Source organism: Babylonia areolata, chromosome 14 (assembly GCF_041734735.1).
Source record: "Babylonia areolata isolate BAREFJ2019XMU chromosome 14, ASM4173473v1, whole genome shotgun sequence".
NCBI classification, from domain to species: domain Eukaryota; kingdom Metazoa; phylum Mollusca; class Gastropoda; order Neogastropoda; family Buccinidae; genus Babylonia; species Babylonia areolata.
Genome location: NC_134889.1, coordinates 27,192,011 through 27,336,189, shown reverse-complemented (window position 1 = coordinate 27,336,189; position 144,179 = coordinate 27,192,011). Strand labels below are relative to the sequence as shown.

Here is a 144,179-nt window from a genome sequence, read left to right as displayed (position 1 = left end):
CCCAACCCCACCCTCTCTCCCTCGTACCCCCTTCCTCAGCCATTGGTGATCTCCCTCTCTCTCCATTCCACCTAGCCCCCATCCCACCACCCACCCCCACCCCTCCTCCCTCCATGCAGCCAACCCACTCTCCACCCCACCCACATTTCTTTCCTTCTTCAGGCCCCTGTGTTTGATATATGTATACTGTCCCCAGCATGTTTGCAGTGTGCACCCACCACCTCCCACAGTCACTGTCAGGTGTGTGTGGAAGGGGGCAGGGGGGGGTGTATGTGTTAGCTTTGTTTCATGCAGTTGTGTTCCTTGTTTCAGTAGTTTGCCCTTGTCTTTTATTTTTGCCATTTGTGTATGTGTGAGAGAGAGAGAGAGAGAACTCAGAACTCAACTTTTTCTCTCGTTTTTTTTGTCATTTAAGGATCATGAATTTTAGGCATGGTCTATTCTTCCAATATGTCCTTGACTTGTTCACACACACACACACACAGATCACACATGTTTTCATTATTCACATCTATCATTTGTTTATATTTGTCCATTTCAACTTGCCTATTTGTGCTTTTTGAATCAAACACAGTGTGTGTTCCGTGCACGCATTTTGATTGACCAGAATATTTTCTTTTCCCTTTTTTTTTTTTTTTTTTTTTTTTTTTTTTTTTTTTTTTTTTTTTTAGATATTTTTTCCAACAGTTTTTACTCAGACAGACTCTGGTGTGATTTAGATATTGGGAAGTAAAATCTGAATACCACTGGGAACAGTGATCTTTTCAACATCAAAAGAATGCAGGCAGAACAATAGATACATGCATCAACACTTTGATGATATATTTAAGCTTAGACCTGTACATTGCATACCGTATGGTACCCACTTCTGTACAGATTTGTTATAATATCTTGCTGATGTGTTTTTGGGGTGTGTGGGAGGGGGGCTGGGGGTGGGGGTGGGGGGGGGGCCATACAGTGCTTTAAAAAAGCTGTACAAAAAAGATTGCTTCCAGTGTCAGAATCAAGTGAAGCCAAGCCCAGACAATTAAAGAATCCAACATGCAGCAAAGTCCGAAAGAGAAGCTTCATTCAGCTGGTAATCAGCAGTAACACGGGCCGATGATGGTCTTTGTAAACAAGCGATGTTGGTTTGGTTTGATATTTAAATTCACATGGACTCAAAACTGAAGAGTTTCGGCTAGATTGATAGTATTATGGAGACACTTGCAGACAGGTTTTTTTTTTTTGGGGGGGGGGGGGGGGGTTCTCTCTTTTTTTTGTTTGTTTGTTTGGGTTGTTTTTTTTTGTGGTGCTGCGCTGTGGTGACGCATTCTCTCCAGGGAGAGCATCCCATTTTTCACACAGGGATGTCAGTTGTGAGAAAAAGCAGTACAGTAATATAGAATACAGTACAATACATTATGACACAAAATGTACAGTGTAATGCAAATCACTTAGTTTGTAGGGGAAAAAGAAATGACCAGTGAGAGGCGGAATGTGAATACCGCTTTTGAGCTTTTCATCCTCACCGTTTGTGGCTGCCCGTTCACAGATTTACAAGCGTCATTTTGCTACATTTGTGTCATTTTACTGTTTCTCTTGTTGTTGAACGGACAGCGTTTATACAGTTTCAGATAGTGGTGTAAATAGAGTCTGTGGTAGTTTCGTATTGGCTGCATTGAAAGTTTTAGCTGTCAGTATTTTCATATTGTCTGTGTTCACAGTTTTAACTGTCAGTGTTTACATATTGTCTGTGTTCACAGTTTTAACTGTCAGTGTTTACATATTGGCTGTGTTCAGTTTTAGCTGTCAGTGTTTACATATTGTCTGTGTTCACAGTTTTAACTGTCAGTGTTTACATATTGGCTGTGTTCACAGTTTTAACTGTCAGTGTTTACATATTGTCTGTGTTCACAGTTTTAACTGTCAGTGTTTACATATTGGCTGTGTTCACAGTTTTAACTGTCAGTGTTTACAAATTGTCTGTGTTCACAGTTTTAACTGTCAGTGTTTACATATTGTCTGTGTTCTCAGCTTTAACTGTCAGTGTTTACATATTGGCTGTGTTCACAGTTTTAACTGTCAGTGTTTACATATTGTCTGTGTTCACAGTTTTAACTGTCAGTGTTTACATATTGGCTGTGTTCACAGTTTTAACTGTCAGTGTTTACATATTGGCTGTGTTCACAGTTTTAACTGTCAGTGTTTACAAATTGTCTGTTCACAGTTTTAACTGTTGATGTTTACATATTGTCTGTGTTCACAGTTTTAACTGTCCCCGTTCACTTACTGCTTGTGTTAACAGTTTTAGCTGTAGTCTTTTCACGTTGTCTGTCTTAACATTTTTAGCTGTCAGTGTTTTCATGTTGGCTCTGTTCACAGCTTTTGCTGTCAGTGATTTCACATTGGCTGTGTTCACAGTTTTAGCTGTAATGTTTTCACGTTGTCTGTCTTAACATTTTTAGCTGTCAATGATTTCACATTGCCTCTGTTCACAGTTTTAGCTGTCAATGTTTTCACATTGGCTGTGTTCACAGTTTTAGCTGTAAGTGTTCAAATGTCTGTGTTCTCATTTTTAGCTGTCAGTGTTTACATATTGTCTATATTCACTGGTTGCAACGAGTTGAAGCTGCTGGAAGTAGTTCCTTTAAAAGCACTGGTCACAGAAGGTTAAAAGTGCTGGGAATTTTTGCCTCACCTTTGGTCACAAAAAAGCCAAAACTGATAGAAGTTGTTGTTTTCAAAATACCAGCCACAGTAGAGTTAAAACTGCTGGGTGTTCTTCTTGAAACACTAGTTCAAGAGAGCTAGAATTGTTGGGAGTTATTCCTCTTGAAACACGGGCCGCTAAGAGTTGTTACAACTGCTGGGATGTTCCTATTGAAACAGAAGCGATGAGAATTGTGAAACCTGCCATGAATTGTTTTTCCTTTGAAACACTGATCATTGACACACTGTCCTCCCCAGATATATACGTGTGCATTATTAATTTCAAATGAGTCACAGATTCTGGGAGATGTTTTCCATGGAAGTGCTGCAAGTCCCAGGTATCTGGCCATCCTATGTGGGTGTGAGTGTCAGGTGTTGGGAATTCTTCGTTCTCCCAGGCCATATCTCTGTGAAGAGCTGTACAGAAGTACCTTTTCACCAGATTCTTCCCAAGTCTGTTAGTTGTATGTCAAAGCCTGGGTCGCTGCCCATGGTTTTCCCATCCATTCTGCAGTATTGTCAGTCAGTTGTGTGTGGGTTTGTTTGTTGTTGTTTTTTTCAGTCTTAAAAAAAAAAAAAAAAAAAAAAAAGTGTTGGTAGTTAATACTCTCAAAATGATTTCTACCACAAACAGGTAGACTTGTTCCATTAATTGTTCAAAGTGAGTCCCAAACAGCTGAGAAATAAATGTTCAGTGAATATCAAAACCTGCAACCAGTCGTAAGGAAAGGAGATGGAGTGGCCGCTGGGGGTAGTCATTGCTAGTAGTAAATAAAAAGCGAAACCCAAAAGATTGAAATCAAAGGAGGTGTTGGTAAGAAATGGAAGGAAGGAATTCAGTTTAATGCCTGGTCATATTTACTAATTAGAGTGTTAATTAGTGAGATGGATTTTCTTTATTTTTTCTTTTTTCCATTGTGGCTTTCAGACTTGATTATGTGGGGGTACAAACAAGAATGATTTTGAAAATCTGGGCGTGAGAAAAAAGTCAAGGCTCATAACATGAAAATGAGTTCTAGCACGTACTCTTCCCAACAAGAAGCTGTTTATTGATTTATTAGAGTATTGATTGATTTTTTTTTTTTTTTTTTTTTTTTTTTTTTGAAACAGTGGATTCAATTCAAAATCTACCAGTTCAAAAACTGCCAGGTACTGGTGACGGTTTGTAGTGAAAGGTGGAGTGGGTGGTGGTGGTGGTGACTGTGAGCATAATGGTGTGCTGCCTATTGTGAAACAGCAGCCTCACTTAACGTTGATGATGGGCGCAGCAGCTGAGCGGTAAATGCATTGGGCTTTCAGTCTGTGGGCCCTAGGTTTGAATCCTGGTCTTGGTGCCTGGAGGGTTCAGGATGAAGATTTTTCTGACCTCCCAGGTCAACATGGACAGACCTACTAATGCTTAACGCTTTGAGCCCTGAGTTCCTGAGCAATTTTAACCCTTCTGCCTGAGCTCCGAAATTTGCAAATAATTGGTATTTAATGTGTCACGGCAGATATAAAAAGAGTGCCCTGACCACCACTTTACCGGTGGTAGAGAAAAATGACATAATGCCTAGCCACCGGTTGAGCGGTGCCTAAACACTTGTGTCGTGTTTTGCTATTGGTTGACTTACATTGAAAAGCACATGCACAAAACACAGTGAAAAGGCGTGGCCATGTTGGTACTACGTTCGCTGACGTCAGAATATTACGGTTTTTCCGATTGGCTCTTCAATATAACTCAACCAATAGAAAAACATGACACAAGTGTTTACACACCGCTCAACCGGTGGCTAGGCATTACGTCATTTTTCTGTACCACCGGTAAAGCGGTGGTCAGGGCTCAAAGGGTTAAACCCCCTTTGTGTGCACATGCATGCAATAGATCAAATGCACACTTTTAAGATTCAATAACGCGTGTCAGCATTTGGTGGGTTATCATGGAAACAGGAACATAGTCAGACCAGCGTGCACACCCTCGAGTGCAGATGCCTGAAAGGCAGGGTATAAACAGTCATGCATTTAAAAGCCCACTTGTGTAGATAGAGTGAACATAGGAGTTGCAGTCCACAAACACAGAATTATAAAAAAAAATTAAAAAATGAAAGTTGGGATATCCGAACAAACATGTGAACTTTGCTTTTCAGTAATCCAAGCCTAAGCAATGTGGGGACTGGTCCATTTGTAAAATGGTATTTATCAGGACAACGGACTCATTTTGTTGTGGGACAAACAACTCATTGTGTCAAAACAAAGTACCATAATCTAACAGAAGTTTCACTTCAACGAAAACTTATCATTTTGCCAACGTGTGCTGGCAGCCAAATATTTGTGCAGTCGATAAACTGAAGAATCACAAAGGAATTTCATGTTAACAAGCACAAACATTTTGCTGATGTGTGTTGAAGGCCAATCATTGCATAGGTAATTGATTGAAGAAAACAGTGTTGGTTTATTTGACTGCCATCATCATGATATAAGAATGAATTAATATATACTTGGTGATAAACACTATGGAAGGAATGTAATAAATTTCACAAATACTTCAAAACAGATTTCTTCCCTGGCATGGGCAATAAGCCATGTGCGAAAAGAGTTAATAATGTCTTCGTTTAGAATTACATTTTCTCAACAAAATATCCAAGGCTGACAAGTGAGTGTGCTTGCTTACCCAGTAATATCTTTGAATTGAATGAAATAGATCATAAGATTAGATGTAGAAAAGGGGTGGGGGGGGGAGGTGGGATGGAGATGGTAGAAGTGTTATCAGCATAGAGGAGAGTTATCAGCATGACAGTGTAATACACTGACATGTATTGTTTACATCTTTGTTGACTGTTATGGCGTATGTCACTAATGTGTATTTTTGTCTCTGCAGCTTTGTTGGGTTTTTTGTTTGTTTGTTGTTTTTTTCTTGCTTTTAAAAAAAAATTTTTTAGTGATTACAGTAAGATCCATTTTCCCCATTCCACCATGCCTGTGTGCGACGCCTGTGTGTGTTCGCTGAACGCTGCTTCATTGCACAGTTTACTGGGCTTGTGACTGTGATGGCTGTACAGAGGTTTTATCGTTTGTTGCTCATCGCCCAACACACACACACACACACACACAAAAGAAATCAACTGGGAAAGAAAAGAAAATTAGACACTTGTTAGAGTCACTCACATTCGTGCACATACACTTAGGACATGGGAGTAGGAGGGGAGCACAGTATTGTGGTTCTGTCAGGTGGAGCGGTGGCCTAGTGGTAACGTACCCGTCCAGGAAGCTAGCATCCATAGGTTCGAATCCCGCTTCAACCAGGATTTTTATTCCCTCCTCTCCGCAAGACCTTGACTGGACGTCTGGGTAATGATCGTCAGCTCTGAAGAAAATCGAAGGTTGAAAGGAAGCTGTGGCTGCTTCAAATCGTGGTAAACGACTGTATCAGGTTTGGGAAAGGCATCTTTAAACATCCCATTGTTTCAAACTTAGAAAATCCAGAAAACTTTTCAAGAAGCCAGTTTCAATTTCAAGGAAGCATAGAAGAGGGAAAGGAGAAACGTGTCTGCTATTGACAGGACTCCCCAAGCATAAAACTGAGCAAGGAGACTGGATTTCATATTTCTTTTTTCTGAAAAAAGAAAAAGAAAAATATGTCTACACATAAACAGCAACAGCAACAACAAAGCACAAACAAGCAAAGCAAGCTAACAGTTTGCAACTATGATGCTAATGTTTCCATAAACAGCAGAATTACAACAAAAACAAGCTACTAACAGCTTGCTAGTGTTCCTATAAACAGCAGAGCAACAGCAAAAAACAAGCTAACAGCTTGCTAGTGTTCCTATAAACAGCGGAGCAACAGCAAAAAACAAGCTAACAGCTTGCTAGTGTTCCTACAAACAGCGGAGCAACAGCAAAAAACAAGCTAACAGCTTGCTAGTGTTCCTACAAACAGCAGAGCAACAGCAAAAAACAAGCTAACAGCGTGCTAGTGTTCCAATAAACAGCAGAGCAACAGCAAAAAACAAGCTAACAGCTTGCTAGTGTTCCTACAAACAGCGGAGCAACAGCAAAAAACAAGCTAACAGCTTGCTAGTGTTCCTACAAACAGCGGAGCAACAGCAAAAAACAAGCTAACAGCGTGCTAGTGTTCCAATAAACAGCGGAGCAACAATGAAAACAAGCTAACAGCGTGCTAGTGTTCCTATAAACAGCATAGCAACAATGAAAACAAGCTAACAGCGTGCTAGTGTTCCAATAAACAGCGGAGCAACAATGAAAACAAGCTAACAGCGTGCTAGTGTTCCAATAACCAGCGGAGCAACAATGAAAACAAGCTAACAGCTTGCTAGTGTTCCAGTAAACAGCGGAGCAACAATGAAAACAAGCTAACTATCAGCTTGCTAGTGCTGCTATCTGTACAAGGGTCACAGTCAGAAATCCAGACAATCGACATGGTCACCGTGATCATCCATAGGAAGCCTCCATCTATCGCTCATGCCTTTCCTTGCATGCTGCACTGACCTAGTTATGCTGATTGTCTTCTTCACCTGTGTCTGTTTTGCATGTTGTCATGTGAGAGAGAGAGAGAGAGAGGAGTGTTGTATGTTTTGTTTAGAGTACTATGTTTTGTTTAGAGTACTAATTTAAAACATTTTTTGTCCACTTTGTGATTCCTGTCTTCGTCGTCGTCATGAGAAACGGAAGCAGACAGACAGTGTATGGGGAAAGGTTGCATGTACTAATCTTTCCACCCATCCAACTCAGTTTATGACTTACCATCTTCAGCAGAGATAGAGGGACGTACACGGATAAAGGCGTTTGTCATGTTTGCTGGTGAAATAATGATGTCAAACACTAATGACTGGGATGCCCCTTTTTTGTCTGTTTTTTTGTGTGTCGTCAGGAGAAAGAGAAACGCTATATGTTGCCCTTAGAGGGGTTACGGGTCAGGAATGTGGACGATAAGTTTTTTTCCAAGTTTTGTTTTGCCCTGTTTAACCCCGACACCAGGTATGTTTTGTCGACAAAGACTTGTTGCTCTGTTAACGTTAGCAGCTCTGGCTTTGCGGTGTTGGGATTGCATACATTCTGCAGCTAACAACTTATGTCTTGTGTCATCTTAACCCTTTCACTGATGACGACAAGTAAATGCTCATCAGTGGAAGGGCTGTCATCTCACTGTGGTCAAAACTGAGCTTACTTGTTCTGGCTGTCAGTCGTCGTTTCTCATTCTGATTTCCTCCTCTTGCGACTGCAGGTCTTTTCTTCCTCGAAACCAGTTACAGCCAGATAACATCAAGTAGCCAAGTAGAAACTGCACTTTAGATTCCCACCACACTGATCTTATTTCTCCGAGGCTCGGCAGTTGAGGGGTTAAATAGGGTTGACTCTCTCTTTTCTCGAGCTTTGAATTGTGTAACATCATATCATGCAGTGACTGACAAACTGTATTGTTTTGATAGCTTTTATTTTTTCTAATTCATTCACTGATACAGCACATTTGAAATAATAATAATTATTAAAAAAAATTAAAAAGAGGGGGGGGGGGGGGGGGGGGTGGGGGGGGGGACAAGAAAGATCAAAAAGAAAAGAATACATGAAAGGAAACTGTTGTTATGAAATACTGTTGCATAGAACACAAATACCAGGTTGAGGGTATTCAATTCACATGTATATCTAGGCCACAACGTGCAAGAGAATACATGTATAGATAAAAAGTGATAACAAATAAAGAAAGAAAAAAGAAAGAAAGAAAAGATGTCATGCCTATGTAAGGCAGCTATTATTCTGTTTTTTGTGATGTTGATTGAATAATGATATTGAGAAATTGGCTCTTAACAGTTTTTTGTTGCTGTTTTGTTTGGTTTGTTTTTGGTTTTTTTTGTTTGTTTGGGTTTTTTTTGTTGTTTTTAAAAACACTACTCATCAAAACATTGTACTCGCCAAACACAAACTGACTGTGTGTAGTATTTTGATATTTCTAAGCTACAGCTTCCCATCTGTATTGACGCAGTTGCATTTTTACATTTTCTCTCTGTCTTTCTTTCTTTGTTTTATTAAATCTAGAATCTATAAAATTCCTGTACGTCATTATCCCTGAAAAAAAGAGAAATGTACAGTCAACATAACATACATATGATGGTAATGATAAGAAGAACTGTAAAGGTATTTTGATGGTGCCTAATACTTGTGCAGAGACGAATCAAAGTGCCTTCACATCAGTTATTAACACGAATGTGTAAAATTTTGATTCCCAGGGACAAGAGACCAATCTTGAAAATACCTGTGCATGTGAAGAGAAAGCGAGAGAAATTGTAGACAGGAAAGAGGAGGGGGGGGGGGGGGGGGGGCAGGGAGTGGGGAGGTGGGCAGCTATTTTGGAGAGAGTTAGGCTTAAAGGCCAGGCCAGACCGTTGTTCAGCACAAAATGTGAAGCGACACACATCCCTGACTTTACAGAATCTGTGAAATAATCGAGTCAGAATCCAGTATTTGGGATGGTAGCGTTTCATGTAGTAATGAATCTCAATATGCCAGCGTAATTGTAGCACTTTACTCAGGGGATCTTTTGGTGGGGTTGTGTGGGGGGGAGGGGTGTTTTGTTTTTGTTTTCTTAAGTGTGTTGTTTCTTTGATACCATCTCTCTTTTTTTTTTTCACTGTATACGTGCTCTCTCTCTCTCTCTCTCTCTCTCTCTCTCTCACACACACACACACACACACACACACACACACACACACACACATACATGTATATTTATTGATTTTTGTTTAACTCTGCCTTTAAGAAAAACACACTCATATTCTTCAGGATTTCTGTACCGCTACCAGATATTCCTATGTAACACTCTGGGCAGTGTTGGATATATAGACATTATTCTGAAGTTCTGATAGATAGACATTATTCTGGAGTTCTGGACCTTTGACATACATGCTGGTGGAGAGAGAGAGAGAGAGAGAGAGAGGCCTATCCAGATCATTGTTTTAAAGAATTAAGCCAATCACCAGCTCTTGTACCTAGCAGATTGTTTTAAATGGGTATACTGCTTCTTGGCTCTTTTTGGTCTTTTCCTGGGTTGTATTTCTTGACCTTGAAAAGCTCTGTCTTGTGTATTCTGTATTCTTGGTACTTTTTAAGTGATGAAAAAGACTGTTTGCTTCTGGGTTTGTTTGTTTTTTTTTAATGTTTGTGTATTCCAGAAGACTTTTTTGTAAGGAAATGTTTATGTGTGTCTTTCTGTTTGTGTATTCCAGAAGACTTTTAGAAGGAAGCATTTATATGTATGTAAAATCAATCCCTGTCTTTAGCATAAAGTGCGTAGGTGTATTCCGTTTTTTTTGTGTGTTTTTGTTTTTTGTTGTTGTTTTTTTACAATACCGGTGGGGTTTTTTGGGGTTTTTTCAACAGCAGCCATTGATTTGATATTATTATAAAAGAGGACTTCAGGCAGATCCCAGTTAACTAAAGCTTCAATTGTTAGACACAGTTATTAGAAACAATGTGAGAGGCAGTGAGTGGAAAGTGTACACACAAAACGGGTCTGGCAAATTTTTTTTAAAGAATGATATGTATAGATATATTATGTGTGTGTGTGTGTGTGTGCATGTTTTTTTTCTTGTTGTTTTTTTTTTATAAGAAAAACAAAAGCAGTGTCATTAGCAAATATCCTTATTTTCAGTGTCAACCAGTCTTCTTAAATTGATTGCTTGGAGACAGTTTGTATTGAGCTCGAACTACATATAAAGACTTCTTTTTTTTTTTCTTGTGTGTGTGTGTGTGTTTTTTTAAATGACCGTAAGAATGCGGTGAAAGGGGAGGAGGGTAGGTTAGGGGGAATGGGGGAGGGGAGGAGACAGAAAAAGGGGTGGGGGGGGGACTGTGTCAATGAATTAATTTTACCTTGTGGTCCAGAAAAGGTCTTTTCACTTTGAGTGATATTAGAAGTTGAAATATTAAATTATGACAAACAAGCATACAAAGAATAATGATATAGCAATAAAAACAACCCTGATAGAAAGAAGAAAATATCAAGATTAAAAAAAAAAAAAAAATCAACCATTAATACTTAGATTAACTTAAAGGATTGTAAATCTTTATCATCGAGTTGTTGTTGTGAAAGTATGTGATTAAAAGCGATTGTCTTCTTGACAAAAATGTGGTGCATGGCTGTCTCTGGTTTGGTTGAATTGTGCTTGGTGCATGCAAGTAGCTTTGGTTGAATTGTGCTTGGTGCATGCCATGTGTATTTTGTATTCTTTGCTGCCCCTGTTAGTATTGTAGAACCAATCTTTGCACTGTGTGTTTCTATGTGTGTGTGTGTGTGTGTGTTCTTCACATTCTAGTGAAATATACACTGTGGTTGTACTCATCTGTGCACAGTAATCCATACGATAGGAATATTTTGATGAAGGTGCTAGTTTGAAAGTTTTGTGAACATGTCACGTTACAGATACAGGAGACGGCATAACATTAATGTCAACTCTAGTGGAAGTATCAGTTGTGACTTCTTCTTTTTTTTTTTCTTCTTTTTTTTTCCAAATGTTTTATTCACATTTTGAAGTATGACAAACCTCCAAAGAATAATGATATAGTAATTCGAACGAACATGACAGAAAGAAGAAACGTTAAAGACTGAAAAAATAAAAAATGTGTGTAATACTTAGATTAACTTAAAGGATTGTAAATCTTTGTTATCGAGTTGTTTTGCTGTGAAATTATGTGAATGAAAAAGATTCTCTTCTTTACAAAAATGTGGTGGATATCTATCTATCTATGTACATGCATAATCGTACATACATACATATATGCATACATACATACATACATTCATACATACATACATACATACAGACACACACACACACCCACACACACACACACACACACACACACACACACACACACACATACAGACAAACACACAGACACGCGCATGCACACACACAAACACACACGCACACAGAACACACACACACACACACACACACACACACACACAAACATGCACACACACGCACGCAGACACAGTGATCAGACCTGTGTCGAACGGCAGATGATGTAGGCTTTTTTGCAGTATACATTTGACAAAATGACAGTTGCGAATGTACAATGAAAGTTCTGTGTGTACGCCTTGGTTTATTGCCCCATCCACCACATAAGGACTAGTGGATGGGAGAGTAAACGTCCTGGTCTGTAAGCGGGACTCAAACTCATGGACAGGCGCTTCCTAATTGGGCGCATTACCACAAGGCCACAACCCTTGCTTAATTGAACAGTTTTGGGTCAGGGAAACCATACAGTGTCCAAGAATGGAGTCACTTGGTCTTGCTTTAGTGACGGGCGCCATAGCCGAATGGTTAAAGCGTTGGACTTTCGATCTGAGGGTCCCGGGTTCGAATCACGGTGACGGCGCCTGGTGGGTAAAGGGTGGAGATTTTTACAATCTCCCAGGTCAACATATGTGCAGACCTGCCAGTGCCTGAACCCCCTTCGTGTGTATACGCAAGCATAAGATCAAATACGCACGTTAAAGATCCTGTAATCCATGTCAGCGTTCGGTGGGTTATGGAAACGAGAACATACCCAGCATGCACACCCCCGAAAGCGGAGTATGGCTGCCTACATGGCGGGGTAAAAACGGTCATACACGTAAAAGCCCACTCGCGTGTATACGAGTGAACGTGGAAGTTGAAGCCCACAAACGCAGAAGAAGAAGACGAAGGTCTTGCTTTAGTGAACAGGTTGAGTTTAAAGGAAAGAAAAAAAATTTAATGCACTTTCCAAGAGAACAGTTTTTCCTCTAGGTTTGAGTCAGAAAACATTACCTTTTTGGGCTCGTTGTTGTTGTTGTTGTTTCTGATGTGGGTACTGTTTGGACTTGTATTCTTTAGTGTTCTTTTTCTTTTTCTCCCCCCAACAGAAATGTCTACAAAGACTACAAGCAGCTGGAACTGTCGGCGGACTCTCAGGAAGACGTAGACAGCTGGAAGGCCTCCTTCCTGCGAGCTGGCGTCTATCCTGAAAGGAGTTCTGAGGAAAGCTCGTCGGTAAGACAGTGTGCAGGCGTTCGTTCGTCCGTTTGTTCATTCTTTTGTTTAACGTCTCTCCAGAACTGTGATTTTAGATGAAAATCCATCCCCTTCCCCACCCCACCCATGCCTTAAATCATCACTATTTTCCCTGTTCCTGTGTGCAGGCGTCTGTGTGTGTAGGGGTGGGGGGGGTGTGGGGGGGGGGGAAGGGCATGGAGGTGGGGTAGGGATAAAGGCCATGTTTAAGTCTGTGTAGTTCTTGGGAGTGTGGTGGGTTAGGAATTTGAAGCAGTTTGAAAAGTATTTATTTTTTGTGTTTAACTTTAAGGCTGGGAAGATTGTATGTTGGTGTGTCCACGTGCGTTATTTGACCAACAAACGTGTTTCAGATTTTAAGGTGCACCTTCCAAATTTAAAAAAAAATCCAATTTTAACAGTACTGATGACATTGCTTGATATGAACCACACATAAAAATGGAAGAAATATCAAAATCAAAGCAGCAAGGAAAATTTTTGTTTTTGGAGAAACCTGAGATGTCACTCACAGATGTATTGAAATGCAGTACAAAAGTATTATATCTATGTATCTGCATTAGAACCTGTTTTACAGATATGAAAGTATTACCTGGGTTTGTACATAGTCATGGAAGTCTGGAAAAGTCTTAGAAAAATGGGATAACGATTTTCAGGGCTTGGAAACAAAAAAAATGATGAAAATTGATAATAAGAAATCCACCTGTCTTTGTCAGGAGTGTAGCAGACTTTTTTTTCTTTTTCTTTTTTTTTAAATTCAGTTTAGCCTTGCTGAGCTGGAAAAACAATGCTGGAAAAGTCTTGGAAAAATTAGAGAATCATTTCCGAGGCTGGGAAATGTCTTGGAATTTTAAGAAAAGAAAAGAAAAAAAAGAAAAGTTATGAAAATTGATATTGGGATATCCATATTGCTGTCAAAAGAGGGCACTAGCCAGGGCGACAAAGGGGAGGTTACCTACTTCCGGAAGGTTATTGGCCGTAGTATTTTCGTTTTCTCCGCATAGGCGGATAGTAGTTTGCACAGGACAGGAATGTCAGACCCCTGCCGGAGTCTGCACTAGTTGGGTCACGGTAAGTATGTTATTTAAACGTAATTTTAGATAGAAAATTTCCTATTTTTGTCAGCAGTGCAGCAGATGATTTTTTTTTTTTATTCAGTTTATCTTTATGTTTGCTGTGGAAAATTGTCAGTTTGCTCTGGAAAAGGTATTGAATTTTGTTTAGTTACCTCTGTGGAAACCCTGTGTTATTTATATGTTTATATTTCTGTTTAAAAAATACAGTAGTAGAATGTAATATCTATACTCCTATTTTAGAAATATAATAGAAAAGTATTATAAAAATTAAAAAAAATCTATGTTCCTGTTTTTAAAATCTGACACAGAAGTGTCATTCACACCCTTACTTCTGCTTCCATTTCAGTCCAAGGATGACTACTCTTCCATGGACCCTCAGCTGGAGCGACAGGTGGAGACAATCCGAAACCTGGTGGACTCCTACATGAAGATCGTCAACAAGACACAGCGTGACCTCATCCCCAAAACCATCATGCACATCATCGTCAAAAACGTAAGGGCTCTGTGCGCTGTCTTAGGGCCATACTTCTGTACGGCCCTTTATGAGTTGACTGGGCAGTTAGCAGCATTGATAAGATTAGTTCATGCTTATTCTCACAAAGGAGATAGCCCCATGCAGTAGACTGGGTTTAAAAGCAACAGTGATAAATTCATGTCCAGAGGAAGGGTTGGGAGGAGTGATGGCCTAGAGGTAACGCGTCCGCCTAGGAACCGAGAGAATCTGAGCGCGCTGGTTCGAATCATGGCTCAGCCACCAATATTTTCTCCCCCTCCACTAGACCTTGAGTGGTGGTCTGGACGCTAGTCATTTGGATGAGACAATAAACCCGTGTGCAGCTTGCACTTAGCACACATAAAAGAGCCCACAGCAGCAAAAGGGTTGTTCCTGGCAAAATTCTATAGAAAAATCCACTTCGATAGGAAAAACAAATAAAACTGCATGCAGGAAAAAATTATAATTAAAAAAAAAAGGGTGGCGCTATAGTGTAGCGACGCGCTCTCCCTGTGGAGAGCAGCCTGATTTCACACAGAGAAATCTGTTGTGATAAAATGAAATACAAATTAAAAAAATACAAAATAATGTCTATAGAAACAAATCTCTAACTCAGAATCAGAAGTTGAAACTTTCTTGTATGTTTCAATGGTTTCACGCCATCTTCCTCAATGCAACTCATGAATGTTTCTTTTGTAGTTTTTAAAATTTATATTTTGGAGTTCTTAGACTCCTGTATATCTTTGGAGAGAGGACGCTAAATGAAATATGGCTTTGTGGGTTTCTGAAACTAGTATGTTCTTTGCAAAGATAGTCATTTGTTCGATGACATAATTGTCATGTAATGTATGGAAGAAAAAAACCCAACTTGGTGACAAAGGTTGCTGTTTGTCATAAACATTCTGAAAATGTAAGTTAAGTTTGAAAAATGCAGATTTTGTTGTTCATTTCTGACTGGTTTTCGTAATAACAGCACAGTGATGAGAAGATTTAGATATGCGGAATGAAAGATATCATTGATTAGTTCATTCAGATTTCATTGATTTGCTTTTGTCATTATTTTACTTTAACCTGTAAAATTTTAGCCCCATGCTTGCTGAAGAATTTTGTTTTGGATTATTGTTTGTTATTATTACAAAAGATAATACTAACACAGCACACAGAAGTGGATTTATTCCCACATCCTCATGCACACAATAGAGTATGTGATGTTTTCCATACATTATACTTCCAGCAAACACACAGGAATATAATCATAACAGAATATTTCAGCTGTGTCTTGCAGTCAGATTTTGGAGTACACAATAATGGATTATATCATACATCCTCAGGCAAGCTAGGGGCTAAAAATCCAATGAACTGTTTGGTTTCAATACATGTTGTTTTTTTTTCTTGTTTTCAGAGCGCTTGTTTGAAGAGTGCAGTTGTATATAGCATTCCCATTGTTGTTTTCATGTCTGTACATGCTATTTATTTTGAAGTGATGTTGGTTGTTTTTTTGTTGTTGTTTTTCAACTGGTTTTTTTTGTTTGTTTGTTTGTACATGGTGGGATGGAAGGTAGGAGTTGGTGAAGGAGATAATGGTTATCAGAGAAAGCAGAATGTGTGTGCTGTAGAACAAACAGTAAAGAATGATAACTCACTCCATACACAAGATACAAAACTTCAAGTCAATGCTGCTAATGCTACTGATGTAAAGTACAATGGAACAAACCCAGATACTTCCTCAAAAACAAAACTCGATCAGTATAAGGACAAGCCCAGAGCTTCCTTTTTGAGGAAGTATCTGTGTTTATTCCAATATACCTTTTATTTACCTGTGTGATTTACCTGTGTGCCAGCTGAATCTGTAGCATAAGCAGCATTGACCTGACGTTATGTACCTTGTGTATGGAGAGAGTTACCACTCTTTATTGTCTGTTAATCATTCACTCTCCTCACCCCATTGTTTTTTCATGTGTGCTGTACAGTTCTTTATGCCTTGTTTCTCTGTGTTGGGAAGATCACATTGCAGTCACTTTATGGGCGAACGTGGCCACCCCCCCAGAATGCCAGAAATCACAGGCTCAGTTCTTGGAAAGAGGAGAGCAGTTCTGCCAACTCTTCCCTGTTCAGCGATTTCAAGACTTCTTGAACTTGTGTCCCTTGGTTTAAACAGTATTTTATTTGTGTCCCTTGTTGGGGACATGGAGGAATTCAGAAAACAACATAGTCAAAAACACGGCAAGAATTCATTGCACTTGGTTGCTCTTGAATTAGCTCTTCTGCTTGCACAAAAAAAAAAAAACAAAAAAAAAAATATCACACCCTCTAAGAAAGGGCTATTTTCCTTGAAGCACCTATGCCAGCAGACAAATCCTTTCAGCCTTGTGAGGAAGAATCAGACTTGATTTTCATTCTTCTGTGGGTCAGGATACTACACACGCATTGATGATTCTCAGGTACCAAAGAGGGACCATTTTTCAACTGGCAGACAGTTTGTTGCTGAAATGAAAGAAAGCTTACCTCAGTTTCAGTAGCTCAAGGAGGCGTCACAATCCATATGTGCTACACCACATCTGCCAAGCAGATGCCTGACCAGCAGCGTAACCCAATGCGCTTAGTCAGGCCTTGAGAGAAAAAAAAAGGGGGGGGTGAATAAATAATAGATAATACATAAAAAAAAAAGAACGACTACTACTAATGATAATATGTATATGACCTCAGCTTTTCTGAAGAAGTGACTTGTGTGTCAAAATACAAAAGAAAGATAGTATGTCATTGTTTGCTGCTAAAATTCTGTATGAAAATATACAATAGAAGACACAAAGGAAGGAGAGAAAAAAAAGTGTCAACGTGCAAAAGAAACGTGCCATTTGTACCAGAAACATTCCTCTCAGCTTCCAAACATTTCTGTCATTTGCTCAAAAAAAAAAAAAAAAATGATATACCTCTTGAGTCTGTTCAGGGGTTGGCAGGTCTGTGGAAAGTGTCCTTTCCTCTTTTTCTCTTGCCTTTTCCCTTTTTCTTTTGAATTTATTTATGTGGGGGGGTGGAAGTTTTTGGGGGTGGAAGACCCTTTCATATTTGCTTCTTTTTTTTTTTTGCCAGGACATGGAAGAGAATATGCAAAGCAGAACTTCAAGAAAGCATGATGTGTGAGTGTGTATGTGAGTATGAGTATGAGTGTGTGTTTGTGTGAATAGAGGCACGCCTGCTGTGTTGATTATTATTATTATTATTATTATTATAATGATCAAGCGGCTTTCTTTGTTTCGACCCCCCTGACCTTTGCAGGCGAAGAGCTTCATCGGCAGCGACCTGTTGGCTCACCTGTACTCCAACGACCAGGTAACACGGGGGGGGAAGGAGGTTCGCTCCCCCTCCCCTCCCCTCCCCTCCCCTCCCCACGTACCGTAGCATGGTCCTTGTTTCTTCTTCACCCCCCACTCCCACCCCACCCCAACACACACACACACACACGTCCTGGTCTCTTGCGTCTTGCTGACTGTTGTGGTAGCTAGTAGTGACTCAATGTTGCTGTGTGTGTGTGTGTGTGGTTTTTGTTTGGTTTTTCTGCAGAGTAAAGAGTTCATTAAGGGTGAACTGTTGGCACATCTATATTCCACTGGGGAACAGGTTGGCATGCTTTTTTTTGGTTTGTTGTTTTGGGGTTGGTTTGTTTTTGCTTGAGTTTTTTTGTGTTTTTTTTTCCTTCATTTTTTTTTTATTTTTTTTTTTTAGGGATAGGAGGGGTTGGAGGGGGAGTCGGGAGGGTTGGGGGGGGGCATGGGCAGTAGGTTGTTTAGGGTTTTTTTTCCCCCACTGTTTTTGGTGCTGATTTTACTTAGTTTATTTGTACGTTTTATTTCATTCTTTTTATTTCATTCATTGATTTTGTTTGCTTGGTTTGTTTTGGTTTGTTTTTTTTTTTTGGGGGGGGGGGTTATTAATTCTATTTGTTTCTTTTATTCATCGATTCTTTTTGTTTCTTATGTATTTGTTTCTATTCCTTTTCTTTATTCACTTATTCTATTCTTTGATAATTTATATGTTCCTTTATGGGTTATTCAACTTATTTTATTCATTGAATTCATTGTTTATTCAGTCTTTGGGTTTTGGCGGGTGGCATGCTCAGACAGGGAAAGACTCCAGTCTGTATGTTTCTTTCTTTTCTTTTCTTTTTTTTTTCCCCCCCCCCCCCCCCCCATTCTCCGCCATCCATGCAAGGTAGACGGCAGGGCCTGGCATTCGTCAGTCACTCCCACGTTCACCTTCCACGTCAGCTTCTGTTTCAAGGGGGCCTCAGAGCGTGTGAGCTGTTCGATTCATGCCCCCACTGCTCTGACTCAGCAGAGTTCAAGGCCTTCTTTCAGCAAAGGGCTGCGTCCCAGGGTTGGAGGGTGGGGGGGGGGGGGGGGGTTCAGGGGGAGGCACTTTACTCAGGATTTTCCCTCACTCTACCCAGGTGTGAATGAGTTACCTGACATCAGTTTGGGAAGGTTTTTAAAGTGGTGGAAAGAGAGGTTGGGTATCATATACTGTACCATGTCAAACTGATGCAAACCAGGCCTGTCTGTTTGCTCTTCTCGGCCAAAAATTTATCGCGGCAGCCCAGTGATACAACATCTTGCCATTAGACTGCCGTCTGCTAGCCAATGAAATGACGTTTCCGGCAGTAGGTAAACAATCATTCTCAATTGCCTGGGAGTATCATACAAAACCATCCTGCAAGGGACTGTAGAGGGAGGGCACAGACAGGGGCGGCAGAGAAAGAGCTAGTCCGACAACGTCAAGGAATGGACTAAAATGACGATGCCAGATCTCCTCACGACAGCTGCCAACAGAATGGCGTGGCGAGCTATGACATCTTCCTCATGTCCCCCCAACGACCCCAGCGGTCGAGGGAATGACTGACTGACTGACTGATCATACAAACTCCCCATATTGGGCCCTGCCTTCCTGTACCAATCCCCAGTCAAAGTGAGAATGAATTCATTGACCCAGTGGTCATGAAAGGTGATAGGACCTTAAATCTTTCGCCTCAACATTGACAAGAGTTTGTCTCACCTTCATTAAAAAAAAATAAAAAATAAAAAAATTAAAAAAAGCCAGTGCTGTCCAATCTTTTCATACATGTCATGATCATATCAATACACTGAAGACTAGGAGAGGAATGACAAGCACTTAAAAAAAAAAAAAACCTTGGCTTTATCAATTTTGTACATTTTGTATCCTTTGTTTCACAGTGACAGCTTGAGATTATTCAGAATGTTATGTTTCAAGTATTTCGGTGCAAGATGTTATATTTCGAAATAATAGCAATGATACTGTATAATAAAATGATGATATTTATTTTTTTAATGATGATAGATAAAATCTGTTTGTGAGCTTGAAACAGATAAGAGATGTGGTGGATCTGTTGTTTGTTTGAAGAGATAAGCACCAGATCTGATTTTTGTAGGGAGAAACACTGGATTTGATCTTTTGTAGAAAGAAACAGCAGATCTTGTTTGAAGAGAGGAACACTGGTTCAGTTCTTTGTTTTGGGTGGAGCGAAACAATGGATTTGTTTGTTGAAAGATAGAAACATCGGACCTGTTCTTTGTTTGAAAAGAGAAACACGGAAAATTCCTCGTGTGACGCGAGAAACACTGAATCTGTTCTTTGTTTGAGCACTGCTGATATTATGCGTTTAAGTTCAGCTCCTTTTTTTTTTTTTTTTTTCTTTTTTTAAGTTCAGTGTTGTTCTGTATGTTGATGTTGTGCTCTCACACAGAGTATGATACAGACTCTTATGCTTTTTTATGCTGTGTTTGGCACTCTTGTCATAATGTACTGTCATGGGATAAACGGATGAGCAGTTCTTTTGATTTGATTTGATTTTGTTTTATTTTGTTTCAGTAACAATAATATATAGCACTTACACGGCAGGAACTCACTCCGCCTATAGTAGGCATGTGAGAGCCTCCCATGAAACATTACATATACAGTAGGACATAACAGTATTCAACAGCACACCAAGACATGAGAGAACACACACACACACACACACACACACACACACACACACACTAATACAGACTGCAGATATAAATTTTAAAAAATAAAAATAAAACTGAGCCATCCAAAAAAACAAAAACAAAAAAAAGCACAAACTATGCATTACACAAACATGTGCGCGAACACGCACTCACACACATGTATATGTGCTTAACCCCTTTTATGCCATCAGTGAGCATGGTCGTCATTGAGGGACTGTTTACATCGTAGTGATGAACTGCTGGAAACAAGCTGACTTTCCTGGCAGTATATCTTTGTCATGACTACTACTTCTAGATGGATTTGCATTACATGCATAGTTTTTTCCGTTAATCATGGGTCCCCAGTTTCCAAACTAAAAGTTAAGCGCTTCGTGTCTGCATACACTGATCTTGTCCGTCGCAGGGTCAGCCTTGACGTGCTGGTTCTGCCACACTTTTGTTTTTTTGCCATGTAGGGTAAATAGTGAAGGTTTTTTGTTTTGTTTTGTTCTGTTTTGCTTGCCATGGAAATTTAGGCTGCCAGATTCCGTTTTCAGAAGCAGTGCATGTAGGTGTTTTTGTGTTCCCGTAACCCACAACCTCTGACACAGAATGTGTTATCTTTAACATTCGTAACGTTATGGTCGTCTGCATGTGCACACATTCACACAACAGGGGCTCAGGTTTTAGCAGCTCTGCACAAATAATCGATATAACATGGGTGCAGAGAAGCAAAAAAATCTGTTCACCTTCAAGGGTCTCCGTAACAACAATATTGCCAGATATTTAAAGATTACAGGTAATTCTGTTTTTGTCAGTTAAAATGAGTAAAACGTTAAAATTCTACAGTGTGTGCACTTCAGGCTTTGCAGTCTAATTAGCATAATTTGTCAAGGGGGAACAACAAAGGTGTTACTGGTCACAATTTCTTGGTCTACCTTTTTCTTTTCTGTAAAACAATATTGATAATGAGTAATACTTGTACGGTGCAAAGTCTTCGGCAGTGCAACTCAATGCATTGTAGAAACTCCACTCATACAGTTCATGCACTAAAAACACACCCACCTATAAACAGCCATTCTCATTCTCTCACTCGCACATACACACTATCACGCACGCATGCATGCACGCACACACACGCTCTGCACGTGACTTGAAAGTTTGGCAAAATTATTATGTTTTGAGACTGATTTTAAACTCAACAAAAGTTTGAGTGTTACAACAGACTGGATCACAGCAAAATCGAAATGTTGGGGTCAGTGAAACTAAAACCATGTTCCCCACCTGACTTTATTGTACCCTTTGGAAGTTTCAAGAGTTTTTCATTGAATGGCTCCCGTGGCCATGGAAGTTGGAAGAGTTTTCCATTGAATGGCTTCCATGACCTGTAACTGTAACACTGACACAGTTCACATTGACTTTTTTTTTTTCTCTTCCCTTCAGCAGAAAGGCGCTGGTGAATGGGGTTTGGTAGCTATTTGTCAATTTCATTTGCCGTTTTTCTCCCGTTCCCATTGAATTCAGTTCCTCATTTTGTTTTTTTGGTTTTGTTTTTTTTTGCTTTTGTCTGATTTGGGGCGTTGCTCAGGAGCTGTTGGTAAACAACAGTGGAGAGGAGGACCCCCTTGCTCACGATTTACGTTCCCGCCTCACTCTTGCTAAGGGAAGCCACTCCGTTTCACTGCCTGATTTTTTTTTCTGGTTTTTTGTTTGTTTGTTTTTTTCTTAGGTTCTGACCGAGACTTGTTGTTTATTTCAAGTTGGTTTTTGACATGAAAATTTCATTGTTTCTTCAAGTTTCTGTAAGTTTTCAATTTTTTTTAAGTTGTTCTTCATTGAAGTTTGAGTTGGGTTTTTTGTTTTGTTTTGTTTTTTTGTTTTTTTTTGGGGGGGGGCATGTTGGGGGGTGCAGAGAAAGAGGGTTGGGGCTCTTTGGGTTTGGACTAAGGAAGGTGTGAAGTGAAATGGATATTCAATTTCACCAACAACAAAAATCATATGGGGACACATTACATACGCTCAGTTATTATCACAAGATTACTTCAAAATGAAAAGAGATTATGTTTCTGCTTGACTCTGTGTGTGATGCTGTGACAAGTTTCTTTGGATAAGGACCAAGGATGCTCAGACTCAGATGAGATAATGCTGCCCGTGTGCCCGTGTCATGGAAGTAAGGAAATTTACAACATAACATGCAGTTTGGTAAACAGTTCTTCGCATATCAGAAAATTTACAGACAAAAACCGAGCCATGCACACGCTCAGTAGTGCAGTTTAATAATTAGCATATATGAGGACTGTGGAGAGACAGACAGAGAACCCTGGGAAGCTAAGATCCACAGCAGTGGTGAACCTCTGCTGATTGATGGTTTGGGACGGTAACCTTTGTCACAAATGAGCCAGGAAGTTGTGAGGAAGGTGGCAGAATGGTAAAGACGCTCAGCTGCCAATGTAGAGTCCGTAAGGGTGTGGGTTCGAATCCCACTCACACCCTCTCTCCCAAGTTTGACTGGAAAATCAAACTGAGCATCTAGTCTTTCGGATGAGATGATAAACCGAGGTCCTGTGCGCAGCACGCACTTGGCGCACTGAAAAAGGGCCCATGGCAACGAGAGTTGTCCACAGGCAAAATTCTGTGGAAGAGATCCACTCTGATAGGTACACATATATATGAGCATGCATTTGAGGCCTGACTATGCACGTTGGGTTATGCTGCTGGTCAGGCATCTGCCCAGCAGATGTGGTGTAGAGAATAGTATACGGATTTGTCCGAACGCAGTGACGCCTCCTTAAGAAACGGAAACTGAAACAAATCGGAGCAGGCTGGCACGCTGTCTCAGCAAGTGAAGCACGCATGATCTCCTTCACACACTGCCTGTTTATCTGTGTATGAGTATCCACCTATTGTTCTGACGTGGAACATTTTTAAAAAAAAAAACCTCTCTTCCGCATTGAGTTAAAGCACAGCAGCACACTGAAGCACTGTCCTTGTGTATGACACTGCATGAACACGTTGGTCATTTTGGCCTGTTGTTGTTTTAAAAGTTTGTATGATCTGCAGCAGCAGTTTGTTTATGTATTTCCAGGGTATCCGGTTGGTGAGTCGGTTGTGTTTGAGTATGTCCTTCGTGGCGATGATTTTTGTCGATCTGTCTTGAGCTGAATGTTGACAGCTGTGAGACTCTCCTACTACCTTTGTTTTGGGGGAAGGGGGGCAGGGGGGGGGGGGGGGGGGGGGTTATTCTGAGTATTTGTCCCACTGTTGAAGCATGGCTTGGTTTGTGACATGCAGCCATCTGTTGCATGTGTGGCTGACTGTTGGAAGACGACCGTTGATGGTCTGCTATTCTGTGGAAACTGTCACAGTTTCAGTAACTTTGGATCGAGTATGTTTTGTAGGCCCTTGATTAACGTTCTTGACATTTTCATTATTATGATGTGTGTGTGTGTGTGCGTGTGTGTGTGATTGCTTGTGCGTGTGTGTATATAGCTGTGCTTGAGTTTCCGTGTGCGAATGTCTATGTGTGCATGTTGGTGTACATAATTGAATGAACAAACAACAATCTTCTTTCATGGATTAATTAGTCATGTTCAAACTGATCCTTGATGTCCTTGTCTTCCAGACTCTGTTGTCAGTGTGCATCAGGGCAATCTGGCCGTCAGTTCAGAATCTTAAAAGCATACATCCATTCCTGTCTCCCACCATCTGTGCTGTCACTTGGGGGGATGGGGGGGGGGGGGGGAGCATTCACTCTTATTTTCATTGGTGTACATTTTCCTTCATTCATGTCTTGTAAAAAATATATATATATATGTGAAATATTAGAGGTGATCAAAGCCTGCATGGAAAGGGAGTTTAGATAATCATAATGTCAGATTCATCCCACACTGACCTGATTGGTGGAAAATACTTGGAGCACATGTATACTATAGAGGAGGATTCCTGATTGGTGGAAAATCTATGGAGCGCACATATGTTTGGGAGGATTCCTGATTGGTGGAAAATTCATGGAGCACACATATGTTTGGGAGAATTCCTGATTGGTGGAAAATCCATGGAGCACACATGTTTGGGAGAATTCCTGATTGGTGGAAAATCCATGGAGCACACATATGTTTGGGAGAATTCCCAATTGGTGGAAAATTCATGGTGCACACGAATGCTTGGGAGGATTCCTGATTGGTGGAAAATCCATGGGGCACACACATGCTTGGGATAATTCCTGATTGGTGGAAAATTCATGGGGCACACACATGCTTGGGAGAATTCCTGATTGGTGGAAAATTCATGGAGCACACATATGTTTGGGAGAATTCCTGATTGGTGGAAAATCCATGGAGCACACATATGCCTAGAGGAGTGAGAGAATTGCATCAAAAAGGCCAAAGGCTCATTATGCTTGGTAACTATGGTAATGGTCAAAACATGCAAATGGAATGAGCATTTAGCTCAGCTCATTACAAACTAAAAGCCAAACAATCACTGGCACAGGCAAAGATTCTGTGTAAGATTGTTTAATTAGAACAAGAAAGAGATTTGAGTATTCCTCATTGTACTGAATGGCAAAAAACAGCAATAGTAAACAATCGGTCAGACAAGGGATGATAGAATAGCCAAAATGTCACATTTCACATTATGCGGAATAACATAAGATAATAGTGAATGGTAGTATGTCGCGATATGATAGATTAGCCTAAATGTTGTTTGTTTTTTTTAAATAAATAAATGAATGAAAATAATTGTGAAAGGGAGATCAGAGATCACGAACATTAAAGACCTTTGTGACAATACCTGGGGTTATTGTGTAAATAAATGACTATGTATATACTATTGTATGTATGATATTGCATGTAGATATTATTTGTTGTCGGGGGTTTTGTTGTTTTTCTTCAGGATATGTAGACATTTTTATTCAAACTGAAATATGGTAACCCAATATGGAATTCCAAATGTTGACGGCCATAGATTTTTTTTTTCCCCCTTATGGAAACTTACCAAATTACTATAAACAAACGAAGGCTGTCATCCCAGAATTTGCGTAGGTTGCATGGATGGGAATATTTCAGTAATGTGCAGATTTCAGTTCTTGCATTTTGGCCTCTTCTTTTTCCATTCATTTTGCTTTGTTTTGGTATGAAGACAAAGCGGCCTTTGGGCCTCAGTCAAAAAATGTTAAAGGATTGTAAAAATCTGTTAGTCCCACCATTGCAGGTGTGATATTCTTTGAATTACATGAATCAGAAAGTTAGATAATCGACCGTACCTTTTTACCAGTCACTTTCAGATCTGTGTCTGACCATATATTTCGACCCATAAATGTTTATTGAAAAGTGACATTTTTAAACAGTTCAACTAGCAAATATTTTCACATAGATTAACTAACACTTTTTATTTTCTAACACGTTTAGTGAGTCTTGTGACCTGTAGTTGCTTAGTCAGATTAAGTCATGCTTTTTAGCAAATCTTTTAACTGATAGATATTGATTGAAGTTGACTTTCATTTAACACTGCTGGCAAATCGTTTTTTAGTTGTTGGTTTTTTTCCTGAAATCATGAGATGGACCTCCCTTAGTCAACTAACCATTTTGTGGTCTTTCTATTGCCAGCCTCAGTTACTCATGTGTGCATTCAAAGTGAGTCAGTGTAATAACCCTTTTTCAGTTGTCTTTGTTTCCGTCTGTGTGCGTGTGTGTACATTGTGCATGTGAATGCGTGTGATGTGGTTTGTGTGGTTTGGTTCAGTGATAAACCTGTTGTTGTGGAGTGTCATACTGACACCTGTAGAATGCCAGATCTTCAGGAGAACCAACAAAAATTAGTGAGACAAAAAATATCTTTCACAGTCTGTTGCACGAAATCTCGCCTGCTATTCACTCTACTAAAGTATTTTTTTTAGCAAGGAGTGAAACTGAAAAGTAAAAGCATAAGAGTATGTCTTGGTATATGTATTTTTTCCTTCATATCCTTTTTTTTTTTTTTTTTTTTTTTTTTTTTAAAGAAGAAGAAGAAGACAAAGAAATCATTTGAATAGATTATATTCATCTTCAGAAGAGGAAAAAGAAATAGAGTGCTAAAAGTCGTCATTGAAACATAACTGAGTTGTCCCAGCCTTGTGACAGTAGTTATGTGCCCCTGTGTGCTAAAAGTCATGAGGATACACCTTCACACAACACATGTGCTGTAACTTAATGGTGTCGAACCTTGTGTGCAAATACATACTGATGTCGGTCATGTTAAACTCGGTACAGGCTTTTCACAACACACATGCTGTAAAAATTATGGAGTCCCCCAGCCATGCGTTTTGTGACTGTTAGGTGCCCTTGGTCATTGAAAGTCATCAGGACACGCCTTTACACAAACACACATACATGCTGAAACATGGTAGAGAGTCCTAACTTTGCCCTTTTTTTTTTACCGTTACATGCCCTGGTTTTCAAAAATTGTATGGATATCCCAGGTGTGGCTGTGTATGGGGAGCTCGGAATGAGTGGCATGGGAGTAATGCCACTTAAACGGTGCAGATGATTGGGGCAGCAAAACAAAAACAAACAATAACAAAAATTATGGATGTTCGTTTCGTAAAACTGTGGAAACACATTATGTACGTGCGTTGTAACGTTCTGTTCACAACCTTGCATTTTGAGACTGTTACATTGGCTTGTTTGCTAAAAGTTGCCGATGTCGGTCTTGTCCTGCCACACCTTCACACAGCGTGATGTCATCATTCATTTCATTTTGCCCATCACTCCTGGTGGAGCATAGGCCATCGACAACCCCTCGCCATCGCACTCTGTTCTGGGCTGTTCTGGCCATTCCAGTCCAGTTGGTCCCTTGCTGCTTCAGCTCTGCCTCGGTATCTCGCCTCCAGCTGTTTCGAGGCCGGCCTCTCTTCCTCTTTCCCTGCGGGTTCCAGGTCAGGGCTTGGCGTGTGATGCTGGACGCTGGCTTCCTGAGGGTGTGTCCGATCCAGCCCCACTTCCTCCGCAATATCTGCTTGGCCACTGGTTCCTGTCCCGCTCGCTCCCACAGATCTTCGTTTTGGATCTTCTCCTGCCATCGGATCTTGTAGATGCGCCTCAGACAGGTGTTGAAGAATGTCTGAATTTTCTGCTGCATCGTCTGTGTTGTACAGCGTGATGTAATGTAACATAACAGGAGTGTCCCAACCTTGCCCTGTCTGACCTGTTTACCTGCCCATGTGCACTGAAAATCACGAGGTAGAGTGATGGCCTAGCGGTAACGCGTCCGCTTAGGAAGCGAGAGAATTTGAGCGCTTTGGTTCAGATCTCAGTTGCCAGTATTTTCTCCCCCTCCACTGGACCTAGAGTGGTGGTCTGGACACTGGTCATTCAGGTGAGACGATACACCGAGGTCCCATGTGCAGCATGCACAGTGCACGTAAAAGAACCCACAGCAACAAAAGAGTTGTCCCTGGCGAAATTCTGTTGAGAAATCCACTTCGATAGGAAAGCAAACAGAAACTGCAGGCAGGAAAAAATACAAAAAAACCCAAAAAAACATGGGTGGTGCTCTTAGTGTAGCAACACGTTCTCCCTGGGGAGAGCAGCCCGAATTTCATACAGAGAAATCTGTTTGTGACAAAAAAAAGAGTAATACAATACGATAATGATACAATAGTACAATTCACACAACACACACACACACATGCGCCTTTCACCGTTACCATGGGAGTGTGTCAACCTAACCTCGTTCGTTGTGCGTGTCTGTCTGCCCCTGGCAGTCGGCCATGATGGAGGAGTCCCAGGAGGAGGCCCAGCGGCGTGAGGAGGTGCTGCGCATGTATCACGCCACCAAGGAGGCCCTCACCATCATCCAGGACATCTCCACCACCACCGTCTCCACCCCCACGCCCCCACCCGTCAAGGACGACTGGCTGGAGCCCAGCTCTGGTGGCGGGGGCTCGGCCCCTTACAACGGGTAGGTCATCCTGGTCACTTGTTATTTAATTTATTTATTTATTTGTATATTTTTATTTGTATATTTCAGGCTGTGGAACATTCAGTGGATCCGCTTTTTTCAAAGGAAGAGCAGTTGATTTCAGAGGGGGAGTGGGGAATTTTCAGAGGAAAAAAAAAAATTGATGTGTATATTTTATTTTCGTCCAGTCCACTTCCAGCGTGGTTCGGTTTTTCATTTTGAGCCTGGTGCAGTTTTTTTTAGTTATACTGTGACGTCACTTTTGCCTTAGCCGCCATCTTGCGATTCTCAGATGGCAAGCATGTCAAGAGCGGTGCACTGCAGCGACGTTTTCGACAAAGAAAGCATTGCAGATAAGTGGAGATGGGAATGATTTGTCAGGAACTATAAAAGTAGGAGAGGAAAAGGACTGCCTTGGAATTCACTTCAGAAACTATGGATTGTCGTTGTAGTTTTCAGGAGAGGCCCCCAAAAAAACTCTTAAAAATCACTGATATGGCCCCGTGTGATCAGCTGGACTTTAAGCATTTTGTTGTTGTTTTTTTACATGTTCTGAAAGATCAGTATTGGCTTTTTTTTTCTTTTCTTTTTTTTTCTTTTTTGGGCTCTGTATGGTGGGCTGGGTGAAGCGACTGACACAACAACAACAACAACAATGACAAAGAACCGATGAGTGATGTGTGGTGTGTCTGCTGCATGTGGTAACTTTTTTTTGTGTGTGTGTTTCTCCAGGCGCCCTCCGTCTCCGGCCCGACCCCGGGGGCCCCCCCCGCTGCCCAACCGGCCGGGCGAGCAGCCCATGATGACGCCGCTGCAGCCCACCCGCGCTGCCCCCAGCATCCCCAACAGGCCGGCGCCTGACGCGCCCAGCAGGCCAGCCCCTTCCATTCCCGCGTCAGTGACTCACTCCGCTTCGGGGGGTTTTTTTGGTTGTTTTTTTTGTTTTTGTTTTTGTTCTTACACGTCAGTTTTCCATCGGTACACTCTTTCTAAATTAATAGGGAGGGTATGTTATTAACTGAACTGTTCTTTATTATCATGTCATGTGTGTGTGTGTGTGTGTGTTCCTGAACTGTATGTAATTAACTGAACTGTTTTTCATTATTGTGTCGTGTGTGTATGTGTTCCTGAACTGTATGTAATTAACTGAACTGTTCTTCATTATTGTGTCATGTGTGTGTGTGTGTTCCTGAACTGTATGTAATTAACTGCTGTTCTTCATTATTGTGTCATGTGTGTGTGTGTGTGTTCCTGAACTGTGTGTAATTAACTGAAATGTTCTTCATTATTGTGCCATGTGTGTGTGTGTGTGTGTTCCTGAACTGTTTGTAATTAACTGGACTGTTCTTTATTATTGTGTCATGTGACATTGTGTGTTCCTGAACTGTACATAATTAACTGAACTGTTCTTTATTATTTTGTCATGTGTCGTTGTGTGTTCCTGAACTGTATGTAATTAACTGGACTGTTCTTCATTATTGTGTCGTGTGTCGTTGTGTGTTCCTGAACTGTATGTAATTAACTGGACTGTTCTTTATTATTGTGTCATGTGTTGTGTGTGTGTTCCTGAACTGTGTGTAATTAACTGGTGTGACGTGTGTCGTTTTGTGTTCCTGAACTGTGTGTAATTAACTGGACTGTTCTTTATTATTGTGTCATGTGTGTGTGTTCCTGAACTGTATGTAATTAACTGGACTGTTCTTTATTATTGTGTCATGTGTATGTGTGTGTTCCTGAACTGTGTGTAATTAACTGGTGTGACGTGTGTCGTTTTGTGTTCCTGAACCGTGTGTAATTAACTGGACTGTTCTTTATTATTGTGTCATGTGTGTGTGTGTGTTCCTGAACTGTGTGTAATTAACTGAACTGTTCTTCATTATTGTGTCATGTGTCGTGTGTTCCTGAACTGTATGTAATTAACTGAACTGTTCTTCATTATTGTGTCATGTGTATATTTGTGTGTGTGTGTGTGTGTGCAGACGTCCGGGCAGTAGCAATTCCCGTGGGGCGCCTAGGATCCCAGACAGGCCTCTGATCCCCTCCCGGCCCCAGTGAGCTGCTTGCTGTCCAGCCCCAGGGATCCAGTCCCCAGGCCGCCCTGTCCCCCTGACCTCCCTGCATCTTTTCTTCATCTTTTGTGTGTGTGTGTGTGTGCATTCAGACACACTGTACACACACAGACATAAGATACACACACACACACACACACACATGCACACGCTCATACAAGATATACACTCATACTCATACACATACAATATCCACACACACACACTCACACACATTCATGGTAAACACACACACACACACACACACGCACACGCACACACACAAAGCCTCACTGGAAGTACATACATAAAACACATACACATCCCACGACACACTCTGACATACACACATTTGAAAGAGACTTGCTCACTCATACACTCTCTCTTGCGCGCACACACACGCACGCTCACAAACACACAAACACACACACACATTTATCCAAGGAGTTAACTGTGCAATGTTAGACAGTTAACCATAACAACAACAACAAAAAAACTGGGATGAAGGCTATAAGCAGTTCAGCTTAGCCGTCGGCTGTGACTTTATGTTTTCTTTTTCTTTTTTTTTTTCTGTTGTCATTTTATCAGGGGGTTGAAGTGAAAAGCTGTTTGTTGTTGTTACGTTACCGTCAGCTATTGAGAGGCTCTTCGTCAGCAACCCAGTGATGGAGACACAGAAGTGCGGATTGAGAGTGCGCGTGTGTGACTAGAACAGCAAGAAATCGTGTGTGACCTTTGATTGATTGAACTGCAGTGAGGAGTGAACGTCGGCATCCACTGGTCAAACATTGAGCGATGATGTGTAGCTGTAGTGGGGCTGAGGAGAAGGAGAGGTGGGGGGTGGGTAGAATGTTAGGTCGCCAGGAGGCCATACACCAGAGGAGACCCTGCCCCGTTGCCTGGGTGACGGGAACGAAACTTTGTGTCGTGTCGTTATGCAGAACTGACTTGGTATGGCAGGAACGGAAAGAAAAGAACAGAAAAAGAAAAACAGAAAGGAGAGAAAAAAAAAAGGGTGGCACTGTTTTTTCGGGGGGGGGGGGGGATCTGTTTGTTTGTTTGTTTTGGTGAACGGCTTTCCCCAGGGAGAACAATGATTGTTATTTCGTGCGGAAGAAGAAAGAAATCTTGTTGTGAGAAGAAGTGCTGCAACAACACAGAAGAATGGTAGGTTTCTGGATGTTTTAAAATACATGATGCTGCGCAATGTATTGTCAGCAGGTAAAAGGAAGGTGCAGTTAGATGACACAGTCGTTAAATGATGATTGTTTTGATTTGATGATAAATAGTAATGATAATAAAGTTTAGTCATTGTTTTTTTATGTTGTTGTTTTTTGTAATTCCCAATGATTAAGAACAACAAGGACTTTATGATTTAACACCGATGAATTTGCAGTAATAAAGGTATTTATGTAGTGCTAAATCTCTTTTTGCACAGACAAATCAAAGTGCTTTCTCACTAGTCATTCATGCGCATGCTCAACTGTGACACCTAGGGACGAACAACAGAACTTAGAAATACAAGTGAACAGAAAGGTGGAGAAACTGTAGACCAGAAAGAGGGACTGGAGGGGAGAGCTGTTTTGGAACGTTAAGTAGGTTTTTAACTCACTCAGTACGGCCAGTCCTCTCTTCTCCTCTACACAGACCCACCCCTCGGATGTCCAGTGGGTGTCTGAATGACCCAACCTTTAGCTTCCGTCGTCAGAATTGTGGTATTCTTTGTCAATATTCACCTCTTCAGTATAAGAGCCTTCCGCTTGCAATATTTTGATGATGGTAATTGGGGTGAAACGCTGTTAACGTCGTTTCTTTCGCCGTTCGTATGGAGAGAGTTATGACCAGACCTGAAAGAGCTGAGGGGTTGGTTTGGTGAAGCGAAACATGCATCATGTGTTAGGTTCATATTCTGAGCTGGGTTTTGTTATACTTTTAACTCTCTCCATACGAACGGCGAAGGAGACAACGTCAACAGCGCTTCACCCCAATTACCATCATCAAAATATTGCAAGTGGAAGGCTCTTATACAGAAGAGGTGAATGTTGACAAAGAATACCACAATTCTGACGACGGAAGCTAAAGGTTGGGTCATTCAGACACCCACTGGACATCCGAGGGGTCTGTGTAGAGGAGAAGAGAGGACTGGCCGTACTGAGTGAGTTAAAAAGCAGGAAAACCAAACTTAAAAGCAAACTTCATTTTTTAACCAGGTGCAAGAGTGAGGGATGAGAAAGTGGGTGAGAGTCAGGTTTATCTTTATCGCTGGTTGGTTGTTTTGCTTTGCTGTGCCAGGTCTTGGTGAATCCTGAAATGGGAGAAGCAGACGGGAAGTTTTTGTGCTGAGTTTTGAACACTGAATTCTGGGAACCTTCATTCATTCATTCACGTGGCATCAATCAGCGCCAGTGTATTTCGAAGCAGCACCATCTTACTGATGTCATTGGGTGCATAGCTCTCAAGAAAACAACATGATACCTTTGTTTATGCTGTTCTGTTGTTGTTGTTATTTGTGTGTAGTTGAGGGTTGGCGGTTGTAATAGCTTAAGATAAGAGTTTAATGTGTCAAAATCTCGCAGACGTGTTCATTGAATGAAAGTATGATTAATTTTTTCAGATCAGATCAACATGATCTTTAGTAGGATTGTAAAATGTTGGCTGGCTAATACAAACTTTAAGCTGGATATTGCCATTAGTATATTTTATGACTTTTTTTCACAAAAGATCTCGCTCTTTTACAGCAAACTTGTGAACAAATTATCTTTTAGATACAAGCATTCTTGTGTCCTGTATCTTTTCTGTATGAAATTCAGGCTGCTCTCCCCTGGGGACAGTGTGTCACGGTGCAGTGCCACCTTTTTTTTTCTGTGAGCAAATGTATTTGTTTTTCTGTCAAACTGTATTTTTCTACGGAATTTTGCCCGGGACAACCCTTTTGTTGTTGTTGTACCTGCGCTAAGTGCATGCTGCACACAGGACCTTGGTTTATTGTCTAATCCAAAAGAGGGAAAAAGGTTAAGAAACAGTCTGTCCACCCCAAGTTTTGGTTCAAGCAGTTCAGCCACCCCGTGACCTACAGAGAGGCCAGGACCATCATCCACAACCGTTACCAGAACCAGTGGAAGAGAAGGCTGGGTGCAAACAGTGGTGTCGATCCAATCCACCAGCTCCAGAGACACCAGCAGACAGTCCTCTTCAGACTGAGAACCGGCCACTGCCGACTACTGAGTCACCTTCACCGTATGAAGATCGCCCACACTGATGAGTGTCCATGTGGCACTGGACCCCAGACCCCTGAACACATCCTCCAACACTGCCCAACCCATGAAGCTCTACGGCGTCAAACCTGGCCAGGGGGCACGGAGCTACAGGCGCAGCTTTGGGGAGACCGCCACGACCTGGAGAAGACCGTGGGCTACATCGTGGCGACGGGGGTGACCGTCTGACGCAGCCAAAACATCGAACGCAGAAGAAGAAGAAGAAGGAGGTTCAAGCAGATTCTACAGTATGCACAAAAGGATATGATGAGAAGAAGAAGAAGCAAACAGTTCATGTCAGATGTCATGTGCAGTCATTGTGGGTTGCAGGGAAAAGCAGAATGTCGTGTTGCTTTGTGCATTTTTCGTGTGATAAAACTCGTGCTCAGATTTGTGTGCGAATGTTTGTGCGTGTGTGTGAGTGTGTGTTATCTGAATAATGCTGTCAGTTGTGAACTGTAGTAGAAGAGGGTGACTGAGGCAATAGAATCCATGGTTGTTCATATGCTTTTTGAGTCATGCGTTTTTGTTTCGAAGGTCAGTGGGAAGGGTTGTCATTTGTCTCGGTTCTTGTGCTGGGTTTTTTTTGTTTTTGGGGGGTTTTTTTTTGCACTTGTGTGTACATGTATAAACAAAGCGAGTCTGTGTAATGACCTGGTCTCAGTTGTCTGGGTCTGTGTGGAGGGGTTGGGGGAGTTGGTAAGAGGGGGGTGAATGTTGGCATTTTCTATGGAGCCACAAAGCAGTATAGAAAGCCAACTTAGGGGGATGGGAGGTGTAGAGAAGATCTTTTAAGTCATCCCCTTCATGATGCAGTAAGCACAGTGAGAGGTAGAAGAAAGCTGTGATAAATATTCGGCAAGTTAAAAAAAATTTAAAAAAATCTTGATATAACTTGTGTCCTGCATCCAACTTTCACCAGTCTTGGTGTGGGGAGTTGCCATGGCGATTGGCCATGACTCCAGTTTGAAATTTTGGGACGAGTGGCAAATGATAGAAGATCGGGGTCTAAAAGAGAACAGGTCTTGCATAGAGCTTGTTAGGAGGTGCCAGGCACAATCAGGTAGGCGGAAAACTTCTGATCATGGAAATCATAGTTCAAGGCCCCACTTCAGCTTGTGCCAAGCCTTAGACACAGTGGATGTGAATTCACTGCCTTCCTGTGCCAAGCCTTAGACACAGTAGACACAGTGGATGTGAATTCACTGCTTTCCTGTGCCCAGCCCTGGACACAGTGGATGTGAATTCACTGCCTTCTTGTGCCAAGCCTGAGACACAGAGGATGTGAATTCACTGCCTTCCTGTGCCGAACCTTAGACACAGTGGATGTGAATTCACTGCCTTCCTGTGCCGAGCTTTAGACACAGTGGATGTGAATTCACTGCCTTCCTGTGCCGAGCCTTAGACACAGTGGATGTGAATTCACTGCCTTCCTGTGCCCAGCCCTGGACACAGTGGATGTAAATTCACTGCCTTCCTGTGCCAAGCCCTGGACACAGTGGATGTGAATTCTCTGCCTTCCTGTGCCCAAGCCCTGGACACAGTTGATGTGAATTCACAGCCCCTATGGCCTTAAAAGGCTATGGGACCTTTAACCTATAACCTTTTACTCAGTTTGTGTTCAGCTTGTGGGCACTCTAGGGTTTTTAACAGTTGAACATGGAAACTGGTAAGTTGTCTGTAATAAGATGTGTGTGAGCGCGCATGGCGCGTCTCTCTTTCTCTCCTCGTATTCATTGTTTCCATGTTGTCTTCTCGGGGTTTTTTTTTTTCTGTATGCTTTTTTGATCATTTGTATTCGTCAGCCTAAATCGTTTTTTGTCCAGCATTATGAAAAACCTGGGCTGTGATAGACAAGGAAGTTTATGATTGAGGTTAAAACAGACACAACACTTCTTGTCACTGCCCTGTTTAGTGCTTGGTAAAGGTAGGAAAATAAGTTGATATGGGTGGTGGCTGTTCATTTTCTTCTTCAAACGGAGTAGTGTGTTAACTCCGATTGAAAATGTTTGGAGCATACTTATCAGGTTGTGTGGGTGAATGTAGGTATGTGGATGCCTGAATGTTAGTCAGTACAATTGTCTGTAGGATCAGTTGTTGTTGGGGTTGGTGTATGTTTTTTTGTGAGGAAACTGGAACTGTCATTATGAGCTAGTGTTTCCTGCAGTTGTATATTCCACCCCATACCCCGACTCAACTCCCCCGTCTTGATTATAATGTTTTTTTGTCATCTGCTAAAACTGTGAATTAGCTTTTTCTAGCTGTGCTAACTTTAGGATTCAGACCCTGACAAATGAGCCTGGACATTTTCTCCCCTTGTTTAGAGCTTAAGGTCAGTTGGAAAATCTTAGGAAGGATGATCAGAACAGCTTTGTGTTCTTTGTTATGCTTTGTTGTATGTCAGCATTGGAAGATTTGTCATTTGTGGTGATATCCCCCAGTCCCTATCCCAACATACTCCTTTTCAAAAGATTTTGAGAAAATGCCTTTTTTTTTTCCTTTTTCTTTTTTGTGACACTTTGGGATTTATCTCCCCTAGGGTATGTCTCCCTCCAGTTCTGTTTAGAATAATTTAGGCTATTTCTTTTGTCCTTAGAGCTGTTTGTTGTTGGTGATGCTACAGGATTCTTGTTCCAAAAGCATTACCTGGAGCCATTTCTTACCACTAGTGACAGTGCAATAGTCACTGATACATTAACAAAACTGTCGAACCAACAGCAATGTGAGAAACTCTTTTTCTTTTAAAGTGATTTTTGTAAAGTCTGTCATTGGTGATTCAGTATGTAAATAGGATGCAAGTATGTCCTTCATGCACTTTGCAAGACAAGACCCACAAAATCTTCAAACGTTTTGTCACATTTTTGTATGAAATCATCATCTTGAAACCTTTGTTTTGTTTTGTTTTCTTTTCATGTGCATAGTGATGAGAATGTTCTCTATATAAACTGCGACCTGTTGGGGAGATCAGTGTCTGCAAGCTTTATGTGAAATTACTGTCTTTCACTGAAAGAAGTGGCCAGGTCTTTTTTTTACATCTTGTCATGCAGAGGAATTGAGATGGGGCTGTGCATAAAATGTGTGTATGCATGCTCATATCCTGTGAGTGAGAAAGCACCTGTGTGTGTGTTTGTGTGTCTGTGTGTGTGTGTGTATTAATGTGTCTGTAAACCTGATGGTAGCTTGTCTCTTGTCTGCTGTTGTGCACAGGAATGCTGATTGATTGTTGTTGCAGTTGCAGCTGTGCTTGTTTTTCTCGTGTCTCAAGGATAGTTGTTTGTTTTTCTTGTCCTGCCCTGTACGCATACACAACTCACTTTCAGATTACATGAGTTGTTTCCATGTATAGATTTTTTTTTTTTTTTAAGACTATGTTGTTCATCGCATCAAGTAAAGGGGGATGATTCATATCCCAGCAGATGATGTGCGCAGATCACGGTTTTTTTTTGGGGGTGAGTGATGATTAGAACATACATGGACATACGTAACCTACATTGTTGTCAGAAAAGATCTCAGTAGTCGAAGAGCCTAGACTGTAGTAGTTACGTGTCAAGTCATTTGGAGTTGTCCTGTAGTACAGAAGCGACAACAAAAAGTGTTGTAGGGTCTGTAGTCTGTGGTGTTGTGAAGTCAACCTCCGCTGTAGTCCTTCGTGTGTATGGTGCTGCATCATGTGGCCAACAGCATAACAAAAAAATGACAATGTCCTTTCTTCTGGGTGGGTTTTTTTTTCAAAATCCCTGTATGCTAGATAGATGTTTATCGCAGGGATTTTAGCTTTTGTTTTTCATCCTTGAGTTTGTCTGGTGTTTTGGTTTTTTCCAGTATGGAAAAAGTGTGGCATGAACATGTAGACAAATAAAAACATGTACATAACACATACTGGTTGTCTGACAGCTATGTGCTGACTCTTATTATAATATTGCCATGGAAAGAAAAATTTTCAGTCGGCGTGTATCCTTTTTTTCTGTTCCATGGGAAAGCTCAGTTACTCCAGATGTGGCGCAGATTTGATGGATAATAATCTTTTGTTAACAGACGTGGCAGAATTGGTTCAGTGTCGCTTATGATCCAGAGTTAGAGGCTCAGTTTGGGCATTGTGTTGTGTCCCATGGGAAAGGCGCTTTACCCTGATTTTCCTGACTCCACCAAAAGTGTGAGTGGGTACCTGACTTGGGTCAGCAAGGTTGAAGCAGTGCCAGGAGAAGGTCAGGGCCCCACCTCTTCTTGCCAAGCCCTAGACACAGTGAATTTGAAATCACTGTCTTGATGACCATGAATGGCTAAGGGACCTTCAGTCATCTAATGTGATAGCAACGTCTGGTTGCCCTCGGTTTAATGATAATCTCTTAGTTTTGTGAAGAGCCAGGAGTTGCACCGGCATTCATGCTCCCATGATTAGCCAGCATTTCATGGGACTGATCACTGACACACACACACACACACACACACACACACACACACACTGGTCACATGAAAGCTAAGGATCTGTTTAGAAAGGAAAGTTCCAAGAACATTATGTGTGTGTAATTGTAGGGGAAGATCCAGGAACAAGGATTATGTGAATGTGCTGTATTGTGGAGAAAAAGTTCCAGCAATCGTGTGCATTTAATTGTTGGGGAAGTCCCAGGAATCGGGGGGAATGTGTGTACCCACAAAAATGGATTATGGCTGCCTCATTGTTGGGTAACGTAAATACGGTCATGCACTTAATAACCCACTTGTACATACAAATGAACAGGGGTCTGGGAAGTTGCAGCCAACTTATACAGAAAAAGAAGGATTGTGTGTTTTACGGAAGGGGGAAGTTCCAGGGATTGTATTATAAGTGAATAAAACAAATCCAGGGAAAAGACATGGAAGAGAAGGAAAGAGTGCCCACAGAGAACCGCTGATAACCCCACCCCCACCCCACCCACCCAGCCCCCTCCCACTCCCTGCCCCACCCCTCCTCCACACACACACACAGATACCACATTGTTTTTTTCTAGTCCTGTATCAACCACACGATTCATCTCTCACTTCATATCCACTGGTCATCACTGATGCACAATTTCTTCTTTCATGGACAAGGGATGTTTCTTCTTCCAGAAAGCCTGGACAAAGTCATTGAAAGCATTCTGAACATCATGTTGAATCAAGAAATACATAACCCCATCAATGGTCTTGAGAATAAGAACTGGTGCTTCAGAGAGAGCAAAAGAGTTTCGTTTGAGATGTGAATGGTTAATATGTTTTTAAAGGGGAGGGGCTTCTTCTCTTTTTTTCTTTCTTTTTTTTCTTTTTTTTTCCAAGCTTCTCGGTAACAAAACATGGACAAAGTGTTTGATGAGATGCAAGTGATGGATGGTCCACACACTGCAGCCTTCTGCTGCTGCAGAATATTTGATGGGTAAAACTTGACATCTCTTTATAAAGGAAATACTTGTTGGTTGTTTGTTTCATTTTGTTTTCACTGATGCCGAAAAAAAAGATGTTATTATTCATACTTTCACATTTTGTTGTTGTTGTTTTTTTTTTCTTCTTCTTCTTCTTTTTTTCTCTTCTACACACATATTTTATGTTGGTGTTAAGGGAGGAAAGGAGTAGGCTGTTCAGTGTGATGGGACATGATACCATACCATGACAGGCTGTTATTTGAAGTTCCTGATTCAGAACTTCACATGGGTCCCTTTTCTGTCCAGATGGTACAGACAGCATTAGCGCCTGACTGACATCATATTTCTCCTCCTTTCCTTCAGTTTTTTGAGAGAGAAAAAGTGTCACCTGTGATCATTATACAGTCTTGGTTGCTGTGTAGTGTGTGAAATCGGCAAAATGATCATCTTGAAGTACATGCGCTTACATGCATTCATACACTCACATCATATGGCAATGGAATACCCTTTTAAACATTGTTTCCTACTCTTAACATTCCTGTTATACTGTTTTGTGAAAAGCATAATGAAAAGTTGTACACAAGTTGGTTTTTTTTTTCTTTTCTCTTTGGCGCCCCCTCCCCTTCCCTCCCCTCCCCCCCTCCCCACCCCCGCCCCCACTTGAATGTGAGTATACTGCCATCATATTGAATGAACGCATCGCTTGCTTTGATTTCATCCTCTAAAGGAGGAGAGGGTAAGAAAAGGAAATCTTGATGACTACTATTTGGTGACCTGCAGCTTGTAGACTATTGACAATATCAAGCACAACAGACTACAGGCAGTGATGCAAAGAAGTGAATTATGTCAGTGCAAACTCCTCTCCATCTTCGGCGTATTGTATTGTATTGTATTGCATTTCTTTCTTTCTTTTTTTTTCTTTTTTTTCACAACAGATTTATCTGTGTGAGATTCAGGCTGCTCTCCCAGGGTTTGCCACAGTACAGTGCCACCTTTTTGCTTTTCGATTTTTATTCTTCTTTTATTTCTCTCTCTCTCTCTCTCTCTCTCTCTCTCTCTCTCTCTCTCTCTCTCTTTCTCTGTCTGCAGGTGTATTTGTTTTTTATAATATAGCTGTTTATTTTTCTGCAGAAATTTGCCAGGGAGTAACCCTTTTGCTGCTATGGGTTCTTTTACATGCGCAAAGTGCTTTCTGCTCATGGGACCTCAGTTTCAGTTACATCATTTCATCCAGAACTAGCATTCAGACTACCCCTCAAGGTCTAGTGGAGAGGGAAGTAAAATGCACTCATGGTCTGTATTATGGATTCGAACCCAAGGACACTCCCGAAAACGGAGTATGGCTGCCTACATGGCGGGGTAAAAACGGTCATACGCGTAAAAGCCCACTCGTGTGCATATGAGTGAACGTGGGAGTTGCAGCCCACAAACGCAGAAGAAGAAGAAGAACCCAAGGACACTCACTTCATACTCAGGTGCACATCACTAGGTGATCTCCAAGTTGTTTTGGAATACCCTCTGGCCTCTCTCTCTCTCTCTCGCTCGGCTCCCTTTCTCCCTCTCCTCCCTCCCTCTCTCTCTCTCTCTCTCTCTCTCTGTGGCTAATCATGCTGTCCATTGTTTTTCATTTACTCACACACTTACATTTCGTATTGGTTCTGAAATTCTGCATTGTAAAGTGAGTTAATATTGTGCATGATTTTCACACACACACACAATGTTTCTTGTTTTATGTTGTTTGATTTTTTTTTTTTTTTTTTTTTCAAGCAGTACGTATTTTCATTAAGTTGCAGCATGTACTCTCTTTCACACAAGTACACACACACACGCGCGCGCGCCCAAGTCTGTGATGTGTTTGTAAAAGTGTGGACAGCAAAAAAAAAAAGGGTTTACTTTAGCTTTTATTTTTCTCAATTATACTTGATGGGATTGCCTGTGTTTGTTGATGATTTAGCTTTGTGTATACATATACCATGGATGAGTGATTTTTTTTTTTTTATTATTTTTTTTTTTTTTAGTGAGTTAAGGTGAGCTTATGATGAAAAAAACAAATCCTTCATTTGGGGATTTGCTGTTTGTTTCATTTGTTTGTTTTCTTCTCTGTTATTTTTTTCAGGTACTGTTGTGTACATCATGTTAATGATAAGTACTTGATTTATCAACTGTGTTGTAAATACATCCAGTAGCTGACCTGACATGTACCTATAATTATATGTGTAGGTGTATATTTTATAAAGGATTTTGTGGTGTTGTTGTCTACTGGAGCAAAGTATCTGTTGAACATCTTTTTTTTTTTTTCTTTTTTTTTTTTTTTTTTTGGTTCACACAATAATTTAATTAAAGTCATATTCACCTCCTAGACAGAAAGAGAGACTTTTGTCGGCTGTGTTGTTGGCGGTGAAGAAAGTGACAGTTTGTCGTCTACCATGTTTGCTTTGGCAGTGGTGGTGGTGGTGGTGGCGTTTTTTTGTGTTTTTTTTGTGTGTGTTTTGTTTTTTAAGTTTGTTTTGTGCGTGTGTGTTTTTGTTTTGGTGGGTTTGTTTTTAATGAATTTTATTCAATTATTACAATACATGCAAAGAACAGAAACACGTACAACGGAGAGAGAAAAAAAAAAAAAGCACACACAAAAATAAATAAATTCACATGTGTATATTATGTTGAGAGTATCAACTTACACGTTGTCATGGATTCATAGACATGTACATTATTGTCTTTGTTATGATTTTCTGATCATTTAAACACACACACACACACACACACACAACACACACAAAACACCAACAATAACAACAGCATACAAATTACAGATGAGCTACAAGAAAATTCATTCAGCAGGAGCACTGTAAATCTTAAGTATACATAAAAGCGCAACAATGTTGGCAACATGACACATTCGTACATACAAGTTTGAATCGAGCATAGGTATAACATTTCTTCTGGAAAACTTAGTGCAAAGGAGACAAATAACGAGTCATCTTTAACAAGCTTTTGGTATGGATTGTTACCGTTTTATGTTAAGATTTGGTTTTTGGTGGCGGTTGTTGTTTTTTATGGAGGGGGGGAGAGGGGTTGGGGGGGGGGGGGGCTTTGGTCAGTGAGAAAACAAATTTCTTGTTCTGTTGGTCCATCAGTGATGGACTTTTTCTTTCTGTTTAACTCTTCAAACTGTTTTCTTGAGCAGGTGTGAGCAGACATGATTTTATTCAGTGTGTCAGACACTTGAAAAGGAATGAATACTGCAATAACAAAAAGCAAAAACAAAGAAAAAAAAGCTCATCTGTAGAGAATTTATCCGGTCTCTAAAGATCATTGTGGTCTGTTATACACAGACAAATGAAACGTTCTGAACAAAATAAAAGGATGATGTTTCCTGACTCAGCCTCACACATGGACCAGATTTTTCTCTTTCTTTCTCCCACTCCTACACACCCCCTCCCCCGCTTCCCCCACCTCCCTTCACTAGGCTGAGTTTTAGTCTGGGAGGACATAAGTGATTCACCAAAGGACCTGGTGATTCTCCAAAAGGCCTAGTTAGTCCCCAGAAGACATTCACTTAAGACCCTAAAGAACATTGGTGAGTCCCGTGAAGGACCTAGTGAGTCCCCAAGAAAACATTCAGTCAAGACCGTAAAGGACATTGGTGTGTCCTCACAGGACCTGATGAATCCCCAGAAGACATTAAGTGAAGACCATAGAGGACACTGGTGAGTTCCCAAAGGACCTAGTGAGTCCCCAGAAGATATTCAGTGAAGACCCTAGAGGACACTGGTGAGTCCCCAGAAGGACCTAAATCCCCAGAAGACATTTAGTTAAGACCCTAAAGGACACTGGTGAGTCCCCAAAGGACCTAGTGAGTCCCCAGAAGACATTCAGTTAAGACCCTAAAGGACACTGGTGAGTCCCCAAAGGACCTAGTGAGTCCCCAGAAGACATTCAGTTAAGACCCTAAAGGACACTGGTGAGTCCCCAAAGGACCTAGGGAGTCCCTAGAGGACCACGTAATGGTTATCACTTGATTTTCTTTCAATCAGACACCATGCCTTTCTTGAGGAGAACATGCCAGGAAGTATAAATGATATAAACAGATTTATAGAAGAATTTTACAATTAAAGACAATGCTTAGTACATATGAGAGTCAAAAAATACAAGTCAACTGATAAGGTTTGCCAACTTGCAAAATTGAACACTAAAAGAAATGAGGAACAGAAAAAAAAAAAATGGGACAATGATAATACAAAAAACAAAAAAAAAAAAAAAAAAAAAAAGGAAAAAGAGACATCTGGACAACAGATGTGAAATAAGTGGGAAAAATATCAGATAGCTATAGGCCTGGTCCATAATTATTCACATTCTTTCACCTTCACTTACTTCTCTTGTTTTTGTTTTTCAAACTATGCCATTGAAAACAGATCTATAGTCTTACGAAAATTCTTTCAGCAAATACTTCACCAAGTTTATGGAAGAGAACACTTTCCGTTTGCAGAATTTGAGCTGTTCTAGAGATGCTTTTTTAAAGAAACTGCAAAAACTAAAAAAACAACCAAATTGAAAGAAAATTTGACAGAATTCGAGCCACCGCCTCAAACGCAAAAGTAAAATGTGTGTGTTTTTGTATGTGTATGTAAAATTTGTACATGTACACACACACACACACACACACATGCGTGCGTGCGCACGCGCACACACACACATGTGGGCACATGCACACGCACAAACACTTCACTTTCAGTGAAAAGACCAGCTGAAAAATGAATTAACAACCCCCTGCACACACACACACCACACACACACACACACACGTAGGCATGTGCACGCACACGCGTGCACGCACACACACACACACACATGTGGGCACATGCACACATACAAAGACTTCACTTTCAGTGAACAGACCAGCTGAAGAATGAATTAACAACCCCCTGCACACATACACACACACACACACACGTGGGCATGCACACACACACACACACACACACACACACAAACACTTCACTTCCAGTGAACAGACGAGCTGAAGAATGAATTAACAACCCCCTGCATGGAGCCACACACACTCGTTTCCAGTGGAACTCTGTAAGACTTTCTTAAGAGGGGGTTGGGAGGTGGCAAACTTCTTGACAGGTGAGTATAAGGCCCGTCGCCCACGGGGCGTCAGTGACGGCCGCGCATCATTTTTTGATGCCTCGCTTCATTTAATTGTCGCGCGTACGCTTGAAACCTGTCGCGAGGCATGTCGCTTGCACATGCGCGACAAACCTCCCCAGGCATCACGCATCACACTCCATATTTGGAAAGTCACGTGCTGTCAGTGTCGCCCTAACGATAATTTATTGTTGATACTGAAGAGGAAATTATGGTTGACTGTTGCAATGAAAATAACCCCCACTTTTTCCGAGGAAGAAATTGTTTTTTTGGTGATGTTGTTGTTATTTTTTGTTTTTGGTTTTTACATTTGAAATGGGGAAACAGCAAGATATAACGTGCTTTTGTTTGTTTTATACTGTTTGTTTCTTTATTTTAACTTTTGACGTTTTTTCAAACACATCACCAGGTTTCCTTGAATTTATTCATCGCACACCCTATCCAGTTTATCTGTTTAATAGTTAATATTCAGTCACTTTTCTATGCATGATATTGACATTCATTGCAAAATCAATCATTTGATCAATCATTCAGTCACTCACCATGCAGTCACTGTTTTAACTGTCCCAAACAATGTAATGAAATAAAATCTGTGTTGTTTAGCATGCCATTTTGCTTGTCTATTCATTCATGCAATTGGATAAACTGGGTAAATTTATCATAGTTCCTACTTATATATTCATTTAATTGTATTCACTGATTTCATTTTATTCACTTCATGTATAAGTCATCAACATTTTATTTATAAACATGAAACTGCATTTATTCATTCTGCATTGTATTTGTTTACCTATGTGGAGCTTTTCTCGATACAATTTACAAATGTTGGCAGGAACCTAAATAAAATGTTTGTAAGTGGACAGAATACAAATATTATGGGATTTATGCTTACTGTAGCTTAGTGTGACTCTATTTTCTCAAACAAATAACAAATGTTAACAGTATGATTAGTGTTTGGTAAGCAACTGATTTCAGATAGCATTTTAACTTCCCTTCCTGTCATAGTTCTGATTTGATTGCTTACCATCCATCATTGGTCTGAGTGCAATCAAAGACCTATCTGCCTGATTTCACCTCCAGCCCCCTACCTTCACCTTCACTGAACACTCACACAAACACTACTGAACACTCACACAAACACTACTGAACACATACTCACACACACACCACCACCACCACCACCACCACCACCACACCACCACCACACCACACACTCACACAAACACTACTGAACACACACACACACACAGACACACACAGACACACACACACACACACACACACACACACACACACACACACACACACACACACACACAGTCATTCCTTCATTTTCTTCTTCATCCACATGCTCACTGTATACAAATATCATGGGATTAATGCAAACTGCAGATAAATGTGACTATTTTCTCATCCAAATCATAAATATTAACAGTATGATTGGTGTTTGGTAAGCAACTGATTTCAGATAGCATTTTAACTTCCCTACCTATCATACTTATCTGCCTTATTTCAGCTTCAGCTGAAATAAACATTTCCCAGCAGTTTGTTCTGACAGTATTTGCCAAATGACTTGTCATTATGTATATCAGTGTTTTGATAACACTGTTTGATAACTTACACACCGTTGGTTAATATCAGTGTGTTTTGATGTTTTCAGCTTAGTTGTAACTTGTGTTACTTCATATTGGAGAACTGTTAGTTCAACACAAATATATGCTTACATAATGTTGCATTCAGTATTTGTTTCATTTGGGGAAAATTAAATTGAAAATCACACTAACCTGCAGTCAGTTTACCACGTGTATATATCTCACACTTTGTTTTACTCAGCTTATACTGAATGATTGCTTACAAACAACTGATTGCTGTATGGAATATATTGTAATATTGTAATATTTGGTCAGCCATGCACATTAACTAATATGGATATAAAAAGCTATGTTAGAATAATATCAAATCATAATTATGATTGATAAGAAAGTTAAGATGCTGTCTAAAAATCAGTAGTTCACCAACATTTGATCATAATTTCATGCTAATATTTGTGATTTCATGGGGAAATAGTCACACTTAGCTGCTGTCAGCATGATATTTGTATTCTGACTGTTTACAAACATTCAATTTAAGTTGCAACCAACATTTGTAATCAGTATTGGTAAAATAGCACTCCAGTAAAAAAAAAAAATTTAGTTGTGGTTGCAATCAATATTTGTTTCAGTTGATTTGTTGGTTATCCCAGCACATTACTGCAGGATCAGCAAACTGTCAAAATTGCAGAACTCAAATATTCTGTTTTACATATTCATGTCTATTGTTATTTATGTCCTCTCAATGTCTACACAGTGAGCATGTGGATGAAGGAGTAAATGAAGGAATGACAGTGTGTGTGTGTGTGTGAGTGTGTGTGTGTGTGTGTGTGTGTGTGTGTGTGTGTGTGTGTGTGTGTGTGTGTGTGTGAATGTGTGTATGTGTGTTCAGTAGTATTTGTGTGAGTGTTCAGTAGTGTGTGTGTGTTCAGTAGTGTTTGTGTGAGTGTTCAGTGGTGTGTTTTTGTGTGTGTGTCTGTGGGGGGGGGGGGGGGGGGCGGGGGGGGTGTTCAGTACTGTTTTTGTGAGAGTTCAGTAGTGTTTTTGTGTGTGGTGTGGTATGGTGTGTGTGTGTGTGTGTGTGTGTGTGTGTGTGTGTGTTCAGTACTGTTTGTGTGAGTGTGTGATGTGGTGTATGTATGTGTGTGTTCAAGTCAAGTCAAGTCAAGTCAAAATGATCTTTATTGAGGGTGTGGTGTGGTGTGTGTGTGTGTGTGTGTATGTGTGTGTGTATGTGTGTTCAGTAGGGTTTGTGTGAATGTTCAGTTGTGTTTTTGTGTGTGGTGGTGGTGGTGGTGGTGGTGGTGGTGTGTGTGTGTGTGTGTGTGTGTGTGTGTGTGTGTATTTACTTGCACATGATATGTGTGTGGAAATAAAGAAAAAGTGTGTACAGCTCTAAAAGATATTTTGAAGAAACTTGACGCACGGCAACGGCGATCTTGATGCTTGTTGCGTAGCGCGCGACTCTCGCTGCCTTTAAACCCCGCACACGGGGCGCTAGCGCGTTTTTGCTGCGTGTCGCGTGAAACTTGCTGCTTCGACGCCCCGTGTGCGATGGGCTTAACCACATCAGAATTAGTGGAGTGTTGGCCAAGAGGTAACGCATCCATCTAGGAAGAGAGAGAATCTGAGCGCACTGGTTCGAAACACACCGGCAGTCAGTAGCCAGTATTATCTCAGTCCCTCTCCACTAGACCTTGAGTGGTGGTCTGGACGCTAGTCATTTGGATGAGACGATAAACGGAGGTCCTGTAAGCAGCATGCATGTGGCATGCATTTAGCGCTCATAAAAGAACCCACGACAACAAAAAGGTTGTCCTTGGCAAATTTCTATAGCAATATCCACTTTGTTAAGAAGAATAAATCGCAGGCAGAAAAAAAAATTGGTGGCGCTGTCCGAGTGCAGCGACACGCTCTCCCCGGGGGAGAGCAACCCGGAATTTCACACACAGAGATCTTTTGCGACAAAAAAAAAAAAAAAAAAAGAGCAATACAAGAAAACAACGGTTTGTCAAACTGTGTTCAACATTTGTAAAGGATTGACGAGCAGACCGAATAACAACCACTTCTTTGGCAAGTGTGTAGCAGTAACAAATATTCTAAATTCCTTATTTCCAACATACACCAATGAATTTTATGTCACAGACGTATGAATAGAAAAACATAAGCATGTACATATGTTATTAGCAATGAACAGCTGGTTTCATGAGAAGATGATTGTGGCATTTCTTCTGCTTCTGATGGTGTTTCTTCTTCTTGTCTTCTAATTGTCCGCAGGTAGGTGTGGTTGGGGGGCGGGTGGGGGGGGGGCTGTTTCTTTTTTCTTTGTTTTTTTTAATTTTTTTATCTTATCTTTTTTCTTGGCTGACAAACTAAATATACATCCCCATAGAACTTGAAAAAATATGATAGATAAATTATTTTTAATGCACACGAAAAAGAAAATTAGGCATTTAGCTGAACATGACATGCACTAACATATACATAAATGCGTTTCACGAATTCACTTTGAAAATTGTTATCAACATGATACATCTGTTTGAAAGACACAAATGTTATGAATGCCGTATCATATTGCACATTCATTCTGCATACTGACACATATTTTCAGCTTGATGCTATTAAGATTAAAGGGTTGGGTTTTTTTTAAAAGATTATGGTAGAAATTAAAGCAAGGCACAACATGTGCATGCTTTTCCACACATACATGCATGCAGACACTTACACACCCACCCACCTACACACATATACAAAAACACGCATGTGCATTCACACATACACAAACGCATGCACACACGTATAGAACTTAAAGAGTTCAAAGGGTGAATTAAATGAAGAATATGACGGGCGCAATAGCCGACTGGTTAAAGCGTTGGACTGTCAATCCGGGCTGAGGGTTCCGGGTTCGAATCACGGTGACGGCGCCTGGTGGGTAAAGGGTGGAGATTTTTACGATCTCCCAGGTCAACATATGTGTAGACCTGCTACTGCCTGAACCCCCTCCGTGTGTATATGCAAGCAGAAGATCGAATACGCACGTTAAAGATCCTGTAATCCATGTCAGCAGCGTTCGGTGGGTTATGGAAACAAGAACATACCCAGCATGCACACCCCCGAAAGCGGAGTATGGCTGCCTACATGGCGCGGTAAAAACGGTCATACACGTAAAAGCCCACTCGTGTGCATACGAGTGAACGCAGAAGAAGAAGAAGAAAATGAAAAGTAAAAGTCACTGAAACTCAGGATTTCACTCTAAAAGTTCTGTTGCTTCGACCTGATATTGATTAAGTGTCTGGTTTTTGGATGTGTGAGAGCAGGCAAAGTCATGGAAGGGGGAGAAGCAGCCAAATAACAAAATAAAATAAAGAAAGGAAAGGTTCAGTTTAAATTGCTCAAAGGAAATAATCATTTTTCTACAGTAGTTGCTCATCTGATATGATGTTTATCTTTCTTCTCTTCACCTTGGAACATAGTTATTTTCTTTGAAAGTGGTGAATATTCATAGCCATTCGGATGAGACGATCATGAAACCGAGGTCCTGTGTGCAGCATGCACTTAGCGCACGTAAAAGAACCCACGGCAACAAAAGGGTTGTTCCTGGCAAAATTCTGTAGAAAAAATTCACTTCGATAGGAAAAACAAATAAAACTGCACGCAGGAAAAAGTATTAAAATTTTTTTTTTTTAAAGGTGGCGCTTTAGTATAGCGACGCGCTCTCCCTGGAGAAATCTGTTGTGATAAAAAGAAATACGAATACAAATATATTTGTTTACAAAATCACTGAAAATGAACATCATAATTATCGTAATTATGGGCTACTCAATCCACATTAATCCACAAACACTACTGTTTAATATTGACCTCATTACTTATATACTTTAATTTTTTTTTTAAATTAATTTTATTGTATAGTTATAACAGCCTTAAAAGTGGGAGGGCTGGTGATGTTATTGTAATTATACGACCGTTTGATGTAGGCCTAGTCACTGAGTGCTAAACAGTTTTGGTCAACAAACGATAAGCCTGTGACGTTTTCCTCTTACTTTTTTAAAGATTTTCTTCAACCAGCTGTAATTATATATCACTCGATTTAAAGTCTTATAACTTCACCAGTTCAGGGTTAAAAGGTTTCATAGCCTTTTAAGACCATATAGGAGCAAAGTTGTTTTTGTTTTTTTTCTTTCTTTTTTTTTTTTTTTTCATTCTTAGTGTGGGGATCATGGATAAAAGCAGCAGCAGGTGACGGGCTGGAGCGGGGTCAACCCGCTAGTTCACTGTGTCGATGGTCCCCATTGTCCCCACCCCCACCCCCTCCGTGTCAATGGTCCCCATAGTCATCCCCGTGTCGATGGTCCTCATAGTCCTCCGTGTCGATGGTCCCCATAGCCCCCCGTGTCGATGGTCCCCATAGTCCCCTGTGGCGATGGTCCCCATAGTCATCCCCGTGTCGATGGTCCTCATAGTCCTCCGTGTCGATGGTCCCCATAGCCCCCCGTGTCAATGGTCCCCATAATCCCCTGTGGCGATGGTCCCCATAGTCATCCCCGTGTCGATGGTCCTCATAGTCCTCCGTGTCGATGCTCCCCATAGCCCCCCCGTGTCGATGGTCCCCATAGTCCCCTGTGGCGATGGTCCCCATAGTCATCCCCGTGTCGATGGTCCTTATAGTCCTCCGTGTCGATGCTCCCCATAGTCCCCCGTGTCGATGCTCCCCATAGTCCCCTGTGGCGATGGTCCCCATAGTCATCCCCGTGTCGATGGTCCTTATAGTCCCCCGTGTCGATGGTCCCCATAGTCCCCCGTGTCGATGCTCCCCATAGTCCCCCACCCCCACCCCCCTCCGTGTCCATGGTCCCCCGTGTCGATGGTCCCCATAGTTATCCCCGTGTCGATGGTCCCCCGTGTTGATGGTCCCCATAGTCCCCCTGTGTCGATGGTCCCTATAGTCCCCCGTGTTGATGGTCCCTATAGTCATCTCCGTGTCGATGGTCCCTATAGTCATCCCCGTGTCGAGGGTCCCCATAGTCATCCGTGTCGAGGGTCCCCATAGTCCCCCCCCTCCCTCCTCCGTGTCGATGGTCCCCATAGTCCCCCGTGTCGATGGTCCCCATAGTCCCCCATTTTGATAGTCCCCCGTTTCGATGGTCTCCATAGTGTCCCATGTCGATAGTCCCCCGTGTCGATGGTCCCCATAGTCCCCCGTGTCGATAGTCCCCCTTGTCGATGGTCACCATAGTCGCCCGTGTTGATGGTCCCCCATGTTGATGGTCCCCATAGTCCCCCGTGTTGATGGTCCCCCTAGTTCCCCGTGTCGTGTCGATGGTCTCTATATTCATCCCCGTGTCGAGGGTCCCCATAGTTCCCCCGTGTCGAGGGTCCCCATAGTCATCCTTGTGTCGATGGTCCCCATAGTCCCCCGTGTCGATAGACTCCCCCTCCCCCATGTCGATGGTCCCCCGTGTTGACGGTCCCCATAGTCCCCCGTGTCGATAGTCTCCATAGTCCCCCGTGTTGATGGTCCCCCGTGTTGACGGTCCCCATAGTCCCCGGTGTCGATAGTCCCCATAGTCCCTCTTGTCGATGGTCCCCCGTGTCAATGGTCCCCATAGTCCCCCGTGTCGATGGTCCCCATAGTTCCCCATGTCGATGGTCCCCCGTGTTGATGGTCCCCATAGTCCCCCTGTGTCGTGTCGATGGTCCCCATAGTCCCCCTGTGTCGATGGTCCCTATAGTCCCCCGTGTTGATGGTCCCCCGTGTTGATGGTCCCCATAGTCCCCCCCCGTGTCGATGATCCCCATATTCCCCCGTGTCGATGATCCCCCGTGTTGATGGTCACCATAGTCCCCCGTGTCGATGGTCACCATAGTCCCCCCGATCCCGCGATAGTCCCCCGGCGCGATACTCCCACGGCTAGTTAGTTCCTTTCACAAATACCCAGAAACAGTTCAATGCACATGTTTACATGCAGGTATATATATATATAAATATAATTATTTGTCACTGATAACGCTCTCTGCTTGATCAAAGAGGTGTTGGGGAATGATGAACGTGTTTGTCCGCCTTCAGCGTCAGTTGAGCAGCAGCTCGCCGGCTCGCTGCCTTGTCACGGTTACACGTTCCCTGTTAACTCTCTCCATACGAACGGCGAAAGAGACAACGTTAACAGCATTTCACCCCAATTACCACCATCAAAATATTGCAGGCGGAAGGCTCATATACTGAAGAGGTGAATGTTGACAAAGAATACCACAATTCTGACGACGGAAGCTAAAGGTTGGGTCATTCAGACACCCACTGGACATCCGAGGGGTCTGTGTAGAGGAGAAGAGAGGACTGGCCGTACTGAGTGAGTTAAACGGACTTACACGCTTTCGTCACAACTCAGTATCACTGAGTATCAGTAGCTCAAGGAGGCGTCACTGCGTTCGGTCAAATCCATATACGCTTCACCACATCTGTCAAGCAGATACCAGGCTGACTCGGCAGCAGCGTAACCCGGCAACGTGCTTAGTCAGGCCTTGAGAAAAAAAATGTTAAAAAAAAGAAAAGAAGAGGTAAATGAATATCTAATATATATATAATTACAGTAAAAAAAAAAAATTTAAAAAGGAAAAGAAAAAGAAAAAACAATAATTATAATAATAATGATGATGATTATAAAGAAATAAAAAGACAGTAATGATAATGAAGAAAAGATAATGATTATAATAATTACAGTAATAATAATGATGATAAAAAAGATAGAAAGACAATAACTTGATAATGAAAAAACAATTAAGCAAATAAATGTAAAGCATGCAGCCAACACACACACACACACACACACACACACACACACACACACACACACAGAGCTCTCCTGACACATGTGTACACTTACACACTTGCGCACGCATACACGCACACAAACACACAGACACACACACGCGGCGCGCGCGCGCGCCACACACACACACGCGCGCGCGCGCACACACACACACACACACACACACACACACAGATGCTGCCACTGATTGGCTGCAAGAGGGGTGGGAAAAGATCTCTGATGCCAGGAGCGTGGCGTTTAGCGAGTTGTTCAGTCTAATGTGTTTGGAAAACCCCACAGAGACTATGTTCCGTTTTGAAGAAATTTGCGCAACGTTGGTTTGGAAATGATGCCAATATTTATTTGATTTGCAAAGCATCATGCTCTACCTTTCATGCTAGACTTACGGCCGCTCCCTCTCTCTACCTTTATTTCTTTGAGGCGATCGATGGTGTGATGGCCTTGTACCTGTTCTTTTTGGTATTCTTTGACTTTTCTGAGGATTTCCGATTTGCCTATAGATGTAGGCCGCTCGTTGTTGTTGAGTTACCAGCAAGTCTGTCAGCTCGTTCATTCCCCTTAACACCTGCATGTCCCGGGCAGTATGACCGTGTAAGTTTTTTTAAAATCTGAAACAGAGTTGCGCATTGCCTCATGTTACTCTGCCGGGGCTTCCCATTCCACTAGCACTTAAAATTTTCTGTATGAGGTTCATTGAGTCCGTTAGAATCATGGCATGATGGTTTCCACTGCCAGGCATATGGATAGATGATAGCCACTGGAGAGCATGTGTCACAGCTTCATCTTCCATCGTTAGGCTGGAGGTTGTGACTTTGTAGGCAGCATTCTCTTCCCTATTTGTTGGGTGTTTTTTTTTCCATTTTGTTTCGCAACTCAGTGTTTCGATAGTGGGAGAGAAACGCTCTCTCTCAGTCTCTCTCTCTCTCTCTCTGAGTGAAGTATTGAGGAGGCCAGGGAGGGGGTGTAAACGGGCATTGGATCAGAATTACTCCCCACCTCTACTGCCGGTGAGGTTAGTATATATTATGGCCAGCGGGTGTACTACTAACACACACACACACACACACACACACACACACACAGACACAGAGACACACACACACACACACACTGATGCACACACACACAATAACGCACACACACAGGCAGTCGTGCGCGTGTACACGGCACACACACACACACACACACAAGAACGCACAGCCGCCGAACACACACACACGCGCGTGCGCACGCCGACGCACGCACGCACACACACACACACTGTATACACTGGCACACGCACGCTGACGCACGCACGCACACACACGTACATGACACTCACATGCATACACTGTGACATACACGCGCGCGCACACACACACAAACACACACAGATATACTGACAAAAACGCACAGCTGCCACTGATGCACACACGCACGCGCACTGGCACACACATACGTACACACGCGCACGCGCGCTGACGCCCGCCCGCATCAGTACATACTGTACACGAACGCATGCACTCAAGCACACTGACGCATGCACGCAAGCGCGCGTGGGCACACACACGCACACACACACACACGCACTGACGCTGACAGACACACATACATACAAACACACACACACACACACACACACACACCGTTTCCAAGCTTACCACAACATTCATCTGGACAGACACACATATACACAGTGAGTGGTGATCAAGGTGCACTCACACGCAGCAAAAAAAAAAAAAAAAAAAAAAAAATGCACACACAAGAAGCACATAGCTGTGTTCAGAAAGATACCCACACTTACAGCATATAGCGACTCTCAAGTTACCTACACACACAGCACTTAGTGGTGCTGGTGATACCCATATATGAGGCATACAGCTGTGTTCAAGATACCCACACTCGCAGCATATAGCTGTGCTCAAGATACCCACACACGCAGCATACAGCGGTGCTCATGCTACCCACATTTGCAACATACAGTGGTGCTCAAGTTACCCACACTTGCAGCATACAACGGAGTAGATGATGCCCAGAGACGCAGCAGTGCTCAAGACACCCACACACGCAGCATACAGCGGTGCTCATGATACCCAATATGGCAGCATACAGCGGTGCTCGGCTACATACACATGCAACATGTAGCGGATTTCAAGGTAACCGGACACGCAGCACACAACTTTCATTGTTACTAATGCCGCCGGCGAGTATATGAAAGCTTACCGTGAAGCAGTCATCATTGCCAGCTGAGCACTCGGCAACATACATGAAGTAATCGCTTCGCGCTGTACTGACACAAGTAGCAAAATGGCTGATTCAACACCTCTGCTGGCTTCAGTCAGTAATGGGGCTCAAAGAAGGCATGCGCTATCTACTTATTTTAAGGTCAATGGCCAGTGTACCCATTCCAGTCACACCTGGGTGGAGTGACTGAGTAAAATCGGAGTAAAGTGCTCTTGCTAAGGACACAACACCTTGTCGAAACGGGGCCTCGATCCCTGATCACCCATCATAATTACTTTGACATAATTATATAAAGATAAAAGAAATGACTGGTGAATATTTGAAAATCACAGGAAAAAAAAATTGTACCCATTCAAAAATGGGTGGAGCGGAGGGAAGTCGGAGTAAAGCGCCTTTCCCAACACTGAACACAATGTCATGCTGAAATGGGGCCTTGTGTCACAGACTTACAAAATATAATCTAATAAATAATTCCGTCTGTGAAGTCTGTGATCAGAAGTCCAATGCCAAATCCCAGGTCCGAGTGGCGGCCAATATTTTTATATTCCGAATCTTTTTCCTTTTTTTTCAATTTTTTTTTTCCATCTGCCCTCCCTCCCCTCAGAAATCACAGAAATGAGATGCTTTCGAAGATGCTTGGGCATCATGTACAGAGATCACATAACCATCTAGGAAGTGAGGAACAGAATCCATCAAGCCATCGGGCCCTATGAAGATCTTCTCACCACTGTGATGAAACGCAAATTAAGGAGGTATGGACACATCACAAGATAAACAGGACTTGTAAAGACGATCCTGCAGGGCACTGTATACAGAGGGAGAAGGAGAGGCAGACAAAAAAAGAGATAGGAAGACAACATCCCACAATGGACAGGTCTGAGGCTGAGCGAGGCCCTCAGGGAAGACAACATCCCAGAATGGACAGGTCCGAGGCTGAGCGAGGCCCTAAGGGAAGCAGAAAACAGAGAAGGGTGGAGGAAGGTGGTTGACAGGTTATCTGTGGTGCCCCTACGGTCATCCAGACCAAGGGACAAGTGAAGTGAAGTGAAGACTGTTTGCAGTATGCGGTCATGCAGTTTGTATGCATGCTCCCGTATTTTTCTGCTTCAGTCTTGTTACAGGCAAGGTGTAGCATTTTCCAGGGTGAAACACCATCAGTGTCCCAGCTCCACTCAGTCCCACTAAGTGAGTCTGTGGAGGTCTTGCTGTAGCTGTACATGGTCCTGGGGCGCTGCTACAACTGTGAACACTGCCGAACCCAAACAGGCATGCTTTCGACACCGCTTCTAAGCCAGGCAGATCACTGATACAGTCCATACATCAGCATTAGTATCAGTATCAGTAGCTCAAGGAGGTGTCATTGCGTTCGGTCAAATCTATATACGCTACACCACATCTCCAACACAGTCATCCTTGAAGCACAGTGTGGCTTCCGCTCAGGCAGGGGAACATGTGACATGGTGTTTGCCATACGCCAGATGCAAGAGAAGTGCCGTGAGCAGAACAAGGAGCTCCACATGGTCTTTGTAGACCTGAATAAGGCCTTCGACACGGTGAACCGCCGTGGTCTGTGGAAGATCCTCCTAAAGTTCGGCTGCCCAGAGAGCCTAATCCAGCTGATTGCGTCTTTCCACGATGGCATGCAGGCGAGAGTACAGGAAAATACTGACATGTCAGGTCCGTTCCCTGTGGTAAATGGAGTGAAGCAGGGCTGCATCCTGGCACCCACACTGTTCTCCATTCTCTTCTCTACCATGCTGATTGACACCTTCCAAGACTGTGACCGGGGCATCTACATTCAGTTTCGCACAGATGGCAAACTTTTCAACCTGCAGCGACTCCACGCCAGATCCAGGGTGTTTGAGGCACTGTTGAGAGAATTCCTCTTCGCTGATGACTGCACGCTTGCTGCACACACCCATGAGGACATGCAGTTCATTATGGACAGGTTCTCAACCTCCTGCAGACGCTTTGGACTCACCATCAGCCTCAGCAAGACCGAGTCCATGTACCAACCAGCTAGCTCACAGAATGCCAGTGCCTCCCCCCACCTGCAATCAAGATCAATGACACAGAGATCAAGTCAGTCGACAAGTTTTGCTACCTGGGCAGCCTATGCAGCAACGGAGCCCTTGATGCAGAAGTGACGCTGCGCATCGCCAAGGCCAGCTCTGCCTTTGGCAGACTCAACAACAGGTTGTGGAACAACAAAGGCATCAGGCTCAGCACCAAGATGAAAACCTACAGAGCTGTTGTGCTGACCACCTTGTTGTACTGCTCTGAAACATGGACGACGTATCGCCGTCACATTCAACAACTTGAGCAGTTTCACCAGAGATGCATACGAAAGGTCTTCGGCATAAAGTGGCAAGACAGGGTCTCCAACCTCCAGGTCCTAGAGAGGAGCAGCCTGCCCAGCCTGCTGATCCAGTGCCAGCTACACTGGACAGGACACGTTGTCCGCATGACAGACAGCAGGATCCCGAAGATGCTTTTGTATGGCCAGCTGAAGGAAGGCCACCATGAACGTGGAAGACCCTGCAAGCGCTTCAAGGACACCTTAATGACAAACCTCAAAGCCTGTGACATAGACATCGCTTCCTGGGAAACTGATGCCCTTGACCACTCTCGCTGGAGGATGCTGTGCTCTAGTGGCATAAAGATGTTTGAAAACAAGAGAATGCTGGCCATTATGGAGAAGCATGAGCGAAGGAAGCAGGGCTCAACTTCTGGAGACGTTTTCCCTTGCAACACCTGTGGGAAGTGCTGCGTATCCAGAATCGGCCTCTTCTCCCATTTGAGGACACACACCCACAGATAAGCATGCCTGCCTACTCATCCGTTGGACCAACGGGAGACTCCATCACACCACATCTGCCAAGTAGATGCCTGACCAGCAGCGTAACCCAACTAGGCCTCGAGGAAAAAAAAATCAGAAAAAGGCATGTGCCAAGAACTGAGCCCTGTGGTACTCGTGAGGGGACATCAGTGAAGCTGGAGCCGGGCTGACTGTAACCCTGTTGATGACCACCACTTGTCTTCAATGGCTGAGGAAGTCTGCAACCCATCTGTTGGTTTCACCATGAATTCCGCAGTTGCCTTTTCTGTTCAAATAGACTACAAGCAATCCACTCTGATATTGTATGCCGTCAGTGGGTCTGAACCAGAGTATCTCTTCTGTAGGGCATATCTATACTCTTGCAAGCTCTTCTTCTGATACTCGCAACTCCCCATGATACCTCTTGTCAGAACTAAGATGCATGGACATAGATCATTGTCTTTTCAAGCCCAAAAGACGTGGAACAGACTCAGATCACCTCCAACATTCAGACTCCCTCACCACCAGTTCAGAGTCAAATCCAGCCTCAAAGCTCACCTGTACCTCTTTTCTCAGCAAATAAGTTTGGTTGTGGCAGGGCCGTCCAAACAGCATGTACTTCTGTGTGTGTTGTGGGCTTGGCTATGTGTGTATCCATATGTATGTGTACACATATACATGTATGTTTCAGTGGGGTGCAGTGTGTGTATGTGTGTGTGTGTGAACTGGTGGGGATGGGCTTGTATGTATATACCGTGTATTTAGGCTGTTTAAATGTGTACTTTTATGTATGCATGCATTGTGCTTATGTGTGTGTCTATAGTTTGCTAGTCATATTTTAGTGTGTATGTGTTGATGTAATGTGTTATGTTTAAAACCATGTGTTTTGTGAAGCACACAGAGCAAGTTTCTGGATAGTTTGCTACATGAGTATCAATTACTATTATCATTATCATTGTGGTGATGTTTCACCTTCTGTGAGATTCACGCAATGTACGTGCATGTGTGTAAAATGGATCTATATTTAGTGCATATGCGTCCACTAGTGACGTGATGTTCATTTCTTCTGAGACGCATGTAACTGAACATATCCATGGCAGTGCAAGTAAGGACGTGTGTGTGTGTGTGTGTGTGTGTTTGTGTCCACACATGCCATTGTGAAAGCACAGGTGTAGTGCAGCAAGAATATAGGTTAGACATTTGTCAGAGTGGGCCTGAATTGTTTGAGACCCGTCAGTTTTGCCGCTGAATCAGTTGACTTACAGTGATCCAGCACATATGTTCCTTCTTACTATTTTGTTTACTTTCCTTTTTTCTCTCACATGTGTGTGTGTGTGTGTGTGTGTGTGTAATCTTTGTTCTATTGATTTACCTATTTGTATACTTAATTTGTTTTTTTGTTTACTGTTTCCATATATATATATATATATATATATGTGCGTGTGTGTGCGTGCATTTATTTTTGTTTACTGTTTCCATATATACATATATATATGCATGTATATATGTGTGTGTATATATATACGTGTGTGTGTCAGTGTGTGTGTGTGTGTATCAGTATCTGTATCAGTAGCTCATGGAGGCGTCACTGCTTTCGGTCAAATCCATATATGTTACACCACATCTGCCAAGCAGATGCCTGACCAGCAGCACAACCCAACGCGCTTAAGCCTTGAGAGAGAAATGAAGAGTGTGTGCATGTATGTGTATCCTTCTTTATTATGTGTGTGTGTGTGTGTGTGTGTGTGTGTGTGTGTGTGCACTCTTATACACGGTCTTAGAAGTTTGTATTGGCTCTCACTGAACTAAGGTTTCTGTGGTCAGTCCTGAACAGTGGCCGGTCTATGAATGGGGTAGTTTGGAATCTCTTTAAAAAAACAACAACTATTTCCACTGTATGTCGGTGCTCACCTTCAACTACAATTATCTACCCAGCCAAGCCTGGTCACTTCGATCAAGTGTATTTGGCCACGCTTACAAGAGATGAAAATGTGATGTCAGTGTTCTAATTCTTACAATTCTAATTCTCAAACACGAAGATCAGAACGAAGGCCGAGTACGACTGCACGTGTAGTTGGTGGGTTTAAAATGCCCCATATACGCAAAATCCCTCTTGTGCAGACGATAGAATATGGGATTTCCATCCCAAGAACGCAGAAGACAGAAAATATAAAAAAGCAAAACAAGAAATCCTTTGTTCAGTAGAACTTGGAAACGGGGACACATGATGGTGTTGTTGGCGAGTAGACATCGATAAACAAGAAAAACAGCAGAATACTGTTTTGGGAACTACGTTTAAGAAATACACAATAATTAGCCATAACTCTGAATGCCATGAGCAATACTAGATTATGCTCTTGTTTAATTCAACCGAGAAGAAAACAAAAAAATTACGTTCCTTAATTTTCCTGGCCCGAGGTCATCACGTATGTTATCGTCAGTGCGCATGCCGGAAGTGAACTCCATCGTCTGCTAAAACAGACAGTGGTATTTGATGTTTTAGTTATAAACATAAACGTACTTACAGCAGTCTCTCATAACACATTTTAGGGCTATATTCATTCATACTGTCAGTGAAAACAACGTAGTGACACATAGTGATTTCACTGAATGGGGTGAACGACCTGACATACCCGAGAAACTTTTTTCATCCGGGGCATTATGGGAAAGCAAAGTGACATCATCAGTTGTTCATTTACATATTGAAATGTGTGCTCGCCATTTTGGTAGCACTGTGTGAAATAATTAACGTTCAAAATCGATTAAAATCTGCAGCCATCGGCTTGCTACAGAAAATTTGAACCACTCTCTTTGTGATAGAGATTCACCCAGAGGAACGGACCGGCGTGAGTTCTTTTATTTGTCTTTTGGTTTGCATGTTATTGCCTCAGATTCTCTGGAAGGGGGTCTCCACTGAATCTTTGTTTGCTCGTTGCCGACAAGTAAGAAAAAAAGAAGAAAGAATTGTAATCGCCAACACTGACGTACAAATATTGTTATTGGCTTTAAAATGATATGCTAAGCTCATCGTTTTTAAAAACAAATGAAGATAGGCCTATGCATGTTTCATCCATGGTCATATATTCGTCATGTTGATACACGTCAAAATCACTGGAATTCCATCTCATGGACGATGGCGTGTCTTTTCGGTTGAATGAGAGAATCTGGCCTTTTTTAGTTTTGATCGGGAAAGATTTCAGACTTGAATGCAGGTCAGGCGTGCTTCTAACACTGATGGTCTTGTGGTTATATTTCATATAACGACTATCGTTTGATGGTCGACGCAGTTTTGTAAATTATGCAGTATTAATTTTATGGAAGATGCCTCTGCTTCTCCCACTGCTCTTCGACGGGTAACAAAGCTTAGACAGGGAAGACGATAATTTGTTAGACTGTAGAGATAAGCATCTGAAATCGATGAGAAAAATTGAAATTTTGAGACCCCACTGACTGCTCATCAACCCGTTTTTTGCTGTCAGACACCAGGTGATATTTCATTATTTGTGCAGCTCTCGTGTTGATCGATTTTCACTGACATCAACTGGTGAGATGTAGCCCATTATTATGTTTATTATTTTATGATTATTCATGAGGCATTAACTTGTTTCCTCAAACATGAAAGCATGAAGCATTATTAGTCTCAAGGTAAGATGTTATATGGTATTAGGTGTGCAGAAGTCTGTATCTGCCTGCAGTCTGCACTTTAACTGGAAGACCCAATAGGTTGCACACTTGAATTTGACCACACATACAATGATGATACACCCACACATTCAGACTGAAGCACTGCACACTGCAGATTACAGTTATCACACTTGAACATCAGTCCAGTACTTTTTATATGCATTTTCATAGTATATATTTGGTGACTGGAGCTCTGATTGATAAATTTGTCGTATTTCCTAAAAATATAGTTAGCATGCATCAGCACATTGTGACCTGTTGTACAGTGAATAGAGAACATGACTGTAAAGTCATGAATTAGATAGGTTTCTCTCAGGTTCTCTTCTAAACTGAAATAGCAACACTTCCTTTAAAGCAGATTTAAGTACACTTTCCAGCGGTGTTCATGACAAAGAATGCTAATGAGTAATGTTTGCACATCATATATTAGGTACCGGCAGTCTCACCAGCTAAACTGAAGTGAAGACTGAAAAACGTCAGTTTTTCCGATTTCCCCCAAGCGTTCAAGAAATGAAGATGTTTTATATAGGAATTAAGTTGAACAACTTCTCTTTCCTATGCTTCCTTGTTTTTTGTCTGTGTTTTGTCTTTGTTGAGTACACGAGAAAAAATCATGGATAGTCAGAGGGCTTTAAATAGCATGCTGTCGCTGACCGCCTCGACATAGATTGCGTCAGCGGATTTACAGGGTGGTTTTTCTTTCGCTTCATTTGCCTGGATTCTTTTTACCTACTAGGCTCTTTTTAGCACTGCTGTGTTTGTATAAACCTTCGCTTTTCAGTGGTTATTGGTGTAGCATGATAAAGTACATTTTGCGAATGTTGGTTTGAAAAACGATTTTTGCTTTATTTTATGCATATATTTCTCAAAACTGGTAGTAAATTTTGCATAAATGCCTGGTATGAAATGAAAGCTCTTTTAATTTCCTTTTGAATTTATAAAACTACTGTGTGACATTACTGGTGCCGGCAAGCTCCGAGTTGTTGCGGCTGTGCATCATTCAGATGCAAAGATTAACATTTAAGCATGCTTTCTTAAGGGTGATATATTGATTGCAATATTCAAAGTGATAACACTGTTTAAATCATACTATTTTGGTGTATCTCAGGCATTTAAGAATTCTTCAAAGTCAGCTGTAAAGGAGACGTTGCCATCGCTGCAATCACAGTGCAACATTTAGCCTTTTTCTCTTGATCTAGATAGATGTACAAGTTTAGTTACACTCAGCAGGAAATTACAACATGATTGATTCAATTTCTCTTTTAGTTTTATGTTCATTTTAGTTAATTGAGTATCCACTTAAAAAAATTCATTTGCAGTAAACAGTTTTAACACGATGATGAAGTCTTGTCACTGTGTATGTTCTGTCCATAATTTGTATTTCTTTCCATTTAATTGCGAACAAAAAAACCAAACAAGGTTACGCCGTCTTGCAGTCTTAAAAAAAAGTTAATCTTAGCTTGTTGTAGAGTTGTTTTAGTAGACATTTCCTTTTTCTTTCTTTTTTAAAACTAATAAAAGGCTGCCAGTATATACATATATGCCATATGAATTTTATATTTTACTTATGTTATTTATTTCATCAAAAGAAAATAAAGCCTTAAACCTGTTAAGTGCCAGAAAATTATGTTAAAAAAAAAGAAGAAAAAAAGTGCTCTCTTGCCAGGGAATTTTGATGATTCAGGGATAATTGAGTGAAAAGAAAAATAACAAAAACTGCAGGAGATACAGATAAAAATTTAACGTTTTTATAAAGAAAAATGAATGTGGATTCTATATCATTGTTTTGACTCTAAATAACATTCAAGCATTTCACTATGAAGACTATAATTATAATTTTTATGCATTGAGAAAAGTTTTTTTCCACCTCCACAGAATGATTTAAAAAGAAAACAAAATACAGCTGGAAATAGCATGCTTATTGTCTGATTATACCTGTAAAAGAAAATAATACAGCCTATGAATTTATGATAACAACCACATCTCTCTTTACTACATCTCTTTGCCTTTTACCTTAAATTGTAAGTGAATAATTGTACTGCGACAGTCCAGATCAAAAGCCATCGTGTTCATAGAACGTGGTCCATCCAGCTGTTCTTATTCCAGTTTTCTTATTCCATTGAGCATCCCTCTTCAGAGGAGAAAGTGCTTTGATAATATTTCATCTCCTGGTTGTAACTGATCCAATAAAGTGCTGCTGTGCATCCAGTTTGTCTCCTGTATAAAGAAATGGGTCAGCTGATAAGTGACAAAAAGCGTGAAAAATAAACATGTGGTTCTCATCTATCATCTGTCAACCCTGGGTTTCATGAAAATCATGGATTATTGGCTGTTGTCATTCACAGTGAAAAGATAGTTCACTGACAGGTGGGCCACACCCCTTCATCCTATCGTCTTACACCATTCCTCCATCTCTCCTCCCCCTCTTCTCAAATCATTTGAAAGCACCACATCTTCATATGAGTCATGTCACTTGCTCAAAAAAGATGTCTGAGTGGATAGATTAGATGGACTGAAGAAAGTGGAATGTTGCTGTCTCTTTTGTCACTTAGTTGTCATCACCTTTGGTTTCTAATGAAGTGCAAGACAGATCCATCTCTCATCTTGAAATATAATTATTTGCACAGCTTGTAAAGTTGTGTAAATTGTCTGACTGGGACCATTATCTTTACTTAACAAAGTGTTTGACACAATTTTGGCATGTTAGGCAAACCCTCCAGAAAGCAAATCATTATTGAGAAGAAGGGGGTCTTCCACCTGATGAATGCTCAATTGGATGGTGGTTTGATACATTAAGATAACAATCTCAGTCTCTTTATGTGCATTTTACCAAACTCCAAGGCAGGAAAAATTGAAGATAGGCAGGACATCAGTGGAAGTCTCATTGGCACAATTGCAACATTTTGAGCAGGACATCAGCTGATGTCTTGCAGGCACTGACTTGGTTAAACACGTGTTTCTCAGTAAACTAAAAATTTCCAGATAATTTTAGTCATTCTGAGGACCAGTAGATAAAAAACCCAACCTGAACCCCTCCCCCATCGCCACCCCCCTAAAATTTCTGCGCACTTCCTTAGTAAAGGTAAAAGTAATAATAGTGTACTGTAGTGACATGTCAGCAAAGTTCTATATATGCCTGATATATGGCATGCTCAACAGGAAAAGATTGTAATTCTTGTTTTTCTTTGTTAGTGTGTTGCAACTCCCACGTTCACTTGTATACATGTACATGAGTGGGCTTTTATAGGTATGACTGTCTTCACCCTGCAATGACGGCAGCCATACTCAGTTTTTGGGGGTGGGGGTGCATGCTAGGTATGCTTGTTTCCATAACCCACCGAGCATTGACATGGATTACAGGATCTTTAACGTGCGTATTTGATCTGCTTGCATATACACACGAAGGGGGTTCAGGCACAACGAGAGCTCTGCATATGTGTTTATCTGGAAGATTGGAACAATCTCCACTCTTTACTCACTAGGTGCCGTTACCGAGATTTGCACCCGGGACCCTCAGATTGAAAGTCCAATGCTTTAACTGCTTGGCTATTGCGCATGTCAGTATGGAATTGATGTCGAAGGTTTGCTACTTTTTAGAGCTGGAAAATCCAAACTTAACAGCGGAATGCTGCTACATGGTCCAAAGAAAAATGGAGGAGGGAATGCAATTGTTTTACAGTAAAGTTGTCGAGTCACCCTTTGACTGACAGAAATTGGTTACCCAATTGACATATGTTAGCAAACGGTTAAGATTTACTGTTACTGGTCCAGTAATCTGACTTGTCATGGGGGCACTACACTGCTGATGGTGTGACCAACTGTCTCATTTTCTGGTGGTCATGGGGTAGGGCCTGAGTTCCTGCAAAGCTCCATTCAGTGATGATGTCTGCCCACTTCTTTTGCTGTCTCAGTGCCTGATCTCTTTTTTCCCTGCATAGTTCCCTGGAAGATAGTCTTTGAGAGCCTGTCAGATCTTGTCAAGTGGGTATACCATCTCATTCTCATTTTCCTTTTGTTCACTGTGGTCAGGTCTTCATAGTGATCAGTATGGTGTCTTTTCGGTTTTCCTGACTTCATTTATCATGTGGTCTTTGGAGGACATGCCATGGACTGAAGAGGTCTTCTAAAGCATCTCATTTCCACCGGTTGGATCCATTTCTGCAGACTAAGATTGAAACAAATAAAACTGAACCTGCAAGCCAGAAAACAATACATGTTTCACTGATTTCACAACAGTCTGACATGGGCTTAGATTTGTGATATCAGAGTGTGGCTATGTTTATGTTTCCATAACCCACTGAAATCTGAAATGTATTACAAGATCTTTAATATGTGTATGATATTTTTGCATGTATAAATTCATACAGAGAATTTAATGTACTTGCAGATTTGCATGTATGTTTACCTTGGAGATCAGTAAAATCTCTGCCATTGATCCATCAGGTTCCCATTCAGGATTGAACTAAGGACCCTCCTCAGGTTCAACCACTCCAATATGAATCTGCTTTTTATTTTGAGTGATATTTGACATTTAAGAAAATAGAATTCTTTGGTTCTGTGCAGTTGTCATTCAGTTATTGCTTTGATTGTGTGCAGGTATCAGCGGTTCGTTCAGGGGGAAATAGACAGATCCCCTTCAATGTCCTTTCACAGCCAAAATGTCCTCTATCTCGGGGCTTGGTGCTAAAGGGGAGAAGAATAAAGGAAAGTTCAAAAGTATCGACATCAATACATTGTACAAAGGAAAAAGCGTTGAAACCCAAAAGTCATCAGGTATTGTTTTGATCATTTTTTTTCAAATTTGGAAAACATTTTTCTTGTTTTTTTTCCTTATAATGATATGATTTTAAACTAGAATTAAGAGAGAATTATAATGGATACTTTCTGTGCTGTCATTTCAGTGTTGGAAAAAGTGTATTGTTAGAAGTAGGACAGTTCCATTGATATAATTCTAAATTGTGATCCACAGCACCATCTCTTATTTAAATGGGTAATGTCACAAAATACTTTACCACATAGTATTGCAAATGCAGTATTATATAATGTGTACTGTTGTCTGTTTTGCGTTAACTGTCATTGAAAGCTTAAACATTCTTTTTTTTTTTTCTTTTTTTTTTAAGTTGTGTGACTTTGGTAATGTGTGTTAGGATATGGTTAAGGAAAAACTGATGATAAATGGTTTTTACTTTTCTTTTGGCAGTTCCTCGACAACATGGGTTACAGAGCCTTGGCAAGGTATCGTCAGCAGCGCGGCGTATGCCGCCTCCGGCCAATTTACCAAGTTTGAAAAGTGAACACAGCGGGAACGACCCTAGTATCAGCCTTGTGCCTGCAGGGGGATCAGGTGAGATACAGTATGCTTCCTATTGCAGAAGTATCTACATATATTCAGGAACATGCTGCAGTTGCCTATGTGCATGTCTACAGGCATCAGCTCTGGACAGATAATCATCTTATTGATTGAAATGTGGTAAGCAGTTTACAAATTAGATAATCTGGGTTTAGGTAGGACATAATCGATTATGGGTCATTGATGCATTCACATTTGAAATGACCCATTTGTGGACAAGCTCGCCACTTGCTGTAGGAAAGTCAATCATACGAAAAGGTCATTTGTAGGTTTCTCTCATTCTGGAAAATAATTGATACTGCAGTGTTTCAAAAAGTTAAAAAAAAAAGGAAAAAAATGTGTTTCTGTTGTTCCACAATTTGATGCCAAGTAGACAAATAGAAACAAAAATCTGAAAATGTAAATAAAAAAACAGCTATGCTTACTTAAAGCCATCGTTGCTTCTGTGTTGTGAACTGCAGTGTAACACAGAGCCTGTGTGTGGGAGAGATTCTGTGATAGAGAATAGAGAGCGTTTCTGTTCCTTCAACGTTGCTTCATTGTGGAAAGGTCAGGAAACGATAACTGAAGACCACCTTAGTCTGCCATATTGCCTGCGTGTCGATTTTGGTGTTGAGCATTGCACAAGTATTTCTTTCTTTTTTCTTTTTGTTTGGTTATAAATGAGTGTGAATCACACAGAGACATGAACTAATGAAGGCTTTGCGTCTCTTGTTCTTTTGTTTGTATTAGCAACAAATGAAATAACTACTTTGTAATATCAGGATGGGCATCGAAGGAGAAGGAAAAGGACAGCAGTGGCAGTCAGCAGCCTGTGTCGCAGCCGCAGCCGGCCGCGCCAGTGCAATCAACACAATCCACTGTCAAGGTTGGTGTAGTTTGGGGAGTTATGTTTTTATGTGAAATTTTTATTTCATTTGGTTCTGCTACATGGCAGAGAGCAGAATAAACTTTTCCATTGAAATTGTGGAGTATTGATTGTTGTAACAGAATCCAGATCTGTCATGGTCTGCACCCGGATCATGAAGCAGAGCATCCTCGGATTTCAATCAGAATGTAATTGTAGGAAGAAAATTTCCTTTTTGTAATCATGATAAAAGACGCTGATTAAAACAAGCAAAAAAACCACCAAAAACAACAACAAAAAACAACCTACCAACCCCCCCCCAAAAAACCCAAAGCAAAAACTTTTGTAGTTCTGCGTTGATGATGTGGGTTGTGTTTTGCTGTAAGGCATCAGGATACAGAGTTGTGCACTATGACACCTTTGTTGCAGTTAAAAAAAAAAGAAAAAAAAAAGATTTTAAAAATATTTTTTTAATACTGTTATAAAAACAACCCCAAAAACATGGTGGTTTGTATGGGTATATTTATGTGCTAGAACTTTAGGACATCAGATTGTTCTGTGTATTGAAGTGGAATGAAACATGAAGTAGGTATTGCCTGAAGCTGCTGAATTTCCTTGAAACCTATTGTATTGACAAAATGATGGTCATAGTCGGATCCTCCTGGGTTCTGGAGAAGCATAGGGTCACCAGTATGTGTAATGGATTGTTCATTCTTTTTCTTGCTTATGTGCCATTGTTATTATGCTTAAATTATGCATCTTGATACAAGTGTACATGTGCTGGTATGTGTTCGTTTGAACTGTGGGTGTGTGCGCATGTGTGTGCAGATGGGATCAAGTGCACAAGTCATGTTTGTTTTTTTTATATTTTTTTTATTTACACATACTGGAAAAAAGTAAAGTGTGGACTGCTTTACAGTAATGTGCTCTAGAAATATTGTTTAACACTGATAATGGTTAATGTTTCAGACCAGCACCTCGTCTGGGGGCACAGGTTCGGGGGCCAGGTCTTGGAGCAGTGTAACTGTTGGGGGCAGTGCTCAGGGTAAGCAATTTTTGTCTCAGTAAAATTCCTTTTGGTGTCATATACTGTACCATGTAAAACTGGTGCAAACTAGGCCTGTTGGTTTGCTCTGCTTGGCCAAATTTCATGTGGCCAACCGTGAAAAGACGACCTGTCTTGCCCAGTCCGCTGTTAGCCAATCAAACGCCTCTAAAAGCTACAAGCGCTTAATCATTCCTTTGGCCAAGGCTCTCAACGCCATCTTGTCAGGTTTACGTTCTGTCTCGTCTAAAGCTTTTTTTGGCTATTAAGTGTGTTCATTTGGCTTTATTTTGTTGCATGTGGCTTGATTTTATTGTATTCTTACCTTTTGTGTACTCAATCGTACTTTTTCTCTACCTTTCAGTCGATTTTGTCTTTCCTTACTCAGTTGGGGATCAGATTTTTGCCTAAGCGCAGTTACCATGCCTCGTACGTCATCCCACAATGGAAGAAATCTTGATGCTGGGATCTAGCTGGGATCTAGACAGGCCTGGAGCTCATGATTTCTCCCGATAGGGACTGCGGCGATGTGTCTTTGGACGCAGATCGCGGAGGCAATGCTCATCCCATTAAAACCGTCATGAATGGGGACCGGGGAGAAAGGGGTACGAGCCTTGCCTCCTGAGGTGTCCCAGTGGGAGGCAGGTAGAAGGGGGAGTGGCAAGTCCTCTCTTGGTAGTGGGGGGACTCCGGGCTGGGCATGAACTCTGAAGTGGAGGCTGTGCCTGACCGTTACCCTGGTCCCCATGGCCCTCGGGGGCTCCATTGCTATTTCCCCTGCCGAGCCCCCTCCACTACCTCCATCTATGGGGAGAAAGTCCTGGTTCCAGGGGGGCACCTCTACTTTTCCTGTCCGGGCCAAGCCACCCCAGTCTCCCATGGGAGGGGATTTGGGGCATATGGCCACCTGCTTTGCAGGTCTTCCCGCTATCCGGCCGGTCTCCCCAGCTGGGGGAGGCCCACGCGTGTCGGGCAGTTCCGGGCAGTCAGCCCGCCGGTCTTCTGGCGGGACTGACAAATAAGTCGGACCTGACCTCCCTCCGACTTGGCCAAGTTTTTCCCTTCGTGGAGGTCAAGGCGCCAGTGACCCTTGGGGGTGGGGTCACAGGATGGCTGGCGCCCACAGGTGGTTTCTCCCATTCTATCTGTACTTGGACGCACCTATGGTGCATGCTGGGTTGATGGGAGGACCAGGGGCCAACCCCTTGTCCTCTTCCCCCCGGATCCAACTCAGCACATCTTGCAGGGTGACGCACATGGCCTCAACAAGTGGGTCGACTTCTTGTCAGTCAGGTTGAGCTCCTCGGCCAATATTGCCACTCAGTCGGGCCTCTGTCACCCCACAGTTGACCTCCACAGTCACAATGGCCTCCTTGTCAGGATCAACAGCTGCCAAGTCACCCTGCTCGATCCGAGTGAGCCTGCAGTTTCCACCCACGCAGCCCTCAGTCCTACAGGGAGATGAGTGGGTGTTTTGTCCCCTCACAGCACTCATGGGTCCCTTTTGCATCCAGGGATGCCTTCACTGAGAAGGTGTGGCACCCACCATCGCAACGTGGTCCATGCACTCCCCGCCCTCTTCAGGCATCAATGAGGTAACAGCTGCGGCCATGGTCCCTGCTTGGGATCGTCCCAGCTCGTCCCGCTGGGCTGACCACCGCTCACAGGACGCCCTTGCGGGTACATCCACTTGGCACCCAGCAGGGGATGGACTGGGAGCAAGAGTGGGAGCCTCTGTCTTCGGAGGAGGATGAACAAGTGGATGAGCACCCTTCGCCCCCATCCCAGGGTGACAGATTGAGCCCACGCCTCCCTAGGGACCAGCCTGAACCAAACTCAGACTTAGCCGAGCTTGAGCTGACCCTCCCCAATCGGGTCACGCATGCTGAGTCGGTCCCTCAAGCTGCATTGTCACCCTTGGACCTCCTTAGGCAGTGTGACTCTTAACTCCAGAACCACCAGACGACTCAGAGTGCCAGAAATGGTGCAGGAATGGCTTAATAAGCCAGCCCGCACTGTCAGGGGTGCTGCTTCAATCCCTCCCCTAGGCAGGGAGTCTTTCTCTGCCCCAGGTGCCTTCCCCCCAGGCAAGTTCTTAAAGACTCCTCCAAAGGCGGGGTGTGGTCCTTGTACACACAGGACCATCCTGCCTACATGGAAGCGGAGCCCTCCGCGCAGGACTGTGGACAGGATGTTGGTCTCGCAGTGCAGCACCTTTCCCACTTCAGCTAATCTATCCATTAAAACGTAAGCAGATTGGGACAGATTGGCCTGCCGCTGCCTCTTCAAGGTTTCCATGGCTTATACTTTTTTCAACGCTTTCCTCCACAGGGCCAGTGAGCTCTGGGAACAGCGTCTGGTTAATCAGGACACGGTGCCTTTGTCTCTCTGGGCCTCTTCGCCGACCAGAGGTTAAACACTTTTGGCAGTAGGGTAGCCTCTGGTCTCACAGCGGCCGCAGACACAGCTACCAGCCTTCACTTCAGTACTGTGCTGGCTTGTTGTGATGTCGTTCTCTGCCTCTCCAACATTCCATTAGAGGAGAGGGCTGCCTTGCGGTCCATTCTGGTGCAGCAGCACTCCCTCTTCAGCCAGTATGCGGCCCCATTTCGTCAGCCACAGGGCAGAGACAAACAGTGAGGTGGCTTCATATTTCGTCCACACCTCCCAGGGGCATCAGGGTTCACTGCCATTGAAGAGACCGTCCAAGCCGACTGGCCATGCCCAAAGCCAGAGGGTAGCACCCCCAATGACCGGGCCCCGATTCAGCACCGCCAGTCATCCAGCCCCTCCAAGTAGGAAACTTGTCCCGATACGCACATCAGTGGCACGCTCTGGGACTCAACGACTGGATTGTGTCAGTGCTAGAGTTGGGGTACATGCTGCCTTGGGCGGAGGACCGTCCCCCGCTAAGACCCACTCCTCCTCCTCATGTGCCCAGCTCAGTGGAGCAGGAGAGTGTCTTAGAGACACAGATATTGCACCTACTCCTTCCTCGTGGGGGGGATATCTCGACTCTTGGACCCGGGCCCTGGTTTTTACGGCCGGTCGTTCATGCTTCCAAAGGTCTTGGGAGGGTGGAGACCAGTCTTGGACTTGTCCCCTTCAACAAATTCTTCCCCAAAATTAAATTCAAGATGGACACACAGGCGCAGATTCGAGAGACCATTCAACAGGGCGATTGGGCTACCTCTGTCGATCTGAAAGATCCTCATTCATACGGCATCCCGTCGGTACCTGAAGTTCGTGTGGAGGGACAAGGTGTTCCAGTTCTCTGCCCTTCAATTTGGTCTGTCCTTTGCCCCTTTCCTGTTTATGAAGGTGGTGTGGGAATTGGTGTCCATCGTCCAGTTGGAATCCATTCGTCTCTGTGTGTACATGGACGACTGGCTCATTCTGGCCCAGTCGCAGGCCCTGTGTCAGAGGCATACGGCCAGACTTCTAGACCTTTGCTCCCAACTGGGCTTCCTTGTGAACCAGGAGAAATGCGATCTGTCCCCTTGTCAGTCCTTCGACTTCTTAGGGATGCGATTCAACACGCAGTCCATGATAGTTTTTTCGACGCCAGATCGCTGGGACCAACTGGCAGACCTCCTCTGCCACTTGCGCTGTTCGTGCTGGGCAACAGCACAGACACTTCATCTCTCCTGGGCCTGATGGAGTCCATGGCACCCCTCATCTCCCAGGGCAGGGTTCTCAAGCACCCTTTTCAGAGGGCACTGAGGCTACATCAGTCCCAAAGAACCCAACCATAGGATACCCAGGTATGTCTGGGCGAGTGGTTCCTCGAGGTGACATCAGAGTGGCTAACCACCCCTCTTCGGACACAGGGGGTGCCTATAGCCCCACATACGCTTCAAGTGGCACTCTTCAGAGACGCCTCCTCCCTGGGCTGGGCTACAGCAGGGACTTGGACCCCGGAGGAGAGCCTATGCCACATCAATGTTCTGGAACTGGAGGCAGTTGGCAGGGCTCTCATGCACTTCACGGGGGAGGCCACTGGCAAGACCATCTGCTTGTTCATGGACAATACAACGGTAACATGTTACGTGAACAAAGAGGAGGGCTGGGGGGGGCACATTCGGCAGACCTCTTCCTGCGGACTGAGGCTCTCCTCCGTTGGTGTCACAGCAAAGGCATTGCACTTTCAGCGAGACACATAGCAGGAAAAGCCAACATCTTGGCAGATGCTCTCAGCAGGTCCAAGAGTGTCATCCACACACAGTGGACCCTGGACAAGGACACCCTTCAGGGGGGTGTGGGAGCGGTGGTTTCGGCCGATAGTGGACCTCTTTGCCACAAAGTTAAACAAGAGACTTCCCACTTATGTCTCTCCGGTCACCAACCCGGAAGCTTGGGCAGTGGATGCTCTGTCTGTAGACTGGAGCAATCTGATTGCCTACGTGTTTCCTCCTTTTCCAGTTCTGTCCGAGGTGATCCGGAAAGCCGGATTGGAACACCCACAGCTGATTCTCATTGCGCCGAAATGGTCAGCTCAGCCCTGGTATCTGGACCTCCAGTCCCTGACACACGTTCCACCTCTGGAACTCGAAACCAAACCTCATCTGCTGAGGCAGCCTCAATTGGGGATCCCTCATTCCAATCCTCAGCTGCTCCAACTGCATATGTGGCTGCTGTGCGGTTGGAACTGTCAGCACCACCATTGAAGTCTTCAACTCCTCGGTCGGCCTCTGTGTCGGAGGTGCTTACCGAGGGGGGCGCCTCCTCTGACCACCTCTCCTTAGCCTCCAAAGCAAGGAGGGCGGGGACTGAGGCTTTGTATGACTTTGTATGACACTGGAAGAAATGGTTGTGGTGGTGTATGGCTCAGGATGTTCCCCCTACTAACCCTACGAGCATGCAGCTGGCCAACTTTCTGGCTCCTCGGTTCTCAGCCTGTCTGCTAATTCTGTGCGAGGGTACAGGTCTGTTGTCTGTACCACCATCACACAGCTAGGTGGTCCTTCCTTTGAAGCGGATTTCCTGCTCATAGGGTGGTTAGGTGTGCCTCTCAAGGAAGCTAGAAACCCCAGGAGAGTGCCCCTGTGGGACTTGTTCCTGGTGCTTGATTTCATTAGAAAGTAACCCTTCGAGCCTTTGGGTACTATTCAACTTACCCTCAAGACCACTTTCCTTCTGTTGTTGACCACGGGCCGTCGTAGAAGCAAGATACATGGTCTTAGTGGAATGCCACAAGATCTGGCCTTCCACAGAGATGGTTCCATCACCCTCTGTTTCTGTCCAGAGTTCCTGGATAAGAACCAAGACCTGGAGGTCCCTTCACCCTCTCTGAGGGTCAGACCTTTGTCTGATATTCTTGCCCAAGACGATGAGGATAGGCATCTCTGGCCTGTTTGGTGCCTCAAATACTATCGGGATAGGTCTCGCCACAGGCATTCTTCTCAGGGACATCTCATCTCCCTCAGTGAGAATTACAAGAAAGACATCGCTGCAGGCACCATTTCCCACTGGGTTTCCCTAGTCATTCTTGGAGCCTACTCCCGTGATCACAGGGATGTCAGCTGTCTTAATCCCAGAGCACACGAAGTGCGGGCCATAGCCACTTCGGCTGCTTTCCAGCACTTGGTGCCGCTGCAGCATGTCTTGGAGGTAGCCTTCTGGCGGTCTGAGAATCCCTTCATCAACTTCTGCCTCAGGGATTTCCGTATGACCAGGGCTGATGGTTCCAAGGGGATTTCCTTTGTCGCGGCTAATACTCAGTTTCAAGGGCTCCCCATGCGAACCAGTAGGTGTCGCCCTTCTCCATTTGCTTTAAATTCTGCATCAGTTTGACATGGTACAGAATATGACAAAAGGAGGAGTTTGTATTATTCTCCATATTTGGTGATACATATACTTACCATGTCAAACTCAAATGTATTATTCTCCATATTTGGTGATACATATACTTACCATGTCAAACTCAAATGTCTGCCCGCCTGTCCCCGTGTCTCTGCCATGGTTCTCATGGAGCATTTTCTCGTTGGCCACGGAATGATTCAGTGCTTGTAGCTTTTAAAGCGTTTGATTGGCTAAGAGCGGACCGGGCAAGACGGGTCGTCTTTTCACCGTTAGCCATGCGAAATTCAGCCAAGCAGAGCAAACCGATAGACCTAGTTTGCATCAGTTTGACATAGTAAGAATATGTATAACCAAACATGGAGTATTATACAAACACCTCTTTATTTAAATTCACTATGTAGTGAATGATTTGGAAGTATGTGTAGTGTTGAGCATTTATTTCACTGTGGTGCCTGTTCATGTGCATGTACATATATAACACCACATTCTATATGTTGTATTCAGTTAGACATGCTTGAGATGCATTCAGATTTGAATATGTTATAGTTGACCCATTCTGAAGGTGTGTTTTATTTCAGGGGGTCTTGTGAGTCACCAGTCTCCGGCTTTTCAGGAAGAGTTTCCATCCTTAGCACCAGAGGAAAAAAGCAAGGAGACAAAGAAAGAAGAAGACAACAAGGATACACAGTATGGACCAGGGCCAAGTTTGCGACCTCAGAGTGAGTTGACTTTTAGTTTCTGGTGACAAAATAATACTTTTTTGTGAGCATTATTGCATTATCAAGTTAACTGTTATGTTTTTGTGATTGTGTGTTGTCTTTTAAATCTGATGGCTACAGACTTACTATTTGACGATTTATTTTAATTTTTTTACTGTCCCATCATCTGCACCATTTTAGTTTCATTACTCCCATGAAGCTCATTTTGAATCACCCACACACAGCCACACCCAACTTCGTCTGATGGCCATAAAATTAGCAGATACGTTGAGTCTTCTATTGCAGCATTTTCAGTTTGTCATAAAGACGTTTGTTTGGTGTGAAGAAGGAGTTGAAAGCTGGGGATGAGGGGATGATGTGAGGCTCTGCAGTAGTGAATGTGAATGCGCCTTCAGAGTGCATGACTAAAGTGTCTGTTATGTCTCCCTTCTGTCAGATGTTGGAAGTTGGCGCGAGGGTGGCGGGCGTGGCGTGCAGCAGCAGAGCGCGAAGGCAGAAGACGTGTCGCTGCCAGCTACGAGCGGCCCCGGCCAGACCGAAACACAGCCCAATGGCCCCCAGATGTCCGGTGGCGCTGGAGGCCAGGGGGGCATGGGGGGCATGGGTGGTGGTGAGTCCAGCCACCCCCCACCTCACATGCCCCCACGTCCTGGCTCTGGCCCTGGTCCTGGCCAGGGCCCACCCCAGGGGGGCATGCCGATGGGACCTCCAATGGGGATTCCACCCTACAGGGCTCTCATGCCACCCTACGTGAGTGATGGTCAATTTTGTGCTCAGCTTTAGTGAGTGTTAGTTTGTATAGTGTTAGTCAACATAGGGAATTTGAGAAGTACAAAAGGTGGAAGAAAAGCTTACAAATAGGACTTTTTGCTTATAAGCTTTCACTTGAGATAAGTTGCTCAAAGCAGTTGGTTGGAATTTAACGTTAAAATAGTGGAAATCATTTTTGAATTTTGACAAAACACTCAATTTTTTGTGCTTCCACTGAACCTTTTTTTGCAGAAAATTGTACCATTTAAAAACTTTTGAAAGTATTAACTCCTTTGTCTAGAATTATGGCATTGAATAAATCATGAAGGAATAGAGGAAGGTGACTTGGGTTTGATTGATGTAGGTTGTAACTATTGTAAATTTAGGCAAAATAAGTTTGTGTGGGGAGTTGACCTGCACTATGTTTGAATGGGAAGGGCGTGTTTTAGGCTGTGGATGAGTTTTTGCTTCAGTAGATGCATCACATACCAATAAAAGTCTGATTTGCATTGCTGTCAAATGAAGTAGTATTTTATAATATATTTTATGTGTTGAAGCATGCACTGTTACATTTCTCCACAGATGTTTGGCCGTCTTCCCCCAGGAGGTTATCCGCCTAACTTCCCAGGATTCCCTCCCAGATATCCTGGACCTCCAGATGTTAGGTGAGTTAAATGAGCATACACATGTTTTCAGTTGACATCAAAGCAAATACAAATGCAGCTCTATCAGTGATGTTCTGTGTACTGCAGCTGTCCTTCAGATTTCTTTTATCAAAAACAACAAAACAAACACAAACATATAATGTAAAGACCGGATAAAATATGTAAAATTTGCATTGATACCAAAGAAATTATGATTTGGATAAAGGCAGAGTAGGATTGGAACAGAGATAGATTCTGTTATCTAAGCACTAGTTACATTACTTTTTGGCCTACAAGGCGCTGTTAGGCACATCCCTGATTTTAAAGAAAGTTACCTTGAACATGTACGCATCTGATAAGCTGCACCTGCTGTTAAGCTTTCCATTGTGGCTCTGTTAACAGGGATGTTGTTTTCTGAGTAGAGAATTCATCTTCGTAAAACAGTATTGGAATCAGACTTCTCATCTGCCTGTCGACTCGGCCCTGTTGAGCTGCCTTTTTATATTATTATTTTGTGTATACAGTTTTACTGCCGAAAGTACACTCTTATGAAGACCCAGTTCATTAATTTCATCAGTTCCAGTCTACAAGCCTGTGCTTTCAGTCCCATCCACCATTTTGCTTTGTGTTCAGCTTTTGAAAAATGATACAGTTAACTTCAAATTTCTCTACTTTTGCATCATAAATGATTATCCTCAACTGGGACACTGCTCTTTTTTCATGGCCTACAAGTAAATTGCAATCACGTTGAGTTGTAATTTGGTGTAATATGTGATTTGGTTTCATCCGATTTGACGGTGAACATGAACCATGTCGAATAGAGTAGTGTTAAGACTGAAGTGTTGCTGATCAGCGTGATAGCATTTGTTCTGATCAATGATATTGTTATATATTTGTTGTGACAGGTGGCCGGAAGTGGCGGTCACAGTTTGGTTTTCAAAGACAAAGACAGGGCGCATGCAGCCTATAAAACACAGGGGTTAGGTTTGAGTTTTAAAAAAAAAAAGAAAAAAGGAGAGAAAAAAAGTGATTTGTGGGTGGAAAACTATCGTAAGCTGCACTTGACAGAATAATGTGATTCTTTACTGAAACAGATTTCACATGATGTTCTTTAATGTAGTGTCGGTGTATGATTCTGCCTATGCTAAGCAGGTTGTACCATTACAGATTCCGAGGCCCAATGCCGCCAATGCCTCCCCAGCGCCAGGTGGAGGGGGCAGACGACGATGGGCCGAAGCGCCCTGCTATTGTGTCTGAGAAAGACCTCAAAGAGTTTGACGAAATACTCCGCTCAGAGGCCGGTGATGGTGGCTGGGCTGGAGCACAGGGAGAAATTGACTACAGGTAAGTGATGATCTGTTCACCCGTCTTCGCTCCCATCAGTAGTAAGATTAAGCTTAATTGATAATCAAGTGGTATGGTTGAGCTGTCTTTGATTATCTGGTGTAATAATTGTGCTGTATCATTTGTTTTGATTGAGTAGGTTTGGTTAAGCTGCCTGATTATCCAGAGGTATGGCAGTGCTGCATTTTACTACCCAGTGCTTTGATCCAGCTGTAATTGATAATCGCGTGGTGTAAGTTTCATTTGATAATCAACAGGTTCTGTTGCGCTGTATTGATTATCCAGTGGTTTGTGCTTCATTTGATAACCAGTGGGTTTGGGCTGTATTGATTATCCGGTGGGTTGATGGGGCTGTTTGTGATTTTCCAGTTAATAGATTGAGCTGTATTCAATTATCCAGTGGTTTGATAGAACTGAATTTGATTATCAAGTTTTCAGTAATTAGATTGAGCTGTATTCAATTATGCAGTTGTTTGTTTGACTGAGCTGAATTTGATTACCAAGTGTTTGATAGAACTGTATTTGAGTATCTGTAAGTTTGGTTTGAGCTGTATTTGATTCTCCAGTAATGAGATCGAGCTGTATTTGATTATCAAATGGTTTGCTAGAACTCTATTGATTATACAGGGTTTGATTAATGTGTTGCTGTGTAACAAGAAGAATCAGATGAGATTTGGTCATCTAGGGGTTTGGTGGACTTTTTCCCTTGTGGTCTTGAAAAAATGAGTTCATTTGTGCTTTGCTTTGACAGTTTGTACACACTGGAGAGGTTTTATTTGTTTACAGTGCAAAATTAGTCTTCTCTGATGATGAGGAAGAAGACAGAGACCAGGATGATACACGGTAAGCTTGTGCATATATCCAGATGTCACACAGACTTGCTTACATGCATTCTTGTGTATGTTTCACACTTTGATCTTCACATATATCTGCACACATTGCATTCAAACATGAACCCACATGAAATTACATCTTTCGTTTCTTCTGCTCACTGATAAGCTGTGCACTCCTGTTGCAATACATACTACATTGTCTTGTTTAGCAATTTTAATTACACATACCATACAGTGACTCCGGCAGGGGTCTGGAGTGCTTTCCTGTGCAAACTACTAGTCCGCCTTGCGGAGAAATCGAAAGTAGCTGCGGCTAATAGCCTTACTTGGTAAGTTACCTCCCTTGTAAACAGAAGCAGCATCCTTCCGGCAGCCATCTTGGTTGTCCTGACCTGTCCACATTTGCAGCTAAGTTTTTTTCATATCCTTTCATTGACTCCCTGTCTTTGCATGTAACCATGTTTTCAAACAGGATACAAGACTTTTTTAACAGGCTGAAAAGAGATGATGCTGACATTTTATTGTTTTACTCTTTCAGAGAGAAACCTATTCAGCGTAACAAAAAAATAGCCTCTCCTGCACAGGAAGGAGACAGGGACCAAGAGAAACTTGATGACAAACAAGACAAAGACAGAGTGAGTAAAACATGTGATTTTATTTCTTTTATTTCTTTCTTTTATTTTATTTATTTTTTATTTATATTTTTAAAAAGAGAAATTTGTATTTTTTGCTTTGTCAAAAATCCCCTCTTCCCCAAGCCCTTTCCCTAGTGGGGAAAAAACAACAAAACACTCCATATGTTATCATTTGCATAGTTGCATTTTATTGGTTTCTTTATTCCCCCACTAGTGATATTTTGATTTCCAGTCATGAGAAATGTATCTTATATATTTTGAATTTTCGAATTTGCGTTGTCAGTGTTGGTGACCTTTGACACTATTTTGCTTCTCTCTAATAAAGAAAACATTACTCTTGAGTCTAGTTTGGGGTTGACAGGCCTTTCCAGTTGTCCATATTGAGCTATGAATAGGAGAGAGCGTCTTTTGTGTAGATGAATTTAAAAGGAAAAACAGTGCTGTGTGATCCAACTGAAAAATATGGTGATTGTAACCAGAACCGAATTGGTGCCCTCACATATTGACAACAGTCAGAAAGAGGATGAGCTGTGTCGTTTTGATTTCAGGATGAGATGGGCCCACCCATGCCACGAGAGGCTTGGCATCCGGGTATGCCTCCTCAACACTACAGGACTGGACCACGCCCACCTCACCCAGCCTCCATGGAAGGGGTAAGTTGGAACATCGTAGAGCTCTCCCCACTGACCAAGGACATGGCTACGAAGGCCCTAAAAAAAAAAGAACATCCAACCCCCCCCCCAGTTAGATTTTGAAAATGGTAATCTTTAGTCTCGGAAATCATCAGATGGTAATTTGAAGTATATGAAATTGTAGATGTAATTTGGAAGCCTATTTTACTTCATTGGAAATTTGAGGTGAACTATGTCATGTTACATAATTATGAAAATAAGTTTTGGGATAGACGGGTTTATGTCAACATTGTGTATTTCAGCGTGGCTGGCCACTGAACCCTTATGACTTCATGGGTCACCGAGCACCAGGTTATGGACCACAGTTCAGAATGCATCCTCCTCACCCAGGACAGGTGAGTCTAAAGTTATAAGCTACCCCTTGTTTGTGTTTGTGAAAGGCTCTGGCAGTATGAAGGTGGGGGGTAATGTGGTATAGCCTGACAGCATTATTATTTTGGTGGAGTCACTTGTATGCATTTTGGTTTGCCAGTAGACATGTTCCTCTTAATTTTCTTTCCTGAACTAAGAAAGTACTCATTTGTGGCCATCAGAATGAGATAATCCTTTGGAGATTATATCTGTTAGAAAATAAGCTGTGCACTGTGCTGCATCTAGATATGGATAGTGTGTACTGATTTGTTGTGAACTAGAAGTGTTTCATCAGTAAGAGAGGCTCAACAATTTGTTTTGAATGATGCAGATGCAGAGACCGTTTGGCCCGCCTCCACAGTTGAATCGTCAGAGCAGTGGAGGACCACCCACTACAGCTCCTGAAGACGAGGATGAGATGTGGCGTCAGCGTCGTCGTGATGCTGGTGAGGAAGTGAGTGCAGCTGTGGAGCGAGCACGTCGTCGTAGAGAAGATGACGAGAGGAGGATTGAGGCAGAACGCAAGGCAGCTGCAGCAGAGAAGCTGCGGCAGTTGGATGAGCGCGTGAAGAAACGAGGGGATGACAAGGTATGTCTGAACCGAGATCTTATGTTGATCAGTAATACTGATTCTTCCCCCCACCGTCACCCACACACATCCACCCCCCAAGCCCTTCCTGTTTATATTATGATACCTTCCGTGAAAATAGTGGCTCTGTAAATAGTGTAAATGAAACGTTGCAGTGTATTTCTGGTGGTTTCTCCCACTTAATACATGCAGTGCCAGAGTAGTAATGGGTAATGATTGAAAAGAAAAACTAGCACAAAAGCTATGGGAGATACAGGAAGTAAGTAAACATTTTTGTCTATGAAAATGAATGTGGATTCTAAATCTGGTCTTCTTTCCCAATTATTTTGAATCGTGATAACTGTTCAGGCATTTCAAAATAAGGATAATAATTTGTATGCGTTAAAAAGTCTTATTTCCACCTCCACAGAATGACAACCAGAAAGAAAACAAAATATGGCTGGAAATAGCATGCTTATTGTCTGATCACACCTGTAAAAGAAATGTTAATGATAATAGTCGCAACACTTGAAGTCATGTTAGTGAATAGTCCCAGCAACGACATACTTGGGTTCGATCAGCATAAATTTCCTAGCTTGTTCTCTGAGAGTGAGACATGTTTCTAGCTCTAGTTATGTTTCTAACTCAAGAGTTGAAACTATATTTTCAATGATTATTTTGCACTGAAAATTAAATGGCTATGAAAAGGAAATAATGTTAAGTATATAATATACTTATCGAAACTGGAAATAACAGATTTTCTGTAAGTTACTGTGTATGGTGAATACATGAATCTGCTGTATTCCTCTGCTACTGTCCTTTGTGTGTTTTCTTGTCTCTCATAGTTTCTCATTTTCTGCTGTCCCATATCTGTGTTTGTCTGTCTCCCTCTCCAGTTATGCTTCTTTATAAGTCATTACTACTCTCATTGATAGGATGTGAAGGAGCCTGAAACTGAAGGCCGCACAAGTCGTACACCAAGTGAAAGTAGTGATATTGACAGCCGTGATGGGCGTTACAGGGAGCCGCAAAAGTTTCAGCAGGTGAGTCATGATTTAAAAAAAAAAATTTTTATTACTTGCACATCATTGGTCTATCCCTTCTTTTTTTTATCTTTTATTTTTTATCACCCATTATTTTTATACTGTCCTTAATTATTTTTTTTTAATGTTTACAAATGATTTTAATATTGATCCTGAGAATGTAGTATGTCTGCATGATGGTTTGGATAATGAAATCTGCATTCATGGACTGTTTGTGAGGGAGAATGAACTTTTTACCTTTTGTCATTTAGGCACTCATGCAAGGTGTGTTGACATTCCCATAACCTCATTGTACGTTGACCTGGATTACAGGATCTTAAGTGCGCATTAGATCTGCATGTGTGTGCACACATAATGTGGAGACACAGAAGGTATGCACCTGTGTTGAACTTGGAAATGGGAGAAAAGGAGCTTCACCCATAACAGAACAGAAGCTGTTGTCAGGACCGTATCCAGGACCTTTAATTTATTGAAAGCTCAACTCTTCTCCCAGTTGGCTTTTGTGACCGTCAGATAATTAAACGTTTAACTACACATACTTGACCTGTGACCCACCAGTGCAGACTCCGGCAGGGAGTCTGATTCTTGTCCTGTGCAAACTACTGCCTGCCTATGTGGAGAAAACGACTGATTTATTTTCATTACACTTGTTGAAAATTTTCCCACCAAAAGTCTTCATTTTAAAAAAAATTGTGAAGATGTTAGAATGTGAGTGGTAAAGGAAATATTTGAAAGCATTTAGGTGCTGTTTGTCGAATTGAAACTGTTTTGCTAGAACAATAGACCACCTCTGTCAGTCTACACTTCACTTCATGAGTTATCTGCTGTGTTTGTATTTACTCTTTAGCAGCTTTCTGTTTTTTGATATTGTTGTTCTGTATCTGCTGGTTATGTCTCATTTTTAGCACTAACATATTTGCTGGGGTGCAAATTTATCCCTATAATCCAGAAATTTTGTTTTAAAAATTTTTTAAGACTGGCTGATATTTGCAGGATAAGCAGTTTGGTTTAAAAAATTTTGATAGCGTTTTTAGGACAGTGCAAAAAAAAAAGAAGAAAAGAAATAAAAAAAGAATTACTACTCTGTTTGCAATGACCAAAAAAAAAAAAAAAAAGAAAGAAAAGAAAAAAATCTTACCTGTCCAATTGGTGTGATACCTGTAGTGAACATTAAATAAAATGGAGGGTTTGAAATCACTAGAATAGACTTATCCAGCTTAAGTCCAGGCGAAGTGATGAGCTTTTCTCAGTACCGGTAATTTCTTGATTTTGGATTTCTTCATATTTTATTTTTCATAACTGTACTTAATTTTTAATTATTTGCAAGCGAAAATTGTTCTCTTTCACTGTTTTTTGTTCTGTTTTCCTGGCATGTTGGTTTGTGTTGAGATTTGACCAGTGTTTGGAGTCTTTGACATGAAATATCCAAGTTGGAATGTTGTAATACAAACCTGCATTGCCGCTTTGTCACTTGCACCCCAGAATTTGTGTGTTTGTGTGATATATTTGTGTTAGTGGTATATATATTTTTGTAAGTGGTGTGTTATTGGTTTTAGTGGTGTGTATGAAAATGCATGTCTTTTAACAGCATTAACATTTCCATATGAGTAGAAAGTGTAGTTTACTACACATTTTTTGTAATATATGGTGTGCAGAATTTTGTGCTCTTGGGCTTTTATGTTTTGGTTGGTTGCTTTGTTTTTATGTTTTTGTTGATTTGCTTCTCACACACGTTAAAACAAAGAGCTTGAAATCACTGGAAAAACTTATTCAGCAAAAGCAAAAATAAGCAATTTTAGGTAATTTTTCCACCATTGTGTTCAGTGTGGAGTGTTAACTAGTTACTACATGTTTTATTAGGAAGTATCCAAGCTGGAAAGCATTTGAAAAAGATAGGAAAACGTTGAAACTTTGATTAAAAAAACTAAAATTGTCTGGACATTAAATAAGTCACATGGTGATCAGTGCTGACTGCCTTTGGTGGAAACGCATTCCAGCTCAGAATTTTGTTTCAGTTCAAAATTTTGATTGTTCAGAATAAATTAATTGGGATAGATTAACAAATTTGTTATCTTTCTGCAGTAAATTTCTGATATGTCATATAAACAGTTTTGTTTGTGTATGTTTAGAATTTCTTGGGTGCTGTGGTTTTGGTCCTTTGTCCACCTTAAAGCTGATATTTTTAAAGTTTACAAGCCAGAAGGTAGTGAAAAAGGTGTGAAAAAGTAAAAATGTCTTTTGATTTGTTTAAAACGCTGAAATTCAGACTGATGTTGACTGCCTTTGGTGAAAAATGTTCCCACTTCGGCACACAACTGTCTGTGCAACAGAAACTTGATTTCAATGGTGATCAGAGAATGAACTGTTCACTGATTGATGTGGAGTATGCATCTTTTTATTCTCCCATCGTATTCATGTAGTAAAAAAGAAAAAAAGGAAAGAAAAAAAAGAGTAGACGGACCCCATGCGCTTTCTTAACCTGTGGCCCCAGCCCTCCTTAGCACCTGCTTGTCCCCAAAGGTTGCATAATCTTAAAGTAAAGTCTGGGTCTGCAGGAAATAAGTTTTAGAGCAGTATCCATTTGAAGATTAAAAAAAAAAAAAAGAACTCATCCAAAAACAATTTAGATGTTGAAACTTTGTTGTATATAAACATGTGAGTGGTCTTTGCATTTACAATTGTTTACACTAACGTTTAGGGGTGCAAGTTTGAATTGAATAGGATTACTAGATCAGGAATTTAAAAAAAAATTTTGTTCTCCTTTTAGACTGATAGTGTTTCGTTTGGGTCATTTCAGCATCATTACTGGATCAGCCAAGTTTCAGGCAGATTCCATTTAATTTGTTAGCAATTTTTAGACAACTTAACATTTTTTTTCTTTGCTGGAGTCAAAGTCATGTTAGATGAGGGAAAGTTTAAAGCTTTTATAGATATTATAATATTTGCCAGGATATTCAAATGATGAAATACTTATCTTGGCTTCCACATGTGAAATAGTTCACTTTCCAGATCACATCTTGAGTTTGATAAACATTTTCTTCAGATAGGCCAAAAGAATTAATTTTGATTGAGAAATAAAGTGTACAATTGTTTCTTGAGTAAATATATTGATATCTTAAAAAATTATTTATGATTTTTACCCCTACACCCACCTCCCCTCCAGCCCCAACCAACCACCAAAAAACCCCACCCCTGTTGTTTTTGCCTGTTGCGCTTTCTGGATCGGGAACATTGGCAGGCTCATTTTCAAAATATTAACAACTTGAAACTTGCACCCTTAAATCATTATGGTATATTGTGGTTTTCAGTTGTAAAATGCTTGTATCTGATGGTATATAGTTGATGTTGTGAGTAGTTTTGATGTAGTCTTGTGTTGCATGCTATTTGTGTGTACTCAGTGCACGTGGACAGAGCATAGCGTTTGGGTGAGACTTGGATGACTTTGTCACTGCCTTCTTTGCCCTGGGTTTCTACTGCCTGCCACATCTAGCCTTTTGTAGATCAAAACTGCATGCCCACTTCTGTTGACTTGTCCTTGTTTTCTGCTGTTGGACTTTGCCCAGTTCATCAGAGGCAAAAGTACAAAGGCATGTTTCATGGTACTTCTGTTGTGACCCCCCACCCCTCCCTTTGTGTTTTCTCTGTGTTTGTGAGTAATAGCAATAATTATTTGGACGAAAGGTTTGGTGGCATGTGTATGGAGACTGGGTTGATGATAGGTTGAGAGTCTGTTTTTTTTCTTTTCTTTTTTTTTTTTTTTTTTGGTGGTGGTTTGTGTTTATTAATATAACCACAGCATGACCAGCCACAAACTGGAAGGGGTGGGGGGTGGGATTTTGTATAAAAGAAGAGAATGTTTCCTTGATAGGTGGTGAAGCGGACCTGCAAACAAAATTACTGTTAATTTTGTGTGAATTTTGGCAGTGAAATGAGATGTAAGTGTAAAAATCTGCTGTTATCAGAGCCACAGAAAAAGATAATGTAGTGAGAAGGGGATATGCTGGAGGACTTTAGTGAGCAGACTGGTCTATGGGCTGCTAATAACAATACTGCTAAATTTGGCCAGGTTGTATTTTTCAAAATTTCTCCCTCCTTCCTGTGCTTTTGCCCTCAGCTGGACTATTCCAGATGTTTGTTGGAGAACTGGAAAAGATGACGAAAGCCTGTTTCAGTTATTGCAGTGTGACTTTGCAAATCTTGACTGGACTGTTAGTATGAATGGACCTTTTGTACCATGAAACCTGTCTGTGTCTCCCCCCCCCCCCACCCCCCACCCATTCTATCCTACCCTAAAACAATGAGAAAAGAATTTTTTTATATTTTTTGCAAGTGGCAAAGTCAAACTGATATTCCCCAACAGAGTAACTACCAAGCTTCCACCAAAGGCTATGCTCGGAACGTGCCTCCACGCTTTCAAAAACAGCAACAGGAGGCGGGACCAGCCTCCATGCCCCCGCAGCAGTCCATGGGACCTCCCCCACCCCCTCCTGCTTCATCTGGCGCCGCCCCATCCGCCACACGCCAGCAGCCACCCTCCCCCGCCGGAGCCCACCCACCCATGCCTCACGGCTTCCGTCCAGGACAGATGCCGCCACCTCCCTGGGTACCACAGGACCCCCGTGCATGGCCCGGACATTTGCCTCCACCCTACTTCATGGACCCCCGCTATGGGCCCCGGCCTCCATTGGATATGCAAGGTGAGTTTTGTTGTTGTTGAGTGGGTTGGCGGGGTGGGGGTGGGGGTTTTCCAACTCCAGTTCAGAGAAAGAGGGTTCAGATATACAGAGCACTGACATTAGCTGGCATTCCGTCAGAACGGTTAGAAAAAGCTGCTGAATTTTATTTTGCAGAATCTTTTGTGCAAAGGTCTCATTGCTTACTACGAAAGGTTCATGAACAACCATTTAAGGTGGACCACTGCGTCATTTTTAGCTAATTTTTGTTTCTCAGGAACTACTAAAGGTATCTGCATGAAATTTGGTACACATACTCAGGATGTTAATATAGATATCTGTGCTAAGTCAAACAGATATGAAGATATGATAATTTTATCATAAAAATACATAACGTTATTTGGCCCATTTGCAGCACTGAACACATGCATTACATAATGATTCTCATCATTTCCACAGTTTGTTTTGACATCATTTAGTGCAATGATCACAAAAGCAGATGCCCATTGTCCACAAGCATTGTTCTCTGTCTTGTCAAAAATGCATAAAATTATGCATTCACGTTATTACGCTTTAGTCACTTGCTATGAAAAAAACTACTAGAGGTAGAGAGTTCTAACTATGCTCATTGCACTCAGCACACATTTTTACATCAGTATGCCTAATTTTATGATAATATTTTCACTGTATCAATTGTTACACGTGGGCCACTGACGCACCTGCAGCAGAAATTCAACTTTTGAGAAAAACGCCTTCAAAGATTGTGTTGAGAACTCACAAACTACAACCCATAGTTACACACTAAAAAAAATAATACACAGGAAAACAGCACTTGGCCAATATCACTAAGTGGTGAGAGAGAGTTTTTTCAGTTATTTGATTGTTCAAAATGCTCCTGGGGCGTATACTTCTCCCTCATCTGCCCGTCGATGTTCCCGTTCCTGACGTCTCACAGTTTCAATTTTTTTCCTCTTTTGTTTTGCTCTGTCAGAGGATTTTCTGGTTGCTGTTTTGACCCTGAGCATATCTGATTTCTCTGCAAACATCTCTGCTTTGCTCCCAGCCACAAGTTCCAGTTCAGCTGACCCCATCCTCTTTGTCTCTTCAAATATAGAGACCTGGAAAAAATAATCAAATGTGTAAGAATAGAAGGTACAAGAGAGAATGAGAGAGAGCTGACCCCATCCTCTTTGTCTCATCTTCAAATACAGAGAACTGAAAAGAAATCAAATGTGTGAGAATAGAAGGTTCAAGAAAGAGAATGAGAGAGAGCTGACCCCATCCTCTTTGTCTCATCTTCAAATACAGAGACCTGAAAAGAAATCAAATGTGTGAGAATAGAAGGTTCAAGAAAGAGAATGAGAGAGAGCTGACCCCATCCTCTTTGTCTCATCTTCAAATACAGAGACCTGAAAAGAAATCAAATGTGTAAGAATAGAAGGTTCAAGAGAGAGAATGAGAGAGAGAGAAGAGACGAGACTCAGACTGACATATTTTTACACACACACACACACACACACTGAGAGAGAATAAAGAGACTCAGACTGACAGTTTTTTACACACACACACAAACAGTATGTCAGACTCAGTAAAAATCCACAGAAATTTTACTGGGAAAAGTATTTCAATACTTGAGAAAAAATAAAAACTGCCTCTGAAAACAAAAATCAAAGAACTTGAAAAAAAAAAAAGAAAAGTAAATCAATGGGCTCACAAAAAAGAAGGTATTCGGATGGCGTTTTTGTTTGTTTGTTGTTGTTGCTATGAAACGTAACAAAAACTCACGAAATGAAACAAAATAGAATACTATATTATATATATTAAATATTATATATCTGTAGACTATTATATCAATTTCCACAAACCTTTGATATGCATTTTTCACAATGAACTGACGACACCAAGCAGTCCAACGTTGACACATCAACGATGATGTTCTGTGAGGACTGTGGCTGTCCCCAGCGAAGTTGTACTTCGGGAACTGATGCACTTTTTTTTGATGGTGGTTCTTCGTCTGAACTGGAGTCACTGTCACCCGTACACGCATGTTTTCTGGTGAAAACGTCCAATTTTCTCTTCGAACTGAGAAGCGGCGTGCTTTCACTGACGCCGGTCGATGTCGAAGGCACTGCTAAGTCGGTCGCGGTTTCGACAGACTTTTTTTCAGCTTGTGTTGTAATCTTACGCTTTCTCTTCTTTTTGCCGAATGCAAAGACAGTCCTAAACTTCTTTCCAGCGTGTCTTGGCATTGTCCGTGACTTTTAGTAGAAAATTTCGATCAAAATCTTAGGCAACTGGTGTGTCGATTGAAATCGTGAAGAAAATAGACGCCATCTTGGAAAAAGTCACATGACCGATTGGGCCAATGGGCTATTTTTTTACTCTGACAAGCCAATCAGAAACCTCGACTCAGCCACAACCCCTAAAAAATGCCTCTCGGGTTCCTTCGGATTTGCTCTTCGTGTGTTCCCGTGAGTGGAATTTTCCACAGGAAATGGCAATGAGAAGACAGACCGGTGAATGACCTTCACACTGATACCAAACAAGTTGGGGTTTCCAAACCAGATCGCGAGCACCAGGCTGTCCAAATCGATGTTTTTTGTCACATTCGCTCAAACTTCACACACACCCAGGTCAGAAAATGATTTTATTTGCAATGAAATCGGTCAAATTGAGCAAAATGGTTGACAGAAATGCAAAGAAGAGACATTGTTTGACCAAATACAAGTATAATCCCAAAACACGTTTTTTAATGATTTTTGGTGAAAAACCTATGCCGTGGTCCACCTTAATTTGGAGAAGAAGAAAAAGTGATAGCAGATGACTTAGAAATAGAAATAGAATAGTAAATAGAATAGTAAATAGTGTTAAATTATTGCTACTCTGTATCCCGGGCTTTTGGTCCACCATATTACCAGCATGTCTGCATTTGTGTAAGAAATAAAACAAAATTCAAAGTCCGTATGATTCACACTTGAGCCAAGGAGGCTGTGCCTTTCTTTTTTGTTCAGTTTCACATTTAAAGTTGTCAAGACCGATGGATCATTCAATTTTGTTTCTTTTCTCAAAATGTTTTTCTTTTTACAAAAATACCACATGTATTGGTACATATCAAATGAATGCCACTTTGATTTCTTTTTTTTTTTTTCTTTTTTTTTTTTTTAAAGAAGAAAAAAAAATGATGACTTATTATGAATGACCTTTTTGTTTGTTCATGTTTTTGATGTAGAAAAATAAGACAAAAACAACAACACATAATAACAGATTTCTAAACTGCCCGACTTGCCTGACTTCCACACAGGCATGTTGGGTTTCTACCCACCATGGTGGTTTTTTCCAGGCATGCCCATGTACCCGCCGCCTGTCAGGCGTCGCACAAACAGCATGGGTTCTGGCAATGAAGGACCAGAAGATGGTCGCCATCCAGAAGGTCGCCACCCAGATGGGCGTCACCCTGAAGGCCGTCACCCGGAAGGCCGTCATCCAGAAGGTCGACACCCTGAAGGTCGACACCCTGAAGGTCGACACCCTGAAGGACGACTGCCAGAAGGTCGCCACCCTGCCGAGGGTCGTCACCCTGTTGAGGGTCGCCACCCTGTTGAGGGTCGTCACCCTGCTGAGGGTCGCCACCCTGTTGAGGGTCGTCACCCTGCTGAGGGTCGTCACCCCGTTGAGGGTCGTCATCCAGAAAGTCGCTACCCAGAAGGCCGTCACCCGGAGTCCCGGCACCCTGAGCCGTATGAGCGTGACCCCAGGATGTGGATGGAGAGAGGCTATATGCACCCCCCACCTGGTGAGGACTTGTTCTTCTCCTTGTTGGGTCTGAATTAACCAAGCATTTTGTTTGGGTGTGCATTTCTGTAAATGTGATGCTAAATTGATGAAGGTGCAGGTGGAAAGATACAAGAATAAAACACAAAAATTGTGACTAACAATTGTACTGTGTCAACAGCACTTCAGAGTCTGCTATCAGTTATTTAACACATTTATGAAAATGTATACATACATTAAAACCATACCACTCTGTGTCTATTAAGAGAGTAATGACAATTAAACCACCCTTTACATCTGTATACTCTTTTGAAGATAGTGCTATGAAATTGGGTTTGTTGGAATTATAAGATTAAAGTCTTTCATTATTTGCCATCTTTATATATTTTGAAAATGAAAACTTAGGTTTTCTGGACTATGAAAACGTCAGTCTATAAAAATTACAAGACAGGACAAAGAAAACATCGTGGAACTATTTTTTGTTGTAAATTAGAATAATGAAAGTCATCTCCAGTTACTGGCATACATTTAGGGCATGATTTTCCATCTTGTGGAAGATATGAAAATATCCAGTTTTAGTTTGTAGCTTGTGATTGCTACAATGAGATTTGTTTCTGGAATTCTATTAAAAAGAATTTATGGCCTGTTTAATTATTGTACCAGACATTTGCTGGATACATTTCATGTGCTTTGAAAATATGTTGAAAATTGGGAGGGCATTGTGGCAGCAATAGAGAACAATATTAATTGGTTGTATAATAGGCTTTTTTTTACAGATTATGTGGACAGTGCGTCAAGGGATATTCCTTGTTACTTGTTGCAGGCCCTTACCACGAGGACATGAGACGTCAGCACGCTTACTTTGACAGAATGTATCAGGAGTTTGACAGATACGAATATGAAAGAAGGTGAGCTGAAAAGTGAATATTTTTTTTTATTACTTTAGTTCCAGATTATGTTAACCCTTATTTACACATGATTGTGAACATGTTGTAAGCCTTCATCCAAGGCGTTTGTTAAACCTGTTGACAATTTTTTTTTTTTTTTTTTAATCTTATTTTTCGCTTTTTATTTATTTTTTTAAATACTTCTTTAATTACACATACTTAACTGTGACCCTCTAGTACAGACTGCGGCAGGGGTCTGATTCCTGTCCAGTGCAAACTGCTACCCGCCTATGCGGAGAAAACGAAGTAGCTATGGCCGATAACCTGAAGCAGGTTACCTCCCCTTTGCATCCCTGACTAGCGTCCTCTTTTTCTGGCAGCCATTTTGATTCCTGCTCCTGTGCTCTGCATATGGCTAAGGTTTTTTTTCGTATTTTTTGGCGCTCTTTTGTGTCTGATGATGAATCACAACAGGTCACAAAACTACTTGGCCTGATCGGGCGATCGAGCTTGTGTTAAGACACGATCGCAATCGACCGGCAGACACTGTGAAAATAATCCATGGGAAACGAACAAAAATCATGTTGGCACTTACTTTCAAAAATTTAAATACGAAACTCATTTCATTACTCATTAATAAGCCTTGCGCACTATTAGATTTTAAAAATCTCTTGACACAATTATGGGGGCTCTCACTTCCCCCCATTTCCAGCAGGCAAAAGGCCATACAGGCCTGAAGGCCTTCATATTGACATAATATGATCTGACATTGGGCCCTCAACCTCGTAATTTTTGGAAGAAAATTTCCCTTTATTTAAAGTGATAATGACCATCTGATCATTTGTAAGATGATAGATGACAGTGGATAGGGACCAGTTTGTAAGATGATAGATGACAATGGAGAGGGGCTGCACTTGTGCAGGGAGTACGAACGCCGTGACCACCCCGACGATGACCACCACGAGGGACCTGCAGAAGCAGACAGTGCCCCCAAGGAGTTGGACAGGCGACCTCCCTCAGCCCATCGGGATCACCGGGATGTCCGGGAACTGCGAGACAGGGACCTCTTTGATGACAAGCCGGAGAAGAAGACTTCACGTGATACTGGCTGGGATGAGCCTGAGGAGTAAGTGAACATTGTGTGTGTGTGTGTGTGTGTTTTGTCTGTCTTTTTTGTTTTTTGTTTGTTGTTTGAGACATCGGAGGCAGTGGGGGCCTGGAGTAGCGGAGGAAGTGGAGAAGGCGCAGAGGGCCCAGAGTGTCCACGAATCGATTGTGATCGTGCCTCAGTTTTAGCTCAATCGCCCAAACGAGCCACATAATTATGTGACCTGGTTGAAGACATGATTGGACAAACAAGAAGGACGCCAAAGAATCGATAGACAGATAGAAAATACGAAAAAAAAAACTTAGCCGTATGCAGAGCACAGGAACAGGAGTCGAGATGGCTGCCGGAAAAACAGGGCACTAGCCAGGGGAGGCACAGGGGAGGTTACCTACTTCCGGGAGGTTATCGGCCGTAGCTACTTTCGTTTTCTCCACATAGGCGGATAGTAGTTTGCATAGGACAGGAATGTCAGACCCCTGCCAGAGTCTGCACTAGTGGGTCACGGTAAGTATGTTAGTTAAACGTAATTTTAATTACACATACTTAACCGTGACCCAACTAGTGCAGACTCCGGCAGGGGTCTGACATTCCTGTCCTGTGCAAACTATCCGCCCATGCGGAGCAGACGAAACTATGGCCGATAACCTCCCGGAAGTAGGTAACCTCCCCTTTGTCCCGCTGGTTATCGCCCTCTTTTTCCGGCAGCCATCATGACTCCTGTACCTGTGCTCTTCATACGGCTAAGTTTTTTCGTATTTTCTGTCTGTCTGTCGATTCTCTGGCGTTTTTGTTTGTGGTCAAATTATGTCTCCAACCAGGTCACATAATTAATTATGTAGCTCGATTGGGGAATCGTGCTAAAATTAAGGCGCGATCGCAATCGATTCGCTGACACTCTGGGCCCTCTACTCCTGGCCCTCTAAACAACGCCAACCCGCCGCCTTCTCCACTTCCTCCGCTCCCTCCGGTCGACTCCAGACCTCCGCCACCTCCTCTGGTGACTTCTAGAGGTTTGTGGTCACACACTCAGGTCAGTGTTACCTTTCATGTCATTTTTATCGATCCGCGAACTCACTCGACGCGATCCGCGTTTTCTCGGCCCTGCCAGTCGGCAGTGTACGAGTCGATCTCCTCTATCTCTTTACCATACCCACAGTTGCACCAATGGAATGGCCACAATCCCTTGGGGGGAAAAAAAAAAAGAAAAAAGGCAGCTTGTCTTGGATCCGCACGTTAGACTGGGCCCTATGTGCGATGCGGCCGTGGTGGCGGCCGTGACATCGGATCACGCGACCCCCCACGCGGCTTGCCTCAACCGTCTCGGATCCAATAGCGACCGAGGAATTTTTGATAGAAAATTTCCTTTTAATTACACATACTTAACCGTGACCCAGTGGTGCAGACTCCGGCAGGGGTCTGATTCCTGTGCTGTGCAAACTACTACCCGCCTATGCGGAGAAAACAAAAGTAACTATGGCCGATAACCTAGCTTTTACACTCGTGATTTGGAAGTTTTGATGTTTGGAAGGATTGAGCTGCAACTTTTCCTTCTTGGAGTCATTAAGGATGTGGCAGCAGCATTCTGTATGTTTTTTTTCATGGGAGTCGGAAAATCTGCTTAGAACAAGATACTGCCAGTTTGATTATTTACGGTGACAGTATGAATCACATAGCGATGGGAGATGTATTGGATTTCAAAGGTTTTACAAAGGACTGTTCCCGGAATAAGTAACATATTCTTGAAATATCAGTGAGGTGTAGCATTTCTTTTTTTTGCAGCTATGAGAAAGATGAAGAAGACGAGGAAGAGGAGGACAAAGATGATCTGAAAGAAGAGAAGGATGTGGATTCCGAAAACCTTGAGGAGGACACTTGGGGAGGAAGTCGTGGTTACCGCCACAGTGCACGAGATGGTCGTCAGGCCCCTATCCCCACGTTCAGGGCGTACTCCTCAGAGGACTTCAAGCAGCGTGATCGTGAGTATTCTTCCTTTTCTTTGTCTTACAAATTATGTATGTATCTGGATGTCACTCACACACACACACACACACACACACACGCGTGCTTTCATACACCCACCCAAGTACCATCTACCCACCCCTCGTTCTCCCTTCCAAAGACCATCTTGGTAAATGCAGTAACTGTTCAAGATTTTTTTCAGTGTCTTCGTGAAATCATGGAATGGTTGGTCATGTGTTTTCTTTTTCTGCATGTAATGAAGATGAAGAAAAAGACGGCCTTCACAGATGAATTGTGTAGTATTCAATGTAAATATTAGAATATCATCCTCCATACTGTCTTGATATTTCTGGAATAAGTGTGCAGTTTCAGTGACAAAATTTGTATAGGAGGATGCTTGTGCAAAAGGAGTGGCATCATCATTTTGGACTGTTTCTTGAATGCACTTAGTCCATGGATCATGCTTGGTATTGACAAGTCGCTCTTTTTGTTGTTTTTTTTTTTACAGGTCGGGAACCACACAACTGTCCACCGCTGATTCCTTATGAGCAGTCCAAAGCTGCACCTCCCCCGAAGAGCAGTTTGATGTCCCTGAAGCGCAGTGCTTCTAACATGTCCAGTGGCTCCACAGGGTCATCTGAGCGTGACCGTGACAGAAAGAGCGACTCTCCCAAGGAAACTCTGATCATTGAACGCTCCTCTGCCAACAGAAAGGAAAGTAATAAGGTGAGTGGGAGAGGTAGCTTGCCAGAAAGTGAATTGTTCCTGGAAGCTGAAGTCCAGCTGGTGTTAGAATCTAAGTGGTTGTGCATTGTATGAAAGCATTCAAAGCCATTGTTTTCCACACATACTGTGAAAACATATTGCAAGTCGGGAAGGAAGTGAAGTGTGGGTAATAGTTTTGAACGAATTGATCTTCTTTTGTCTTGATATTACAAAATGCATACTGTAATTGTAGTCCTTTTTTCATATGTTACAATTAAGGTTGACCCATTCTTGAAGCACACTGAATTTAGATTTTATGTGGAGTGAACAAGATAAACTTGTATTGGTTTTTTTAACATTGTTTTGACTGATTTTTTAACTGTTTGGTTTTTCTCTGACTGGTTTTGATTATGAAAGGTTTTCAGCCCTGAAATATATCTTCTGTAATCAGCTGGGCTTTTAGCAACATAATTAGATTTCATTTTCAGTTACTGTTCATTATTTGATAAAAAGTGACTGATGCAGTACTTGAACATATGTGAGAGATAAGTATATTCTCTGCCAGAAATGGTGAGAAATGCAGCATTCCTTGTTCAGGCAAGAATAAAAACAAATGCTGCTTTGTCAGAACATTATTTTGCCAAGTTGTTGGACAGGTTGTGTAAATACTGGGAAGAGTATGACATGAAAGGTAGAAGATCTGTTATGTATACCATGGTGATAAATGTTCCTACAGGACTCGGGAAAGGAAAAGCAGTCCATGCCTCGTGAGAAGCCACCAGAACAGCCTCGACCCAATGCCTGGGAAATAAAAGAGGAACAAAGGTAAGCCAAGAAAAATGGTTATTTGCTCATGCATGTTTTTTTAAGTTTGACAGTGGCATTGTACCCTCCACCCCTCCAAAAAAGTATTAGAAATAAGATTAGTGGCACCCTTGTGAATGTAAAAAAACAGCAACCCAGTCTAGTATTCCCCCCCCCCCAATATCTCGGGATTTTACGAATTAATGCAACCATGCAAGCTAATCTTCACAGTTGGGTATGGGAGTGACTTTGACCAGACAAAATTTCTTGTGATTCAGCACAGCATTATTCTGAACTTGTGTGGAGTATTGAAGGCCTGTAGATCTGTACCCTGAGTGGTAACAGAATGATAGATTTAATTACACATACTTAACCGTGACCCACTGGTGCAGACTCCGGCAGGGGTCTGGATTCCTGTCCTGTGTAAAATACTAGTCAGCTTTGCAGGGAAATCAAAAGAAGCTGCAGCAAATAGCCTCCCTTGGTAGTTACCTCCCTTGTGTTACCCTCTTTGAATCACATGGAAAATACTTCACGCTCTCTCAGTACAGATTGTAATTCAGCTTTTTCAGAGATAAATAGCTTGTACAGAAATTGAATGATGATGAAAAACTTGTTGAATTTCAGGAAAGCCAAAGAGAAGGAAAAGGCACAGCAGATGGCTTCACAAATGCCACCTCCTGACGAGAAGAAAGAGACTGAAGATAAAAGCTTTCCAGACTCTAAGGGATTTCAGGACGATGTAAAAGAAGACTTGTATGACAAGCAGGGAAACGGCAGCCGCCCACCGGCCAAGAAAAAGAGAGACGATATTACTATGGAGAAGGACGACCATCCTTTTGGCGACAGAGAGCGCCACCAGATGGGCGACCGCGATCGCAGCGATCGGGACAGACCTCGCAATATTTCCGGCCGAGGTGGTCGTGAATTCGTGCGAGGTCGTGGGCGCGCGCGAGGACCCCGTGGAGGAAGCATGGGGCCCCGCGGCTCTTACACCTCACGGGGCGCTCGTGGGGGCCGTGACCACTACGGGGGTCAGGGCTATGAGCGAGGCCCCAGGTCGCAGTCCGATCACGGAGGTCAGAGCATGGGCCGGTGGGCGGCAAAGACGGAAGAAGCTGACAGGATGGAAGGTGACACAGACTACGAAAGCAAACGTCGACGAGGGAGAGATGAGGAGAGCGATGTGAGCGTAGATGAAGCCAGTGGCTATAGCGAGAGCTCCAGTGAGCGTGCGTCGGAAGCCAAGGACTCTGGCTCGCTGCCTAGCAAAGAACAGGACAAGGATGGGAAGCTGGGTTCCAAAGAGGACTCAAAGCCAGTGGAAAAGAGGGAGCCCCTGGAGCCCCCCCGCAACCCTTGGAACCGCAACCCTGCACCCCTCCAGCAGCAGCAACAGCAGCAGCAGCAGCAGCAGCCACCCCAGCTTAGGAACAGTAACCCATGGAGCAGTGAAAAAGACTCTGCCAAAGACACCCAGGACAATCGTGAATCTCATGATTACCAAGATCAGCGGGACAACCTTGAAGGGAGAGACAGCCGTGACCATCGTGATGACCTCGGCAGAGACCACCGAGGTCCCAGGGACAATAGGGATAATCGGGGAAACCGTGACGGAAGGCGAGATGATCGTCGAGATCGGACAAACCGCCATGATCAGCGAGACTATGAAACGGAGCGCATGATGGGGGGACACAGTGACCACGGCAACGGATTTGACAAGATGGGTCAGAATGACATGAACTTTGTGCCTCGTGGTGAACCCTCCAGGAGAGGTCGAGGTGAGTAGGAAACTAGGAAGATCATTATCTGTTTTTGATGAATTCAGACTGTCTGGTACATTTTAAACACAGTAACATATAAACGTCTGATTATGATTCAATAATATTTGAGTGGCACAGTTTGTAGCTCACTGATAAGATGTGACAAATTGAAAATTACAAAGGTAAGGTTGTACATAGGGTGCAGGTTATATTTGAGTCTGTGGGGAGAAGTTTGTGTGTAGCTGTTAGTACAAAAATTATGGTTTACAGATGAATCCAGGGTGAAGAGCAGGTATTATTACAAAAACCTTTTACCATGATTCAGTTGATCCATAGGTAACAATAATCCTCCTCCTTGTCCCATGTACAAGTGTTAGATGAAGCTTTAGAAACCAGCGGACTGGGAAACGGGGTGGTATGTTGAGTGCAACTTTTTTGCTTCAGTAGATATTTAGACAACATTGAATATCTTTTGATGTGTTAGTACAGGAAGAGGTAATGATGTGTGAAGAAAAGTATTGACAAGTATTCAGAATATCTAGATAATAAAATCTTAAAAGTGACTGCAGAGCTGTTGACTAGTTTTTACACAGTGTGCCTTTCATTGTGCGTCAGGTTATTGGAACCAGTTAATGCCAGATCTAGTTTGCTTTCTGGCTTCCATTTGTGCTTTGTCCCCCTTCCTTCATCTTCCTTAGCAGATGGTGATTAGAGAAGTGACCTGGTGATGGAAATTCTGTAGATTCGGAGGCAGTTTTCTTGTTTCTCTGAAAAAAGTAGGAACTTGTGGTGATGTCAGCATGATAGTTATGTTGTGTGAGATGGGCTTGCATTGTTTGGTGTTGATGTGTTTGACAGGTGGAGGTCACCCTGGTCAACGGGGTGGTCGTGGTCGTGGCACCTCAGCGCCTCCAAGGGGAGGGGGGGCATTTGGACGTCCACCTGCTACCCGAGGCAATGGCGGCAATGGGGATCATGGAGCTGTAATGCTGGGAGAAAGCAACAACAACAAGTGAGTGAAAGTGTTTAGTGCACAACAAATAGTGGTTTTCTCTGCTTGCACCGCTTCAGTGGTTATCCCACTTAGGCCTGTATGTGACATCTGTAAATGCAAATTTAATCACACATACTTAACCGTGACCTGTATGTGACATCTGTAAATGCAAAATTTCGCTCTTTTGTGATTAAGCAACGTTGGCTTGTTGACTAGTACAGGGAGGGGTCCTGGTGTGTGGGGACATGTGGGAGAGAGAAAAAAGACCACCTCCACTACCAGCCCTGTTCAGTTACTACTCCTGTTAAGTGGAATAGGTTAATTGAACAGTGAAGTGCCAAACCAGTGTGGACATACTGAAATGTCCTGTTCTTATAAAAAAATGTGTAGTTTTAAAATGATTTGCTTTTGATGGTGAGCACAAATATATTTGGATCTTTGGCTTCTTACACATACATTTTCTGTAATTCAATTATTTGAATTTCTACCCAACCCCACCCTCACTAGGCATGGAAAGGTTGAAACTGATATGATTTCAAGATGGAGGAATGCGGATTGTTCAACAGAAACCTGTTTTAATTAAACGTAATTTTAGGAAGAAAATTTCCTTTCTGACAACAAAAAATGGTTTAGATTGACTATGCCATTTGCACTTAAAAAAAAAAAAAAAAAGTATTTGGCAGTAAATACATTATTTCAAGAAAATTTTTGTTTTCGAGTGTGAAAAGAAAAAAAGATGATATGAACTGATACATTTGTAAACCCCACATTGCCTACTTTTCGTTTTGTGAGTGAAACACTTTCTGGATCAGGGGCATGGGCAAACTCATATTCCAGATTTTGGCAACATGGTTAGTCGCACACATGATAATGCGATTTGAATGATCAAGAGAATTGTTCATTCAGCTGGGGTAAACACTATTTTTGACAATTTAATGTTGTGTTTATTTAATTGCAAACTTTTTTTTTTCTTTTTTTTTTGTTCCAGCATGGAGCACAGGCGCCGAGATAATCGTCGACAAGAACGAAATCCTCCACCACCTAGATTTCGTCGCGGCGGAATGAACGATAGAGGAAGAGGTTATGATCGAGGAACCCCTGCTCGTGGTCGGTCATCCAGGGGTCGTGGCAACAGTGCTCCTGCATCATCCAGTAGCAAGAAACCCCCTTTACAGAAACAAGCATCCAATGAAGGAGAAGAGTGGGAGACTGCTTCAGAGAGCAGTGATTTTTTAGAGAAAGGGCGGGAATCAAAAAACGATTCAGCAGACAATCGGCGAGACTCTTCCAAGAAGAGTTTTTCCAACCAGCGCCCATTCAATGAGCGACAGAATCGTCGAGGGGGAAACACTTCTGAGCAGCGCCAGAGCTCTGAAAGGCGCAACAACAAAGAAAGATCACCGAACCAAAAAAACGGGGTAGCGCCGCCGAAATCTTCGGCGGCGAACGGACCTACTAACAGGAACAGGACTACCATGAACCACAAGGAGAATCTGAAGACTGTGATGCGTGTTGATGGCATCATCCACACTGACCCCACTGCCATCAACAACGCCATCAATAATTTGCAGAGCAAGTGAGTATGACTGTATGACATAATACCGGTTCATAGCAGCATGTTTCTGTCTGTTGGTGAATTGCACTGTTTTTGAAGCAATATCCATGTGCATGGATGTGCTTATGGTTTGTTACGTTGAAGTAGAAGTAGACTGACTTAAGGAAATACTTATAACATTGAAGAGAAAGTAGGCTTAATTTGTCTTTGGCATTGAATTTGCAGACTTTCTGCTTACATGAAATTAAAAAAGTAACTTTAACTACACATACTTAACCGTGACCCACTAGTGCAGACTCTGGCAGAGGTCTGATTCCTGTCCTTTTGAAACAACTACCTGCTTATGCAGAGAAAAACGAAAGTAGCTATGGCCGATAAACCCCCTAAGTAGGTTACCTCTTTTTGCATCCCTGACTAGCGCCCTCTTTTGACGGCACTGAAACGTAATTTTAGGAAGAAAATTTCCTTTTGTTAACCCTTTCGCCTCAAGCAAGTTTAGAGTGCAACACTCCCTGGCGCCAGCTGATTTTCAAGAAAGAGCAAGAAATTACACCTCCAGATTTCAAATTACTGTAACATTTTTGTTTTTGAACCAAATGACTTCCTGGTTGTTTTTTTGTTTTGTTTTTTTTAAAGTAAGAGGAGTGATGGAAGTTTTGTGTTTTGGAGCAATAAATGATGTTGGTACAAGTGAAATATTTTGATTTTTGTGTTAATTATTATGTTGTTTTTTCATTACAAATTTTGCACTTTGACACATTACAGACATAAAGACAGGTACAACACAAACATCACTGCAGTGCAGTTGAAAACAAATCAAACTCGCCAGTAAAATCTGCAGTGCAGCTTATATTTTTCCGTGTAATGGTGTAATCCAGAAAATAATCCATGGGAAACGAACAAAATGAACTGGCGTTTTTGTAGAAAAATGGTGTTTAATTACACATACTTACCTCACTCGATACTGGGCTTTTTGTAATCATGTGTTCCTCTGGAAACTGGGCATTTGTATAGGTTTTTGAAAAAATCACGAAAAAATAATGACAAAACACAATGACCTGAAATTTTGAGACATGTTTATTGATAAATGGAATAAGCATGGTTCTAAGTTTCATAGCCCTTATATGGTTCATTTTTTGCAGCTGGAGTGATAAAACATAGTTTTTTTTACAACAACAAAATTAAGGGTGGTTGCAAATGCATAGAAGAAAAATATTCAGCATTTTTGAAAGAAGGGTTATTTTCCACATAAATCACATTGAGGAACCCTGCAGAATGTAAAAAATGGCTATCTGAGAGTGTCTGCACTGTACAAATGAACTAATATTAGTAACACACAATTGGCAAATTCGTAATTTTTCATGTGGCATTCTTCAGCATACTAGGCCTTAGTGTAGCGTTGAAAAAAATATTAAGTAAGAAAACTCACACAGTATTGAAATTTGGAGACACAATTACTAATAAAGTGAGCAAGAGGAGCACAAACTTTCAAAGCTCTTACTGCCATGGTTCACTTTTTGTAGCCAGAGATACATAGGATTATATTTTTTATGATAACAAAATTGAGGGTGGTTGCACATCATAGTGGTGAAATTCACAGCATTGTTGAAAGAAGGGTTATTTTCTACATAAATTGCATTGTCAAACCCTGCAGAGTATTAAAAAAAAGGCTTTTTGAGAGTTTCTGCACCATACAAATGAACTAAAATTTTAAAAATCCCATAAAAGTAGCTAATTCATAATTTGTCATGTGGCATTCTTCAGTACAGTAGGTATAAGTATGGTCTGAAAAATAGTCACACAGTCTTGAAATTTGGAGACATTATTATTGATATAGTGAATAAGCACAGTAAGCAGCTCTTCACTCCATAGTACTCTTCTCTGTAGCTGAATGGAGATGGGGTATCCTTTATCCTTGTCTAGGTAATCCACACTGTTCTTGGGGAAAAAAAGCTGTTTTTGACACACATCACACTGATAATCATACCAAAAGTTTCTGAACTGTAAGTGATACCCTAACACTAATCATAGGGCTGAAAAAACTCACTATTTGATATCCAAAACAGCCGCAGTCTACACATGGAGGGGAAAAAAAAACGGCTATGGGGGTGTGGCCAGTCATACCTTGTGACTGCAGTCCGTGCAGTTCCTGGTCCGTGTATGGCGGAATTGCAGGAAAAAATCTAAAATCTTCATGCCACTCTTTGCTCACAAATTGAAGAAAACTGTCCTTGCTTTGGTCAGTCAGTAGTCCGTGTGCACCGGCCTCTCTTTTACTGTTACTGTCCGCCTCACTTGCCACGCCTCTCTGCTCTTCCACATCAGGTTCGATATCTGATGAACTTTCATGTTCGCTCTCCTCAGATGGTACAAAATCACTCTCCTCATCTTCTTCACCATACTCTACATCTGATTCTTCTGTTTAGACCAGTTCCACGGCTTCTCGTAGGGTGTAAACATGCCTGCCTTGTCTGCTCTGTGAACCACTTGCACTGGGTTGCGACACCATTGTTGTTTGTCCGAACACAAAGGCCTGGGTGACAATAAAAATAGCTCAGCAGTACAGCAACAAGTGACTCGCCATCCACTCCAGTGGTCAAAGGTTGGCCTATTCTAATTAGGCTCTGACATGGATGGCTGTGTCTGTGGCAATGGGTCACGACGTCACTTGTGGAAATTTTTGAAGGTCGAAACGGCTTTTGCCGTTGTCAGTATACAACCAGATGGAAATGGACGACGGCTATAGCCGTTGTTAGTATCGAGTGAGTTAACCATGACCCACTAGTGCAGACTCCAGCAGGGGTCTGATTCCTGTACTGTGCAAACTACTACCCGTCTGTGCGGAGAAAACGAAAGTAGCTACGGCCGATAACCTCCCGAAGTAGGTTACCTCCCCTTGGCATCCCTGACTAGCGCCCTCTTTTTCCGGCAGCCATCTTGACTCCTGCTCCTGTGCTCTGCATACGGCTAAATTTTTTTTCCGTATTTTCTGTCTGCCTATTGATTCTTTGGCGCTCTCGTTTTGTGTCTGATGATGAATCACAACAGGTCACAAAACTACTTGGCCTGATTGGGCGATCGAGCTGATGATTTCTGTCACTTCACTTGAAGGTTACACAGTGTCTTCACTTGAAATATATTGTTGTGGTGAAACTATATATACACTTATGAAGAGTACAGGATCAGGAGTCAAAATGGCTGCCGGAAAAAGAGGGCGCTAGTCAGAGATGCACAGGGGAAGTAACCTACTTCGGGAGGTTATCGGCTGTAGCTGCTTTCGTTTTCTCCACATAGGCAGGTAGTAGTTTGCACAGGACAGGAATCAGACCCCTCCCGGAGTCTGCACTAGTGGGTCACGTTAAGTATGTTACTTAAACGTAATTTCAGGAAGAAAATTTCCTATATATACATAAAAATACTACTACTCCTAATAATAATATTTAAAAGACGCAAAATTTTGATTGTCTACTCTAGGCGCGTGCGCACGCGCACACACACACACACACACACACACACACAAAACAAAGAAAAGAAAAAAAAAGAGAAAAAGATGATAAATAAGCAAATAAATGTAAAACATGCAGACACATGTTCACACACACACACACACACATGCATAACAGATATGCAACAAACATGCAGTTTCACATTTATGAAAGCACGATCAAATACACATGAATGTACATGACCACCAAGACACACACACACACACACACACACACACACACACACACACACATTACTCTGCACTCACCCCATGCCCCTCCTCCATACACTCATTTCTAGGCTACACATTGCAGCTTCCACGGCACACACACGCGCACACTTACTTGTACAAGCACACACACATATGCCCATATCCCCCAGCCCCACACACATATATATATGCACACCCACATGTTCCAATATTCTGTTGCTCCCACAGTGTAGACATGCATACACACACATGTGCGAGCACACACACACACACACACACACACACACAGCTCTTACCTGATTTCTTAGTAAAATTGGGAAGCCATTCTGCAGAACAGTAGGAATCATCCATGTGGTACAACACCCACTGAAATAAATCAGGGCTTGGCACAGCTGTTCTACCAGGCCCCTTCCTCCTGGTTGTTGGCGTGTAGTCAAGCTTGACCCACGACCATGCTGTGTTGTTGGTCTCCGATGCGACACAGACACTGCCACTTGAGCAACACACTCTTCCCCTTCACTATCACGGTCACTGTCAATTCCAGCTTCCGATGTGGCTGTCGCAGGAACATGTGATCTACTCGTCTGGCCATGCCCCGTACGCTCGTGACTTGGTACTTGGCTCGGTGCCGAGTCGCCACCACTGTCACTCTCCCCCTCAAACAATGAAACTTCTTCATCATACGGGAATTCTTTGCTCAATAACTTGCATAGATGTGAAGTAGCGTTGTCTGCTCATTGATGCAGCCATTTTGGAAAGTGACAAGATTGAAGTTGCAGAGAAGACTATAATGAATTCACTCGAAACCTTGTCGAAGTACTGAAAAGATGGCGTCAATTGAAAAGAGATTCCCCTTGTCATATGCACTAAGTATGGCCTTTCAAACCTTCCAGAAATAAGAGTGGTAGGTTTGTGAATGACCTACCCTGATCTGGTCGCCTTTCGGCGTAAGGGTTAAAGCAGTGTATCTTGCTGAATTGAAGTAAAAGACTAAAATAGCAATGTGTTATGTCACATTGAATGAACTGTCAACTTGATTTGATAAGTCTTATATTGAAATCATTTTCTTGTTCTCTTTACAAGGCTGAGCTGAAATTGTGTTTGGTGATGTTCAAGTGACATTGAAGTGACTTGGCAATATTTGCAGGAGCAAAATAGGGAGGAAGACTGATCTGACCGATGTTTCCAAACCGCTCAAGTCTGAGAAGGAAAAAAAGGATGCCCTGGCAAACATTGACATCAACAACTATGCAAGTAAGTGCTTGAGGTGCTGGTGCTGGCATTGAGAGTCCTCATTCTGTATGTCTTGTGTGAGAAGAGTAAAGAATGAAACCACTTTACCATCAGCTGAAGGTCCTCCACCTTCACTCCTTTAACCCCACACTCCCACTCTTTTCCAATATCCTCTCCGGCCAAGCACACATGGAGGTGGTTATCAGATAACCAACCTTTCATGTTGAATATTGTCCGTGTCTATGCATGAGTGTTTTTTTTGTTTTTTTAATTTTTTTTAATGGTTTGTATGCAGTTGAATATTATGACAGTATTGACATTGTAGTTGTTTTAAGAGATCACTAGAAGATACTGATCTTCAGCTAACAAAAACAAAAACAACCCAACACTTCTGTAATGAACACTGACAACTTTTCACCTGAGATGATAGTAGCTATTTTGTACATGTCACTAGTTTTGTACATGTGTTTGTGTGCCAGGTGTGGTGGTGATCGATGACCAGCCTGAGGTGACCATTGATGACCCAGCCTTCCTGTTTGAGAACAATGACGGATTCCAAGAGGTGACATCCAAGAAGGCCCTCAAGAGCAAACTCAAGCAGGAAGCTGAACAGCAGAAGAAGACGGAGCAGCAACAGAGTCAGCAGCAGAAAAAGCGTGACAATGCCAACAAGGTGTGTTCAGAGTGCCTTGAGAGGCTTTCCTTTGCTTGTCAGTTGGGGTGTGCGTTTTGTACTGATTGCTTTTAAAGTGTGTGTGTGTGTATTACCTTTTTCTCTGTGAGGTTTTACCAGTGTGTGTGTGTGTGTGAAAGTTTGAGAACTGTGATATCTTCCAGTGTGTGTTTACATGTTTACCGTGAGGTAATACCATTTGTGTGCTCATGTACTGTAAAGTTGTATGATTGTGTGTGTGTGTGTGTGTGTGTGTGTGTGTGTGTGTGTGTGAACTTTTGCACTTGTATCTTACACTGTGGTTGTTTATGTTGAGGTTTTATAGTGTATGTTTCTTAACTTTTGAGTTGAGTGAGTGAGATATTTAAAATGTGTTTCTTGTGTATTTATAAGTAATACCATTTATATGTGCTCATGTACTGTGAAGTTGTATGATGTGTGTGTGTGTGAACATGTGTTTCCCAATGAGAAATTAGCATGTCTTTAGTTTTTCTCCTGCTGACAGTTTCAACTTGTATTTCTGACAGGTGATTGCTCGACCCAAAGGTTTGTCGCCCAAGATCAATCGCAACTCTAAATCCAACAAGCTTCCCCCACGCCTAGCCAAGCAGAAGGAGCAGAGGGAGAAAGAGAAGGAGATGACCAAGAATATCATGGCCAACATTGAGCAGTGGAACAATGACATGGCCATCAGCATTCCCTGCCAGCCCAGCGCCACCCCCGAGGAAAAAGGTAAGCTCGAACTCTTTGTCATTCTTGTACTGTGTGTGAAGATGGAAGTCTGTTAAAAATGTTTCCTGTGTTTGGTGGTGACAGTGGTTTTATATTTACTGTCTTGTTAAACAAGTTTGATATGTTAAGTCTAATATGCATTTGCAGCCTTTCCGCCCTACGTATTACAGGTGTTGTCCAGATTGTTTACAGTGATGGCTTTTTAATCTGTCAATCCCATGACAATGAATGATTATATCATATATTTGTTTTCTGAGTAAACATTTTCTGGACTTTGACATTCTAGTAACTAAGTCATGAAAGATGTTGTGTCATGAAAGGGGATAAGTTATGATGAGAAAGTGTGATTTTTTTCCCCCCCAGGAGACATGGGCATGATGTTGACAGGTGGCCCTACAGTGTCGGCAATGTCAGCACCGAACCCCACCATGGTTAAGCTGACCCCAATGTCAGCTGTGTCCATTGCCAACCCAGCGTCTGCTCTGGTGTCGTTGGCCCCGGCCCCACCCCCTCCCATCAGTGCCTGGGCCAAACCCATCAGCTTTGCTGCTGCTGCCACTGTGGGCCCGATCAGCAATGGCAGCAATGCCACCGCCAGTGCTGCCGTCATCCCTGCCACTGCTGTCACAGTCAGCAGCTCTCTGCCCATGGGGAAGAAGACGGTATCTGTCCCAGCCTCTGCCTCCACGGGCTTGGCTTCCTCAGCCACAGCAGTGTCTGTGTCGGTGGAGGACTGCGTCAAGTTTGACAAGGGCGATCAGCATGACAGCGGCATAGACGTAAGTGATGGCCAGCCTAACTCTGCTGCTTCATCCACCCGGAGTTCCCCCAGCGCTGATAACAAGCTGAAGGATTCTGAAGCAAAGGTACACCCATAGGCTTGCTCGTAGATCCCTGTTTGTTACATTTCACCGTCCCCAAGTCCTTGGTTTAACACCCTGGTAATTGTAACAAACGGCTGAATGCAAAGCAACTTGACGTTTATAATTCTCCAACAGTTGTCTCGAAGTAAACTTCCTTGCAAATAATGAAAATATTCGGGCATTTGTGTCGACGTTGACCCAGAAAATTTTAACAGGATACTGGAAATTATACCAACCATACTTACCTCCCCCACCTCCTTTTAGTCATAACCTTTTGCATGAAAATCCTCGATTTGGTGTTGTCAGGTCTTGTCCATGCTGATGTATGACCACTGTTGTATCTCACTGATTCATTTACATATTGGTAGGTTTATGATTTCCATTCGAAGTAAAGGGAACTTAGAGGTCTTTTGAAGTTGAGACACCAACAAAATGATTTCCAGTCAGTTTCATCATTTATTATTGATATTTTAAAAGAATTCCAAAGCAAGCCCTAATGGAAATTAGACTGACTCAAAAGTACAGATAGTGGACTGATTTGATTGAGAATCCTCCATGACGCTTGGCTTTTGTCTTTCCTTGGTGTCTCTATGCGGCAAAGTCTTTATCTCTTGCTCAGATGCTGTGTTTATTTTTTGCATGCTTAAGCAGTTTTACCTGAATTATCCCTGCTTTCAATCTGTTCATTCCAATCTTAAGCCTTTTGTCAGGGTACTGGTGATGTTTTCTGTCTTGTGTTTTTACCTGTCCTTTCCCTTTGTGTTTAAACTGCATGATAGGTTTTATGGGGATGGGAAATAGCATCTTTTTTTGGGTTCTCATTCTAACGTAACACTTAATATGCAGGAAAACTTTAAAACTTTGGTCATATAGAAATCACTCATTAGTTTGAATGTAAGCATCTGGTTGGGTGATGTTGTCTACTTTATATCCAGTTTTCTTTTGGGTTTTTGTTTCAGTGGCTACTTTAACATATAAATTGGTACTGTTAGATTGTTATGTTTGTTTTGCTCATGCTTCTTGAAAATATAATTCCAATAAAAAATTTTTTTAAAAGTGATGAATATTTCAGTGTGAAGATTTTCCTGGTTTGTGCAGTGAAGGGAAGAGTGTGGGGTTTATGGGAAAGTGATTGGGTGATTCAGCTGAGAAAAACTAAAGATAAGTGGATTGATGTTGGAAGTCATCTGGAATAAAACAGATTTCTGGATGAAAAAACCATAGTTACTTGAATTTATCAAGCTTGTTGAGGCCAGGAATACAAACAGATTGTTGCCTTTAGGTGATCTTTGCGGCTTTACCTGTCCTTCAGCTTGACTTCTTATTTCTCTTCCTTATTCTTTTCACTTTGGTGGTTTTCCTTTTGAACCATCTTCACTTGTGGAGGAGTGTGTGTGTGTGCTTTTGTGAGCAAACATGTATATGATACATCATTTTGTGTGTATGTGTGTGTGCGTGTATGATGTGTCAGACATATTTGTGTGTTTGCTTGTATTTGTGCATATTCCCAAAGAAAGTGGTGACTGTAATGTTGTCATAAAGTTGATATGGAAGATAGTTGAAAATGCATGTTGTGTTGGCAAATTTCACACATGGAATGTTCTGAGGTATTACGTTTAAACATGAGAGTTCAGATTGTAACATATTTTTCAGCTTAACTAGTTGCAAGGGTGCACAGAACCACAGAATGTCACAACTACCAGATACAGAATAATCTGAAAAAAGAAAAAGTGACAGGACGGTCCATACCTCCTCATTAAACAGAGTTGCAGTGGCTTGTTTTTTTGTTTACCAGCTTGCTTGCTCTATTGTATTTGATTTTTAGTCTGGATGGAGTTTGCTATTACAATATTGTACACAATTGGGGATTTTTAACAAATTGGACTATACATTTTTATGTTTAGAGTTCATGTTTGCTTTGTATGATAAGTTTGAAATATGTGTAATTCTGTGGGAAGGACACTTGATGGGCATAGTAATGTAACTCTTCTTGTTTTTTGCTCTTGTGTGACACTAAGTGTCAGGTTTTGTCCCCTCTCAAAACTGGAAAAGGGAACAAGATTCAGATATCTAGTGTAGCTATTCGAGTGGGTGAGGGGGGAGAAGGAGAGAGAGAAAGAGTGTCCACAGCAAACTTCATAATCGGCATGCGGCATTTTTTCAGCAGGTAAAGATACCAAGAGGAACAAAGCATGCCAGGATGGTTGATACTAATATCTTTTAAAAAAAGAAAAAAAAAGAACAAGAACAAGAAAAGAAGACATAAAAGACGACAGTAAATTTTACATTAATGATTTTGCAATAAATGTAAAACCTGAAAAAAATATTAATCAGAAATATTGTTTCCTTTCTATTTCCAGCCTGTAAGGCACAATAATAAAAAAAATTTTTTTAAAGTAAATAAAAAAAGAAAAGACACTGTAAGTCGTGAATAAGCTAATTATAACTACTGAGCGATGATGAAGACCTGACTTGGTCACGAGCCAGCTTGCACGGGGAGTAGATGAGACCTACTTTGAGGTGGACCAGAAGTGTGTGTCTGATTACAGGTGACAGAGAAAATACTGGCGGACAAACTGAAAGCAGATAGCACCAGTGTCAAGATGGAGGCTCCCAAACCAACCCGGCAGACCAAGGTGAGGAAGAACTGGGACAGTGATGTGTAGCTAGTGTTGACACAGGTTATAATACAACAGTTGTTGTGTGAGTGGGCACTTAGAGCTTCTGAGGTCAGGATGTAGTTTCTTTTCTGCATCTGTACTGTCTTTCCCATCCATCCTCTTTCCCTTTCATTTCACAGTTTCAAGTTAAACTTTTCTGCATCTGTACTGTCTTTCCCATCCATCCTCTTTCCCTTTCATTTCACAGTTTCAAGTTAAACTTTTCTGCATCTGTACTGTCTTTCCCATCCATCCTCTTTCCCTTTCATTTCACAGTTTCAAGTTAAATATGTATGTATCCCCCCCCAGGGATCAGGTTGGGTTCAATAGACAATAGGTCATATGACCGGAAGAACATAAAATCAATAGGTCATTTTGAAAGTCAATAGGTCAAATATCACCTGTCCCGGGCTTTTTCAAACTTTAATAATGCACAAATGAAAGGAAAATGTAATACACTGGCCATTCTGGTCATTCATTGACTAGAAAAAAAAGAAGTTAAGACTGTCATTGATTTCTGACAAGAAAATGCAATGCTCTGGTCTTCTGAAGCTCGCGAAAGGCAGCGTTAAAGATTCGTTTCGGATTTCGTTTCGTCACGGATCCGTATTTTAATAAACCAGTTTATAGTCATTTACTGTAGGAGCAGACGACAAAGCGATCACGATCGTTAGAGAGAGAGAGAGAGAGAGATATGGTTACTTTGATTGACCGACTGGTCATAAAAACAATAAGTCATGTGACCTGGCAACTTGAAAAACAATAGGTCATTTCAAAATTAAATGCGTCGATGACCGATGTCGAACCTGATCCCTGCCCCCCCCCCCCCCTTTTTTTTTAATATATATATTTTTAGGAGAAATCAGAGGATGCTTTCAAGTTCTGCAAATATGCAGGGCTGTCTCAGCATCCATGGAAGACTTTAGTTTTTTTTTCTTTCTTTCTTTTTTGTGCCAGTATTATACAGAATGTCTTCCTTTAGATTATCATGTTTTAGCTGAATTTTCCAGGCGTGTGGTAGTGCATTTCTTCTCCCTCACTCCATCCTCCCTCTCAGTTTTATGTTATGTGATAACATCTCGCCCAAATTGTTTTCCACCTTACCCACGTACCCTCACCTCTCTCCTTATTTCCCCTTTTGTGTTCTATTGCATCCAAGTGTTGTATGGTTTTTCTTCTGTTATGATGCATTGTCTGCAATCACATGTTATTTTCACTTCACGGTTCAATAGTTTTAGTTCTTCTTATAAAAGGTAAATATAAGACTGTTGGACAGGATAACTTTTTTTTTTATTCCTCCATCTTAGAACATTTTGTTATGTGAAAAGAAAGGAAACAACAACAAAAACAGTGGTTTTGAATGTAAAGCAAACGGTGTACAGAGAGAACCTTTTTGTGTGCAGATGGTGAGTGGCAGTGGTGAGAAGATTGCTAGCAAGACAGCTGAGGCCAGTGCTAATGTGAAGGTGATCCAGAAACCAGAGTCCAAAGAGAAGGCGGCTGGGTCCCTGCAGCGTGTCCAAGAGCTGAGCAGCAAGCCTGAGCGTATCCAGCTGCCTCCAAGCTTCAAGGATCCTATCTTTGGGAAGGTAAAGACCTTAGTGAGCTCCATTCTGCAGGGATTGAGTGGAGTAGAGTGGATTCACACTGCAGCTGTCAGGTGTTCGGCTTAGTCTTGGGCTTCACAGTTTGATCATATTCGGTTTGTTTGTGTAGATTTTTGCTGGGTTTGATTTAGTTTGTGTTGTGAAGTACAACTTGTAACATTGTGCAAAGAAAGTAAACAATAAAATACAATTTCTGTCTGGAGATTTTGTGTCAAAAGACTGATAAGGATCCAGGGATACAAGATTGAGATAGAGTATATCCCAGGACAGAAATGGAAGATGATTGTAGCTTACAAAGTTCTTTGAAACATTTAAAAAATCTGTTTAATTACACATACTTAACCATGACCCACTAGTGCAGACTCCAGCAGGGATCTGACATTCCTGTCCTGTGCAAACTACTATCCGCCTATGCGGAGAAAACGAAAGTAGCTACGGCCGATTACCTCCCAGAAGTAGGTAACCTTCCCTTTGCCCCCCTGACTAGTGCCCTCTTTTTCTGGCAGCCATTATGACTCCTGTTCCTGTGCTCAGTTGAAGCCTATGATGACTTTTTTGTGATTTTGATGATTCATTCTTGGTTTGTGGTGTATAATTGTTTATGTATCAAGTGGCAGTAGCTATTCAGTGAGTGTTCCATGTGTGCAGGGCTCTGATATCCAGCTGACATTTGGTTTTGACACCAGTCTGGAGACCATCGACAGCCCTGACAGTGGGCCCGCTCCAGCAGAGAACCAGGATGAGAGGAGTGAGGTAGCCTTTGTCAACCCTGCTGGCACCTCCATCACCTCGCCAACCTCTCCTGCCACCCAGGACCTCAATTCCAAGATAGCTTCCTGCAAGAACTGCTGGGAGCTGCCTACTGTCTTTGAGCAGAAGTAAGAAGTCCCATATCATTTCAGAAGTCATTCAGAGATTGAGAGCAGTATTTTTGTTAAAATCTTGGCTGTGTCTCAGATAATGTCTGAAATCATTTAGAGATTAGAATTATCTGTGTATTTGTGCATCTATAATGTAAATATTATCAGTTATTCTTTCTTTGTTTATTTGTGCATCTATCCTGTAAATATTATCAATTATTCTTTCTTGAGATGATGTTGGGCTTGGAGTGAAAAGAAAGGGGATGGGTGGGGGTTATTTTTCAAGAATAAAAACTTTCTTTTTCCAAGACATGTACTTTAGCAGGATGAAAATTCTGGGAAGGGGTGTGATAAAGAAAGCTGTAGATCTTACTTTTGTGTGTGTGTGTGTCACTGTTTCTGTATTTAGTGAGTTGTGTTTAGTGGGTATTGACTAATCTCAGTGATGGTTTTTGCTGACAGGTCGAATGGTCTGGCCAACCCGAGCTCCCTGGGCACATCTCTCAGTGTCAGTGCCTCTAGCACAGACAGCAAGGGGTCCAGCACTGTGCCCTCATTCACCACCTTCACCACCACCGCCCAGGTGTCCGTCACCAATGCCCCCTCCTCCTCCCCCATGATGCACGTCAACATGGAGAAGAACGGCCTGTCCCCAGTCGCCTCCGACAACATGCACAGGAACGGCGATAACCTGGTCTTCTCCTCCTCCACTGCCGACAGGAAAGAAGGCATGGTGTTTTCACCATCAGCTGAAAGGAAAGACAGTCTGGTGTTCACCCCATCCTCAGAAAGGAAAGACAGCCTGGTGTTCACCCCATCAGCTGAGAGGAAGGACAACATATTCACCTCGGCGGCAGAAAGAACAGATAATATTTTCACCCCAGCATCAGAAAGAAAAGATGACATCTTTGTGGGAGCAGCGGAGAGAAAGGACAACATCTTCACTCCGGCAGCGGAGAGAAAAGACAACATCTTTACTGGGGCGGCTGAAAGGAAAGACAACATCTTCACCCCAGCATCGGAGAGAAAAGATGACATCTTTGCTCAGGCGGCAGAAAGGAAGGACAACATCTTCACTCCAGCTGGGGAAAGGAAGGAGAGCATGGTGTTTGTCCCTGCTGCAGAAAGGAAAGGGGAGAGCATGGTGTTCTCGACAGCCACAGACAGGGCGGGGGAGAGCGACATGTTCACGCCGAGCGGGGAGAGGAAGGAGAACATGGTGTTTGGGGACAGGAAGAGTGACGCCATGGAGACGAAGGCCCAGACCATGGATGCTGTCACCAGTCACCATACTATCACTGAGCCTTCCAATGTCTGCAAGGTGAGGACACTGCCTGTGCCTTTACTGGCTGTTGCTGTTCTTATTCTTTTAACTCTGTGATGCTAGTTTGCACGAGGGGCTACATTTACTACTTCTCCCTTTCTTCTGCTTTCTTTTTGATGTTTTTAGTATGCACTACATATATATATATTTTTTTTCCATAAGAATTTTGGACACCTGATCCTTGGCTCTGCATACAATCTATAAGGTGGATCATTGACATTTTCTGCGTACTTGGCCCCACGCCTACTGCCGACAAATATACTTGCCATTGAAGGGCTGTCATTTCATTGGGATAAGATTGAACTTTCAGGTCAGGATATCAGTCACCATTATTTATTTGGATTTCTTTCTCTGAGGATTTCTTTTGCTTTTGTTCAGCAAAATAAATCACTTCATTTAAAAGGACACGGAAAGTATCAGTTGTAAAGCAAATTCATGCTGCATTGATCTCATTTCATGAAGGTTTGGCAGTCAAGGAGTTTACAGTTAGTTGAAGGTGACAGTTGCAGTCAGACTATCATGAAATAAAATAAAAGTTGGGTTGTTTGTTTATGTAGGTGTGGGTGGATGTGTGATCCCCCCATTTTTATTTATTTATTTTTGTATTTACTTACTGGTATATGTTGCTCTGGAAATGGGCATTGCAGGAGAAAAGTTGCTCAAAAAGATGTTTTCCAAGTCCTTTGTCTTTCAGGTCCGTCCCCAGCAGGTGCGCCCCGTGGAGACAATGGGTGACTCTGGCTACAGCATGGCATCCTCCAACCCTGGCAGCAGCATGTCTGCCTCTGCCTCATCCTTGATGTCATCGATGCCGGCAGTGCCCAGTCCCCCCATCATGATGGCCCAGGGCCAGGCCTTCCAGCCCTTCCTGCCAGCTGCTGCTGCGTCACAACTTATGCCTCAGGAGACACGGGTAAGGGGGAGCCGTCAGTCAGTCAGTTTTTTTTGTTTGTTTCCTGTGGTTTTTATTATTTACCTGTTTAAATAGTGTGATTGATTCACCTGTGGCGCTTTGTGTGTGTGTGTGCGCGCGCGCCTGTGTGGTAAACCTAATGGTTAGTTTAATTACACATACTTAACCGTGACCCAACTAGTGCAGACTCCGGCAGGGGTCTGACATTCCTGTGTAACCTAATGGTTATTTTCACTGGGAATACTTCAGTGTCACCAGATTTGGCTTTAAAAAGGGGTTAAAAAACAACAACACGACAATGCACTACTTTTGGAGCAGTTGTAATGTCAGTGCTTGACTTTGGTGGTGGGGGCATCTTATGTTTTTCCTATTTTAGAACATTATGAATCATATATGAGTTGCATCTTTAAATATTCCGTCTGATATCCCATGTTTGGTATCATGCACAGTATAGTGTTAAAACTTGCTTTTTTTTCTGCTTGGTTTGTGGTAAATTACAAGAACTGGCACTTGGGGGGCTAAACTGTACTCTAATACAATGTTGGTCATGTTTCATTTTTCACAGATATTCTTGTGTGATGGTTTGTTGACAATATTGTAATTATTCTGGAGATGAATGTGTTGGACAGTTTTTTGTTTGTTTTGTTGGCTGAGATGTTGGATGTTGTCAGTGTGAAACGTGGATGTGTGCTGCTGTGTGTGGACCTGCAGGTAATTAATATGATAAAATGCATGACACTGTTGCAGTACCCCCAGCAGCCCAGCTATGGGTTTGGCCTGTCCCAGCAGCCCCAGCCCTCCAGCCAGCAGGCGGCCCAGCCCCAGCTGACCCCCCAGCAGGCGCTGTCCCAGCCCTCCCTCTTCCTGCCTGCCCAGCAGGACCTGTTTGCCCCCTTCCAGCGCTCCCACGGTCCCCCCGCCCCTGCTGCCCCCACCCAACAGGCCGGCATGGGAGCCCCCCAGGCCCCAGCCTTTGGTCAGCAGACCAACCTCAACACCGTCATGGTCTCCTCTGCCAACTCCACTCTCATGTCCACCTCCATCAAGCCAGGACCCAACCCCAATGCTGCTCCCTTCAGTGAGTCCTTGTTTTTGCTGTTTCTGCAACAGGAGGTGGAGGGGGGCAGGGAACATTTGATAAAGAAGGCATCTCTGCAAGGCTTGCTTTTTGTTGGACCTTGTTGATAAAAAAAAAAAAAAAAAGAAGAAGAAAAAAGTATGCTGTCTAATGATGTTGCATTTTCCTGATTGCTGTGAAGTTGCGTCATTGCTCATTGTTGTGAAGACAAGTCATTAAAAACTGCTGAACCCAAGAGTTACAGGAGAAAATTTGTTTCAGTTGTGAAGGTTTTAACCAACATTCCCAAGTGTGCATGTTGCTTGCCTTCTGTCTCTCAGTATTGTTTCCTTCCTTCCTTCGTTTTTTTTTTTCTTTTTTTTAACTTTTTCTCATAACCTTTTTCATTTATCTTGACAAGAAAAGATGTATCACCCAGTCATGTGCAAGACAGGTTATGGAATGCATGTGAAAAGAGTGATTGCTAAACCCTTGCAGATCCTGACCAGTAATTGATGATGCCCTGTATGTGTGCAGACTCTGCGGTGACGAAAAACATGGGTCCCAGCCAGCTGCCCTTCAACCAGGGCCTGAACAACAACCCCATGCCCATGTCTCAGATGTTCTTCCTGGAGCTGACCCAACCCTTGGGTCAGCTGTTTGGCACCAGCCAGCTGCTGGGCAATGCGGTGCAGACCTCCCAGTCCCTCAGCAACTCACAGATGTTGCCCTCACAGCTGGTGCAGCAGCCCAGGTAAGAGGGGAGCCACCTTGAGAGAAGTTGGTTTTTGTGTTTGAACAGAAAGGGAATGTGTACAGTGGTGTGACAGAGAGTTTGCTGTGTTGGAGAGTTGCATGAGAGTTTGCATGAGTTTGTCTGTGAGAAGCTGGCTTGGGCAGGTCAGTGTCGTTATCTCAGAAAAACGCTCTGGCAAGAGGTTCAGGATCTCCTGTGCACCCATTAGTGAATAATGTGATTGTCTGTTATAGGCCTAAGGGTCCTTCTGATATGTTTTCAGAGACTGGCAGTCATATCTGGCTTTGTTGGGATGCATGTGTTAACAGACATCGGGTAGCTTGGAGAATGTAGAAGTGAGTTGTCTGAAGAGACCAGTTCAGAGCAACTGAAGCTGCGGTTATTTTTAGAAATTCTCTGGTTCAAGAGTTGAACCTTGAACTGAAGAATAATGCGTTTTGAACTTCGACAAACATGCAAGTTTAACTGAATGGATTCTCAGTGTGGCTGTGGATTATGGGCTGATTTGATTAATGCTAAACACTTTAGAGAGTTTTTGCCCTCTAAACTTCAGCTGAAACCTAGCTTGGGTGCTGAAGAGCTTTACAGGAGGCTGATCTGTGCCGCACTTTTGACAAAAAGTGGACAGAGTAACTCGCCCTGTGTGGACACCTTTTTGATATGTGGCATGTCCATGTTAGATCACAGGATGATGTCATAAACTGTAAGAAATGATGAAATGTAAGGTTCAAAACACGAACGAATTTGACAATGCAAAGGAAAGTAATGTTAATTACACATACTTAACCGTGACCCAACTAGTGCAGACTCCGGCAGGGGTCTGACATTCCTGTCCTGTGCAAACTACTATCCGCCTTTATGTACAGTGGCTGATATGTAGTTTGTTAGCATCCTAAATATCGGTGTGTCAACAGTGTTGTGTGTTGTGTTGTGTGAGCAGGTCCGGGGTGCAGAACGTGCAGCCAGTCCAGCCTTCCTCCTCCTTTTTCCAGCAGCCACAGCCTGCCCTGACCCAGACCGGCTTCTTCCCCACACAGCAGCCCACCTCCACTCTGCAGGTACACCCACCCTCTTGTCACTGTCTCTCTCTCTCTCTCTCTCTCTCTCTCTCTCTGTCGGCCAGGCAGTGGTCACCACCCATTGGAAGGGGTTTTCAGTGCCACTTATCTGTTTGTGGTGTGCCGCCACTATGTTACACCAAGAACAACAGTGATCTTTTTGGGAGGGTAATTAATAGACCCCTGCAGAGTTCTGTGCTGACATGACATAGAGGCGTGTTACATGATCTGCTCAGATTGGCTCCCTGAAATTTTGAGCAACAATGCGATCGAGAGAGGAAGAGCGTGCGAAACGGAAGACTTCTTTCTTCGACTTTTTGCTTCATATCTTTGTTGTTTTAAAAAAAAAATTATTATGCATAGTACAGAGTTTGGTTGTAACAATGGAGGCTATCAACTGAAGGAATGGGGGACAGCGCATGTTTGCTGCTTTTGCTTGGGCATTGCTTGCGATTTCGAGTAAAAGTTAGATGCGTATTCGCGAGATCCAAGATGCCCACGGAACTCTCCAGTGGTCTGTTAACAAGGCTCTATGTATTGCACTCAGTACATTCGGTGACTGAAAACTGAATTGAAACGGGGCAGTAAGACTGTGGTCCAAGAAGAATGATTTGTTTCAAAACCTTGATATGATAATGCACAAATAGAGTTGTTTTGTTTTTCATTGATCTACATCTACCATTGATAAAAATGTTATTTGAATTTATTTTAGCAGGGAAATTCAGTGAGATGTTTTTGTCCATTTTTTATTGTTGTGATGGAAAAGCAGGAAGAAAAAAGAGGATGTGTGTTCTCTACGATAATGTGAACATTGTTTAGCGCTGTGCACAGGGCGCCCTGCAGCCTCCCCAGGGCACAGCCCAGTTCTCCATGCAGCCCTTCAGCAGCCAGCCCCACGGCTTGGGCCTGACCATCCACTCCCCGGCCCCAGGCGCCTCCCTCAACCAGACCATGGGGCTTGGCCACGCCCCCCAGCAGCACCAGGGCCCGCCCCAGCACCAGCACCAGCACCAGGCCCCGCCCCAGCAGCAGACCAACAAGGGATCCCAGTTTGGCAACATCATGCAGCAGCAGCAACACTCCTCACAGAATGCACCGGTCAGCTCTATTTTGTTTTATATTAAGCTATAGATATTATTAAAAAAAGCAAGAAAAAAAAAGAAGGAAAAAAAAGCAGCAGCAGCCATTGTTGTTAATATATATATACAGATTACTTCATTATCTCAACAAGAGAAATTCTCTTGAGAATGAGATTCTCTTGAGAGTCACTGCTTCGTCTTAATCACTTCCTGCCAAGTTTTCAGCACTTTTTGCGGTCCAATTTGATTTTGCCAAAGTTTTGACTTTTCAAGTTGCAAGATGAGTTTGATGACTGACAAGATTTGGCGAGCAAGAATCTTCAGAAGTCAGTCATACTGTGTGACCTAGATATCAACTGACCGAGTTCAGGCGACAGTGACAGTGATTATGAGAGTGAAGATGGTCAAGTATGAATCAGTTTTCTGACCTCCAAAATGGACATTGTGTCATCAATTTCACTGCAAATATTAGCTTTGTTTGAAGCTTTGTTTGTGCATGATCTTCCTGTTTGTGCTGGTTCGTAGGATTATACTTCTTTTTCTTATGGAGAAGATAAAGACTTTTACAACTTCATTCTGTGTATAATGCAGGAAAAACAACTCAAAGCAACATAAGAAAATAATTTATTTTTTATAAGTTTTTATAATTACCTCTGTTTGAAAATTGGAAACGTTACTTCCCCTGGCATGTGATTGCCTGGGTGATTAGTGCTTGGCGATGTGGGTTAAGTGGGTGAACTTAAAAAAAATTGTATTTTATACCTGATCCTGATGGCTTGGCTAGTGTGACGTAATCGTGACATGCACCAGAGTTGGTTAATTCAGAAGTGAGATAATGAAATGATGTATCAGCTTGGGCTGTTCCAGCTGAAGTCTCCCCCCAACAGTCAGGGGCACGGCCAGGGCAGTCAGGGTCACAACCAGGGCGGTCCCGGCCACAGCCAGGGCAGTGTCAGCGCCAACAACAAGACCTTGTCCGCCTCTCAGCAGCAGCAGCAGCAGCAGTCTATCGCTACGGCCACGAAGAACTTCAATGCGCAGATGAACAGTCGCAATGCTGCCCAGCGATTTCCGCCGCCACCGGCCCAGCTTGGTCCCAAGTTCGGAACTTCTCCCTTCATTCAGCAGGCTGTGCAGACCGGAGGTAAGTCACCCTGTTGTTGCACAGTGAAGACAACTGAAGTAGTTCACCTCCGCCGTCTTTTTGTCGGTGGCTTTCCAGTACATTTTCACAGCAGAATGAGCAGTTTTGATTTTGAAAGGGGAAGAGATTGAGAATGGAGAAATGCTAAAAAAAACCAACAAAAAACAACAAAAAAACAAAACCAAAACAAACAAAAAAAACAACCTATAAAACTATGGTGCTTGGTGCACAGGCTGAAAGATTGGGAGAATGGCTGTTGTCAAAGAGGATGGTGGATAGGCAAGCAGAAGGGAGGAAATATACTAAGGTAGGTTACTAAAAGCCATGGTTACTTTCAATTTCACTGCCAGAGCAGAGTAGTGTTTTGCTTCGGACAGGAATGAGAGCCCCTGTGTACCTGTCATAGTAATTTTGTTAGAGTAAATGTCCTTTCAAGGACAAATTTTCCAATGCTAGCGAGGTAAATGGGGTGTCAAGTGAGATAAGTGGAGTACAAAGCCATGCAGTGGGGGGAACATAGTTTGTCATCGTGTGGTGTTGGTGTGTTCAGGTCCCATGGTGCGACCCCAGCTGATGATGGGCAACATGGTGCGCAGCAATGTGGCACCCCCTGCTCCCCGCCCCAACTTCCCCAACCCCATCCAGCGCCCTGCAGGCCCCCCACCACCCTCTGCCCCGGCTCCACAGCGTAACCCCACCCTGGTCATGAAGCCAGCCACTGGACCCAGCCTCGGACCCCGCCCACCCACCCAGCAGCCACCCCTGGCCGCTGGGAACCAGATGTTGAAAGCCCAGCACGTCAAGGCCCGTCAGGATCTGCTGGCCCATGTGCACGACTACATGGGCACCAGCAAGCAGGCAGCCAGCAAGATCTCTGCCCCTGCACCTCCCACCCCTGTCTCCATGGGAAGCGGGCCGTCCGCCCCACCCTGTGCCCCCAAGACGGATGCATCTGGGGATGGGAAGAAGTCCATGTCGGTTCCAGTCTTGAAGTCGGTTCCAACCTGCAGTGTCTCTAGTCCCGCCTCCTCCTCTTCAGTTGTGGTAGCAGTGTCCTCGGGTTCCTCTGGCGCTGTGGCCCCCCAAGGGGAAGAGAGTGGAAGCCAGCAGAATTAAACGGGTGTACAGAGATGTGAGAGTGAGGACAGCGTGACCGTGTCAGAGCACCACCTCCAATTGTCTACTTGACTAATTATGAAGTGACCTCACAAAATCAGGCTGCTCTGCCGTCAGCATGTGTCTGCTTTCCTCCTCATCACTCTCTTCCCACAGCACTTTGACAGTGCTGATGATTATGATGTAGCTCACCAGATTGACACATTTCTCAATCACAGGACTGGTGCTGATCACAGATTTACAGGATTGACATGCCCACAGAATTGTGTTAAGTGAACACTTTATGTCAAGTTGCCATCATGAGGTGTCTGGCCCACGGGGTCCAGATAGTGGATGTGAGGACTGTTCATCTATGTTATCAGGGACTGGCTGTTTTGTCTCAGATTGTACTGGACACACTTTTGGGACTGTCTACTCTGTCATTGGTTATGTGTGACATTGTACATCGTGAAACTTGAATTCTTTGGACTGGTGGATAGTGGGAAAGCCAGACAACGGCTGCAGTGGTGACAGAAGCCATGAGAACAGGACTGGAGTGCTGTCCAGCCAGAATCTGTACCAGGGCCTCAGGCCCTCTCAACTGCTTAGCTTAATGTGTGGATTGTCAGCAGTTTTTTAAGTTCAAATGCAGGACCTAGACAGCATGGGATGAATTTGGAAGGTTAGCTAGAATTGCACACAGTGCCCATGCTTGATAGTTTGAGCAGCGTAGGGAGTTTGAAGCATGCATGTGCGATAGCTAGGGATCGTCTTGAAAGTTGTCTTGTATTGTGGATGAGAAGCTGCCAGATGCCTATCCCCCTTTCTCAGGACATGTCAGACTGTTGCAGGCGTGATGCCTTCATTTCTGTAACAGTGGTGCTATAAGCACCATGTTTAGGGAGTGCACATGCTCTTTGAGAGGTTGGTGTGTGTGTTTGTGAGCATGTGTGCATGCTTTGTATGTCCTGCATCTTTGGTCTGTATCTCCCTGCAACAGTGATTGTCCCTTGCACTTGTCCATTGGAATCTTTCCACCATTGACCAGGTCTCAGAATACACCCTTTTTGTGTTTTCTGACTAGATATTGAAGAGATTATTTAATAGTTGTCAATAAAGAACTCTTTTTGCACAGTGTAAAGTCATTACCATGGTTTTTTTTTCTTTTTAAATACCCATGTTTTCTGTGCCCTTGATGTATATGTGGATGTGTTTATTTAAGCCTCTGAGGTTTGTCTGTGGTGTGTATATGTGCATGCCTGGTTTATAATTGAGAATTTGTATGCTTCACATATTGTACATACTGTGAAGAGCAGTGTAGTTGATGCTGTTTTGTACATTTTTTTATCCTTGACAAAATGGTGAAGGTGAGGAAGTAGCATTTCAAGATTGTGAATGTTTGTGGTTTAAAAAAAAATTAAAATGATAATACTGTATACCCGCTCATCATCTTTTTTTACCACAGGTAAGTGGATAAAAAATTGTGTTACTTTGAAAGGGAGTGTCCTTGTAATGAGTGTTCCTAACAGTTCATCTTACTTTTTTTTTTCAGGAGCAATTGGATGTGTGCATTAAGATGTTGCAGAAGTGTTCTCACCATACACACTATACTTACAGATGGCTGACTTATGGATTGACTGAAACCTGAGGACACGTTTCATGGTTTGCACAACATTATGCTTTCTCTTAGTGGAGAGAATCAACTGAATCTGTTCTGAATGCAGTCAGTTTAGGTACAATGAGACGAAAAGCTGTGGAGGCAGAAAGGAAGTCTGCCATATGAATTTTACTATAATTATTGAAGAAGTGGGATATCACCACCTGCATTTACCATTGGTTTGTAGGGGAATAGTTTTGAGTGCTGTGAATTCATTTCAGATACATATTTGTTTTGCAATGTTTGTTTTTCTTTCTGATCTTTGGAAGTCAGCTGTTAGCCAAATGGCTCCTGAAAATTTCTGCAGTGTATGCCAAATAGGGAAAAAAATGAGATCAGACTTTCTACTTTATAAAATCCAATCAAAAGATATGAAGCGAGTTGTCAGCCATCCCTTCCATTTGCCAGTCAGCACTGTACCATGTTTATCTTGTAGTATATATTTTGTATGTGCTTTTACAGTAGTAGATATTGAAAAGGCAGTTGCTTTCTTGTGGATTATTTAATCCGTTTCTGAGTGGTGTATTGTTTTGTATGATAGACTGAATTTTATGATGGAGGGTTGAACATGGATTGCTTTGACTGTTGGTATCCGTTGGGGAGAAGTGGTGATGAAGTTTGAGTGTGAGGGAGTACAGTGCAGTCTTGTGTGAAGCAAGAGCACCAGTAAGGTGGCCAGACTGTTTGTCTGCAGACAGCCAGGTCCTGAAGATAGATGCTGAATTTTATCACATTGAAAAAGATCACCAGCTTCACAGACAATCCAGCATGGTGCAAACCATGGCCATCATACTAGAGACCAGTTTAGCCTTGACAGACCAGTCCCTGTTGACGTACACATTGACCATACATGGGTTCCCTTTGAGGTTGAGCCTTGTCTTTTTTGACTCATTATAAACAATGAGCAATGCCCACCATTTCAGAGGAAAAGGAAATGTATCCTTGCTGTATTTCTGAGGAAGGAAAGTTGGAGGAGAATCCAGTGACCTGCATACTGCCCCCATGTAGCACTGGAAGAAGATAGGGGTGGAGTCTTTGTTTCTCAAGTTGGTGTAAACTGATGGTGCCAGATTACCCGACTGCTCCCCCCAACTACTTGGCCAGTTGAAGTCATGGCTGTTGTCGTTTCACTCGTGCCCCCGGTGAACGGCGACAGTTCTTGGCCCAACACTGGCTCAGCTTTCTATCAATGTGGTGTGTGATTTGATGTGTAGTTGAAGCAACAAAAACTCAACACAAAAATCTCTTACATTGGTTTATTTTGTGTTGTTGGGTTTCTTTTTCACTCCTTTTTTATTTTTAAAAATCCACCTCCCTTTTTCTGATTATTTTTTCATCCTTTTCTTTACTTTTTAAAACTGAATGTAGCACAAAATTAAAAAAATTCTTCTCGTCCCAGTTGTATAGAGTACTGGGAAGAGGTTTCAGTTGTCGTCGTTCCTATTTTACGTGGTTTCCTAGCGGGATAAAATTTCAGGCCATCCCAAATTTCAGTGGCATGAACAAGAGCTGGCGCAAACCACCAGTGCCGTGTGTTAATGCAGGACAGAAACACACACTTTATGAAACCAACCCTGTTCTGTTTGACTTGTTGTTGTTGTGTTACAGCTGTGTGTGTGTAAGGCAGTGCTACAGCCAACATCTTTTTAGTAGCAGTGATGTGACATCGGAGAAAATAAAGAGTAAAGTATTGGTGACTTGTGTGTGTAGTGGTTTGAGATGTGGAAGCGTTGGGTGTGAATAAGCCTGAATGATGTATAGCCATGTGTCTCTTTAATCTTCAAGAGTTTATTGCAGAAGCTGAAATCCAAGTAACTGGTTCCAGCCACTTGAGTGTAAACCAGATAGGTTGTGATCATCAAAAGGAAGAAAGCAAGGTTATTATGCCGACATTATACGTACACAAGCTTATGATGAATAGTCCTTTGTAGCAGTCAAGGCAATGACTGTAGCCTGTGAAAGCATCGGGGGGGAAAGCACAGAATTTTCCATTCATGCACACATTGCATCAGTACAAAACATTTCATCTGTAGGGTGTTGATGAGTGCACTACAACCCTCATCTTGCACTTGTAATTTGAATCTATAGGTGGGCTTTAATGCATGCAGCTACATTATAGGCTGCAATCCGCTGTTACGGGGTGTCACCGTGTGTGTATGCTGGGTATAGTTGTGTTTCCATGACTTGTTGAACACGGACATGGATAACAGGTTCCTGCATTCAACTGGTACAAAACCCAAATAATAGTGAGATGTATCAGCTGTCACCATCTGCTTAGGGCTGCTTGTGCTTTGGGTTCAATTACTTCAAATGAGAAGACTGGGACTGCGCAAGTCCATTGTTTTCCACTATTCTGATGGATGTCTTTCTAAAGAGTTGCTCTGAATTTCACAATTCTTAATGCAGGTAGCTGTATCTCTTTGGCCTGGCCTGCGTCAGAATACTTTCACGAGGGAGAAGTGTTGAAATAGTTTTGAGAAACTTAGTAGTCCTCTCAAACAATCTTGAAACTAAAAGTGATCATCACAGCATCAATGGTAATTTTCTCACCATTTATCTAATCTGTGATGCTAACAGCCTGGTTAAAACACAAAGAGCCATGTCAGGGCTGAAAAGTTGAAAACCTGGAAGAAAAAAATCCTACGCAAGTACCGTTCTATTTATGCTCCTGAACCTAGGACTTGGAGACGAGCCTCTGACACTGTAACCATTCTATCAATCTTCACCAGGAGATTCCAAAAAATAACCTGCTCATAACCATACACATAATTCACAGAATCATATATTTTATATGTAACAACCACACAAAACAACCAGCAACCTGGCTTCCTATTCCCAGGTACAAAAAAAGGAAAAGAAAAAAACAAGAATGCCCAATTACCAAGACCACAAGAAGACCAAAAAATATTCAAAGCTTTTCAAAAAAAGAAGGGAAAAAACAACAAGAAAAGATGGACTAGCAAGGCAGATAAATTTTTTTTTTTTAAACCCACAATGGAAAAATCCAATAACAAAGAGTGACAGGAAAGAGGCAATATCTAGTATATAATTTCCTAGAAGAGACCCTGGCATCCCCGCATGGTATTGCAGCATGGTCTATTTTCCTCACCACACATAGATAAGATTATAAAGAATAAATTTGTGAACAATGCAAAATATGGTAAAGAACACATTAATTTAATCTTGATAACGTGTGTCAGCTCTATAGAAAAACAAAGAAGTCAGTTCCAGTGGTTTACATACGAAGACAACAATAGGACAAATGTCCTGACCCTTCTCAACATAATCAGACATTTGTCCTCTTTCCACCAAGGTTGATCAAGGTGTCATCACTCAATATGTTTCAACTGAAAAGACTAGTGTATTTTCAAAAAAAACTTCACTGGAGAGCACTGGACAATAATGAAATCGAAGTCCTGAACATGAAGTCTTGAAGAATATGAAGTCTTGAAGATTAATATATTCCTCACTCTCTCTTAAGGCCATTCTGTCAATGTATAATTGTCCTGAACATGAAGTCTTGAAGAATATGAAGTCTTGAAGATTAATATATTCCTCACTCTCTCTTTAGGCCATTCTGTCAATGTATAATTGCAAATATTTAAAACAGACCCCTGCCAGAATCTGCACTAGTGGGTCATGGTAAGTACGTTATTTAAACGTAATTTTAGGAAGAAAATTTCCTTTTCCATTTCTGCTGACAATATTCTTTTCCCGTTTGGAGACTTGACAACTGTTTTCAAGACTTCCCACAATGAATTGAAATACTTTTTGACTGTTCCCAACATTGACGTTTATTGTCACTGTTGCACTCACAGTGTTATCTTGCTCGAAAATGTTGAACCATTGATAGTGTTGCATCGTCTGGCCATTGTTCCAAAAAATCTAGCAAAAAAATTTATCCTCTGAAACCTTTCGTGGTGTTTTCTTTTGGAAGATCGAGAAATTGACGTTTGGCTTAATCTGCTCTGGTAGAAAAGAAAAGACACTTTCCTGACCAGCGCATGGACAGAAGATAACATGTTCCATGTTAAAGGTTACACGTTGAAACTCGAGGTTGAATGCGCAATGTGCTGGCCTTGTTCTGATTGAACTGGTAATATGGGGAGGATTGAATTGTCTTTGAAGTTTGTCACACGGGACAGCTCAGCAAACAAAGGATTGTATGGCTCATGAAAAAGTAATGGGACATTTTGTCCTCATCAGGAATAAAATGATCAGATATTCTCAACTCGTCATCTGTCTGATGTCCAATGTCGATGCACACTCCTGTAGTTTATGATCATTTTGAGTATGTGTGTGTAGTTCCTGTGTAAGGGGAGACTGGGGAAGACTAAGCATTTGAGGATTATGAATGTGAAGTTGAATGAATGTGTATGTCTGAGAGAGAGAGAGAGAGGAGTGAGAACAAAGGTACTTGAATTCATCATGCACAGTCAGTTTTGTGTTGGATGTAAAACATACAGACTGGTATCACGCACTGTACCATGTTAAGCTGATGCAAACCAGGTCTATCACTTTCCTCCTCTTGGCCAGTCAGTTTTGTGTAGGATGTAAAACATACAGACCTGTTGTAATGCTTTCTGACTTGTTGAGGGATAAAATATAAAGACCTGTTGTAATGCTTTCTGACTTGTTGAGGGATAAAATATAAAGACCTGTTGTAATACTTTCTGAATTGTTGAGGGATAAAACATACAGACCTGTTGTAATAAAATATACAGACCTGTTGTAATGCTTTCTGAATTGTTGAGGGATAAAACATACAGACCTGTTGTAATAAAATATACAGACCTGTTGTAATGCTTTCTGACTTGTTGAGGGATAAAACATACAGACCTGTTGTAATAAAACATACAGACCTGTTGTAATAAAACATACAGACCTGTTGTAATGCTTTTTGACTGGTTGAGGAATAGTGTATCAGAAAAGCATTTCTTTGTCACCATTACTGGCATCTTCAAATAATGATAGGAAACACATTCTGTCACCATCATTTTCACAAACATCAACAGTATATCACTATCATCATCATTTATTACTATTATTATTACCATCCTCCTTCTCGTAATTATTACAGTATAAAACAATACTTAAAAAGAAAAAAAAATCACCTTTCACACAACAACTTGAATTCTCACACACACACACAGCACACTATCTTTTCCAGCAAGAACACACAACCACTATGACCATGACCCGTTTTTCTCAGATCCATCCCTCCAAAGCACACTTAACAACAGAAGGTTCTCTGGAGATGACAAAATTCAGTACCTAGGGTCATGACTCTTTCATGCCTTGCTATAGTATAGCACGGTAGCCAGTCATGTCGCGGCCCAACACTCAGCTTACATCACAGATTGACATAAGTTTACATTTGGGCCAACAGCAAAGTGAAAGCTGTATTATCAATGGTTTCTCCAGTCAATGGGAAACCATTTACAGCTTAGTCTTTTGTGAAGGACTATGACTCTCAAACTAGGAGGCAAAATTGCACTGGCTCTTAGTGCTGCAGCCTTGTGGGCTAGTTAGCCTTTGGGAACCATCCCAACGCCGACTGTCCTAAAACCCTCTTGGCCGAGAGAGTGGGGATGTACTTGGGCAAGACACTCTCCACTATAATCAAATTCTAGCCCAAATAGTCAGAACAGCAGTTGCCTCCTCTGCTGTTCTGATGGTCATAGTCGGACACGACTGACTATCACATACATGTCTGACTTTGACCGTCAGAACAGCCGAGGAGGCAACTGCTGTATTGACTATTGTGGAGAGTGTCTTGCCCAAATCACATCCCAACTCTCTCGGAGCCAAGGTTTTAGCTGACAATGGGATGGTTCCCAAAGGCCAACTAGCCCCCAAGGCTGCAGCACTAAGAGCCAGTGCAATCTTGCCCCCTAGTTTGAGAGTCATAGTCCTTCACAAAAGACTGAGTTGTAAATGGCTTCCTATTGCAATGGAGAAACCATTGATCACACAGGTCTCACTTTGCTGTTGGTCCAACTGTAAACTCATGTCAAGCTGTGATATATGAGCTGAACGTTGGCCAAAAGCTTTACATATATATATATATATATATATCAGTGGAGTGATGGCCTAGAGGTAACGCGTTCACCTTGGAAGCCAGAGAATCTGAGCGTACTGGTTCGAATCACGGCTCAGTCGCCGATATTTTCTCCCCCTCCACTAGACCTTGAGTGGTGGTCTGGACCCTAGTCATTCGGATGACACAATAAACCAAGGTCCTGTGTGCAGCATGCACTTAGCGCACATAAAAGAACCCACGGCAACACAAGGGTTGTTCCTGACAAAATCCTGTAGAAAAATCCACTTCAATAGGAAAAACAAATAAAACTGCACGCAGGAAAAAATTTTTTAAAATGGGTGGTGCTGTAGTGTAGTGACACACTCTCCCTGGGGAGAGCAGCCTGAATTTCAGTACCTGGCATTATGACCCTTCCAAGCATTGCAATATATATACATCCAAACCTCCCATGAGGTTTATGCTTACAAAAAAAAAAAAAAAAAAAAAAAAGAAAAAAAAAAGGATCAACAACAACAAAACAACAGCAGCAGAGCAACAACAAACTCTTTCTTCATTGCTTTAGTTCATCGTTTCAGCAGTGTTCATCCACTAACTTCTTCACTCACCCTGCCAGCAATCCTTCAGTCAGTCCACCTGGTCAGGCTTGTTGAACACACCGTACACACAGCAAGCACACACACCCTTCTCAGTATACACATGCACAGCTTGGTTTTGTTCAGCCATTTTCTCTCCCCACACTTGTGAGCAAAAACCATCAGGTCCGGTCCTCTCTAGCTCTTTTCCTGCACCTCCAAAAAAAAAATTTCTTAATGGAGACATGAACAGTGGGGGAGGGAGAGGGAGGGAAAAGAAATGAAGGGGGAGGAGAGGAGGAGGATGCGAAGAGATGTGGGTCGAGTATAAAAAAAAAAAGACAGAAAGGGAGTGGAGAAATGGCTGGGAGAGACAGTCAAAGTGAGAAGAGGGGGGGGGGGGGGGGGGAGCGTGAAAGAGGCAGACCTAAAATAGAAATGAGGAAACAACAACAACAACAAAAAAAAAAAAAAAAAAAGGGCGGGGGGTGGGGGGTGGGGGGGATACGGGGAGGAGGAGGTGGAGGGGCGGGGGTTAGAGAGAGAGAGAGATGGGGGTGAGGGAGGGGCTGGAGGGTCGGGGGGAAAGCCTAGTGGGAGTTAGGGGAGGCGGTGGAAGAGAGAGAGAGAGAGAGAGAGAGAGAGGGAGGGAGGATGAACGAGGACGACAGATATACGATGTTGAAGAGACAGAACTGGGCAAAATGATGGATGGAGTGGACGTTCTCCAAGAGGGAGACAAAGGTGAACAAAACAAAACAAACAAACAAAAAAAACACAAAAAAAGAAAAAGAAAAAAAAAAGGCATATGAAGTAGACAAGTACGCCTTCAACATAACTATGGAATATAACCAAGTTTGTGGAAAAATGGGCACTTTATAACTGATACAAGATTAAGCTACACAATGCTACCTTGGAATTTTGCCACTGAACATAATATATTATATTGTTTTGATGTTATAGATTTGTCAGTACTTAATTATATGCTTACCCTATACTTTCTAATGCACAAAACATGTAAATTCTGTATCTGTAAAACTTTGTCTGAATAAAAAATGTTGGAAAAAAAAAAAAAAAAAAAAACCCAATGGAAAAGAAGCATAGGAGAAATAGGAAGGGTGACCGAGGGAGACTAAAAGAAAGAGGTGTCAGACACTGTGAGGTGAGAGAGAGACTGAGACTGAGACTGAGAGAGACTGGGAGAGACAGAGAGATGAAGAAGGGAGGGAGAGAGGGGACAGGGGGGTTTGGGGTGGGGGGGGGGGGTAAAGGAAGACGAGAGACAGACAACGAATAAAGGGAGGTGCGAGAGAAACTGACAAGTTATCGCTGATTGTGGAGAAAGGGGAATGGTGAAGAAAAAAAAACAAGAGTTTTCACAACGGGACTGACAACCACACCATTCATGAAACCAAGGGGAAAAGATAAAACAAAGGGCCTATAAAACCAAGAAAAAAAGACAGAACCCCCATCAAAAAAAAACCCAGAGGGGCTATAAGACCAAGAGAAACACAGAGAGAGGGAGAGAGAGAAACACAGAGAGAGGGAGAGAGAGAAACACAGAGAGAGGGAGAGAGAGAAACACAGAGAGAGGGAGAGAGAGAAACACAGAGAGAGGGAGAGAGAGAAACACAGAGAGAGGGAGAGAGAGAAACACAGAGAGAGGGAGAGAGAAACACAGAGAGAGGGAGAGAGAGAAACACAGAGAGAGGGAGAGAGAGAAACACAGAGAGAGGGAGAGAGAGAAACAGAGAGAGAGGGAGAGAGAGAAACACAGAGAGAGAAACACAGAGAGAGGGAGAGAGAGAAACACAGAGAGAGGGAGAGAGAGAAACACAGAGAGAGGGAGAGAGAGAAACACAGAGAGAGGGAGAGAGAGAAACACAGAGAGAGGGAGAGAGAAAAACAGAGAGAGGGAGAGAGAGAAACACAGAGAGAGGGAGAGAGAGAAACAGAGAGAGAGGGAGAGAGAGAAACAGAGAGAGAGGGAGAGAGAGAAACACAGAGAGAGGGAGAGAGAGAAACAGAGGGAGAGAGAGAAACAGAGAAAGAGGGAGAGAGAGAAACACAGAGAGAGGGAGAGAGAGAAACACAGAGAGAGAAACACAGAGAGAGGGAGAGAGAGAAACAGAGAGAGAGGGAGAGAGAGAAACAGAGAGAGAGGGAGAGAGAGAAACACAGAGAGAGGGAGAGAGAGAAACAGAGAGAGAGGGAGAGAGAGAAACACAGAGAGAGGGAGAGAGAGAAACAGAGAGAGAGGGAGAGAGAGAAACACAGAGGGAGAGAGAGAAACACAGAGAGAGAGGGAGAGAGAGAAACAGAGAGAGAGGGAGAGAGAGAAACACAGAGAGAGTGAGAGAGAGAAACAGAGAGAGAGGGAGAGAGAGAAACACAGAGAGAGGGAGAGAGAGAAACAAAGGGACGATAAAACTAAGAGGAACAGATAAAACAAAGGGCCTATAAAACCAAGAAAAACAGAAAAAAACACCAAAAAATACCCCAAAGGGGCTAAAAGACCAAGAGAAACAGAGAGAGAGGGAGAGAGAGAAACAGAGAGAGAGGGAGAGAGAGAAACAGAGAGAGAGGGTGAGAGAGAAACAGAGAGAGAGGGAGAGAGAGAAACAGAGAGAGAGGGTGAGAGAGAAACAGAGAGAGAGGGAGAGAGAGAAACAGAGAGAGAGGGAGAGAGAGAAACAGAGAGAGAGGGAGAGAGAGAAACAGAGAGAGGGAGAGAGAGAAACACAGAGAGAGGGAGAGAGAGAAACAGAGAGAGAGGGAGAGAGAGAAACAGAGAGGGAGAGAGAGAAACAGAGAGAGAGGGAGAGAGAGAAACAGAGAGAGAGGGAGAGAGAGAGAACAAAGGGACGATAAAACCAAGAGAAGCAGAGAAAACAAAGGGAACACACATGACCAAGAGAAACACAGAGAGAGAAAGAGAAACCACAGGGACAAAAAGTTAAGACCAAGAGAAACAGACAAAGAGAAAACAAAGTGATTATTAGACGATGAGAAACACAGAGAGAACATTCAAACGGACTACAAGACCAAGATAAACTGCGAGAAAGACAAAACAAAGGAGCTATAAGACCAAGAGAAACAGAGAGAAAGACAGAACAAAGGAGCTATAAGACCAAGAGAAACAGAGAGAAAGACAGAACAAAGGAGCTATAAGACCAAGAGAAACAGAGAGAAAGACAGAACAAAGGAGCTATAAGACCAAGAGAAACAGAAAGACTGAACAAAGGAACTACAAGACCAAGAGAAACACAGAGAAAGACAAAACAATATAAGGCCAAGAGAAACAGAGAAAGACCGAACAAAGGGACTTTAAGGCCAAGAGAAACAGAAAGACAAAACAAAGGGGCGATAAGACCAAGAGAAACAGAAAGAACAAAGGAGCTATAAGGCCAAGCGAAACAGCAAGAAAGACAGAACAAAGGGGCTATAAGCTGAAGAGAAACAGAGAGAAAGACAAAAAAAAGTGGTTATAAGGCCAAGTGAAACAGTGAGAAAGACAAAACAAAGTGGCTATAAGGCCAAGCGAAACAGTGAGAAAGACAAAACAAAGGGACTATAAGGCCAAGCGAAACAGTGAGAAAGACAAAACAAAGTGGCTATAAGGCCAAGCGAAACAGTGAGAAAGACAAAACAAAGGGACTATAAGGCCAAGCGAAACAGTGAGAAAGACAAAACAAAGGGACTATAAGGCCAAGCGAAACAGTGAGAAAGACAAAACAAAGGGACTATAAGACCAAAAGAAACAGCGCGCGCGAGAGAGAGAGAGAGAGAGAGAGAGAAAATAAAGGGACTAAGAACCAACATTACTATAGCTGTTACCCACACATTCCAACTTGCACATATATATATATATACAAAAATCTGTGGTTAAATGTAGGTTAAAGGTTAAAGGTCCCAAAGCCAATGACAGCTGTCGGTGGAGGGGGTGTTGGTGGCGGCCGGGGGGGGGGGGGGGGGGGGGGGGGGCAGTGAATTCACGTTCACCTTGTCTAGGGGGCTCGTCACAGGAAGGCGAGGCCCAATCCTCTCCTTCTCCCCGCTTTCAATTCCTCGATCCATCGAACTAAGGGACACCATTCACACCTGGGTGGCGAGAGGAAAACTGGAAGCTAAGCTCCCTTTATCCAGTGACACCACCGTGCCAAAGGGAGCCGGAGGCATCAAACTCGGATCACTGGTGGACACTGGATCCAAAAACGTCCAACGCCTAACCCCGATCTCCGCCATGGCGCCTCCAGATCGATATAGTTTCGGTTTCAGTAGCTCAAGGAGGCGTCACTGCGTTCGGACAAATCCATATACGCTACGCTACACCACATCTGCCAAGCAGATGCCTGACCAGCAGCGTAACCGAACGCACTTTGTCAGGCCTTGAGGGGAAAAAAAAAAAAAAAAAAATATATATATATATATATAATTAAAAAAAAAAAGAAAAAGAAAAAAGAAAGAAAATAAATGATATAGAACACACTGGAACAAAAGACAAACAAATACAAAATCTGTAACACCACACAGTAACGAAACACATTCTTGCACTGCAGTAAGGTACGTTTCCCAACTGTTTAAAAAAACAACAACAACAACCAAGGTATCAAGAAATCTCAAATAAATAAGTCAAATGAACAAATTAAACAATGAGTGATCACCTAACTATTCACAAAAAATATAAATGTATACATTGCTCAAAACACAATAATACTAAAAAAAATTATAAGTTTAGTCAAACAAAATAGAAAAAAAATATAGCAAAAATGAGTCAGGTAAAAATGATTTACAAAGTTAAATGTATAAATCATGTATCAAATTAAATGAATTATCAAGACACAGAACTCAACAGTGCTTTTAGTAACTTACAAGCGACATACAGAAGGGTAAAGTATAGACGTTAAAAGTGTGACACATGTACTATATACTGACAGACATATCAATGATTCATTTCAAGCTATCAAATATACAAAAATAGAAATCACACATGCATCAGAACGCAATTACAGCAGATAATTATGTTCTACTACATATCACTAGCGTATGAAATGTGCTAAAATAACAGATGCAGTCCTAACAATTATTTATTTCAACTGTTATCCTTCACATGCACAGTTCTGTATCATGTACATATGTAAACACATATCATATAAAACACACAAGCTGGATGCTTTTAACATAAATGATGATCCACATTATGAAACCATGTTCATTTCAAACTTAAGGACAATGGAAAAAAACTTCTTTCTGTATGTCTCTCAACATGAGAACAGAAAAGAAACTGTTCACAACCCATATGTCTCTTCAACCTAAAAAAAAAACCGCAAAAAAACAAACACCAGGAAAGCCTGTGAGACATAGACATAGCTTTACAACATTATTTACATAACATGACCACATGGCTCAACGTTGTTGTCCTATGATGGGCACACCAGACAAGCGGTCAAAGCACTGGACTTTCTATCTCAGGGTCTTCGGTTCGAATTCCGGCTGCACCTCATTGCTTAAGGGTGGAGATTTTTTTCTGTTCCTCCAGGCCAACAAAAGTGCTGACCTGCCAGTGTCTGAACCTCGTATGTGTGCAAACACATGCAGAACATCATATATGCATGTTAGAATCCTTCTATGTGTGCAAACACATGCAGAACATCATATATGCATGTTAGAATCCTTCTATGTGTGCAAACACACGCAGAACATCATATATGCATGTTAGAATCCTTCTATGTGTGCAAACACACGCAGAACATCATATATGCATGTTAGAATCCTTCTATGTGTGCAAACACACGCAGAACATCATATATGCATGTTAGAATCCTTCTATGTGTGCAAACACACGCAGAGTATCATATATACATGTTAGGATCCTCCTGTGTGTGCAAACACACGCAGAACATCATATATGCATGTTAAGGATCCGCCTATGTGTGCAAACACATGCAGAACATCATATATGCATGTTAGGATCCTCCTGTGTGTGCAAACACACGCAGAACATCATATATGCATGTTAAAGATCCCCCAATGTGTGCAAACACACGCAGAACATCATATATGCATGTTAGAATCCTTCTGTGTGTGCAAACACATGCAGAACATCATATATGCATGTTAGAATCCTTCTATGTGTGCAAACACACGCAGAACATCATACATGCATGTTAGAATCCTTCTACGTGTGCAAACACACGCAGAACATCATACATGCATGTTAGAATCCTTCTATGTGTGCAAACACACGCAGAACATCATATATGCATGTTAGAATCCTTCTATGTGTGCAAACACACGCAGAGTATCATATATACATGTTAGGATCCTCCTGTGTGTGCAAACACACACAGAACATCATATATGCATGTTAGGATCCCCCGATGTGTGCAAACACACGCAGAACATCATATATGCATGTTAGAATCCCCCGATGTGTGCAAACACACGCAGAACATCATATATGCATGTTAAAGATCCGCCTATGTGTGCAAACACATGCAGAACATCATATATGCATGTTTAAAAGATCACACAACCCGTGTCAGTGTTTGGTGAATTATGGAAACAAGAGCATATCTCGCATGTACCCCCGCCCCCTCTGAAAATGGAATACGGCTGCCAAAATGGAGGGGTAAAAACATGTAAAAACCGACTTAATGATACAAGTGAATTCCCACTGTTATCATTATCAATCATGGTCTTTGGTTAGCTGATACGTTCAGAACCGGTTAGTAGTAGCATTTTTATGTATTTATCTATTATTTTATTTATTTATTTATTTATTTATAATTATTTTAAATTATTATTTTTATTTTATTTTATATTTATTATTATTTATTTTTATTTTATCTTATTTTTATTTTTTTTATTTTTTTTTTCTCAAGGCCTGACTAAGCGTATTGGGTTACGCTGCTGGTCAGGCACCTGCTTGGCGTATATGGATCTGACCGAACGCAGTGACGCCTCCTTGAGCTACTGATACTGATACTGATACTGATCAGAACCGGTTGACACAACACTTCCAGCATTACTCCTCCCCCAAAGAACTGCTCTGGCGCCAGTCAACATGTTTTATCTGCCACCAAGTGTGCAGTGCTTCAGCATCTGATGTCCATGAGACAGTCTGCTTTCTTTTAGTATCCATTCAAACACACATGAACAGTAAGGCAAGTGAAGTTTTTACATTCGAAGGATTCTCTAAGTCTGTTGCAATTTTCTTGACATCCATAGGTAAACACACACACACACACACACACACTCTCTCTCTCTCTCTCTCACCTATGCACTTTAAGTAAAAAGGTGTGGAACTGAAGATGAACACTTACACACAGAGAATGCATGAAGACAGCAGCTCTTTAAAACAGTCCACATTATGGAGAAATGCACATTCATACAGAGAAACAAACACGGAGAGCACTTGGGAACAATTTACAAACAGATGATAAAAACAAACAAACAAAATCAGAGCAAGAGGCAGGAAATAAAACATACATGTACAAACTCATAAGTACACACACACACACATGCACACACACACACATATATATGCTTGCTAACACACATGAGAATATTCTATTTCACTCTCTGACCCAGTCTGCCAATGCTTTGTTTAGCATGACAGGTTAATATCCTCGTAGTGTTGCCACATTACAAAATGAGCACAGACTCGTTGAGAATTAACATTTCTCTGGACAATCCCTGCTGCAATTGTTGTCCAGACAAAAAAAAAAAAAAAAAAAAAAAAAAAAAAAAAAATAGTTGGGCTGCATTTCAATTTCCACAGTTATTAAAAAACAGATAGTTTTGAAATAATCAGTCAGATAAAAATATCGTTTCATTTTCCTTACGGTGTCTGTTTAATGAAAAAAATGACTATAACTGACTATACAATGCTACCTGAAATCAAGTTAGCAAAATAAAACTGACTTAAAAGTAATTACAAAAACTTTCTCTACAGAAGATGTTTCAGTTTACCAGTCTGAACATAATAACTATTTTCTTCATAACCCCCCCCTCCCCCAAAAAAACGACAACCACCATCAACAACCACCCAAGTTTTCTCAGAAGAGAGCAGTAGCACACAACCTCTTCTCAAACGTAAGAAAAGAAAAAGGCGAAAGATCCTTGCATGATCTGAAGAGAAACCAGCAGAGCTACTGTGCTGTCTAACCAAATCGAGAGTCATTTAACCCTTTGAGCCCTGACCACCGCTTTACCGGTGGCAGAGAAAAATGACATAATGCCCAGCCACCGGTTGAGCGGTGTGTAAACACTTGAAGCATGCAGAGTCTCAACCTGGCCTGTCAGGGCAGAAATCAGGACAAAACGTGTGAGAAAACAACTGTACAAGTAACTGATATACTTGATGATTTATCGGAAGTAGAGTATGACAATGATTACTCTGATAGTGAAGTGGAATTTGAATCGGATGATTCTGCTACAGATAGTGATGTTGAAAATGAATCTGAGCATGCAGAATCAGTTGATCAAAGGAGGCATGTCAGGTTGAGACTCTGCATGCTTCATGGTAGAAATCGATCGTTTTTATCCAAAGCACGTGCACAAAACACAGTGAAAAGGCGCGGCAATGTTGGTACTACGTTCGCTGACGTCAGAATATTATGGTTTTTCTGACTGGCTCTTCAATATAAGTCAACCAATAGCAAAACACGACACAAGTGTTTACGCACCGCTCAACCGGTGGCCAGGCATTATGCAACCCCTCCCCACCACTGGTAAGGCGGTGGTCAGGGCTCATAGGGTTAAGGACTTCAATAGCTCCTCTTAGGCTTGATAAGTCAATACCGTTACAACATTGTGTAAAAAAATGTTTTTCACTGACAAGTACTTCTCTGTATGCTGTGAAACACAACAGCGTGCATGCAGTCGCTTTCGGCCAGATGGCAGCTCCCACAACTGTGTCCGCAGAACTGCAGCCCAACTTGCGTTTTGAGTGTGGTTTGGGGACTACTGACATGAATCACAAAACACATCAAACGTATCTCTGTCCCAGAACAACAATGCCATGTTTTCAAAGAAAGTGATGTGCATTCAACAACATTCTCTGCAATGTACAAAAAACCTGATTAGCAAATTGTGAGTTTTGCATTTGGCAGCTACAATAGCGTTCATACATTTAACAACAAAAAAATCAGCTTTTCACATATCAACCATCAAAAAACAAAGAAACAATCAAAAACCAATGTAACCAAAAACACAACAACAACAAATCAAAAACTAATCCAACAGCAAAATGATCCACATTCAAGTGACATGCACATTTCTGTCAACAAAACAATTTGCGGCTTGTAACAATAATAAAGATTTTTTTTTTTTTTTTTTGCATTTGGATGCAAAAGCATGGATTTCATGTCCGAACTGGAAGCAAATAATCAAACCATCTAAAAAAAAAATATATCAATCATATGATAAAATCTTCACATTTGGAAAAAACAAAAAAAAACAAAAAAACGAAAAAAAAAAAAAAAAGAAATAGAAAAGATCAACGACTGCAAAAAAAACAAACCAACCCAACAACATGTTCTGTAAGCCATTCGTCAGATCACAATATTCTTCACACATTAAAGTTCAATGTTAAATGACAACCAACCCAAGTTAGGTACCCCTTCACACCTGGGTGGAGTGGAGGAAAACTGGAGAAAAACAAACACCGCATCGGAAGCCACATGCCAAACTGTTTCTGCGACGGCCCCTCTTTCTTCACACACACACACCTGCAAAAAAATCGTGATTCCTGATGACCATTCCAAATACATGTGGAAGGGACTTTGGCCACACACACACAATGGGCCATGCTGGTGGAGGGAACACATCAAAACTCACAGCCACCAGCACACAGAGATGCCAACCGCTGTCAAGTACGTAGGAACAATCAGGAAATTTGGCAGGAACATTCTCAATTTGGCAGGAACGCTCAGACTCCCAGCCACATGAGCAAAAGTCCATTGTATCTACAAGGCAAACAAACACCTGGACCAACCGGAAAACACGGTGTAACTGCTACGATTAAGCTGACTGGTCCACTCAATGCTGTTTCAATGTAAAGACGCACTTGATTAGCTGAGCATCATCACGCGAGACCAAGGTTAGTAGTGACTGCCCTGGCCTCCTGATCGATAGGTCTAGAACATCTGGATAATGTTGTGACAGGAAAACATGTGACCACGTTATGTAGTCGAAAATGAACTTGGAACAATTTTGATGTTGGTGTAACGTCGGAACAAACTGTGATCGAGCGTAAAAAAAAAAAAAAATACAGCAAAATTCTAACAGTTGGCATCTCTGCTGCCCCATCGTCACACCACTCCCTTCACACCACCCACAATCTGCTCTGAGAATTGCTGCATGACACACATGTGGATAATCAGGGTACGATGGGTTTCTTTGGGCAACAGCAACATGGCCACAATTCTGGGATACCTGAGGCAATCGTGTTCTGGGGTACCTGAGGCAACAGCCACAGCTGTGGGGTACCTGAAGCAACAGTTAGTGTTGTGGGGGTACCTCAAGCAACAGCCAGTGTTCCAGGGTACCTGTTCTGGGGGTACCTCAGGCATTAGCTGTAGTTCTGGAATACCTGTTCTCGGGTACCTGAGACAACAGCCACAAATCTGGGGTACCTTTCTGGGGTACCTGAGGCAACAGCCATAATTGTGGGGTACCTTTCTGGGGTACCTGAGGCAACAGCCATAATTCTAGGGTACCTTTCTGGGGTACCTGAGGCAACAGCCATAATTGTGGGGTACCTGAGGCAAACACATCAACATCCAGAACCAACCAAACAATGCAACAGGAGAGAAATAGATAATTATCCACAAAAAAAAGAGAGAAAAAAGAAAAAGAAAAAATAGCAGCAAAACCAATCTGCAGCTGAACATGCAATTTTGGTATTTGAGGGCAAAAACAACTACTTGTTGTAAATATATGATGCATAACGCAAGGGGGCCAGTGACAAGGAAAACATGCCTGGTGAACCCCACAGCCAGGGAATGAGACTGATGACAACCACCCCAACCCAAAGTCATCAATACATGCTTCCACAAACAGCAGGTTAGAGAAAAACAACAACAAGAAAAACTGGACAAAGGTCCAACAGCCTTACACGGCCATCCGGGCAGTCGGTTCATGTTCACTGTGTCTAGCGGCTCGGCAAAGGAAGGAAGGAAGGAAGGAAGAACGCAATCATCTCCTTCCCAAGTTTCCAACCGTCTCCAGCCTAAACCAGGTACCCATTTTCATACCTGGGTGGAGTGAGCGAAATCGGGATAAAGTGCCTCCCCCCCCCCTCTCCCACGCCCTCCCCCCAGGCCCCACAGGACTAAAAACACCAGGCCAGAACCAAGGAGGCTTGAACCCTGATCACTGGGGAACACTGTATCAGAATTCAGAATTCCGATGTCCAACCAATTTAGCCACAGTACCTCCAGGTTCCGGGTATAAGTGCGCAAACCATCAGCGCCAAAAAGCAAGCAGCCAACCGATCCAACCTCTGGACGAAAGTGAACCATGAAAGCCATCTCAGGATTTCGTATCCGTGGAAACCAAACATAAATGTGATGCACTTCCTTTATCCCTTCATGCGCACTTTTTTTGTGTGTGTGTGCGGGGAAAACGGTATCGGCAAATAATCCTGTAAGGACAAAGGCACCTGAGACCGTATGAATCCTTCTGGATGTTGGCCATGACAGCAGTGACCCTGATCCAGACACACTCTGTGTCAGTTCAGTGTCCTTTCACTTTGCATAGATTTGTTCGTCCTGGCAGGCACTGTCTCTAACCGGTTCCACTCACTTTTCCTTCCACTTCATCCCAGTTGAGCTTCAAAGGCTATGAAGCAGAGTGAAAACTACTGGGCAAAGGAAAACCAGAATCGTGTAAAACGCAAAAAGGACATCGCCCATCAGCAAACACGTAACACCTCTCCTCGGGTGCTGTTGGAATTCTTTGGACATTTGCAGACTGAATAATTTGCATAAGTCCTGAACAGTTCAACTGCCTGGTTTCGCACACCCCCTCAAACCCCTCCCGCCGTGTGTTTTGTAATTTTTTGTTGTTAATAACAGCAAATCAAGAAAAAGCATCTTTCAGTTTCAGGCATATGGAAGCACAGTTAAAAAAAAAAAAAAAAAAAAAATCACACCTAAAGTTGATCAAGACGATAAGATTTTGAACAAAACAAAAAAAACAACAACAGGTACTGAACACAAACAGCATCACTGCAAATTTTGAACAAAAGTACAAGATCAGACCCATGCGCTTTAAGACAGATACCAGGATTCAAATTCTAATCTTTTTTTTTTTTTTGAGTGCCAGTCGGGCACTCTGGACAAAACATTTGAGTGCCCAATTGTGGTTTTGTGTGCCAGCATAATAAAATGAAATAAAATGTACCATGGAGAGTCTTTCTGCCAGGCTTCGTTGTATACTGGGGCTTTGATTCGTACTCCTGCTGTTTATTCTTTTTGTCATCCTGAGCTTTTGTCTCTGTTTTGGGAGCCTTTCTTTTAACACTGAAGATGGGAAACATCGTTTGTCGCTGACGTGCCATGAACGTCAACATCCGGTCGCACATGAGCGAAGATGCTGCTCCATGAAGCGAGCTGCAGCAGACGACACTTTACATTTCCGATTGATCGTGTTCGAGCTTGCTTTCTTGGTGTGTCTTTTAATTAATTTTCTTTCGCCTCTATCAATTTTTGAGTGCCAAAACTGGGCACTCTTGACAGGAATTTTGCATGCCCGAGTCAACTTTTCGTAGCATGTGCACCCGGGCACCCGCTAAATTCGAACCCTGGATACAGTACAACCATTTCGGCTTTAAGGTGGTGTCAAAGCATGCAGGACTGAGCCATACACTGTACACATCTGATTAAAAAAATAATTTAAAAAAAAAGAAAAAAGAAAAAAAAAAGAAAGACAAGGAACAGATGCCTGACCAACACATAACCCCAACACACTGGACAGACCTGGAGAGCACACCCTAGGTTTGAATAAAACATTCATGTAACAAGACAAAGGCGGCGCTGAGCGTCATCACAAGAATAAAACATGAAACAAATTAAACAACAACAAACAAACTGATGAATACATTACAACATTAATGACACATACACAGAAATACACAAACTAATAAATACATTCAAATATAAATGACACATACATAGAAATATACAAATTAACAAATACATTACAATAGAAATGACACATACACTGAAATACACAAATTAACAAATACATCAAGACAAAAATGACACATACAGAGAAACACACAGATACAAACTAATAAATACAGTAAAATAAAAATGACACATACACAGAAACACACAGATACAAACTAATAAATACATTAACATAAAAATGAGACACACATAGAAATACACAACTTGTATGCAAAGATACAATTTTAGGGTCTTGCTAGCAAGATGAAAAAAAAAAAAAGTATAATAAAAAAAAACCATGAGGCACCGAGGCTGAAAAGCAGCAAATATTGCAGATATGTCTCCCAAAGACACTGCAAATGTGTCTTTGAAAGTAAAAATAGAAACGTCACATGGTTCAGACAGCTGGGTGTAGTAGGATGAATGCCTGTTGCATACAAGTGGCCATGCAAGAGAGAGAGAGACAGAGAGAGAGAGAGAGAGAGAGAGAGAGGAGACAGAGAGAGAGAGAGACAGAGAGAGAGAGAGACAATAAGAAAAAGAGAGTTAGAGAGAGAGTGAGAGAGAGGAGACAGAGAGAGAGAGAGAGGAGACAGAGAGAGAGACAGAGACAGAGAGAGAGAGAGACAGTAAGAAAAAGAGAGAGAGGGAGTCAGCAGGACTTTTTTTTTGCCAAACACTCATCAGACATGAGTGCAAATTCGTCATAATTCCGCTGATGTCTTCACATTTGTTTCTCTACTCCTTTTGTCCACAAGCTCCTGACCGTACAAACAAACCCTGTACAAAAGATGGATCAACAAAGAGTCTGCAGGAAAAAAAGAAAAAAAAACAAAAAAACCCCAAAAAACAGTCACCAAATTTTACTGACTGTAAGGCGCTTCCGATAATGAGGTGTAGTCTGAAGCAGCAGCCGACGGAAATTTCCATTGTTTTCACCATCACAAATGTTATACTTCAAAGCCTAATAGGTCAACCACGGTGCAATTCTGAGCCAAGGAAAGTGTTTCCAGAGATTTTAACCGAACATTTAAAAAAAAAATTTTTTTTTCCATGTACACAATGTTTCAGGTGCATGGGTTGAAGCTGAGAGGAAAAAAACAGTACTGTCTTTTAGTCTGTAAAATCCAGTAAAACTATCATGTGTGTGTGTGTGTTCCCGCTTCTGTTGTTTATTAACTGGCTGTTAGTGATCTTTTAGGGGTTTTTATTTTTGTGTGTGTGTGTGTGCGAAACATTTTAAGGGATGCCGAGGGTGACACGTTGGGCCATTTCCATTCATCTTTTTACAGGGAACTACTTGTACAGTAAAGAACCATCTTGCAAAAGGGAAAAACGAATCACAACAGTGTCAAAAAAAAACAACCCAACCCCCTCAAAAAAAACCCCAATATCCTGACCATCATCAGACCTTATCAATTTATATGAACACATGTGTAAGAATGTAGTGTGAATGTAGGTGTGTGTCCACATGCACAGAGTGTAAAAGTTGCACGGCGATCACCGCAATGGCACGACGCTGTTCCAGCACCTGCCAATGGAATGAAAACAAAGCACGGGACAAACCCAACAAACCCGTTTCTGAGATCTCACACAACACTTCACCAACAACAAACATCTTCCTGGCCAGTTAGTTGCATGACCCATGTAAATCTACATCGTTCATTCATATTTCTCAGTGTCAAGTGGACTCGAGTACGTCTTGAATGCCAAAACATGACAATACTGTTTCAACCCCCGCGCCCCATCCCCGACACTCATGCAGATTCCACAAATGACAGATAGTATGGAATGCAGAGAATGTCTGGCCTGGAACTGGTCTAAAACCTGCAGTCTTGCCCTCTTCCTGGCCGACAACGACGTTGTTTCACATCACCACACTCTGTGTACCCACTTTCTCCGCAACCTTCTCTTCGTACCCCCCCCTCCCATCCTCCT

At 42.2% G+C, this 144,179-nt stretch overlaps 2 protein-coding genes across 10 annotated transcripts in view; both read left to right on the top strand.

Annotated features, from left to right (window-relative positions):
• The window catches only part of LOC143289568 (dynamin-1-like), a 79,451-nt gene extending 47,222 nt beyond the window's left edge, over window positions 1-32,229 (top strand). For 2 of the 5 annotated variants that reach the window (XM_076598589.1, XM_076598587.1), the window contains exons 15-20: window positions 12,578-12,704; window positions 14,145-14,291; window positions 17,853-17,909; window positions 28,035-28,231; window positions 28,964-29,125; window positions 30,211-32,229. In XM_076598589.1, coding sequence (XP_076454704.1) covers window positions 12,578-12,704; window positions 14,145-14,291; window positions 17,853-17,909; window positions 28,035-28,231; window positions 28,964-29,125; window positions 30,211-30,286 — 766 coding nt within the window. In that variant the 3' untranslated portion in view covers window positions 30,287-32,229. Of the gene's footprint in view, window positions 1-7,561; window positions 7,669-12,577; window positions 12,705-14,144; window positions 14,292-17,567; window positions 17,622-17,852; window positions 17,910-23,378; window positions 23,391-28,034; window positions 28,232-28,963; window positions 29,126-30,210 lie in introns of all 5 variants that reach the window. The other 3 variants (XM_076598590.1, XM_076598586.1, XM_076598588.1) reach the window with 3 other exon arrangements.
• A 27,973-nt stretch (window positions 32,230-60,202) lies between these two features.
• On the top strand, window positions 60,203-124,140 carry LOC143289962 (uncharacterized). 5 transcript variants are annotated; one of them, XM_076599232.1, is made up of 41 exons: window positions 60,203-60,359; window positions 65,794-65,970; window positions 66,398-66,541; window positions 67,312-67,415; window positions 68,364-68,439; window positions 74,820-74,960; window positions 75,397-75,710; window positions 76,293-76,375; window positions 77,522-77,698; window positions 78,485-78,541; window positions 79,070-79,166; window positions 79,715-79,819; window positions 80,101-80,193; window positions 80,541-80,798; window positions 81,713-81,820; window positions 86,181-86,517; window positions 89,834-89,998; window positions 90,029-90,286; window positions 91,088-91,172; window positions 92,074-92,277; window positions 94,039-94,235; window positions 94,727-94,944; window positions 95,660-95,748; window positions 96,355-97,508; window positions 98,349-98,502; window positions 99,473-100,060; window positions 104,884-104,990; window positions 105,449-105,642; window positions 106,170-106,374; window positions 106,738-107,240; window positions 109,787-109,873; window positions 111,301-111,486; window positions 112,153-112,382; window positions 112,827-113,685; window positions 114,383-114,601; window positions 115,349-115,679; window positions 116,196-116,412; window positions 117,356-117,473; window positions 118,293-118,571; window positions 119,420-119,696; window positions 120,247-124,140. In XM_076599232.1, exons 2-41 carry the CDS (start codon window positions 65,856-65,858, stop codon window positions 120,810-120,812), a joined length of 9,699 nt encoding a protein of 3,232 aa, XP_076455347.1. In that variant the 5' UTR covers window positions 60,203-60,359; window positions 65,794-65,855; the 3' UTR covers window positions 120,813-124,140. The 5 variants fall into 5 exon arrangements, with proteins under 5 accessions (XP_076455347.1, XP_076455348.1, XP_076455350.1 ...); XM_076599233.1 differs by having other exon boundaries at window positions 86,244-86,517; window positions 89,834-90,286; XM_076599235.1 differs by having other exon boundaries at window positions 89,834-90,286; window positions 106,738-107,153.
• Window positions 124,141-144,179: the final 20,039 nt, after the last annotated feature.

Excerpts from the sequence above, each read along its gene's own strand:
- LOC143289962 (XM_076599230.1), top strand. The coding sequence starts at position 65,856 with ATGTCCTCTATCTCGGGGCTTGGTGCTAAAGGGGAGAAGAATAAAGGA. Across the intron at positions 75,711-76,292 it reads GGGCTCTCATGCCACCCTAC|ATGTTTGGCCGTCTTCCCCC; the intron begins GTGAGTGATGGT and ends ATTTCTCCACAG. Across the intron at positions 105,643-106,169 it reads AGCGTGACAATGCCAACAAG|GTGATTGCTCGACCCAAAGG; the intron begins GTGTGTTCAGAG and ends TATTTCTGACAG.